At 39.3% G+C, this 144179-nt stretch overlaps 1 protein-coding gene, 1 non-coding gene and 2 pseudogenes across 2 annotated transcripts; all 4 read right to left on the bottom strand.

Moving 5' to 3' along the window:
- Positions 1–19642: 19642 nt before the first annotated feature.
- LOC115836176 lies at positions 19643–19741 on the bottom strand (annotated as a pseudogene).
- Positions 19742–56613: 36872 nt separating this feature from the next.
- SMIM31 (small integral membrane protein 31) lies at positions 56614–104989 on the bottom strand. Its single transcript, XM_030815221.1, has 3 exons — positions 104709–104989; positions 90806–90942; positions 56614–59328 (listed from the first exon to the last, which is right to left on the bottom strand). The coding sequence occupies exons 2-3, from the start codon at positions 90915–90917 to the stop codon at positions 59225–59227; spliced, it is 216 nt and encodes a 71-aa protein (XP_030671081.1). The 5' UTR covers positions 90918–90942; positions 104709–104989; the 3' UTR covers positions 56614–59224.
- On the bottom strand, positions 73500–73606 carry LOC115836233. The gene has a single exon (XR_004031199.1). It is a non-coding gene; the product is annotated as a U6 spliceosomal RNA (small nuclear RNA).
- Positions 104990–132105: 27116 nt separating the features above from the next.
- Positions 132106–137156, bottom strand: LOC100584664 (annotated as a pseudogene).
- Between the last annotated feature and the right edge of the window lie 7023 nt (positions 137157–144179).

The raw sequence follows: 144179 nt of genomic DNA, 5'->3' as shown, positions 1-144179 counted from the left end.
CTCTGCCTCCCAAAGTGCTAGGATCACAGGCGTGAGCCACTGCACCCGGCCTCTTGCTTTATATTAATGAAATATTTTGCATCACTAAGGTTATCTAAACTAACTCAAAGTTGAACATATTACTTTCTAAAATAATTTTCTTATTAGTGATCATATTCTAACAGTATTTTTATATTACAAATAGTGGAATCGTATTAAAACATTCAGAAGAAGGCCATGAAAAACTTTTAACACTGTTAGAGAATTGTAAAATTTCGAAGTCTAAAGATTGAAAGGGACCTGACAGGTTTCTAGATAAACATTCTTCTAATACTTGCATCTCATTACTAAGTAGTTTAGAAAACTGATCTCTTGCTATTCTACATAGAATGTTATACACATTGAGATTGGTTGTAAAACCTTTCAACCACTTGAAATTATAAAATTCTAAATTTTTTTTATTTATGATTTTTACAAAGCTAAAACATGGTCTTATTTGTATCATGAATACTCAAATGTTTTATTGCAATTATAAGTCTAGTTACATTTAAATTAATATATTATTTAAAAGCAAATTTAATTTCTATCAGTCTATCAGAATTTCAGTTTCAGATTTAGTCAATATTTAGCCAATGAACAGAGATAATACTTTCATACTGATGATTTTTACATTTCTGTAAATATTTCCATTGATAAATTTAGTTTACTTTTTTTTTTTTTTTTTTTGAGATAGAGTCTCACTCTGTTGCCCAGGCTGGAGTGCAGTGGCACAGTTTCAGCTCACTGCAGCCTCCACCTCCTGGGTTCTAGCAATTCTCCTGCCTCAGCCTCCTGAGTAGCTGGTATTACCGGAGCCCGCCACCATGCTTGGCTAATTTCTTTTGTATTTTTAGTAGAGATGGGGTTTCACCATGTTGGCCAGGCTGGTCTTGAATTCCTGACCTAAAGTGATCCGCCTGCCTCGGCCTCCCAAAGTGCTGGGATTACACGTGTGAGCCACCTCTCCCGGCCTAGTTTACCTATCTGCTTTAAAGAGTAGCTCAAGGATAACCAGTTTGCACAAGAACTACTGTCTACCCCTACAGAGCCAAGTAGGAAGGGAAAAAAGCTACTAAGTAGTTTACGAATAACTGTTGCCTGACTACTTGCACTACTAATACAGTTTGCAAAAATCACTATTCTGCATTCCTTCCCCTAATTATATATATATATATATATATATATATAATATATATATATATATATATAGTTTGTTTTTGAGATGGAGTTTTGCTCTAGTTGCCCAGGCTGGAGAGCAATGGCGCGATCTCGGCTCACTGCAACCTCCGCCTCCCAAGTTCAAGTGATTCTCCTGCCTCAGCCTTCTGAGTAGCTGGGGTTACAGGCATGTGCCACTACACCCGGCTAATTTGTTTTACTTTTAGTAGAGATGTGGTTTCTCCATGTTGGTCAGGCTTGTCTTGAACTCCTGACCTCAGGTGATCCACCCACCTTGGCCTCCCAAAGTGCTGGGATTACATGTGTGAGCCACAGCGCCCAGTCTCCCCAGTATATTTAAGTGGACTTGTGCTAATATAATTAGTAATGTGCCAAGAACAGGGCATTGTCTCAGGTTAGGAGTGAAGCTCAGATGATTGCTAGGTGCGGCCCAGATGACTGTTTCCCAAGTTCCCATATAGGTGGGTGGTAGCAAGATTCTTCCTGCTCTCAAATGCCCGCAACTGTTGATTAATGAAAGGTGATAACTTTTTTTATCTCCACACCAATGATTTTTCCATCTCCTTTCTGGGAGTGGGAATTGATCAAATACTAAGTAGTCCCTCTTGAACACAGATTAAGACCTAATATTTTCAATATCAACATACTATTAGTAAATGCTGCTCTTCAAGTGGGATATTCCATGGGATACATTGATTGATAAATAAGAATACCAACATGACATCATGGACTGACAGCAACCAAGGGCTTAACAAGCAAATGTGCTTTCCGAATCATACAGTTATAAGACAATGACTTACCAAAGATGCCACAGCTTTTTGGGCAGTTAAAGCAATGTCCCAGATATTATTTGGAGGGAAAAATACACTTCATCGTTAACAAACATTTTAACTTAAAACATGGCAACCATTTACCAAGTCCATGGTATGTGAGAACACCTTGAAGGCATACATTCTTCTACAATATCCACCACATTAGGAGGTAGAAACTATTGTTGCTCCATTTTACTGGAGGAACAGTGCAATTGAACCACAGAAAGGTTAATAACTTGGCTGTCCTCAGAGGGATGAGTCAGAGTCAGAATTAGAACCTAGATTCCACATTGCTATCCACTGTACTAGCCTGCAGTTCCCAACTATGTAGGTGGTTTACCATGGGAACATTATTCTCAGCACACTTCCGCTATGCTAGACATGTACAAACAATGAATAAACATTAGAAATATCAAAATTTTAAAATAAATGTGTCATGAGCTCAGATAAAATGGGGAATTCCTCAGGAGGTGGAAGGGTAAAGAAGAAAAAATGGCTTACACATTGCCTAAGCAAGGTGAAAAAACAGCACATACAGCATGAACTCAATTTGGTAACAAAAACAAGAAAGAGACAAACAAAAACTCTCTCTCTATGTATTTATATATATTTTTTGTTGTTGTTTTGAGACGGAGTCACCTTACTTGGCCCTATATATTCTTAAAAGTTGCAAGGAGACGTACCATTTTATTGTCATTATCAGTGGTTATCTCTATGTAGTAGAATTGTAAGTGCCATTTCTTCTTTGAGATTTTTGTGTTACCTGCAGACTGCATGTATTGCTTTTGTGATTTAAAATAATTAATGGAGACTGGGCGCAGTGGCTCATGCCTGTAATCCCAGCACTTCAGGAGGCCGAGATGGGCAAATCACCTGAGGTCAGGAGTTCAAGACCAGCTTGACCAATATGGTGAAATCCCGTTTCTACCAACAATACAAAAATTAGCTGGGTGTGGTGGTGGGCACCTGTAATCCCAGCTACTTGGGAGCTGAGGCAGGAGGATTGCTTGAACCCGGGAGGCAGAGGTTGCAGTGAGCCGAGATCATGCCACTGCACTCCAGCCTGGGTGATAGAGCGAGACTTTGTCTCAAAAAAAAAAAAAAAAAATTAGTGTATCATTGTTGAAACTTGGGATTTGTTATACTAAACTTTCTGTTTGTTAATTTCAAAAACACTTTTGTTAGTTTTGAAATAATTTTAGGTAATACAAATTATTTGAAACAGACTAAAACTATGGCCGGCGCTTGTTGGGGTGTAAGTGTGGCTGAGTGAGCAGCAGGAATATGCTTATAGAAAAGACTCTCTTCTCGAGAAAAGATTCTATTGAGTCCCAGAAGCAAAGTCTTAAATGATGGGAGGTATTTTGGATAGATTTCCCACTCAAAGTCAAATATGGCACAAATTCCTTCTGAGTCCTTTGTAGTCTATATTTTGCCTATCTGTCTGTTGTAACCTCCTACCCCTCCTCTTCCTTTGCTATGTTCCAGTCTTGTGAAACACACACATAGGGTATTTGCACCTGTTCTTCCCACTTCACGGAATTCTGTCCCCCAAATCTTCACATGGATAGATTTTTCTTTCTGGTCTCAGCCACTCTCTCTTGTTACATTCTCTCATATTATTGTTTTTTCTTCTTCTTCTTCCTCCTTTTTCTTCCTTCTTCTTCCTTCTTCTTCTTCTCCTTCTCCTTCTCCTTCTTCTTCCTCTATTTTGAGATGGAGTTTCACTCTTTTTGCTCAGGCTGGAGTACAATGGTGCGATCTCAGCTCACTGCAACCTCTGTCTCCCAGGTTCAAGCGATTCTCCTGCCTCAGCTTCCCAAGTAGCTGGGATTACAGGCATGTGCCACCACGCCTGGCTAATTTGGTATTTTTAGTAGAGACGGGGTTTCTCCATGTTGGTCAGGCTGGTCTCGAACTACCGACCTCTGGTAATCCGCCCGCCTCAGCCTCCCAAAGTGCTGGGATTACAGGTGTGAGCCACTGCGCCCAGCCGATATTACTGTTTTCTTATCTTGGGAACATTTAATGCAGGCTACAATTCTTTGTATGTATTTGTTTAATGGTGGTGGTCTCTCTGAATTAGAATATAAACTGTGAAAGTGGAGATGTTGGCCGAGCGTGGTGGCTCACACCTCTAATCCCAGCATTTTGGGAGGCTGAGGCGGGCGGATCATCTGAGGTCAGGAGTTGGAGACCAGCCGGGCCAACATGGTGAAACCTCATCTCTACTAAAAATACAAAAATTAGCCCCAAGTGGTGGCAGGCGCCTATAACCCCAGCTGCTCAGGAGGCTGAGGCAGGAGAATCGTTTGAACCCAGGAGGTGGAGGTTGCAGTGAGCCAAGATAGCACTATTGCACACCAGCCTGCGTGTTGCAGCAAATCTCTTTCTCAAAAAAAAAAAAAAAAAAAAAAATGGAGATGTTGTCTCTTGTGCTCATCACTCTATCCATAGACTCTAGAATACTGCCTGATACATAGCAAGCAGTCAAGGAATACTTGATGAATAACTGAATGAATGTAAAGATAGTCTCTGAATGAGCTGGACTTCAAAATGCATCTGGGTGTGAAGAAATGGGTTTGAAGACTTAGCTATCATTCAGGAAACCCTCCTACTTTTGCTATAATATTGAATGATAATACTTTACACTTCGCTCATAAATACTAACCGTTGTAAGTTCAAAAAGCCTAACTCTAAATAACAAAATATAAAGAAGTTATAGATGCATATGAAGGAACTAATGAACTTATAGTAGTCATAAGGCAAAGAAATGTTGAAGGACAAAGAACAAATGGAAGATAATTTAACATTTCTGCAAAAACAGCTAACGTTTGGGAGCCTTTACCATACTAGAAAACGATATTTTCCAGAATAACTTCAATCTGACTTGTATATGCTTCTATATTTTGACTACCCATGCTACAAACCATTTTTATGGCTCAACTACATTAAGTTCAGGGGTGTTTATATTGTAATGTGGTTGAGAAGCTATTTTTCTAATTTGATGAAATAATCTAATTTGCACAGCCTCCAGACAAAGGTAAGAGTTAAAATCCAAGAGGACACTGTCACTGTCCATACAGAACAAAAAATGCAGCCCAGGGCTTACTGGTAGGAAAGACCTGCCTGGTGGGTCACAAAATGCCACACAGAGGGAGCCATTCAAATGTCTTGTCTGCTCCCTTTGTGTCCAGAGAACCAGAAAACAATGACCAACTGGCAAGGTTCACCTCTAGATTAATGACTGGTAGATTTAATTTATGCAAATGTATAAGCTTCCATCTATGTGCTTTACAAATTAGATTAATAGTATCTATTTGGGAGATTTTGTAAACTCTGGGAAATTAAAACACCTTGGTCTGAAGGCATCAATTATTACTTTGAGTTAAAAACTATATCCAGGTTTTCAAGATAATAAACTCACAGAAGGGGTATTGAAAAGGCCAGCTCTTACATATTATTTTTATTTTCTTTGAAGTCTTAAACAGGAGGAAGGGTTTTAATTCAATTACAGTTGGTCTTTAGAATCCCTGAGTTTCACATCCCCAGTTCAACCAATGGAAATATTTGGAAAAAAATTACAAAATAACAATAAAAATGATAATAATAATAAAATATAACTAATTTACATAGACTTTACATTGTGTTAGGTATTATAAGTAATCTAGAGATGATGTAAAGCATAGAGGGGGGTGTGCATAGGTTATATAAAAATACTACATCATTTTTTCTATATTGCCCAGGTTGGACTTGAACTCCTGGGCTCAGCAATCCTCTCTCCTCAGCCTTTCAAATATCTGGAACTATGGGCCTGGCCCACCATGCCCAGCTTACTACCTTATTTTATATAAGAAACTTGAGGATCCACAGATTTTGGTATCCATGGGGGTCCTGGAACTGATTCCCCATGGATACCAAGGGACCATTGTATTATTTTGTCATGTTGGCAAAACTGCCTGTATTATCTTTCATGAAACCTGCCTGAACCAAAAGAATAGTCAAATATGTGATGTATGACAGTTGTTTACCTTAATAGTTTGGCATTACCACCCCCAACCAAGATCATTTGAGTCTTCTTTTAGATCTGGAAATGTTAAACCATAGATCCTTCCTTTCCTCTTTCCTTCCCTCCCTCCCTCCCTCCCTCTCCCTCCCTCTCTCCCTTCCTTCCTTCCTTCCTTCCTTCCTTTCCTCCTTCCTTCCTTTCTTCCTTCCTTCCCTCCTTCCTTCTTTCCTTTTTTCCTTCCTTCATCCCTTCCTTCCTTTTCTCCTTCCTTCCTTCCTTCCTTTTCTCCTTCCTTCCTTCCTTTTCTCCTTCCTTCCTTCCTTCCTTCCTTCCTTCTTTCCTTCCTTCCTTCCATTTTTTCAAGGTAGGATCTCACTCTGTTGCCCAGGCTGGAGTGCAGTGGTGTTATCTTGGCTCACTGCAACCTCTGTCTCCCAGGCTCAAGTGATCCTCCCACCTGAGCCTCCCAAGTAGCTGGAACTACAGGTGTGCACCACCATGCAGAACTAATTTTTGTATTTTTTTTTTTTTGTAGAGATGGGGTTTCATTACGTCTCCCAGGCTGGTCCTGAACTCCTGGGCTCAAGTGATTCACCTGCCTCACCTTCCTAAAGTGCTGGGATTGCAGGCGTGAGCCACCACACCCAGCCAACCATAGATCTTTCTGCACCCACTCCAAATTTAAGTCTCATGTAGAAGAAGTATGAGGAAGAAGAAAAAGTGACTCATAATCCCACCACTTAAAGACAGCCACTATAATTTTTTTTTTTTTTTTGAGACAAAGTTTTGCTCTTGTTGCCCAGGCCGGAGCACGATGGCTTGATCTCTGCTCACTGCAACCTCTGCCTCCCAGGTTCAAGCCATTCTCCTGTCTCAGCCTCCCAAGTAGCTGGGATTACAGGTGCCTGCCACCACACCTGGCTAATTTTTGTATTTTTAGTAGAGACAGGGTTTCATCATGTTGGTCAGGCTAGTCTCAAACTCCTGACCTCAGGTGATCTGCCTGCCTTGGCCTCCCAAAGTGCTGGGATTACAGGCGTGAGCCACTGCGCCCAGCCATAAATATCTATTGACTATCCCTTCTCTTCTTTAAAAATATTTTCTCCTATTCTTCTCATCCTAATGTTGCCCTTTATCTTCTAATAAAAATATCTCACTACACACTTTATGATTGATGTGTTAATCTATCATTTTATACACTAGAATGGTGTCAGGCACGAGAATGTAGACATGACACTCCATCTCAGCAGGGGGTGGAGAAGACTGGAAAATAAAGTGAAAGTAAGAAAATAACAACTAAATACAAGTGGAAAAAAGAATTAGGGATGTACCACTAATAAAAATATTTTTAAAAAGTATGCCTAGTTTCTGGATGCTTCTCTTTTTGTAAATCATCAGTCAGAATTAATTTATGAAGTAAATATTCTCCTAAGAAATTGTATACTCCAAATTAGGGCAACATGTCATATTCCTCTCTAGAGAGAGACACAAAAACTTGGGAAAGGTAAAAATATTCCCCCTAATTAATGGACTTGCTTTGGGAAGTAATCCACATTTTGTGCACATTATATGGTAAAGGAATTAGGAAAGGACATTTAATGGTTTCCAGCTAATCAAAAGTGGCACTTAGATTTATTATAGAGGACTAGTGTTCAACTTCTTACCAATTTTCATTCGCGTATAAAAATAGAAGCTGCAGCCGGGTGCAGTTGCTCACACCTGTAATCCCAGCACTTTGGGAGACCGAGGAGGGCGGATCACCTGAGGTCAGGAGTTTGAGACCAGCCTGGCCAACATGGTGAAACCCCATGTCTACTCAAAATACAAAAATTAGCTGGGCTTGGTGGTGCGCGCCTGTAATCCCAGCTACTCAGGAGGCTGAGACAAGAGAATTGCTTGAACCCGGGAGGCGGAGGTTGCAGTGAGCCAAGATAGAGCCACTGTACTCCAGCCTGGGTGACAGAGCGAGATTCTGTCTCAAAAAAAAAAAAAATATATATATATATATATATATATATATACATATACATACATATATATATGTAAGTTGTGAATGAAACCTTACATCATGGAACATGAGTCTACGAGATTTGCCTTACTTAGCTCCACATCTTATTTGATTGCAAAGCTGTTTCTAGTTTTCTTTGTCTTATCATATCCTAAGATAATCTAAGTGGCTTTGGTGTGTTGGTGTTAGTTTCATCCCTTGTCAAAGAAAAATTTTGAACCTGATCTTTTATCAGAATATATTGACTACCCAGTGAGAATGGACAAGTCAACAGGGCTTAGGCAGTGTGTGTGTGTATGAATGTGTGTATGAATTTGTGTGTACAAGTATGTTTTTTTTTTTTTTTTTTGAGATGGAGTCTCACTGTGTCGCCCAGGCTGGAGTGCAGTGGCACAATCTCGGCTCACTGCAAGCTCCACCTCCCGGGTTCACGCCATTCTCCTGCCTCAGCCTCTCCGAGTAGCTGGGACTACAGGCGCCCGCCACCACGCCCGGCTAATTTTTTTGTATTTTTAGTAGAGACGGGGTTTCACCGTGGTCTCGATCTCCTAATCTCGTGATCCGCCCGCCTCAGCCTCCCAAAGTGCTGGGATTATAAGCGTTAGCCACCGCGCCCGGCCAAGTATGTTTGTGTGAGTGTGCATGTGATTGTAAGTTTTGTGTGTGTGTGTGTGCTGTGAATGGGTATGGCAGGGGACAAATTAAGATTTCACAGAATTGTAGGCCTCCTTCTTTGACCATCACCCTCCTCAGCTATTTGCCTATATGGAATTCACATGTGAAATATTGAGTTAATTGGTAATTTAGAGAATTTAAAAATTATAAGGTACTTATTTTTTAGGACTAAGATAGATTTCTAGAGATGTAAGAAAAAGAAGAACCAATATCATTATTGAAAAAGAAGAACCAATATCTGTATGTTAAGGGACAAAGAAATGACAATGAAATGAAATGGTTCCACCATCACCTCTTGAATTACTATGGGGAAGGAGACATAGTCAAGACCTTTATTGGAGAAGGGAAGTTTATTCCCCGCTGTCATTCACCCCAGAGAATGTTAAAATTACATATCAGGCAAAGATCTGTTTTTAAAGGTGTTTTCATATTGAAGTCCTTATGACTATTTCAGTATTTTCATGGTTGTACTTAAACTTATAGATTTGTAATTTCTCTTTTTTTTCCTTTTCTTTTTTTGTTTTGTTTTGTTTTTTTGAGACAGAGTCTCACTCTATCTCCCAGGCTGGAGTGCAGTGGTGCGATTTCGGCTCACTGCAATCTCCACCTCCCTGGTTCAAGCAATTCTCCTGCCTCAGGTTACTGAGTAGCTGGGATTACAGGCGCACGCCACCACACCTGGCTAATTTTTGTATTTTTAGTAGAGACAGGGTTTTGCCATGTTGGCCAGGCTGGTGTCGAACTCCTGACCTCAAGCAATCCACCCGCCTCGGCCTCCCAAAGTGCTGGGATTACAGGCGTGAGCCACCATGACCGGGCTAATTTCTCTTTTAAAAGGCTTTTTAAATGAAATTGAGTAAAACATTTGAAATAGACTTAGCTATTGTCAGAGTAGCCAACAAACATACTGACTTTAAAAATAATTCAACAAATAACTTTATATATCTCTTCATTACTAAAATGCTTATTAAGGCCACCAACACTGTTTTGGCATCAGATGCTTTCAAGAAGCTCAACTCTTCTAAAACATTAGCATTTCATGACTTAGAATAATCCACACAAATTTAGCCATCCATTTGTGATTTTATTTCCAAAAGTTTTCCATTTGATCAAATGGGCTTTAACAATCAATCTAGAAGTAGCTAATTACACAATGGTAGTGGTAAAATTAAAGATTAGACATAAAACCACCTTTACTTTTGCAGAAAATAAGGCCTTCTCTTTCTCTCTCTGCCATAGAATCAAATTATTCTTGCCAAAGAAGATTCTTATGCCCCATAAATATTCTTCAAACAGTAGCGCTTTTCAGCTTTGGAATGTGGCTAATAATATATACTGATTTTCTCCCAAGAGGACGAAGCCCATACCTCTTTGTTCCTTCTATGTACATTACATATTTTAACTCCTGCCACTAAATCAAGAAGAATTAAAACATTGCGATTTGCAGTGACATGACAGATATTTATTTTACCATGGATATCAGGTCAGAGGAGAGCACTAAAGACTCTCCATCCTCTCCAAACTATCTGTGTTAGCTGGTCCCAGGCAAACACCCCATTTACCCAACTGCACAGCATGCATGCAGTACAGAAAATGCTTTATTGATGTTATTTACAGTGACATTTTGAATGTGTCACAGGAAACATCATCTGCATGTTTCACATGGAATGGAATTTGCCTTTTTGAAGGAATTTGGAGAACATCGCCTCATGAATTTCTTTACTTTTTGATTTCCCTCTTTCTTTTCATTTATTTCAATTTTTAGGCATCTCATTTTATTTCAATAAAGACAGTATAATGCAGTAGTTAAGAGCCCTATGTTCTGGAACCAGAAAGATCTGGGTGCAAATTTTAGCTCTACTACATGTTGACTGTGTCCTTTAATTTCTTCTCTGTAAATGGGAATAAAGTCTGATTGGAGAAGGGTGAGGAATGAGTGAGAATGCATGTGCTGGGCCTGTGAGATAAACGCTTGCTTTGATTATCAATGGCAGCCCTATTGCACTTAGAATCACATTCAGATTGAGACAACAATAGCTGGTGAATGACATACTCAGTGGAGGGTGATCATGCAGCATATCCAGTTTCTTTATTTTTAATAACGTGTCTCATTAGTCTCATTTCCTGCTGCCTGCTTCACCTGTCCTGGTGTAGGGTGTGTGGGGAAGAACAGATTTGACTACAAGAAAAGGGAACAAAACAGTGGAATTTTTATTTGGTGGCAGAAGTTAGAGAGGCATCACATCACACATTGAATTGGGTACCTTTAAGTTTTTCATGATTTATGGGGTCCTTAACAGTCTTAGTGCTTTGACTGTATATATTAATGATTACCTTTGAAAGCTCTGACTTCAGTCCTCTACCACAAATGCAGTGTGTTGGAGCATAGTGAAATCTCTCGGAAACTCAGTAGAGTGACTTCTGTTTCCTCAATCTTCTGTTCTCACAAACACTCAGGTTCTCTTGCTGCTTCCTAAAGTGATGGATTTTAATGTCTACCTTCACCATTTAGCAGGGATTTGACTTTGCAACAGCAAGCAGCATCTTAGCTCCTGCATTTTTTTTTTACTTAAAAAAATTTTTTTAAGTTAAAAAAATTTATTTTTTGGAAGTGGTCTCACTCTAACACCCAGGCTAGAGTGCAATGACACCATCAAAGCTTACTCTTGCCTTGAGCTACTGGGCTCAAGTGATCCTCCCACTTCAGCCTCTTGAGTAGCTAGGACTACAGGTGCAGGCCATCACATCCATCTAAGGTTTAATTTTTTTGTACAGGTGGAGTCTTGCTGTGTTGCCCAGGCTTGTCTATGAACTCCTGGCCTCTAGCAATCCACCTGCCTCAGCCTCCCAAAAGGCTGGGATTACAGGCATGAGCCACTGCACCCAGCCTACTTTTTTGATGAATCAGTGAAATGTGGAGAAGTCTTAAATGCAAGGAAAGAGTGTGGTTGAACGTAAGAGAATACACTCACCTACATCTCCTGTTGTATTTTAACATGCCTGGCTGGCTGGATTAGGCTGTCATGAATGCCTCATTGGATGAAAGGCAGTTGTGGACTCCTGCCTCTCTCTCTGCTGTTACAATCAAACCTCTTGCTTCCAACAACTTGCTGATGATATAAATTCCAGGGCACAAAAACCCACAGTTTTTATAATGGGTTTCAGGCCCATTACTGGTAATAATTTTAAATTGTTTGAATTCGTGGCCCAAGAGAGAACTTTCTGCTTTTCATTAAATGTTGCTGAACAGGTGCTGAACTCTGCAGAGTCTTTAATGTCTTCCAGTCTCTGCTAAGTCATACTTAAAAATAAAATATTTGAGTTTCTTCCAAATTTCAGTAGTCACACTAGTGAAAGAGTTCAGATGAGCACACATTTTGCAACCTCTATTTTGTGTCATTTGGTTTGGATTTGAAGGACAAAATTCTCTTCTGATGGAATAGTGAATGGAGATAAAAGGTTGGAAAAAATTACAAATTTGTCTGTATTACATATTTGGTTACACAAAAGTTCTGCGAACACCATCCTTTCTTTCTTTTCTTTTTTTTCTTTCTTTCTTTCTTTTTTTGTTTTTAAACTGCACCAAGATGTATTGAAAGGAAAGCTACTCTGCTGGGAAATGTTTGAAGCAGATAAATGTGTGCCTAGGAGATGGGAGGTAATTACAAGACAAATGACTCGTACCTCCGGTAGATTCGTGGAGGGTTAAACTAAATATTTCAAGCTGTCATTTGGTCTGTTTACTCATGTTTATATGAGGCTAACAACTTCCACTACAGCCTTTCAGGCAGTTGTTCCCAGGTGTCTCCTGTTTAGCTGTTGGGTTCATTTGAATTACTTTATGAGGAATATTTAGAATAGAGAGAGACGGGATGATCAAGGGTGACGAGAGCTTCTCACCACCTAGGGAGAATTGCCTGGTTCTACTGATCTTCACTGCAGCTGTGGTGTGAAGTGTCGAGAATAAGACTGCCAGTGGCAAAAGTAAATTTCTTTTTTTAGTGATTTCTATAGATTGTTACAGGCTTGCTAGAAAATTTAAATGAAGAATTGAGTCACTGAAAGCCATCTCCTTTGATTTTGGATACTAACAGACTTATTTATTTTAATGTTTTTATTGGTACATAATATTTGTTCATATTTGTGGGGTACATGTAATATTTTATTACACACATAGAATGTGTAAAGATCAAGTCAGGGCACTCAGCATATCCATCACCATGAGCATGTATCATTTCTATGTGTTGAGAACATTGCAAGTCCTTACTTCTAGCAATTTTTAAATGTACAATATATTGTTGTTAACTATAGTCACCCTACTCTACTATCAAATATTAGAATGTATTCCTTCTATCTAGCTGTATGTTTTTACCCATCCAAATGCTTCAGATGGGTGCAAAGTTTTTAGTGAGACAACTAAAAACTTCTCTACATTCGTGGTAGATGATATTTGGGCAGGTGATGATTTTGTAGATATGTATGAGAATGTCTTGATTCTTAGGAGATGCAGGTTGAGTGGCATGATGTCTAAAACATATTTTGAAAAGTTCCAGCCAAAAATATGGAGATAAAGGAAATAGGATAAATTGTTAAAATGTTTTTAAATCTAATTGTTTGGTAAGTGTGTGTTCCATGTACTTTTCTTTAAACTTTTCCGTATTTTAAAATTTTTTTTTTTTTGAGATGGAGTTTCGCTCTTGTTGCCCAGGCTGGAGTGCAATGGCATGATCTCGGCTCACCATAACCTCTGCCTCCTGGGTTCAAGCTATTCTCCTGCCTCAGCCTCCCGAGTAGCTGGGATTATAGGCATGCGTCACCATGCCCAGCTAATTTTTATATTTTTAGTAGAGACAGGGTTTCTTCATGTTGGTTAGGCTGGTCTCAAACCCCCAACCTCAGGTGATCTGCCCACCTCGGCCTCCCAAAGTGTTGTGATTACAGGCACGAGCCACTGCTCCTGGCTATAAATTTTTGTAATAAAAAGTTGAAAATAGGCCAGGTGTGGTGGCTCATGCCTGTAATCCCAGCACTTTGGGAGGCTGAAGCAGGTAGATCACTTGAGGCCAGGAATTTTTTTTTTTTTTTTTTTGAGACGGAGTCTGGCTCTGTCACCAGGCTGTAGTGCAGTGGTGAGATCCTGGCTCACTGCAACCTCCGCCTCCCTGGTTCAAGAGATTCTCCTTCCTCAGCCTCCTGAGTAGCTGGGACTACAGGCATGTGCCACCACGCCCAGCTAATTTTTGTATTTTTAGTAGAGACAAGGTTTCACCGTATTGGCCAGGATGGTCTCAATCTCTTCACCTCATGATCCGCCCACCTCGACCTCCCAAAGTGCTGGGATTACATGCGTGAGACACCGCGCCCAGCTGAGGCCGGGAGTTTCAGACCAGCCTGGGCAACATGGCAAAACCCCATCTCTACTAAAAATACAAAAAATAGCTGGGTGTGATAGCACACGCCTGCAATCCTACCTACTCAGGAGGCTGAGGCAGGAGGATTGTTTGAGCCCGGGAGGTGGAGGTTGCAGTGACCTGTGATTTTACCACTGCACTCCAACCTGGGTGACAGAGCGAGACTCTGTCTCAAAAATAAATAAATAAATAAACAACATTATAGACGTATGCTCAAGTCTTTTTCTCCCTTAAAAAAAAACTGAAACCAAACAAACAGAAAAACCCTAGCAAAAATCTTCTCTGTATTCTGTTTCCTCCTTCAGCAAATCGTTTACCTTTTCTTTTTAAAATAATTAAGTCAACTCTTACCAACTTTAGGTCCTTCTCTCCTGTTTGCTGTTCAATCTCCTGCAATATCACTTCTGTTTGAAATCAACCTGGCAAAGCTCTCTTATTCACAAATCGAATGGCCTTTTCTGACTTTTCCACTTACAGCCTTTTTTAACTCAGTTAACTGACGTAGTCGAGTAAGACATCCTTGAGCTTTTTCCTTCCATAGCATCTACCATTTTTTTTCTGATTCCATTTATTACCTCTCCATTTCAGTTTTCTTTGTTGCTCTGTGTGGTGAGCTGATAATGGCCCTCAGATATATTCACATCCTAATCCCCAGAACCTGTGAATGTTACTTTCTATGGCAAAAGAAACTTTGCAGATGTGATTACATTAACGCTTTTCAGAGGGGGGGATTAGTTTGGATTAACCAGTAGACAAGTTGCAATCACAGTGGTCTTTATAAAAGGGCTGCCGCAGTCATCAGAGTTGGAGTAGGAGAGGGCAATGTGACAGCATAGGCAGAAACTGGAGTAGGTGCTTTGAAGTTGAAGGTGGGGCCTCAAACTGAGGAATACAGGTATAGCCACCAGAAGCTGGAAAGGGCAAAGACATGACTGTCTATTCAGAACCTCCAGAAGGAACAGGCTTTTTCCATACCTTGACTTTAGCCCAGTAATGCTCATTTTGGACTTCTGACCTACAGAACAGTAAAATAATACATATTTATTTTTTATTATTTATTTATTTGTTTTTGAGATGAAGTCTCACTCTGTTGCCCAGGCTGGAGTGCAGTGGCACGATCTCGGCTCACTGCAACCTCTGCCTCCCAGTTCAAGTGATTCTCCTGCCTCAGCCTCCCGAGTAGCTGGGATTACAGGTGTGCACCACCACGCCTGGCTAATTTTTGTATTTTCAGTAGAGATGGGATTTCACCATGTTGGCCAGGTTGGTCTCAAACTCCTAACCTCAGATGATCCACCCGTCTTGGTCTCCCAAAATGCTGGGATTACAGGGATGAGCCACTGTGCCCGGCTGATATTTATTACTTTTAGTCACTTAATTTGTGTAATTTTTAGCAGCAGCAGTAGGAAACTAACATACTGTACCTTTATCAGTTCTATCCTAAACCCTTGTGTTACCCCAGAGCTCCACATGGGATCCTCTTTCCCCCTTTCTCTACATTTTCTCACTTGGAGATTTCACCTGCTCTCAAGGTTTCAACCATGACCAATGATTCCCAGGGCTATGTTTCACAATCTACAGACTCACAACTTCAACTCTCCACATTACATTCTCCTTTGGTGTCTTGCAAGCAACTCAAACTCATTATCCTATAGGCTATGCAAAGGAGGAGCCACCAGGAAGCTGATGAAGCTAAGCTTCAGGTTTCTTCACTTGCACAGGTCTCTTTTAAGATTCTGGGAGGGTCCTGGAAATTTGCATTTGTAATTTTTAAATTATTTTTCTTTTCTTTTTTTCTTTTTTGAGACGGAGTCCCACTGCTGCCCAGGCTGGATTGCAGTGGCGTGATCTCGGGTCACTGCAACCTCCACCTCCTGGGTTCAAGCAATTCTCTTGCCTCAGCTGGGATTACAGGCATATGCCACCATACCCAGCTAATTGTTTTGTATTTTTCGTAGAGACAGGATTTTGCCATGTTGCCAGGCTGGTCTCGAACCCCTGACCTCAGGTGATCCACCTTCCTTGGCTTCCCAAAGTGTTGGGATTACAGGCATGAGCCATCGCACCTGGCCTTAAAATTATTTTTCATAGTAAAATTGCCCATGGTCATAAAGGCAGTAAGGTGCATTTTACTCTGTAATCCCAGAGACAAAACCAGCATTTGGGTATCCTGAAGTTTGTACAATTGCATGTACCTGACATGCAGTAGGTTGTCAACAAATCCTAGTAATGTTATCTTCAGATGCTGCATTTTGGTTAATAGCATCACAATCTTGCCCTACAAAAGCTAGTGACCTCATAGTAATCCTCAATACTTCCCATATTCATTTCCTACATCCAAGCCAGAAAGTCCTATTGACTTTACCTTTCTCAATTTCCTTAATTTTGGTGTCACCATATGTTGTCACTTCAATCTTTGACTTTATTCAGGTTTTCATCATTTCTTGATGTATTCTAATAGTCATCTCTTTTGTTTCTGTGCTTCTCTGCTTCATCCAGTATAATCTGTTTGCTGCTGACAAATAGATCTTCCTAAAGCCAAAAAGGAATCAGACCTCAACAGCTTAGTGCTTTGCAATGTGGAATCTATTGTCCAATATAATTGACAATTAAGTCTCTAGAGATTAGCAAACTAACAAGCATGATAGTCACTGATTATTAGTGCTTCTGTTCCAGGCATTATGTTTTGCCTAGAATGTATTTTCTCAATTTAAATTTTATTCCTTCAGATAGACTTTTCCTGATGCCACCAACCAAAACAGGCAGCCCCAATTATTGTCATATCATCTATGTTATACACATCATTGGTTATATCTCAATATCTACTTACCCTGGTTATTGGTTTGTTTGTTAGTTTACTTGTTTATAATCTGTGTCCCAACTGGAATGTAGCTCTGTGAAGAGAAGGACATTTTTTTTTTTCTTTTTCCAACTCTTATTCACTGATGTATCTCCAGTGTTTAGCACTGGTAAAAAAGCAGAACCTCATTGACTATTTGCTGAGTAAAAGTGCTAGGCTGTGATATTAAAAACTAACAAACCAACCAACCCATAACACCATTATTATTACATTTATTTAATAAAAGAAGTGATATTATAATGCCAAAAATAGGAAGATCATGATTGCACAGTAAAGAACATTTAAAAAATTGAGTCAAATTAACTTTATTAAAAAATTCTGGTCAGGCACAGTGGCTTATGCCTGTGATCCCAGCATTTCGGAAGGCAAAGGCAAGCAGATCATTGGAGCTCAGGAGTTTGAGATCAGCCTGGGCAACATAGTGAGACACCCAACTCTACTCAAAATACAAAAAAATAGCCAGGTGTAGTGGTGCATGCCTATGGTCCCAGCTACTTGGGAGGCTGAGGCAGGAGGATTGCTTGAGCCTGGTGGGTGGAGGTTGCAGTGAGCCGAGATTGTACCACTGCATTCCATCCTGGGTGTTCAGTGGCAGAGGAAGATCCTGTCTCCAAAAAATAAATAAATAAATAATAAAAATAAAAATAAAATAAAATCTCTACATTGTTCTTATTTTTGAGCTTCACCTTTGATGAAAACACTTTCTCATATCTAGGCCCATGACTGTCATCATGGGGCTTTTGAAAGTCCAGGACAAACAGAACCCTTGCTCTTTCCCGACAGTGTCATGTGCTAAAATAATTCTAGTAAGTGGCTGGTACAGAGCACACAGTAGGCCCATAATACTTGTTCACCGTTGCATTTATTGTACACATTTCTTTGCACTTGAGCACAAGCTTTGCCTCCCCACTTCTCTCCTCCAGCCTGCCTCAAAGTTTGATTTTCAGCTCAAATATCAGTTGCTCTACTAGGCTTTCCTGTGTATCCTTGGGTAATATGAGTCTATGACATGCTATTAATACCCTTGGTTTTTTGTTTTGTTTTTTTCAGAGACAGGGTCTAGCTCTGTTACCTTGTTGCCTAGGCTAGGGAGCAGTGGTGTGATCATAGCTCATTGCAGCCTTGAACTCCTGGGCTCAACCAATCCTTTTGCCTCAGCCTCCTGATTAGGTAGGACTACAGGTGTGTGCCGCCTCACCCCCTACTTTTTTATTTTTATGTTTTTGTAGAGACGAGTCTTGCTATGTTGCTAAGGCTGGTCTCCAACTCCTGGCCTCAAGCAATCCTCTTGCCTTGACCTTACGAAGTGCTGGGATTACAGATGTGAGCCACTGTGCCCCACAATACCCTTATTTTTACACTTACTGTGGTTGAATTATTATTTGTATTTTAAAAATTTATTTCCCTAAATTGAGTGTTCCATTATAGGAGGAGGGTGTTTAAGTATTAGGAGTTCTGTCAATATTTGAGGAATGGACACCCAAGCCACAAATTTAATCTGACTTTGTTTAGTCAAGAGATTTGACTAATCTGAATTGAGGAGTGTGTAATAACAACAGCTATATACCAGTTCTACTGTAAACAGTATATGCCGATTCTTTTTTTTTTTTTTTTGAGATGCTTTCTTGCTCTGTCACCCAAGCTAAAGTGCAATGGCGCGATATTGGCTCACTGCAACCTCCACCTCCTGGGTTCAGACGGGGTTCCACCATGTTGGCCAGGCTGGTCTCGAACTGCTGACCTCATGATCCACCCACTTCGGCCTCCCAAAGTGCTGGGATTATAGATGTGAGCCACCACGCCTGGCCAGTATATGTCAATTCTACTGTAAACACTTTATATACTTAATCTCATACAACACTCAATTCTGTAAGACTAGATACTGTTTTACCCACATATTAGAGTTGAAGATAAAAATGACTCAAAGTTTAAATTTAATTTGAATGAAGTCAAATCAGTGGCAAAGATGAGTTTACAAACCAGATCTTTCTGACTCTTGCTTAGACACCGTGATATAATATTGTGTAGACCTGAGCTGTCTTAGCCAGACAACAGCCACTAGCCACGTGTGCCTGTTCAGCACTTGAAATATGGCTACTTCCAACTTAGATATGCCATAAATATAAAATACATGCTAAATTTTGAAGATTGCATATTTTAAAAAGAATGTAAAATATCTCATATTTATTAATAGACAATTTTTCAATTTGATTACGTGTTGAAATGATAATGCTTAGAATATATTAAATTAATGAAGTATATTATTAAAATTAATTTATCTTTTTTACTTTTTTAATGCAGATACTAGACAATTTTAAATTGCACATGTGGCTTGCGTCATATTTCTGTTGGGCAGCATTGGTGTAGACTGCTGCTTTTTAAACTGTGGGTTGGAACCCACTAGGAAATCTAAAATCAGTATAATGCACCACAATCAGAGGTTTAAAACCGGATGGATTAGAATAGAACAGAATGGACTAGAATAGAAAACTGAGTGTATCATGTATAGTCAGGTAAGTACTATTTGGTGAAACTTGTTTCAGTGGTTGGGCATGGTGTCTCCTACCTGTAGTCCCAACACTTAGGGAGGCAGAGGTAGGAAGATAACTTGAGCCCAGGGTTTTGAGACCAGTCTGGGCAACATAGCAAGACCCCATCTCCACCAAAAACAAAAAAACAAAAGACACAACTTGTTTTAATTGTAGACATGTATTTGTAATAGCCACAATGTGAAAGGTATTTCTAACCTTCTCTCCTTTCATAAAACACTATGTGAAATGTATTTCTTAGTGTGAATCTCTGTCATAAAAGTTGGAAAATAACTGGTATAGATAGCCATAGTCTGTTTTGTTCATATATAGAGTCCTCTTCCATTAGAAAAAATTTTTAATTTTCTCAGAATTATTTATTTTCTTTTTCAGAGTCACTCTAGGGTTCTGGATGGAATATGTCCCTGTGGTTTTGCTGTCAATCCTTCAGCTTCCATCATAGTTTTCACCGACTGTCACCCATCATTTTTTTACTTTCCTTCTTATGCAGCTGATATTCCATGGTTCATCATTTTAATAGCTCCTTTGCACACAGTCCATTGCCTCTCTTGCTTTGACATATAGCCCTGGCAAAACACTAACTCCAGTTAAAGCCTCTCATCTACTCATGCAGCTGCATGTCATTGGAGACTAACACAATTTTGTTGCGTGGTCTCACTTGCTCTTCATACTCCTCTGCAATTCTACTACATCTCCCTATCCAGTGGCTGTCTAACATGCATCAGAACCTTCTGTGTTTTATACAGATTGCTGGACTCTACCTTGAGTTTCTGATTCAGTGGGCATATTGGCTATCTAGTACTGTGTAATAAATTAACTGAAAACTTAGCACTTTACAATGAACTTAAAAAAGAAAAATCTCACCATTTCTGAGGGTCAAGAATCTGGGAGAAACTCCCCTTGGTAGTTGTGGCTTAGGATACCTGGTGAAGTAGCAGTGAAGATGTTGGCTGGGGCTGTAGTCATCAAAAGGCCTGGGGATGCACTCCAAGGCTCACAGGAATGGCTGTTGGCCAAAGGCTACAGTTCCCTGCCATGTGGGCCCCTCTAGGCCAGCTGGTTTTGTATAGAACAAGTGACAAGAGAGAGAAACATACGGAGAGAAAGAGGTGTAAAGGCAGAGGCTTCAAGCTTTTAAACCTCTGTCTTACTCCGTTGGTTACACAGACCAACCCTGGTACAACGCAGGGTGGGACTAGACAAGGGTGTGAATGCCAGGAGGCAGGGACCATCAGGGACCATCTTGGAGGCTGACCACCACAGTAGTCTAAGGTGGGGACTGAGAACTCGCATTTTTTAGCAAGTTTCCAGGGGATGCCAATGCAGTTGGTCTAGGGATCACACTTTGAGATTTATTAACCTAGTCCATTCACTCTCCTACTCTAAAGACTGATGGTTTCAAACTGCTATCCATTAAGACTTGGAAGCTTGAGTTTCCATATCCTCAATTTCTATATTTTATATATATATATATACACACACACACACATATAGGCACACACACATATATACACATATATACGCACACACACATATATATGCACACACATATATACACATATATACGCGCACACACACACACACACATATATACATATCTTTCCTAAAATCCATCTGCTTCAGAATGTTCCTGTGCAAGAGGAATGAGAGTCCCCTTTTCCTGTTTTTTTTTTCAGATTTTACGTTGTTTTTATTCACTGTGTACTGATAATAGTTAGCAAACTCAATATAGAAGAATAGTTTTTTTTAAACTTATGAGCCTTATGACCAGAAAATAATCTGATTTAAATACCAGTTATTTTTGCAGAGAATAATGGAATGATCAGTAAAAGACAGCGAAACATAAAAATATATAAAATTATTTATTTGTTTAGAGACAGGGTCTTTTCCTTGTTGGCCAGGCTGGAGTGCAGTGGCATGATCGTGGCTCACTGTATCCTCGACTTCCTGTGCTCTGGTAATCCTCCCACCTCAGCCTCCCAAGTAGCTGGGACTATAGGCATGTGCTACTATGCCCAGCTAATTTTTTTGATATTTTTTGTAGAGATGGAGTTTCATTCTATTGCCCAGGCTAGTCTTGAGCTCCTGAGCTCAAACAATCTGTCCACCTCGGCCTCCCTTTGGATTACAGGTATGAGCCACTGTGCCTCAGCAAAAATATACTAAATTAAAATAAATTCTTTGGTGAAGGTGAATAGAAATACCATTTCAAGTAGAAAAATGAATAATGTAAATTATTCTGTTGATGAGTCTTGTATTTTCTTGTATTATTCTGTTGATGAGTCTTGTATTTTCTGTATTTTCTTTTGATGAGTCTTGTATTTTCTTGTATTATTCTGTTGATGAGTCTTGTATTTTTATTTTATTTTTATTTATTTATTTTTTTCTTGTTACAAACCTTTGTTATTTTTGGTCCCAAAGGGAGGATTCATAATTACTGTATCAAATGACTTGGACATTCTGTTAGATAATAAGCACACATCACATTGAACCATGTCAATATTTGTTAACTCAAACTCTTCTGCATTCCTATTAAACATTTCCAATGCGTCTTCATCTATGTCAAATCCAACACACAACCCTGCTCCTAACATTGCAGTTCCGATGCTAAGTGCTCCACAACCACATCCTAGATCTGCAACGACTTTATTTTCAATGTCATCATAAGTGTTATGGATTGTATAGAGCATACATGCTGCAATGTGCGGCCTGGTAGGATATTGTTCTAGAAGTAGCTTGGGCTTTTCGAATCCATCCACTTGTTGCAGGCGACTCTCTAGTTCCTTAAGCCTTACTTTCTTCATTTTGTTTTAAAGTATGGACTCGTAGGGTTTGAAGGCACAGGATCTGTGGAGGCGACCCGCACCTCGGCCGGGGCCGGAAGCACCAGGCCCGAGTCTTGTATTTTTAAAATGAATGATTCTGGGTGTCAGATTATTATGCTGTTTTGATTTGATAAGAAATAAAATATGTAAAATGTGAACAGGTAAAAGAATGATCACTTTTTTTTTTTTTTAAACTTTTTTTTAAACAGAGTCTTGGTCTGTCACCGAGGCTGGAGTGCAGTGGTATGACCTTGGCTCACTGCAACTCTGCCTCCTGGGTTCAGGGGATTCTCCTGCCTCAGCCTCCCAAGTAGTTGGGATTACAGGCATGCACCACCACACCCAGCTAATTTTTTTCTTGTGTTTTTTTTTTTTTTTTTTTTTTTTTAGTACAGATGGGGTTTTACCATGTTGTCCAGGCTAGTCTCAAACTTCTGACCTCAAATGAGCTGCCCACCTCGGCTTCCCAAAGTGCTGGGATTACAGGCATGAGCCACCGTGCCCGGCTGATCACATGGTTTTTTAATATATTGGAACACTGTCTAACAGACTTACACATGAATTATCTAATTTTCTGGGGGATGCATACCTTTTTTAACTTACTATTTCCTATTGATCAAATATATATATATTTTGATATATATATATATATATATATTTGATCTATATATATTTTGAGATGGAGTTTCACTCTTGTTGCCTGGGCTGGAGTGCAATAGCACGATCTCAGCTCGCTGCAGTCTCTGCCTCCTGGGTTCAAGTGATTCTCCTGCCTCAGCCTCCTGAGTAGCTGGGATTACAGGCATGTGACACCACGCCCAGCTAATTTTGTATTTTCAGTAGAGACAGGTTTCTCCATGTTGGTCAGGCTGGTCTCGAACTCCTGACCTCAGGTGATCCGCCTGCCTCAGCCTCTGAAAGTGCTGGGATTACAGACGTGAGCCACTGCACCCGGCCAAAATATTTTATAATTTAAAAAATTTACCAATTCTCTAAGGGTAGATGCAGAATTTTAAAAGACTAATAGCACTATAAAGATTCTTGTCCAATACAATTTTGTCCAGTAGATATGTGAATGATTTCTGTCCTATAGAAAAAGTAACTCAAAGGTTGCATGTGTATTGCCCTATAGGGCATTAACCAGTTTTATATCTAATTTAGCGGTTTTATTCATCACACTTCCTTTCAGGAGCTATACACATGGTCTCTCTTATCACCCTTTGGGTTTGCTTTACCACCTTGCTAGTTCCCTCATTAATGGTTTCCTCTTTAAATATATCTTTGGCACCTGCTCACTTTATATTTGTATGAGCCATATTTTTAATTTTTGTAAAGTAGACTGTCAAATTCCAATGACTACCCTTTTAAAAGTCTTATTTAAAATATCTATATTTAGAATGTACCAGACATTACATCCTTAGCAGCTTTAAGAAGTCATAATGAAACATTTTAAATGTCAATTTAAAAATGTGTAGGCCGGGCATGGTGGCTTACGCCTGTAATCCCAGCACTTTGGGAGGCCAAAGCAGGCAATCACTTGATATCCTTTGGGAGGCTGAGGCAGGTGGATCACTTGGGCAGGCTAGGAGTTCGAGACTAGCCTGGCCAACATGGCAAAACCCTGTCTCTACAAAAAATGTAAAAAAAATTAACTGGACAGGGTGGTGCGTGCCTGTAGTCCCAGCTACTCGGGAGGCTGAGACATGAGAATTGCTTGATCCAGGGAGGTGGAGGTTTCAGTGAGCTAAGATCATGCCACAGCACTGCAGCCTGTGTGACAGAGTGAGACCTTGTCTCAAAAAAAAAAAAAGTGTAAAGACATAATTTAAAAAAATTATCTTAGAGTGTATTACAGGAAAAAAAAAATGTCCTGGGTGATTATTTCATTACTTCTTATGCCTTAAGCTTTCAACACCTTCTTCCCTTCCTCTTAATCATTCTCAGTTTTGACTTTGCTTCTTTATTATTTCACTGATTAAAATGGGAGTGCTCACGGAGAAAATCTGCCACATCTCTTGGCCATCCACCTCAGTCCGTGTAGACTGTACTTTTCTGATGCTCCTAGCCTGTTGCTATGCTCCTAGCCTGTTGCTATGCTCCCGCCTGCCAGTCTGGTGCTGTTCATTACTGTGTTCACACAGTGATGGTCTACCAAATCTAGAGCCAACACTTTCTGTGTCTGTCTGCTGTACCTTTTATAAATACCTAGAATTTTCATTTACGTAACAGTCCTCATTTATTAACATATCTTCATAATATTAACATTTTTAGAGATGACAAATAAAACGTCATGAGTTGAATCAGGAGTGTATATGTGTTTGTGTATATTTGCGTATATATTTATGAAAAAGAGATTTTGCTAGGGAAAGAGCAAATGACAGAAAATATTCATTTCCTAATTATTATTTTATTTTTATTATTTTTTAATTTTTAAAGTTAATTGTTTTTTTGTTTGTTTGTTTGTTTTATGAGACAGTGTCTCACTCTGTCGCCCAGGCTGAAGTGCAGTGGCACGATCTTAGCTCACTGCAACCTCCACCTCCCGGGTTCGAGCGATCCTCCTGCCTCAGCCTCCCAAGTAGCTGGGACTACAGGCGCACGCCACCATGCCAAGCTAATTTTTTTTTTTTTGGTAGAGATGGGGTTTAGCCAGGTTGTCCAGGAGGGTCTCCAATTCCTGGGCTCAAGCAATCCACCTGCCTCCACCTCCCAACATGCTGGGATTATAGGCATGAGACACTATACCCAGCCAATATTTATTCATTTCCAAATATTGGGACAGAGACATAGAAATCAACTTTTATTTCATATTTCACTCTTTCTACTAAATATTTATATTATAATTATAAAAGGAAATTGAAAGGAAAATTGGCATAAATAAATAAATTTTCCCATCACCCTTTGTACCCCGACCCCATTCTGCCCTTAGGTCCATCAGACTGTGAAATTCCCTGGCCAGGTACCTTATCTTATTACTCTTGCTCTGTCGCCTAGGCTGGAATCTTGCTCTGTCACCCAGGCTGGAATGCAGTGGTGTGATCTTGGCTCACTCCTGGGTTCAAGCAATTCTCCTGTCTCAGCTTCCCGAGTAGCTGGGATTACAAGCCCACACCACCACGCCCAGCTAATTTTTGTTTTAGTAGAGACGGGGTTTCACCATGTGGGCCAGGCTGATCTCGAACTCCTGACCTCAGGTGATCCACCCACCTCAGGTGATCCACCCACAAAGCGCTGGGATTACAGGCATGAGCCATGGTGCCCAGCCTCCTTGTCTTATTACTCTTGGTGTCTGCCCAGTTTCTGTGCCTGACACACAGTTGTTGTTCAGAAAATATTTGCTAAGTGAATAAATATATTAACTTATTTCAATCAGTTTTTATACATTGTCTTGTAAAGTGAGGACATTTGTATTTTTAAAATTTATTCAACACATTTATTATATTTTTACTATATTTTAGCCATTCGGATAGATCCTGGGGTTGGATTCAATGGTGAACAAAGACCAACATGGCTTAGTAATGGTCTGCATATTCACGGCTCATAAATTCCAAGATACAGGCTAGATGAATTATTTTATGCTGTAACTCCATAGACGTGATGAAAACTCACAGCTGGAAGGAAGTTTAGGTATAATCTAATCTAATGGCCTTATTTCATAGATGAGGTAACTGAAGTTGAGAAAGTTTAAGTGATTTGCTCTCATATCATACAATTGCAGCTCATATCATAGCTGTGAACTCCCTTCCATGGCTTTATCCATTAACATTCATCTTGTTGCCAAGCATTCGAATATGTAGGCAAGCTTTTTGTTGTTGTTAATAAATGGATTCTTGTGAATTGTGAATGGTTTGCATCTGAATTTAATACAACCTTTAACTTTCAGGTTCACATGGTCATCTGTTCTTTGCAACTTGTCATTTATAGAGTATTTACGATAATATCTTCATTTGGGAAATTAGATGAGCTGTTTTCCTTGGAAGTGCTTCGGAAATGCTGATTCATTTCAAAAAGAAACACTTGATTAATCTGTCGCAGCAGCAGTGGGCAAACTATAGACCACAGGCCAAATCTGGCCTGATACTTATTCTTGTACGATTCAAGAGCTAAGAATGATTTTTATGTTTTTGAATAGTTAAAAATGAAAAGTAGTATTTTCTGACATGTGAAAATAATACGAAATGCAAATTTTAGCATCCATTATTACAGAATGCAGCCATCTACATCTGTTTAAGTGTTGTCTATGGCTGCCTTCTGAGTACAACAGCAAAGTGAAATAGTTGCAACAGAAACTATATGGCACTCAAAGCTTAAAATATTTATCATGGTGGGTGCGCTGGCTCATGCCTGTAATCCCAGCACTCTGGGAGGCTGAGGTGGGCAGATCACTGAGGCCAGGAATTTGAGACCAGCCTGGCCAACATGGAAAACCCTGTCTCTACTAAGAATACAAAAATTAGCTGGGTATAGTGGCACATGCCTGTGATCTCAGCTACTCGGGGGGCTGAGGTCGGAGAATCGCTTGAATCCAGGAGGTGGAGGTTGCAGTGAGCCAAGATGACACTACTGCACTCCAGCCTGGGCAATAGAGCCAGACTCTGTCTCAAAAAAAAAAAAAAAAAGCCAGGCGCAGTGGCTCACGCCTCTAATCCCAGCACTTTGGGAAGCCAAGGTGGGCAGATCACCTGAGGTCTGAAGTTTGAGACCAGCCTGACCAACATGGAGAAACCCCGTCTCTACTAAAAATACAAAATTAATCAGGCGTGGTGGTGCATGCCTGTAATCCCAGCTACTCAGGAGGCTGAGTCAGGAGAATTGCTTGAACCCAGGAGGCGGAGGTTGTGTGAGCCGAGATCGTGCCATTACACTCCAGCCTGGGCAACAAGAGCAAAACTTGGTCTCAAAAACAAAATATATATATATATATACACACACACACACACACATATACACACACACATATGTACATATATGTGTGTATATATGTGTGTGTGTATACATATGTGTGTGTGTATGTGTGTGTGTATATATATATATATATAGCCCTTTACTGAAAAAGTTTACTCACCCCTGCATTACAGCAACAAATACCATACTATACTTCCCACTCACTCCCAATGCTTAAGAGACATTTAGGCAGATATTTAATAGGAACCAGTGATTTCAATATCTTTAAGGAGTAATCCAGAGGTTTATCCCTAAACTGCAAGCAACTCAAAATTAGTCTAGATTTATTTTTACTTTCTCTTCTTCCTTAATACTGTGCATAATGTCTGTGTATTCTTTTCCTTGAAAAATTAAAGCTTACAAGCAATGTTTACATCTATCTGTCAGACATAAAAAGCTTTCTGCAGCATACCAACAGAAGGTATGTATTGATGTAATCTGTAAAGAGACAGCAAAGAACAGACTTGCCATGGGATGTGACTGTGTTGTCTGCAATGGATGTGTTTCTTTGTGGTTACTGTGTCTCCAGCTTCTTACATTCAATGCCTAGAAAGTTAAAACTAAATATTTCACATGGGTTTAAAAGCTTAAGGTTCTTTGAGAAGGGAGTTCTGGGCTGATAATAGAAACAGCCAGATACAGTTTCTTCTTAGACTTACGCAGACTTCTTAAGTTATTAACACACATTGAACAACAACTTCACCTTAGAAACTTCACCAGTAAAGTTTACTAACAGTCCAAATACTGATAGTGAATATATATATGGAAGTGTTTACCCTCATTGGATGTTAAATAAAAGCAACCTAGAACAGTGATGAGATACCAGTTTTTATATATTGAATTACAAAGAATAAGAGATTATACTTTCTTTTTTAAGATAGGGTTTCACCATGTTGCCCAGGCTGATCTCTAATTCCTGAGCTCAAGGGGTCCTCCTGCCTTGGCCTCCCAAAGTGGGGATTATAGGTGTGAGCTACCACACCTGGCCAAAGATTACACTTTCTGATATTGGCTGTTATATAGTGACATCATGAATTTTGATATTCTTTTCTGAGACAAAGTTTACTTTTTGACACTCAAAGGATTTCCAAAAAAGATGTAAAATGCCATTCAAAATAATTCACTGGAACACTGAAGGTTTTGGTATAATAAACAAATACCAGGCCAAGGGCAGTGGTGCACACCTGTAGTCCTAGCCACTCAGGAGGGCCAGGTGGAAGGATTGCTTGAACCCAGGAGGTTGAGGTCAGCCTGGGCAACATAGTGAAATCACATCTCTAAAAAAATAAAAATAAAACAAACAAACAAACAAAAAACAGTAGATGGAAATTCACAGTCTAACTTAAATCCCATTTTGGAAATGCTGTTGTTTAACCAAAACACAAATCTACCATGACACTCGTCTGCTTAAAATTCTTTGGAGGTTTCCAGTAACCTGTTGAGTAAATCCAGTTTCTCTACAGAGTGATTTAAAGTCTCTGTCATATTGTCCTGGACCTCTCCCCTCATTTCTTGCCATTCTACTTGCACAATAAATTCTCTTCCCTCTTAGCTGTGTAAACTCATCACTGCAGCAATTGTCCCCCCAATCACTTCTGCATTTTTCTTTAAATTGTTTCCTGGATCATTTGCAAATGCTGTACTTTCTCCTGTCTTAAAAACAAATTCTCTCTGGATAGTCTCCAGCTATCATTCTATTTCTTGCCTTTAAAAAAAAAATTAATCTTTTGAAAGAGTAGCCTATACATTTTGATGATTTGTCTCCAGTTTTACCCCTCTCATTTTCTCTTTAGCCCACTCATTTTTTATTGTTTATTATAGAAAAATTTAAGCATAAGCAAAAAAAGAGAGACAGTTGTAAAATGAATACTCCAACACCCATCAATTAGACTCTACCAGCTTATTTCAAAGCCAATCACAGATATGTGAATACATTTAAACAAAATTTCAGACTCATCACCCCACCAAACTGTTCTTGTCGAAGTTAAAAATGACCTTCATATCATTTACTTGGTGGAGTAAAATGCACACATATATAGTGTTCTGTAAAGCAATAGTTTGGACTGAAAATATACATATTTATTAAAAATAGGAAACACAGAAATTCTATCACTTAGAGATAATTGCTGTCAACATTTTAGTATGTTTTATTCAGATTTTGTAATGCAAATTCACATGTATTTAAAAGATAAGATTATACTGCTTATATCTTAAAAAAATTTTTTTTTGAGATGGAGTCTTGTTCTATTGCCCAGGCTGGAGTGCAGTGGCTCACTGCAACCTCTGCCTCCTGGGTTCAAGCAATTCTACTGCCTCGTCCTCCCAAGTAGCTGAGACTGCAGGCATCTGCTACTGCACCCAGCTAATTTTTGTACTTTTAGTAGAGACAGGGTTTCACCATGTTGGTCAGGCTGGTCTCAAACTCCTGACCTCAGGTGATCTGCCCACTTCGGCCTCCCAAAGTGCTGGGATTACAGGCATGAACCACTGCACCGGGCCTTGTTTATACCTTTTAAAAATCTTTTATTTAATGAATTATAAATGTACCTCCTTTTTTTTTTTTTGAGATAGGTTATTGCTCTATTGCCCGAGCTGGAGTGCAGTGGCACTAACATCATTCACTGCAGCCTTGACCACCTGGGCTCAAGTAATCCTCCTGCCTTAGTCTCTCAAGTAGGTGGATCCACAGATGTGCACTACCCCACCTGGCTAACTTTTAAAATTTTTTGTAGAGACAGGAGTCTCCCTATTTTGCTCAGGCTGTTCTCAAACTCCTGGGCTCAAGAGATCCTCCCACCTTGGCCTCCCAAAGTGCTGGGATTACAGGCGTGAGCCACTACATCAAGCATTAAATGTATCTTTTATCTTTTAACGTTCAATGTTACAAGTCTAAATAGTCATTTTGCAGAGCTGTTTAGCATTCCATCACTTTTATGTTGCAAATAATCTTCTCCATTTGTACATTTTGTGTTTCCAATTTTAACTTTCATAAATATTACATGCATATCAACCTTTTAAAGATCTGTATGCACATGTGCTGTATTTCTTCAGGATAAATTTCTGTAATAGAAGTGGAATTTTGAGTAATGCATATTTTTAAAGCTATAAAGCAGTATTTTTTCAAAACTATACACATTTAATCCACAGTATACTAGCCAGCTGGCAAAAGAAGTGTTCTTACTGGTAACAGTTGGTCATGGGGAAAATAAAAAAAAACAGATGTGAAAATGACGTGATTCTTTAAATGTCATGCCGTTTACCAAGAAGACTCTGTGGTGCCTGGGTGATGAGCCTGAGTTAGAGGGTTTCTCTAAGCCCGTACAAGTCTCACAGAGTTGAAGTTTCATTTATAAGCAGCCTCAGATCTTCCAGCTAATAACGGTGGGTCATGGAACCTAGCCAGCTCTTTGCTCAACATGTATACTCGACTTTGATAGAAATGGATTATCAGCAACAAAAACTGAGAACTCTTATAGAATGAGCTAGTTTAGGAATAAAATCTTCAGTCCATTTTTTCAAATTAATCTCATTAGCCATAATTTATTTTATTCACGGTCTATATTTAAGACCCTTTATATGTAGTCTAGCTCAGAAAATGGCTAAAGAAGATTTGAGAAAATATCAACAGTATCTGCTAATAAAAGCCCTACTCTCTAACATGATAAAGATCAAATAGAAAGGAAAGCCACACCTACTATGTACCCACAAAATGTAAAAAAAAAAAAGAAATTAAAAACAAAAACAGGCTGGGCACGGTGGCTCACGCCTGTAATCCCAGCACTTTGGGAGGCCGAGGCGGGTGGATCACGAGGTCAGGAGATTGAGACCATCCTGGCTAACACGGTGAAACCCCATCTCTATTAAAAATACAAAAAATTAGCCGGGCGAGGTGGCGGGCGCCTGTAGTCCCAGCTACGCGGGAGGCTGAGGCAGGAGAATGGCGTGAACCCCGGGGGATGGAGCCTGCAGTGAGCCGAGATCGCGCCACTGCACTCCAGCCTGGGTGAAAGAGCGAGACTCCGTCTCAAAAAAATAAATAAATAAATAAAAACAAAAACAAACAAAGAAAAAATAAAGAAAGGAAGAGCAAAGAGCAAAAGATTTGTCACCAAAAAACACTCCTCAAAGAGGCTGTGGTATAGGTAACCAATTCCCTGTAGATGCTATCTAAGGAACTTTTCTTTGTAGGCAAAAACAAACAAAACCCCTGAAACTAATTTTACTCATGTAAAGGAAGCTGGATCTCATTCAAAAGCTCCAAGGCCAGCATGCTTTATGTGTAAAAAATACTTAAAGAAAGACATACACTTCTATCTTTGAGGAAATAAACAGTCATGGTGGGGACTGTTCATTCCTCTCACAAACTCTCAACCCTTAATTCTGAACTTCTGGAAAAGAGCCTCAGAATTGCCTCTATGTTTGGTTCTCTACCCAGTGTTTTCAAGACATAGAGAGAAGCCTAATAAATGAAATTTTGTCCAGAGTTTACATAACCATTTTCATCAGCTTTGAGAGAATGCTCTTGAAGTGGAGAAAGCCAAATTAGGCTTGACATTGATTAGCATAGTTTGAATGGTAATAGAAACTTAAAAACAAATCAGTAAACAGTAAGTCTGCCTTTTACTTCTATCACTGCAATTTTGATGCCCAAATAACATTTTAAAAATGAGACAGGCTATTTGTTTATTATTAAATTGTATCATAAGGGAGGTAAGAACTGATGGGTTTGGATTCTGTGTCACAAAATTGCTTTCAATTAATTTCTTTAATTCAGGATATAATGTAAGTTTCAATTCCCTGGGATTGGTGAATTCTGAGTTCAGACTGTGGTTTAGATAAGAGGCTCAGTGAAGTCTGGAATGTTCAGTTTCACATGAGCTGAAAAATTGGTCTGACATCCTAGAAAATACTTCCCGGGGAGAGTGATGAGGTGTTTCCTAAAGTAGATATTATCAGGTCCCATCAGCCTTAAGATTTCCCCAGTACATGTCCAAACTTCATTGTTAGATGAGAAGGTGAATGACTGTGATGAGAAATGGAAAGTCAAAGTTGACCTGTCATCTTATCATTGAAACTTTCTCAGGGGTTTAATGAGACCTAAGTCATAACTTTTCACAGATTTACAGGGCTAGAAAATACTTCAGAGTTATTTATTCTTGTGTTCCACCTAGTGGAATAAATTATTTTATAATATCCTAGAGAGATGATCATTCTCAACCCTTCCAATTATAAATTAATTAATTTTTAACATATTTACTTTTTTAGTTATGAGGAAGACCATTTGGAGTGATTTACATTTTTAATTTTTTTTAATTTTTAATGAAATTATTTTCTTTCTTTCTTTTTTTTTTTTGAGACAGAGTCTCTCTCTGTCACCCAGGCTGGAGTGCAGTGGCGTGACCTTGGCTCACTGCAAGCTCCGCCTCCTGGGTTCACAATACAATTATTTTATAAGATAATAAATTACATCTTTCGAAATATCTAGCCATTGTTTCTAGTTCTGAACTCTGTAGCATTTTATAATAAATCTATAATAGTTCCTATTTATTATTTATTTTGCCTACCTTTTCCCTGCAGTATCTATTTATTTATTTTTACAGACAAGACCTTTCTCTGTTGCCCTGGCTAGAGTGCTGCAGCACCATCATAGCTCACTGTAACCTCAAACTGGTAGACTCAAAGAATCCTTCTGCCTCAGCCTCCTGAGTAGCTGGGACTACAGGTGCATGCCACCATCCTCAGCTATTTCTTTAAATAATTTTTTTTTAAGAGATATGGGTCTCACTATGTTGCCCAGGTTGGTTTCCAATACCTGACCTCAAGTGATCCTCCTGTGTCAGCCTCTCAAAGCACTGGAATTACAGGTGTCAGTCACTGTGCTGGTCCCTAGTTAGTCTTTTAAAATAATATTTTAAGAAAAATATCCCTCTTTCTTTGCCCTTCCTTCCTTCCTTGCTTCTTTCCTTCCTTCCGTCCTTCTTTCTTCCCTCTCCCCTCCCTCCCTCCCTCCCTCCTTCCTTCCTTCCCTCCTCTCTCTCCCTTCCTTCTTTTCTCTTCTCTTCTCTTCTTTCTCTTCTCTTCTCTTCTCTTCTCTTCTCTTCTCTTCTCTTCTCTTCTCTTCTCTTCTCTTCTCTTCCCTTCCCTTCCCTTCCCTTCCCTCCCCTCCTCTCCTCTCCTCTTCTTTCTTTCTTTCTTCTTTCTTTCTTTCTTTCTTTCTTTCTTTCTTTCTTTCTTTCTTTCTCTCTTTCTCTCTTTTTCTTTCTTTCTCTCTCCCTCCCTTGCTCCTTCCCTCTCTTACTCCTTCCTTCCTTCCCTCCCTCCCTTCCTTCCCTCCCTCCTTCCCTTCTTCCTTCCTCTCCCTCTCTCCCCCTCCCTCCATCCCTCCTTCCCCCCTCCCCACTTGCTTACTCCTTCCTTCCTTCCTTCCTTCCTTCCTTCCTTCCTTCCTTCCTTCTTTCCTCTCTTCCTCTCTTTCTCTCTTTCTTTCTTTTTGTTTCCTTCATTTGTTCTTTCTGACAATGACTTGCTCTGTCATCCAGGCTGGAGTGCAGTGGTATAATCACCACTCACTGCAGCCTTGACCTCCCCACGCTCCAAGGCATCCTCCCACCTCAGCTCAGCACCCCAAGTACCTGGGACTATGGGCGTGCAGTACCACTCCTGGCTGGTTTTCTGTTTGGTTTTTTAAATTTTTCACAGAGACGGAGGGGTCTCACTGTGTTGCCTAGGCTGATCTCAAACTCCCAGGATCAAGTGAAGCTCCCACCTTGGCATCCCAAAATGCTGGGAGTATGGGCATGAGTCATAGAACCTGCCCAAAAATATCTTTCAGCATTTGGAGAGAAACTTCATGCCTTTCCCTGAGCTTCCTCTTCTTCTGAGTGCACGTCTCTAGTTTCCTCAGGAAATCTTTATGTGACAGTGGTATATTTATCCTTTGCCATTCTGAGGGGGTCCTAGTTTGTTCCTGGACCTTTTTATATGTAATGTCAAAAATCAGAAAACAAGGCTTTTGCCTTAGATATGAATTCTGTCAGGACCACTGTGAATATTTGTTGCCGTAATATATGCGTGTCAGTGTATGCTGCAAATGTACTTGTTAGTAGTTTATCTTTTAATAGAGCCAAGTACTTGTTTTTATTCCCACTGATTTCACTAACAAGTAAATGACTCTGTTTTTTTCTGACAAGAGGCATTGATGTAGTTGATTTTTAGAAAGATCATCATTTTTTTCTGATTAAAAAAAGCACGTGTGGTAAATGGTCACATATTATGTTGGTGCAAAAGTAATTGCTGTTTTTATCATTTTTTTTTTTAAATATAAAAATAATGACAAAAATCACAAGTACTTTTGCACAAACCTAATATTAAGGAAATGTTGACTTAGAATATGAACTTTTCTGTAATCTCTCTCCTCCTCACATATGAATGTAAACAATAGGTAAACATAATTTATAGATTCCCCTTACCTCCCACATATTTATATGTAGTAGCGCACAGTTTGAAGTCTGATTGTCTTAAATTCTGACTCTGCCACTCATTAGCCAATGCAGTTTTCTAATTTTTTAAAGTGATTATGATGTACCTACCTGATCAAGATGTTGTGACTATTCAGTGAGATAACATTTAAAATGCTATCTATATACACATGGCATAATATTAAGTCTTCACTTAAAGTTAGCCATTTTTATGTCTCTATAATACGTATTATATATCAATTTTAGTGACATGGGCATCACACAGAATTTTATTTTTACTTAATGATATATGCCTTGAAGCTCTTTTCATATTATATAAATGTAATTGTTAATTTCAATTACATTTTTTAATGGCTGCACAATATAGCAAGTAGTATTGTAATATTGTGCAAATGTGTCTAGATTTATTTAAATAATGCTTATCTGATCAATGTTAAGTGTACCCTCAGTGGTATGCTGGAAGTTGTTTGTACCCCCTCATAAGAGCTGATTGTCATACGTCTTCACACGTTCAGATGATGTCACACGAGTAGCTTGAGATCAGATAGTAGTAGTGTTATTTACACTATGGAAATTGGCAAATGCTAGATCAGGAGTTTAGGACATACTACCCCGAAGTACAACATCTTAGCATATTTAATATTCTAAGCTGATGGAATTTGAGAAACAGCATGTGCAGGAATTTATGATCTTTTCCTGAAACAGGTTGTAAGACTCCTCATGAGAGGTGCCCTCCCTATACCCAAAGAAAAGGAATATCCTTGTCTCTGAAGACACAGGAACACCAAGGGGAATCTGAATAAACAGATCGGCTGTTTTCACACTTAGGACTTTTTTTGTCCTGTTGCATTTCTTCATGACTCTACTCTTCACCAAACCAAGCATAAAAATACTCAGGTTTAACTGCCTCTTTGGGTCTTCTTTGTCTAATGAAGGCTCCTGTACAACAGAAAATGTAGTATTAAATAAATTTCGGTGCTTTCCTTTTGTTATTTTGTCTTTTGTTACGTGGGCCTCACCTAATGAAACTAAGATGGGTAGAAGGAAAAGATGTTTCCTTCCCTACAATCACCACTCTCACATACATCATTTACCAGCACATGGTTAATGAAAAAATTATTATTTTTTAATAGATAGTACTTTTAGCCTTTATTTTTTATTTTTTTCTAGAGACGGTATCTTGTTATGTTGCTCAGGCTGGTGTTGAACTCTAGGTCTCAAGTGATCCTCCTACTTCACCCTCCCAAAGTATTGGAATTACAGGCATGAGCAACCACAGCCAGACTAAAAAATTATTTTATAGAATGCTTTTTCTGTGTCTGTTGAGATGATCATATAGTTATTGTCCTTCATTCTGTTGATGTGATGTATCACATTTATGGATTTGTGTATATTGAACCATTCTTGCATTCCTGGTATAAATCCCACCTGCTTGTGGTGCATTATCTTTTTGATGTGCTGTTGGATTTGGTTTCCTAGCATTTTCTTAAGGATTTTTGCATCTTTTTTTAAATTTAAGGATTTTTGCATCTATCTGATTTTGCATCAGGAATATTGACCTGTAGTTTTCTTTTTTTGTTGTTGTGCCCTTGTCTGGTTTTGGTGTCAAGGTGATGTTGACCTCATACACTGTGTTAGGGAGAATTCTCTCATTTTCAGTTTTTTTGGAATAGTTTCAGGGGGATTAGTATTAGTTCTGTGAATGAAAAAAATTATTCATGACACTTGTTGAAGGCAGTAAGAAAGACTTTATTCAAGGAGAGACTATTGAGATAGGTGCACAGAGTTCTTCCGGGGTCTTGCAGTGGGGTGAAAGATCGAGCTCAACCATTAATACAGCAGGAAAAAGTGAGAATTTATAATCAAAGAGCTGGGTAGGATTCAGTGGGTGGAAACTAAGCAAGAACATCAAGGGTAAGGGGGTATTCTGGCTAAACCAACTTAACAGGATTCTTGCTGAAGACAGGTCTGGGTGATCAGACATCACCTGGGGGCTGGTGGAGGATAAGAAACCTAATTCGGTGTGTAGAGTGATCAGATATTGAAGGTGGGAAGTTCTGGTTAAATTGACTAACGAGAATTTCTGCTAAAACTGGACAATGAAGAGGCCAACACTGCAGGGTCGTTCTCTGGGTTGCCTTAGACTGACCCGGCTTTCACCCTCATTCTTACCTGCAGTTCTCAAGCATAACTGCAGAATGCACTGGGAGTGCCACATCCTGAGATAAGGAGGAGGTGACCGGAAGAGCCCAGGCTCTGTTCCAGGCCCTCCAGAGCAAGCTGTCCTTTAATGCATTAGCCTAGTGTGTCAAGAGACCCTGGGATATAAAACCCAGGGTGGGTGGCTTTGCAGAGTTTCAGCTGTGGTGGAAGTGGGGTAGGCACAAACAAGACTCCATCTGCCCAAGGGAGCTTTCCACAACTTTGGAGGACTAATAGCCTTCTGCATTTCCTTGCTGCCTATCTGTAAGTAATATAGCCACTTCATGTAACTGTGGTGTGCGTAGTTGTTCTGTTTTACTGGACTCAGACAAGTTGGCAAGCAGTGCACCATGAACCTGCTTCACAAACACGGAAGCCCCCAAATCAGGGCTTAGTAAAAAAGAGCTCAGAAGAGCGTGAATGGAGTTTGGCCCAGGAGAGACTCTTTGTCAACACAATTGTGTAGTTTCCTTTTTTTGATTTGGACATATAATTATTGTTCTGAAACATTTGAGTTTGCACATTAGTGAGGGTGTTTCCAAAGCAATATCCTCAAAGTAAAAAGAAGAAACAAAACAACAGAAAACCCATATAAAACTCGATTTGCTCCCTACAGTACTTCTTTCCTTCCCCTCTACTCGTAGTGGACCAGAAAGTGAAGGAAAGTGGTTTGACTTCTGTGTAGGGTGTCTTTCCCTTCACCTGCTAGATCTCACCAATGCTGGTCCTCATTTCAAGGAATTATGGTGACTTATCATTAATATTGTCATTGCCTTCAATTAATATAACATCCTGTGTGCACAAAAAAGCTTGATTGAAATCTTGTGGCTTTAGAAATAACTATCAGATTGTCACTGGGGGTGAAGAGATCTATTTTCTTTCAGTTTTTTTTTTTTTTAAGTAGATGGATCACAGAGAAGGTGAAAGGAGATGTAAATTTGACCTCTAACTAGATTCCATCCCTATTCTCATTACAATGAGAAAGTTTCTGTCACATCACAAAAAAACCTTCTTTTTACTTATTCTCTGAACAAGAAGTGGGCTTGTAAAACGCAGATTAGTTTTTAAAGGTACATAGAGATATACAATAGAGAAGATCTATCAAGGAAACATCAGGAGGACCCATAAAAGATGAACACAGAAGAAAGTAAGCTAATCCTCTGTGTTCATTGCTGTTATTCCTCCCATTCTCTCACCCCCATCCAGGAAGGTATTGTAAAAGCAGTATAGAGCTGAATGAGAAACAAGTGGCTAGTTTGTGCTGAAAGGTTTTGTGCTATTCATACTTGCCCTACTTATTGTGAAAAAACCCAGATAATTTATTTGACAGTTTTAGATAGGGTTGTCACTTGGGGGTAAAAAGAAGGAAGAAGAAAAAACCCAGAATCTAGGCTCTGGTCTGAAGGGTAAGGGGGCCAGACATTGAAACCTCATTTGCACACCACAGCTGCAACAGTACAATTGATTTAGCTACAATCTAAAGTGCACAGCAGCAGTCTTAATATGAAAATAGCTATACATTTTGTTTATAGTGAATTTCAAACAAAAATTCCAAATTTTGGAGAACAAAAATGCCAAAGTGACCGTGTGTACACAATGTATTCTTCTAAGTAAATATTAGAAGAGCAACCAGTGTGATTTTTACTCTCGTAAAACAGAAACCACAGACTGCTAAAGATTTATGATTTTTGTTTCTAATTGTTTTATTATATGAATAATGTATGTTTCATATAATATGAATAAAATAATATGTTTTATGATATGAATAAAATAAGTATTTGCTCTGGGCTGGTAAATGTTGATAAAAGGAAATTGCTAGAAAGTTTAAAGAAATTGGAAAATTTATAAACATTAAATTGTATTTATCTTTAGGGAATGCTAATCAGGACTTGACTACATATCAAATTTTTGGAAAAAAAAGGTGGACCTAAAATGCTACTTACAAATAATTTGAAGAAAGCTCGAATATAAATGAAGTACCTTTCTTTCCCCTTGTAAATTTTCCTTTGGGTTCCAGTCCATGAGGTCTCATCCTCATGACCCTTTATGAAGCTGAGTGACCTCCAACAAAACATAGGCATGATTAACATTTAATTAAGCAAGAGGGGATTCACAGAGAACATTTATAGAGCTTAGGACTGGAGTTTTCTATCTGAAGTTACATATTATCATTTATCTTCATATAAATAAGTGTAAAAGTGTTCACTCGTCCATCAACCCAACGACTGGCTATAGCTGGTTTGGGTGGGGCCATACTAATAACTTGCCAGGTAGATTTGGGGATAAAGGCAATTCTTATAAAATCGAAACTTCCTTCCCTTCCATTAAAAAAAAAAAAAGCGTGATGCCCAAAATAATTGTAGAAAGCCAGATCAAATCAACTGATTTCATTCAACGTTACTAAGTTTTCCATCATCAGCCTGTGACAGCGAAAATTCCTGAATGTTCTCAGTGATCTTGTATTTTAGAATGGTTACCTCATGTAATTTGTATGTACTTCTTTTAAAAAGGGGCTGCTTCATCTGGTTTCTCGCTAATGTGCATCGTAGGTACTTTTTTTTTCTTCTAAATCCCTTTGGCATAGTTTTTTCTGACTCTGAGGCACACTTATTTTTAATATGAATAACAGCCAGTATTCATGATAACAAAAAAACTGTTGGGAAGGCATGAAAACCCCCAAAAGTAAACATAGCTGTGGCCATCTCCTGTGGAATGATCACAGCCTCCATAAAAACACATTCCTAGGGTTTAGCCTGGGAAGTTTGCAAACTAGTTAAAAAGGTACATTGTCCCTTTCTCTTCCTGTCATGTAATCTACAATATAGCTGTCTAAAAGGCACTGAGCACCCTAGTCCTTGGAATAGGATGGAATTGTCTTCTTCTAAATAAAGTGCAGCTCTGTGTCAACTCTTCTGCCTGGTTTTCTTGCCCACTGAACAGAATTGAACGTGGTTGAGATTAATACTTGTGCTCAGAGCTGTTGCCTGCATGGTTCATTTCACATGCTTTTCAGCTGTTTTTGTATTTCCCGGTCTTAGTAGTAATATTACTTAGTAAAAGGTAAAGTAAAAGCTTTATTCACTGCGCACAATGTCTGGGAATGGGAAAAGGAGTTCAAATTCTTTGACATTTTGAATTATCCTCAGAAGTCCTTTTGTGTATTTACTACACATAAAAATGGGTAAAGGCATATTTGGAAGAATGTTTGTTCAATACTGGAATGAAGAAACAGTTTCAAAGAAGAAAAAGCTATCATGAATTGGAGAATTAAAATGGTAACACAAACAAAATTGCCTTGGAGACAAAATTTAAACAATGGGGCATAGAAAAACTATCAAGATATTTTATAGGATGGATATTGCTAATTGCTACCATTTACTGATTTTTTTTTCTTATGGGCCAGTCACTGTGCTTTATATACACTATAGCTTTTAAACTTCCCAAAAGTAATGTTAACAGTAGCAGCTGGCTGTGAATTAAGACTATTATATTTCCCATGATGAAACAAAGATGGGCTGAGAGATGTTGAATAACTTGTCCGTGGTCTTAAAGACAGTAACAAAGCTAGGACTGACTCAAGATGCTTAACCACATACTATACTGTTGATCTCCTTTAATGATTGTCTTATAAAATATCAGAGGAAAAAAGGTTATAAATAGCTTTATTAGTTCAAATGAGATTTTATTATCACATTTGGCAAGGTTTTCATACCTTATGAATGCAGAGGAAACTTTCAATTTTCAGATTTTTGGATTTTGGAATTATGACAAGGGATATGAACCTCAACTTAGTCTTTAAAATGCAGTATTAAAAAATGGTCTTGAGAATATTACCATTTTGGAAAGGAACATGCTTTCCCAGAAAGACAAAAGCAGTCTCTGAAGCCCCGTGTGCAACCTCATATTTGGAAAAGAAGTCCCTTTTACATAAGAAGTGTTTTATATCTGTAGTTCATCATCTATAGAAGTCTTTCCTTGATAGAAAATAAAGCTGTTAAATGCATCAGGTTATTTCTTATTTTCTCATTTTTTGAGGGAACAGTTTGAGGTTTCATATATGTTAATCAGTACATCATCTTCTGGAATCCATTTTACCTCTACTCTAGAGCCAATTCTGCCTCAAAAACAGTATTTCCTCTTTTGAAACATTCAGCTTAATTTAAATTTAAATTGGGAAATTTTACCTTATCCCTTTAGTTACTTTTACTAGATTTGGCATATCACTAATGTAACTCCTCTCCCCAAACCTAACTCGAACAGATTTACTCATACACTGGAGAAATAGCAGAGAAAAACTGAGAGGTCTTTTAGTATATTTTATGGAGCCTGTACAAATATTGGGAAATTGCAGATTTTTAACTTTTTTTCATGAATGTGCACTGAATTCATGTCAGAATTGTTGCTATATAGGTTTCAAGTATGAACCGTGTTCTTTATGAGCTTAAAGCACAATATGAGATGATATATGCAGTGGTTACCTGATATTAGGCATCTATCATGAGACAGAATAAAGTGACTGGAAAATGATTAGCTCTACTAGAACACACTGGAGCTGAGCGCGGTGGCTCACGCCTGTAATCCCAGCACTTTGGGAGGCTGAGGCGAGCAGATCACTTAAGGTCAGGAGTTTGAGACCAGCCTGGCCAACACGGCAAAATCCTGTCTCTACTAAAAATACAAAAATTAGCTGGGTGTGGTGGCACGCTTCTGTAATCCCAGCTACTTGACAGGCTGAGGCAGAATTGCTTGAACCCAGGAGGCAGAGGCTGCAGTGAGCTGAGATCACACCACTGCACTCCAGCCTGGGCAGCAGAGTGAGACTCTGTCTCAAAACAAAAAGCAAAAAACAAAAAACAAAAACGCTGGAAACCAGGAATTATGGCTTGTTTGTATATTACCTATGGGCAAAACTCTTCCTGGTTGATGTTTACATGTGTTCATTTACATTTTATTGAATAAATAAAATAATATAAATATTATATATTATATAATTATTATATGTTATTTATATTATTTTATTTATTTATTTCTTAGAGACAGGGTCTTGCTCTGTTGCCCAGGATATAGTGCAAATGGCATGAACATAGCTCACTGCAGCCTCGAACTCCTGGGCTCAAGCAATCATTTCACTTTGGCCTCCCAAAGTGTTGGGATTATAGGTGGGAAACACTCTACTCAGCCAATAGAAGTTTTTAAAGTACCAAACCAGAAAATATTTTGGCAATTGACATACAGGTTAAGTTACATGCATATATATCATCTATTATTTTATGATTAATATCTTTTAAAAATTATGTTTTTATTTAATAAAAATTACGACACAGCCAAATGAAATATAGAGAATATTTTAATTTTTTACTTTTCCCAAAAGGCATCATATATAAATAATATGAAGTCTTCTCCCTTCACTGAGCCATGACACAATTCCACATCACATATAAGATGTTTTCCTGGTTGGGCGCGGTGGCTCACGCCTGTAATCCCAGCACTCTGGGAGGCCGAGGCGGGTAGATTACAAGTTCAGGAGATCGAGACCATCCTGGCTAACATGGTGAAACCCTGTCTCTACTAAAAATATAAGAAATTAGCCGGGTGTGGTAGCGGGCGCCTGTAGTCCCAGCTACTCGGGAGGCTGAGGCAGGAGAATGGCGTGAACCCGTGAGACGGAGGTTGCAGTGAGCCGAGACTGCGCCACTGCACTCCAGCCTGGGTGACAGAGCGAGAATCCATCTCAAAAAAAAAAAAAAAAAAAGTTGTTTTCCTGTTTGTCACTTTAAGGCCTTGCAAAATGAAATAGTAAAATGACAGTATGGTTTAGCATATAGTAGCCTGAAATGGTAGGTAAAATAGTTAATCCTGGACTTATTAGAAATGATTAATTTGTTGATATTAGAAAAAAATTTTAATTTATATCTCAAAGTCATTATAAAAAGTGTCTTTGGAATTACTTGGTAATTGCGGTGCATAATAGTAACAACCACATTTTAATAGATCTTTCCTTTATGTTACTGAAAACTCAAGCCGGGTGCAGTGGCTCATGCCTGTAATCCCAGAAGTTTGGGAGGCCGAGGCAGGTGGATCATTTGAGGTCAGGAGTTTGAGACCAGCCTGGTCAACATGGTGAAGCCTCCATCTCTACTAAAAATAAAACAGTAGCTAGTGTGGAGGCATGTGTCTGTAATCCCAACTACTTGGGAGGCTGAGGCAGGAGAATTGCTTGAACCCAGGAGGCAGAGATTGGAGCGAGCCAAGATCGCACTACTGCACTCTAGCGTAGGCAACAGAGTGAGACTCTGTCTCAAAATAAAAGAAAAAAAAATCACACATGGTTACAAGCTGAGCCGAGCTATATGTAGCTCAGTTTAAGACCTAATTGCATGTGTGGTTTCATCTGTTATGTCTGAATGCTATGCTATTTTCATTAACTGTGCAACATTTTATTCCAGGGGTTGTTGATTTTAGTTATTTGGGTATCATTTATCAAACTGAACTTTACAACCTTTTATTTTTGCTCATAAATTTGTACAAATCTACTTTAAAATGAAAATTTTTCATATTAAAAGAGAGCACAATGGTTTATTTGTTAAATCACCAAAGCCTGGAAATTAAAAAGAAATTTAGATTTTTCTTAGTAAGCTACATGATATTCTAGCTTTGTGTGTTACTAGATTATGTGTATAATCTGGTGACATTTATTGTGCATCTTCTGATCCTGACAGAATAAACCTTTGATTTTGTGCTAAAGTTAAAACAGAATGTGTTCCTAGGTCCAGAGAAACCCAGCTTTTAATGTTTTGTTTAAGTTATATTTATCATTATGCTTTCAAAGAAGAAATAAATCATCACCGTTCTTCCATACAAGTCAAACAAATGAATGTGAAAATGTCACTACCAGTTTCATGATTTGGTCTATTTCAAGATATGATCCCAAAACAGTGCCCAGAAGTACTCAATAAATTTACTCATCAATTTACTTCTGGTCTCTATAGATACCTTAAACAGTCTTTCTTAAATCACTGAGGAAAAATGTAGATTCTATTGATCTACATTCCCAGACCCTTTGCCACTCACTTAAGAGACACTAAAACAATGATATGGAGTTTATCTAACTACTGTCCCCTGCCACCATCGTTAACTAACAAAGACAAATAAACACTGATAAGTCATCAGAGGGCCTTTTAGGAATGTGTTAGCTCTTGGAAAAGCTTCAGGACCTCATTCTTCAGATTCGGTAGAAGAGAAAGAACTTCTTCCACCTTGATGTTGATGAGCACACCTGACTTTCAAGATTCAGGTTAATGGTGGACTCGCTTTCTTTACATGTACTTCCAATTCAAGAGATTAAATAGCGTGAGATCAATTTCCAATAATTAGGATCCAATAATTGGGCCTATTTCGTAATTGGGGTCCATTTAACTGTGGTGAAGGGAAATGACAGATTTCACAAGACTGCTCAGATAAGCCTTCACACACTTGCAGTTATCCACATTTCTTTATTCCAGCATATGAGTGGCAGATTTTTCCCCCATCTGAGTCTCACTTTGCTTTCATGTTTCTGCTCCTTTATGGGACACAGAGGTTCAGGTGTATTACAAGTTAAAAACATGCTGCATGTGAACACTAGCTTTACTTTTTTTTTAATCCAGAGGGAGTCTCATCTCATTTCTTCAAAATCAGAATTTTAAAAAAGTATTTTGAATGCAATCATGTTTCATACCAACATGAAAGTACCATTATAGTTAGTGGAACAGAAGTGAAGTGTTCCTTAAGACAAACCAATCAAGAAGACATCCAAATAGAATCCACTAGAGATTTATTCAAAACACAGAGCATTGACATCTGTGGAAAAGTGCCACAAAAGATAAGTCAGCCTGATGGAGGGAGGAAAGAGCATTTTAGGCGCAAAGAAGTGTAGGTGGAAAGGTGAAAGAGCCTAGAAAATGCCAGGAACTTAATAAAGATGATCAATGGGACCAAGATTGGGAGTGAAGGCGGGCACAGTCTCAGATGAGGGCAGGAGCCCTCACAGACACCAGATTTTGCACAGCCTTCTGGAGAAATTAAGGAGTTTTAACTTCATCATAACTACAGTGGAAAGACTGGAGAGTTTTAGGGTGTGTCTATTGTGGGATAGGGAAGGTTGGGAGGTAGATGGGATGACTGGGAGTCCTGTGAGTAATGACCAAATTTTTGAACAGTACACTAGCTCCATAGTGGAGAACACGTGGAGGAGAGCCAGTGAGACTGGGAGGCTGCTTCCCACATGTTAGTGAGTGATTATTATCTCCGGGGCTCAGATGGTGGTGGTACAGGGAAGAAATGCAGATGCTTCAGGTCTCCAAGGTTCTTTGTATATAGTTTCATGAAAAGACAAAAGATGGCCAGGCGCGGTGGCTCACGCCTGTAAAAAAATCTCAGCACTTTGGGAGGCCAAGGCGGGTGGATCACCTGAGGTCAGGAGTTCGAGACCAGCTTGACCAATATGGTGAAACCCCGTCTCCACTAAAAATACAAAATTTAGCCGGGTGTGGCGGCGTGTGCCTGTAATCCTAGCTACTAAGGAGTCTGAGACAGGAGAATTGCTTGGAGGCGGAGGTTGCAGTGAGCCGAGATAGCGCCCCTGCACTCCAGCCTGGGCGACAGAGCAAGACTCCATCTCAAAAAAAAAAGAAAAGACAAAGGACAGTAATTTGATGAGTAATGGAGGAAATACTGAAGATAAAGTGGGAATATTGATGCTTTTCTTTGGTATATGGAATGAAGCCCAGTTTTTAATACAGTTTCTCATCTCTAATGTACAAAGGGCAAAATGTTATAATTCATTTTAGGAAAACTGAAAAAAAAAATCCAACTGAAATCATTTAATTTCCAACAACATATACTGCAAAATGAAGATGAATGAAGACTTTCTTTTTAGACAGTATATTTTAAGTTTCTTAAGTGATTAGGCCATGGAAGATATATTTTGGTATGTACAGCAAGAGACTTAATTGGATACCTAATCAAAATTACAGATTTTTTTTTCCCCTGAATTCTTTCCTTACATGATGATGCTATGATGTAATTGGTGAAATTACTCCTAGTTGACCCATAGAACTAGTGAAAGCTGAAAGCTGAGAAGCCTGTATAATTTGATCTACAGGTTTCCGAAATGTGTTCTCCATATGGTCTAAACTATTTAGAGTTATGTTACTTAAACTGCAGCAAGAGTGCAATGACAGCAAAGTACTTTTGTTTTTGTATTTTTTCTTAAGTGCAAAGGATTATTTTCCTTGATAAAAAATGTTTGCTGTGGCCGTCAACTCTTTCGTATAGGCATTGTGTTTCTAAGAAGAGCTTTGAGTTTCCTACACAGAACTAATTCCAAGACTTAGACTGACAAAGGGACAAGTAAACATGTTCTCTTTCTTTCCAGAAGACTCCAAGGTCATTCTGTCTTTTCCAGGCTTTCATTTAAAATATATATGTTCAAAATGTAATCTTTTCTTTCTTTCTTTTCTTTTTTTTTTTTTTTTTAAATATAGAGATGGGGTTTCACCCTGTTGTCCAGGCTGGTCTTGAACTTCTGGGCTCCAGCAATCCTCACACCTCAGCCTCCCAAGGCGATGGGATTATAGGAGTGAGCCACTGCACCTGGCCTGGAATGCACATAATTTTATTCCCTCTTCTCTCCCTGTTTTTTTGCAGAAAATCACACAAGTCTGAGGACCTGTAAGGCAAATGACAGGGGCAATCTTGAGTCCTTTTTTAAAAAAGATGTTGTTTTATTCTTCACAGCAGCCACCCTGGGGCCTCTATGTACAGGGGCCCCCACCTTTGCCTGTGACCCCCAAGGAGTAATTTTTATCTCTTGTGCCATATGTTAGATGAGTTGTTAATTCTTTCACTGAGCCTGGATATTATTATGAGATGCTCATTCAAGTTCCCAGACTCCTCAGAAAACCTTGCAACTGCATAAGGTCCTAAAATCACTCACGGAACATTTCCAGGGAAGTGAGGAGGAGGCAGAAAATTCCCAAGGCTAAACCCCTGAGGTTAAAATTTTCAATGCCTTTCTTGTAAACACAAATTTGTGGTCTGAGATCTACGGACTAAAATCCACACCTATAAGTTTATCTTATTTATGATTTTCTGAGCCTGATTCTATCTCTCTTTTTGGAGAATGCCTTTCTTCTCACTGAGAGGTAATTTGAAATCTTAGATGTGGGTAGAAAGGTTCAACCTGAATGGTTTGATTACTTTACCTATGAAGGTCAATTTTTTTAATGTTTGATTTCTGAATGTAATTTTTAAAGTCTTATGTAATCTGAGCTCTAGCTTGCTTCTCCTTTTTGAAGTCTCGTATGAGCAATGTTGTGCTCCTACAAATGTTGTCTTGCGTTGATGTTTCAAGGAGGGCGAGTAGTATAAAGCAGTGCTTCCTAAATTTGGCAGCCTGGCAACCTCCCGGACTTTTCAGAAATACAAATTTCCAGGTTCTGCTTTAGACCTACTAAATCATACTGCTGGGGAGCAAGACTCTAGAGTTCATGTTTTATAAAGGCTTCCCAAGTGATTTTGATGTAACCATCGACTCATTTACAGATTGCCTTTAAGAGCTCTCCAAGCATTTTCTTGGACAGAGTTAATTTACTTAGAAAACCTCTGTATTTGGATGTGAAAAAATTTTAGGACGTCTTTTGCCATTAGGAAGGGTCATATGACAGGACAAATACAGATTATCATTTTGGTGGCTGCCACAGTGTTAATTTTAATAAAAGTTTAAAAATCTAACTACCAGAAATTAAATCTATTCCTGATATTCAGTTCTCAGGCATTTAGTTATGACAGGATGGGATTAAACATTTTAAAAACATGCACGGAAGTCTATAAGGTCAAAACTCTTTTCTTCTTTTTGAGACAGAGTCTCACTTTGTTACTCAGACTGGAGTGCAATGGTGCGATCTTGGCTCACTGCAACCTTCACCTCCCGGGTTCAAGCAATCCTCCTGCCTCAGCCTCCTGAGTAGCTGGGACTACAGATGCGCATCACCACACCCAGCTAATTTTTGTCTTTTTTAATAGGACAGGGTTTCACCATGTTGGCCAGGCTAGTCTTGAACTCCTGATCTCAAATGATCCACCCACGTTGACCTCCCAAAGTGCTGGGATTACAGGCATGAGCTACTGCACCTAGCCCAAAACTCATTTTGACCTTACATTTGCAAATGTATTTTTAATGATTCACCATATAAGCTTAAACAATTAAATGTGCTTTGATAATTCAGACAGTCACATATTGAAGACATAACTATATAAAGTTCCTAGTATTCAAGTTCATTGATTACTGGATTTAAAATGAATATAGTAGTCCAATTCTTGATTAAGCTGAACAACAAAAAACATAAGCTACAAACAAATAGATATATAAAAGTACTCATTTTGTCAGCAGAGTCTACAGTCTTGCTAGAAGGTGAGAGAAGACTAAATGTATTTCTTTTTTTCTTTTTTTTTGAGACAGAGTCATCCAGGCTGGAGTGCAGTGGTGCGAATTTGGCTCATTGCAACCTCCACCTCCTTTCAAGTGATTCTCCTGCCTCAGCCTCCCAAGTAGCTGGGATTACAGGCAACTGCTACCACGCCTTGCTAATTTTTGTATTTTTAGTAGAGACAGGGTTTCACCAAGTTGGCCAGGATGGTCTTAAACTCCTGACCTCAGGTGATTTGCCTGCCTTGGCCTCCCAAAGTGCTGGGATTACAGGCGTGAGCCACAGTGCCTGGCGAAGAGTAAATATATTTCTTAGCATATGATGTTACGTTCCTTGAAAAGAAATGGGATAGGCTTTGTAATGATAATGGCCTGAGACCTAATTCAACCCAGCATCATGTGGTAGGATGTTGTTAATTATTTCAAGCAAAACTTTTGCAGGATCTCCTTTTCCCTCTCCCTCTCCCTCTCCCTCTCCCTCTCCCTCTCCCTCTCCCTCTCCCTCTCCCTCTCCCCCTCCCCTCCCCCTCCCCTCCCCCTTTCCTCCTCCTCCTCGTCCTCCTGTTCTTCTTCTCCTTCCTTCCTTCCTTCCTTCCTTCCTTCCTTCCTTCCTTCCTTCCTTCCTTTTTACACAGGCTTTCACTCCCATTGCCCAGGCAGTAGTGCAGTGACACATCACTGCTCACTGTAGCCTCGACTTTCCAGGCTCAGATGACTCTCCCACCTCAGACTCTGGAGTAGCTGGGACTATAGGCATGTGCCACCACACCCAGCTAATTTGTTGTATTTTTAGTAGAGACAGGTTTTCACCATGTTGCCCAAGCTGGTCTTGAACTCCTATACTCAAGTGATCCTCCTGCCTTGGCCTCTCAAAGTACTGGAATTATAGGCATGAGCCACCATGCCTGGCCTCTTCCTTTTATATCCTCTTCTAGGTATTTCCAGATTCACAATACTGTTGATATCACACACGTTTATCACAATAAATATTTGTTTACTAAATCAATGCGTAACTGAAACAAATGTAATTTAATTTCCCTCATAATTTATGTGCTAAAAATAAATATTGTAGTGCAACCTAAGGTCTCTTGAGGAAGAAAAGTACTATCTTAGTTAATCCTAGCAACACTGATACTATACAAAGCACTATTGCAGGAAAAAAGCAAACTATGTTTTTTGCAAGACACAATTTCATTTAAAAAATAAGGCACACATACACAAAGTTAACTCAGAATAACATATGAAGGTTTGCATATGAATGAACATTTTGCACTTTTTTATAATTATACTTTACCAAATTGATACAAATGTTACTAAATTTTAAAGCAGTTTATACTTGCTTATCTATTTCTCGAGTCCATATTTGTCTGCTATAAATGTAAAAAGGTAAGCTCAGGAATCAACCTGAGAGGTATTTGAGAATCCATACAAGTTAAATGTTTCTTTTAAAAAAGCAAATTCTTGGCCGGGCATGGTGGCTCATGCCTGTAATCCCAGCACTTTGGGAGGCTGAGGTGGGTGGATCACCTGAGGTCGAGAGTTCGAGACCAGCCTGACCAACATGGAGAAACCACATCTCTACTAAAAATACAAAATTAACAGGTCGTGGTGGTGCATGCCTGTAATCCCAGCTACTCCAGAGGCTGAGGCAGGAGAATCAGTTGAACCTGGGAGGCGGAGGTTGCTGTGAGCTGAGATTTGTGCTATTGCACTCCAGCCTGGGCAACAAGAGCGAAACTCTATCTAAAAAAAAAAAATTCCAGTAAGATCATGTGAGTATTCTGATGTCAATAATAATCTATGGAAAATCATTTTGAATTTGGCAGTGTTGAGTAAAATCATTATTGAAATGTATTTGTTGCCGGGCGCGGTGGCTCACGCTTGTAATCCCAGCACTTTGGGAGGCCGAGGCAGGCAGATCACGAGGTCAGGAGATCGAGACCACGGTGAAACCCCGTCTCTACTAAAAATGCAAAAAAATTAGCCGGGCGTAGTGGCGGGCGCCTGTAGTCCCAGCTACTCGGAGAGGCTGAGGCAGGAGAATGGCATGAACCTGGGAGGCGGAGCTTGCAGTGAGCCGAGATCGCGCCACTGCACTCCAGCCTGGGCGACAGAGCGAGACTCTGTCTCAAAAAAAAAAAAAAAAAAAAAGAAATGTATTTGTTATAAGTTGTGTGTTTTCTTGATTTCTCAACAGGACAAAGACAATGCTATGTGTTCATCAAACCATTTTATTTTTGTCCTGAGCACATTGGAAGATGCATTTCCCAGTTTTCTTGCAGCTAGGTAGGATATCATATCACTAATTCTGGCCAATGGGATATTGGTGGCAACGATGTATGTATTTTCAGATCTGGTTCATAAAAATCTTACTTACATTTCTCTCCCTTTCTTATGGATGACATGTTGAAGCGGCAACATCACAATGGAAGCAGTCTTTGTCTCTGAGTCCCCACTTGGACGTAAGTAACCCATCCGTAAAACCAAATTGTCAACCATGTTCAACATGAGAAATAATATATGCTCTCAGGTGCTGAGATTTTTCTTTTTCTCCTCTTTTTAAATTTTTGTTAAAACAGTATAGCATAGCTTCCCCTGACTAATTCCCACTTCAGCCTGTGTGCTAAGGATAAGCAGGTTTTGTCTTCATATCGCTCAGCATTTTCATATACTCTGAAACACTCTCAGGTCGGAATAATATCTTCTCAAACTTTAACATCTTTATTAATCCTTGTAAAATTGGCTGTATACTTTATTTTCCATGTGTTGTCGAGAACTTTGTGACTTCCGGAATGTTAAGTGAAAATTGTAAGTAGTTAAAAGAAAAGATAAATTATACAAAAATAGACTTAAAACTACCAAAGATTTGAAGAGAATTACAAGAGAAAGCAAGTGGCAAATTCCAAGGGAGTAAAAGGTTATATTTGATAACTGAAATTGGATTTCTTTTATATTAGAAGGGCATGAACTTGAAAAAAAGAACTACCAACAGACATTTTTTGGGAGTTAATCCAATTTTTTGTCCATTTTTTCCTTTAACTATTTAAAAACAGCTAGTTAATGGATACGTAATTCATACAAATCATAGAGCATATTTTACTTTTTTAAATTTTAAGGATTTAATTTAATTAAAATTTATTTGTTGGATTATGCATTATATCACATGGTTTGAAGTTCGAAAGATACTATATTTGTATATCTATCTATATATCTATCTATCTATCTGTATATTTTTTGTTTTGTTTTGTTTTGAGATGAAGTTTCACTCTTGCTGCCCAGGCTGGAGTGCAGTGTCACAATCTCGGATCACTGTAACCTCCGCCTTCCGGGTGCAAGCGATTCCCCTGCCTCAGCCTACCAAGTAGCTGGGATTACAGGCGCCCGCGACCACATCCGGCTAATTTTTGTATTTTTAGTAGAGACAGGGTTTCACCATGTTGGTCAGGCTGGTCTTGAACTCCTGAACTCAGGTAATCCACCCGCCTGGGTCTCCCAAAGTGCTGAGATTACAGGTGTAAGCCACTGCACCCAGCTCTATCTCTATATATTTTTTACATACATAAAACAGATTTAATGAATCGGTATTCCAAGAAATGCCAAAATGAGGTACCAAGACACTGGGCAAATTCCTTGAATACTCTATGCCCCAGTTTCCTTAACTGTGAAGCAGAGGCAGCTATGGAGTCTCCAGGAGGGTGGCGTCATGGGAGAACTCCATGAGGCCACGTAAGGCAAGCACTTAGTCTTGCTCACAATAAACACTTGGGAGTAAAATCTACCCAGATGTAAAGACAGGATGCCAATGCAGTTCTTCCAGTATCAAATGAAGGTAATGGTGACATTTCAAAAATCTAACCAAAGACATCTGCTTAGGGAATAAGAGGCTCAGGGTAAGATCTAAGGAATTCTAGCAAAACCAAAAACAAAACAAAACAAACAAACAAACAAACAAACCGATAGGACTCATCCCAACACGAAGAGAAAACAATACAAATCACAGTGAGGGAAATTCCAAAGTTCCCTAACGTGAAAGGAATGCCTTCATCCTCAAGTGTGTGGTGTCCACCCTGGGGTTTGTCCAAGCACACAAACCTCTTAGGCTGAACGTTTCTGTAGAGCTTCAGACAGGCTGACCACGAAAAATCCCAGCCTGCTAGAGGGAGCTTGCGGAGACAGAGATGCCATTTTCTTTGCCTATGTAGTTATTCTTCCACTTCCGCAAGCTCTGAAGATTTGCATTTTTGAGCAAAGGTATCTACCCCTCAGATCCAAGTTAGTCCTGGCAGATGTACCTCTGGAATTTGCTTCTCAGTAACAAAGAGGAGTTTTCTAACTACGTTCTCGTGCCAATTAAGCTTCAGGTGGCTTAAGGCTGCAAAGATGTTGGTTCTCATCCAAAAAGGACTGATTTCTATTACTCCAGAGAAGAAGGTCTAATCATTTCATCTATGAACTGAGACTTTTCCTTGTTTATAATTTTTATTTTATTTTATTTTATTTTATTTTATTTTATTTTATTTTATTTTTTGAGAAGGGTCTCACTCGGTCACCCAGGCTGGAGTGCAGTGGAGCAAGATCACGGCTCACTGCAACCTCCACCTTCTGAGCTCAAGTGATCCTCCCACCTCAGCACTGCCCCCCACCTCCCTACTAGCAACCGGGACCACAGGTGCTCATCACCGGCTAACTTTTTTATTTTTCATAGAGACAGGGTTTCTCCAGGCTGCCCAGGCCAGTCTCCTGGACTCAAGTGATCCACCCGTCTCGGCCTCAGAAAGTGCTGGGCCCATGGTCGTGAGCCACTGCTCCCGGCTATAATTTTTTAAAGGAATCAATTTGGTTCCATTTAACATACATTCAACTGAGACAAAGTATTAATATTTTCCTCTATGAAGAGACTTGGGGTTGGGCATGGTGGCTTATGCTCAAAGGCTGTATGTTCAAAAGTCTCCTTCCCACAATTGTTCCCAGACCCTTAGTTCTCATTAGGAACAAATAATACAACCAATTTCTTGTTTCCTCTTCCAAAGTTTATATGCAATTGTAAGCAATGACATATCTGTATCTACTCAGTTTTGCCATTATGGCTTCAAAACAGTCATAGTCAATACAAAAATGAATGAGCAAGACTGTGTTACCACAATACCATATTTACAAAAACAGGGCTGAGTGCAGTTGCTCACACCTGTAATCCCAGCACTTTGGGAGGCTGAGGTGGGTGGATTACCTGAGGTCAGGTGTTCGAGACCAGCCTGGCCAACATGGTGAAACTTCATCTCTACTAAAAATACAAAAATTAGCCAGGTGTGGCAGCACGCACTTGTAATCCCAGCTACTTGGGAGGCTGAGGTGAGAGGATTGCTTGAACCCATGAGGCAGAGGTTGCAGTGAGCCAAGATTGTGCCATTGCACTCCAGCCTGGGCAAAAGAGCAAGACTCCACTCAAAATAAAATAAATAAATAAATAAAAATACAAAAAAAATTAACAAAAACGGGTGGGCAGCTGTGTTCTTAGTTTGTCAACACCTACCCTAAAGCATTAATGTTATGAGTTAATTTCTCTCCTGTGCAATTAGAATAGTACTAGTTATGTACAACCCTTGGGAAAATTGAAAAAATAGTCACTCAAATAATTTTCTGTATGGCTAATTCTCTTGCAAACTGTTGTTGAAAAAGGCTGTGGGATCTAGAAAACCATCTTACAATTGAAGTCAACTAGTCCCTTTGGAACCTGAGAGCTGTGTCTCTGGAAATGGTAGGCTGTGATACATGTGGGACCAGCCCCTTTCATTCCTATTTAGTATCTTCAGTTTGTGATCTCTGTAGTTTCACCTTGTCCCAGCCCCTGAAGTTGGGTTGGAAGCATACACTGCTGCCTTCTCTGTTCTACTTCTAATTCCCTAATGTACACCACTTAATTGATGTAAACTGTATTTTTAAACAAACCTAACCTCATGAATAGTTGTTGTAACCTTTATTCAGTGGATGGGAAATTAATGGGTAGAGCACTAAAGATATTTATTGATGGAGGAAGCTTATGTAATTTTTGAGAGAAAAATCGGTGGCCAGAAGATTAATGACTCAAGCCCAGTAGCAGAGCATGTGGGGTCCAGGCTACACACACAGGTTGTGCCTTTAGAGTCACTTCGGGGTTACACAGAGCGGGATAAATTCTGAGACTGGGGAAAAACACAGTTTACTTGTCTCTCCACATTTTTCTCTTCATGTTTTTACTTCCTGCAAGACTTATGGTCTTTTCCTTGTACTTTAATATCTTTTTCCACAGGGACTTAGAGCTGAAAGAAGAAAAAGTTAAAACTTAAGCTGATTCGTTTAGTTTCTGGTTAACTATTCAAATAATAGATTACGCTTAAGAGAAGCTGGAAACCACTCAATGAAGTCAGCTTTTGTATTATTTGTGAAACTTAGTTATTCTTTCTCTACTTCCAGGTAGCACAAATAACGGATTGTTGGTTTTACTTTTAGAAAAATTTACATCTATTTTCCAGTCATTAGATAATAATCATTTTATTTGGATTGATAAATGCAGAGGTAACATTTTGAACCCATCTGTGGGTTCATCACTGTTACGAGTGCCTGAAATACAAAGGTCTTCTTAAGAATAAGTGCTTCTGAAGTCCCATCCTTTCTTCCCAAATCAGAGCAAAGAGAAATAAAATACTTCAGTCTTTTATCAGTTAAAATACTAACAGATAGAAAATAACAAAGAATAGACTGTTTTCCTGCCTATTGTAAGGCCAAATAAAATGTTTACTTGTTGGAAACACTATAGCTTTCTTTTAGTCTCTCTCCCCTATCTTCTTATTTTCCTTGATGGACTCTTTCTCTTATCTGAGCAAACTTTTTGTTTGTTTGACTCTTAATCTCTCAGTGAACAGCATAGCGACCCATTAGCTCCAGCGTTGGACTCTGACTGTGTCAAGAGTAGAAGTTTGAAATGCAATTCTTATCCATCATATTTCTCCAATTATTAACTCTCCTTTACTGCCTTTTAAATACTTCACAAAATGGAAACCCCTTTTGAATAAGAACAGCTGATTTTCTGGGAGATGGACAAGGAAAAGCTATGGAGAGATGCTGGGTTTCTTTGTTTAATATGTGGCTGCTTGAAAGTCGCTATTAGATCCAGAGAACTTTTTTGTTAACTGTGATTAGAGTTCAAGGAAAATGTTTATTTCTTAGATCCTTCTATTGAAACAAACATAAGGTGTCTATATCTGTATATCTATAATAAAATTCAGAAGGCAAGTACATATTTAAATCTATATTAACTGCACACATAAAAACAGAATGTATTTCTGATGGGTAAATTTCAAAAGGTCTGAGAGTTGTAATAAACACACCAAACTTCATATACTTATCCGAACTCCTTCATCAAGAAACCGGGATGGGTTGCTATGAGAAAAGGATTTCTTAAGAAAATTCCTACACCTTCCAGTTTCTGGAAAACTCAGAACTTTCTCACTCAATTTACTATTGCTCTGACTGCAAATCAAAAATGATAGAACACTTAAAGTAAAAGATGGTAAGTTTGTTACTACATCGAAAAAAATATTTTATGCTGGATGAGAATACCGTTGAATAAATATCTCAGTTATTTATCTGAGATGGTTTGTCTATCCTTATAGGCAGACATGAATGGCAGAAATCTTATGTTCCGTATGTCTCTGTTATACAGTTGCTTTTGAAGAAGTGTTTTTTTTTTTTTTTTTTTTTTGAGACAGAGTCTCGCTCTGTCACCCAGGCTGGAGTACAGTGGCACAATCTCTGCTCACTGCAAGCTCTGCCTCCTGGCTTTAAGCAATTCCTGTGTCTCAGTCTCCTGAGTAGCTGGGACTACAGGCATGGGTTACTACACTCAGCTAATTTTTGTATTTTTAGAGACAGAGTTTCACCATGTTGGCCAGGCTAGTCTTGAACTCCTGGCCTCAAGTGATCCACCTGATTCGGCCTTCCAAAGTGCTGGGATTATAGGCCATAACCAATCTACCAAAGCAATCCAAAATGCTTCAGAAGGCCATGAGCCGCCGTGAGCCACCGCGCCCGGCCTTCTGAAGCATTTTGGATTGCTTTGGTAGATTGGTTATGCTTTGGGTAACAAAAATAATAGCCTGGGGTTTTGGCAGTTATTTCTTTTCTTTTCTTTTTTTTTTTTGAAATGGAGTTTTGCTCTTGCTGCCCAGGCTGGAGGGCAATGGCGCAATCTTGGCTCACTGCAACCTCCGCCTCCCAGGTTCAAGTGATTCTCCTGCCTCAGCCTCCTGAGTAGCTAGGATTACAGGCATGGACCACCACACCCGGCTAATTTTTGTATTTTTAGTAGAGACGAGGTTTCACCATGTTGGCCAGGCTGGTCTCTAATTCTTGACCTCAGGTGATCCACCCACCTCGGCTTCCCAAAGTGCTGGGATTTCAGACGTGAGCCACCGCGCTCAGCCTTTTGCAGCTATTTCGTAAACATGTTAGGGAAATTTTATTTTCCGTGTCCCCTTTAACATCTAATTTGACAGGTTTTTAAAATTTTTTATTTTTTGAGATAGGGTCTTCACACCCAGGCTGGAGCTCACTGCAGCCTCAAACTCCCAGGCTCAAGCGATCCTCCTGCCTCAGCCTTGTGAGTAGCTTGGACTATAAGCATGCCCACGGCGCCTGGCTGACCTGACAATATTCCTAATTGTGAAGTGCCTCCCATTTCCAGTCAATGCAGTAATATACGTAAGATGGGCTAAGGGAGTGAATGGAGCCTCATCCAAGTATTCAAAACCATGTTGTAGATTTTTCTGCTTTTCTGAAAAAACGTATCAGTAAACTTAAAAGTCCAAGTGTCCCAAAATGCTTTCCAGTAGTAATAGGTAGCCTTATTCAGCAATGATCCTAGGCACTGAGTTAAACATTTTGCTTATACTATCTCTCATCCATTCATCAACCCAGCAAAGATTTTTTAAAATGCTCATTTTTTCAGAGAGAACACCAAGGCTCAGAGAAATTAAGAAATTTGCCCAAGGTCATATAATAAGGAAAGACTGGAGCAGACTCAAACCCAGATCTGCTCATCTCTAAAGCCCATTCTCTGTCCTCTCTAACTTAGTGAGCCCTTTTAAATGTTTAGTACTCTGACCTGGGTGACTACTTGGTTAACTTTGTAAACATTCTGTTTACACTAGTATGCCTATCTCTCTATGGCAGAAAGCCATCTTTATTGAATCTTTCTTGAAAGTGAGCAGTATAGGGCAGGGGTAAGTACAGATAAAGCGAGTCTCTCACATGACTGAAACTCAGTGGCAATGGAGACCTGAGCTATGATTCTTACGAGATGCAGGTATCTTTGGTTGTATCGTGGATTCCTTCCTGCCACGATAATGCTGCCAGCATTGATTGTGATGGTTTAATGTCTGTAAGAGTTATAAATAACAGGCCAGGCATGGTGGCTCATGCGTATAATCCCAGTGCTTTGGGAGGCTGAGGCAGAGAATCGCTTGAGTCCAGGATTTGGAGACCAGCCTAGGCAACATAGAGAGGCCTTGGTTCTACAAAAAATTACAAAAATTAGCTGGCTGTGATGTCACATGCTTGTAGTCACAGGTACTTGGGAGGCTGAAGCAAGAGGATCACCTGAGCCCAGGAACTCAAGGTTGCAGTGAGCTATGATTACACCACTGCTGCACTCCAGCCTCGGTGACAAAGTGAGACCCTCTCTCTCTCTCCTTTTTTTTTTTTTTTTTTGAGATGGCGTCTTGCTCTGTCGTCCAGGCTGGAGTGCAGTGGCACGATCTTGGCTCACTGCAAGCTCCGCCCCCTGGGTTCACGCCATTCTCCTGCCTCAGCCTCCCGAGTAGCTGGGACTACAGGCACCCACCACCACGCTCGGCTAATTTTTTGTGTTTTTAGTAGAGACGGGGTTTCACCATGTTAGCCAGGATGGTCTCGATCTCCTGACTTTGTGATCTGCCCACCTTGGCCTCCCAAAGTGCTGGGATTACAGGCTTGAGCCACTGCACCTGGCCTCTCTCTCAAATTAAAAAAAAAAAAAATTATAAATAACAGAAAACTTTCAACTTTTAGGACGAATAAAGGACACAGAATGACAATTTTTCCTGGATGCTTACACATTAAGGATTTACATAGTATTGGGATGAGAGATTTACAAAAACTCATGTCTCTGTAAACCATATTGCTTCAGAAAACGTAGACATTTGTGTTTTAAAGCCTACTGAGGCAATGCTAATATTTCCATTGAATGTAAACCTTTCAAAATTTCTGCTGTAAAGCTGTAAAAATATGTAGTGTTTTTTCCCTCTTTCACCTGTTTCAGATACGGAAGCAATAACACAGTTACTTATAGCTTTTCATTATCATTTGTTAGGAGAATTAAGACAAAAATTATCATGTGTGTCACAGGACCAAAAAAAGTGATTAAAATTTAATTTTTTTTGTTTTATCTTACCAAATTGTAACACATGTAGTTTTCTTCTTTCTCTATGTTCTATTTTATTATTGTAACCACTTTGGCCTTTTTTTTTTTGTATAATCAATTGCAGCTAGAATGGTGTATAGCTCTTAATAGATATTTTGGATAATGCTGAGTCCCAGAAATGTTGTGAAACCTTTCCTGAGTATTGAGTTCATTAATGGTTATTATCATCGTGTTTAATCAGTAAGTGATTTTAACTTTCTTCATTATCCCCTCCTCTTGTTTACTGTGGTTAAGTAGTTCCCATGGATTGCTTCCGCTGTCTTCTTAGCGAGAAATATCCGTGGCTATGAGATCATAGCTCAACAGCTTCAATTCTATGCTCTTCCTCTGAGCAATTTTTCTTCTTTTCAGACTTTTTCCTTTTCTTTTCCTTTCCTTTTATTTCATGTTCTTCCTCTACAATAAAAAAAGAATTTAGAAAAAAGAATGTAAATTCACCATTTGGAAAAAGTAGAAATTAACTTCGGTTATAAGAAGACTTGGGTGCTCACTAACGTAACTTTTCCTGTTGGCTAGGAAAGGGATTACACCTAACGAAAGGAGACAGAGCAAGAATGAGAGGACATTTTCCCACTGAGAAGAGACTAGTGAACACTTGTTTCTTCCTAGGTAATGTTTTGGTTCAATATCGCAAAGGCTAATGACATCTTTTGTAAGGTGTGAACTGCCTCTGAACTAAGAGGCACTAAGATGATGAGCAGAAAGAGCACTAATATTGATGTTAAAATTAATGGCATGGGCCGGGCGCGGTGGCTCACGCTTGTAATCCCAGCACTTTGGGAGGCCGAGGCAGGCGGATCACGAGATCAGGAGATCGAGACCACAGTGAAACCCCGTCTCTACTAAAAAAATACAAAAAAATTAGCCGGGCGTGGTGGCGGGCGCCTGTAGTCCCAGCTACTCGGAAAGGCTGAGGCAGGAGAATGGCGTGAACCCGGGAGGCGGAGCTTGCAGTGAGCCGAGATTACGCCACTGCACTCCAGCCTGGGCGACAGAGTGAGACTCCGTCTCAAAATAAATAAATAAATAAATAAATAAATAAATAAAATTAATGGCATGTGAGAAACATGTCACATATAAAGACAGAGAAAGCTGTAGAGGGCTGGGTGCTCAAGACAACTTGTGATAGATTTTGGGAGCTCACTGTCCACAGACTGGGATCCATAAGCCTGAGGGGCATTGTCACTTGGTCCAGTAACCCATCTCAGTCTGTTCTGGGGTCCCTGGACCTAGTGTGTGAGCTATCAAGATACCATTTCTTAGGCACTAGTTAATATTTCCTGAAATAAATAAGTTAAACAGGCCAGGTGCGATGGATCATGCCTGTAATTCCAGCACTTTGGGAGGCTGAGGCGGGCGGATCACTTGAGCCCAGGAGTTCAAAACCAGCCTGGCCAACAGGGCGAAATCCCGTCTCTACTAAAAATTTAAAAATCAGCCCGGCGTGGTGGCACGTCTGTAATCCCAGCTACTAAGGGGGCTGAGACAGGATAATTGCTTGAAACTGGGAGGTGGAGATTGCAGAGAGCTGAGATAGCACCACTGTACTCCAGCCTCGACAGAGAGAGACTTTGTCAAAAAAAAAAAGAAAAGGAAAAAAATAAGTTAAACACCCTTCAAATGTAATTATGACTGTCCTCTGGAACCTCAAGAAATCTAGGCTAAAGCATTCCCTAGGCAAGAGAAGTAGTGAAGAGCTGAGGAAAACTATTAAACTAAAAGGCTCAGATTTTCTTTACTCTTTGCCACTAGTTTGCAGAATGATCTCTCATAAACATTTGATTTCTCTGGTTCTGTTTCCTAAATGTTTTAAAGGGGTTGTGTTGGGTGAGCCTTAAAGCACCTCATGGCTTTGAAATTTTACTTCTATCTGCTTTGATTGCACATACTGTCCATTTATATTATTAGTCCTGATGTCAGTTAGCACCACTTATCTTCAATCATTCATTCACTCATTCATTCAGCAATTCTTACTGAGCACACACCATGCTTCAGACTGTGTTTTAAATGCTTGGGATACATCAGCGAATAAAACTGACAAAGATCACTGCCTCTTGTGATGGTTAATTTTTTGTGTCAACTTGAGTGGGCCATGGGTGCCCAGATTAAACATTGTTTCTGGGTGTATCTGTCAGGGTGTTTCTGGGTGAGATTAGCATTTGAATTGGTGGACTCAGTAAAGCAGATCGCCTTCCCAATATAAGTAGGTATCATTCAACCTGTTGAGGGCCTGAATAGAACAAAAGGCTAAGGAAGGAGGAATTCCTCCTGTTTTTCCTGCCTCACTACTTGAGCTGGGGATCTCATCTCAGATATTCTTCTGCCCTGCATTAGGCTGTTCTTTCCATTGCTATTAAAAAAATCACTCAGACTGGCTAATTTATGTTTATGTTTATTTTATTTATTTATTTTTTATTTTTTTGAGACAGGGGCTTGCTCTGTTGCCCAGGCTGGAGTGCAGTGGCATGATCTTGGCTCACTACAGCCTTGAACTCCTGGACTCAAGCGATCCTCCCACCTCAGCCTCTTGAGTAGCTGGGATTACAGGCATGTGCCATCATACCCAGCTAATTTTTGTAGTTTTGGAGGGATGGGGTTTTGTTATGTTGCCCAGGCTGGTCTTGAACTCCTGAGCTCAAAAGATCCACCTTCATTGGCCTCCTAAAGTTCTGGGATTATAGACGTGAGCCACCACGCACAGAGACTGGGTAATTTCTAAAGAAAAGAGGTTTAAGTAGCTCATGCTTCTGCAGGCTGCCCAGGCATGGCACCAGCATCTGCTCCGCTTCCGGGGAGGCCTCAGAGAGCTTTTACTCATGGCAGAAGGTGAAATGGGAGCAGACACTTCACATGGTGAAAGCAGGAACAAGAGAGTGAGGGGGAAGATGCCACACACTTTTAAACAGTCAGACTTCATGAGAACCTACTCACTATCACGAGGACAGCACCAAGGGGATGGTGCTAAACCATTCACGAGAAATTCGCCCCCATGATCCAATCACCCACCCCCGCCACCAGGCCCCACCTTCAACACTGGGGATTACAATTCAACATGAAATTTAGAGGGGACAACATCCAAATAATATCATGCCCTGAGACTGCGGTTTACATCACTGCCTCTCCTGGTTCTCAGGTCTTCGGACTTGAATGGAAATATACCGTCAGCTTTCGTGGATCTCCAGCTTGCAGACAGTAGATCATGGAATTTCTCAGTCTCCATAATCCCCTAAGTCAATTTCTCATAGTAAATCTCCTTTAAAAATCATTATATCAGGCCAGGCTCGGTGGCTCATGCCTGTAATCCCAGCACTTTGGGAGGCCGAGGTGGGCAGATCACGAGATCAGGAGATCGAGACCATCCTGGTTAACATGGTGAAACCCCATCTCTACTAAAAAAAAAATACAAAATATTAGCTGGGCGTGGTGGTGGGTGCCTGTAGTCCCAGCTACTCGGGAGGCTGAGGCAGGAGAATGGCGTGAACCCAGGAGGCGGAGCTTGCAGTGAGCTGAGATCGAGCCATTGCACTCCAGACTGGGCGACAGAGTGAGACTCCGTCTCAAAAAATAAAAAAAATAAAAAATAAAAATCATTATATCAAAAAGATACCTATACTCATATGTTTATCGCAACAATGATCACAATAGCAAAGATATGGAATTAAACCTAAGTGTCCATCAATGGATAATTGGATAAAGAAAATGTGGACTACTTAGCCCATAAAAAAGAATGAAATCATGTCTTTTGCAGCAACATGGATGGAACTGGAGGCCATTATCCTAGGTGAACTAACTGACAAACAGAAAGACAAATACTGTGTGTTCTCACTTACAGGTGAGAGATAATCAATAGGTACAAATGAACATTCAGAGTGGAGTAATAGACATTAGGGACAACAAAAGGTGGGAGGGTGGGAGAGTAGTGAGGGTTGAAAATTACCTATTGGGTATAATGTTGACTATTTGGGTAATGGATACACTGAAAGCCCAAATTTCACCACTGTGCAGTATATGCAGGTAAGAAATTTGCACTTTAGGCCAGATGCGGTGGCTCACACCTGTAATCCCAGCACTTTGGGGGCCTAGGCGGGCTGATCACCTGAGGTCAGGAGTTCAAGACTAGCCTGGCCAAAATGGTGAAACCTCGTCTCTCCTAAAAATACAAAAATTGTCCGGGCATGGTGGCACGCACCTGTAGTTCCAGCCACTCCAGAGGCTGAGGCAGGAGAATCGCTTGAACCCGGAGACGGATGTTTCAGTGAGCCAAGATCATGCCACTGCACTCCAGCCTGGCTGACAGAGTGAGACTCTGTCTCAAAAAAAAAAAAAAAAAAAGAAAAGAAAAGAAAAGAAATCTGCACTTTACTCTCTAAATACATATATATATATATATATATATACATGTATATAAATGTCCTTTTTTATCTGCGTTTATATCTATATTCTATTGGTCTGTGTTTCTGTAAACCTTGACTAATATACTTTCTTCCCATATCCCCAAGTTTACCTTCTTGCAGACAGAGATAGACAATAAATAACAAAATATAATAAAGAAGAAAATGTATGGCATGTTAGCATGCATGATATAAAAAAAGTAAAACTTTGCAAGGAGGATCAGGAATGCTGAGGTAAAGAGGAGATTGAAATTTAAATGATGTGGTGAGCGTAAAGCTTATTAAGAAGGCGACATTGAGTAAGTACTTGAGGGAGATGAGGAGTGATGTATGTGAATATTATTAACTAAAAGACTCGTCCAAGCAATGACAGCAGCCAGTAGAACAACCTAAAGCAGGAACCCCTCTGTGTATTTCAGAAACAGTTGGAAGAACAGTGTAGTCAGGGGTCTCAGAGACAGATACAGAAAAGAAGATCAAGAGGCTGAGTGAAAGACGTTAGGCTCTGTTAGTCGTTGTAGGAATTTTGGCTATTGGTCTAAATGAAATAGCAAGTCGTTACAAGATTTTGAACCAACGAATGATATGATCAATTATTGCCGTACTCTGGGGTGAGAGATGATGGTGGCTTGGATCAGGGTGGTGGCAGTGGAAGTTTAAGGAATGTGATCAAATTCTGGGTGTATTTTGAAGCTACAGCCAACAAGATTTGCTGACAGTTTGGATATGGGTTATGAGAGAAAGAGGTTTGTCTTGAGCCACTGGAAAGATGGAGTTGCCAACAACTTTGAAGGGAAGGCGGTGGGTGGATGAGGTTTTGGAAGCAAGATCAGGAATTAAGTTTGGATTTGACTTTGAAGTAGGCATGCTGGGCAGAAAAGAGGTCTAGGCTAGAGATACAAATTTGTGACTCATCAGCTTACAGATGTTGTTTAAAGCCAAAGTAACAAGGTAAAAGCGATCCCCAAGGGAATGTGTACAGATAGAGAGGAGGTGGAAGGACTGAGTCCCAGGCACTCCAGCATTAGGCGGAACCTACAAAGGAGGCACACGAGGACTGATGGGGGAAGTAGAGGGGGAACCAAGAGGTGTATATCTACTCATTTCTCGTTATTGAAGGAATTCAGATAAAAATCATCACCGCAGTAACATTTTCGGCAGTTGTGAATAAATTAAGTTTGCAAACTGAAGAAAAAGAACAGAATAAGTGATGCTGCAGAATTTATTTTACACATGGTGGCTTGAACACAACCCAGCCAACAGAAATAGTGCATCTCCTGATGGGCTAGTTGAGGATTTTTCAGAGGAAATGATTCAAGTTCACTTATATTTTGGGTAAGCAAATTCAGGCATTAAAGTATTTCTAAGCCCACTGAGAATTAGCCCATAAGCTGGATACTTCTGTAAATTTCTGATAACATTGCCACCCTCTCAGAGTCTTTTGAGGATGTCAGCAAGGAGTGAAGGTGGGGGTTTCTCTGCAGTGTCTGGTGACCTGTGATCAGAAGCCGAATGGAGGGAAGTGAGAAGTTGCACCTCACTAGACTGTGCTTTCTCGGAGGGCAGAGGTTCTGCTTTAGTCACCTTTATACTATGCATCCCCGGCATATTGTAAGCAATTAGTAAACAGTTATTAAATGCATTATTAACTGATTATAATTAATACTTGATTGCTTACAACATGGCAGGCCTTGGAAATATGAAAATGACTAAAAAATACAATCTTTATTTATTTATTAAACATTTGCTCTTCCCAACAACTCTGTGAAGTAGGATTATGTTCAATTATCTTATATTCGCTTATATTCAATTATCTTACTCTAACAAATTAGGATTCTTCTTTTTTCTTTCTTTTTTTTTTTTTTTTTTTTTTTTTTGAGATGGAGTATCTCTCTGTCACCAGGCTGGAGCGCAGTGGCGTGATATCGCCTCACTGCAACCTCTCCGCCTCCCAGGTTCAAATGATTCTCCTGCCCCAGCCTCCAGAGTAGCTGGGATTACAGGCGACCACCACCACACCTGGCTAATTTTTGTATTTTTAATAGAGACAGGATTTTGCCGTGTTGGCCAGGCTGGCCTCGAACTCCTGACCTCAGTTGATCCACCAGCCTTGGCCTCCCAAAGTGCTGGGATTACAGGTGTGAGCCATGGTGCCTGGCCCCTACAAAGTAGCTCTCAAGGAGTCAGAAGCAAATTTGAGATTTGAATGCAGAACTTTCTGATTCAAAGTCATGATACAATGTTGACTTCATTAAAATTAAATTTTGTACAATCATGTAGCTGAATTTAGAATTTGCAGTGTAAAAATAGAGATTTATTAGTATTGAGAGGACAATTTTATTTTCTCATTGCAAAGTATGTAAAGTAAGAAGTGAAAGTTATTCTTTTCTAATTCCACTCATTAGAGTTCATGTTAAGAGGCAATAGTTCATTTTATATATATTTCCAGATTTAAAAAAATATTTTTATACTTTTTCTTCCTCTCTGTGTATCTCTATAAGATATATTTATTTTAGTTTTTTAAAATTATTATTATTATTATTATTATTTTTTGAGACGGAGTCTTGCTCTGTTGCCAGGCTGGAGTGCAGTGGCCTGATCTTGGCTCACTGCAACCTTCACTTCCTGGGTTCAAGCAATTACCCTGCCTCAGCCTCCTGAGTAGCTGGGACTACAGGCGCACGCCACCATGCCCAGCTAATTTTGTATTTTTAGTAGAGATGGGGTTTCACCATGTTGGCCAGGATGGTCTTGATCTCTTGACCTTGTGATCCACCCGCCTTGGTCTCCCAAAGTGCTGGGATTACAGGTATGAGCCACTGCGTCTGGCCTTATTTTAGTTTTTAAACAGAAATGTGATTGTACTAAACGTATTGTTCTATATGTTGCTTTTTTACACTAAAGATTGTGGAAATTTCCCCACATATACATCTACTTTTCTTCCTCTTTCTTCTTCTCCTTTTTTTTTTTTTTGAGACAGGGTCTCACTCTGTCACCCAGACTGGAGTGCAGTGGCACAATCATTCATGGCTCACTGCAGCCTCAACCTCCTGGGCTTAAGTGATCCTCCCATTTCAGCCTCCCAAATAGCTGGAACTACAGGTGTGCACCACTGCTACCAAGTAAATTTTTTAAATTTTTTGTAGAGATTCGGTTTCCTTATGTTGCCCAGGCTGGTCTGGAACTCCTGGGCTCAAATGATCCACGTGCCTTGGCCTCCCAAAATGCTGGGATTACAGACATGAGCCACTGCGCCTGGCAGGTTGCCTTTTCAACCTGTTGATTGTGGCTTTTGATGCACAAGTCTTTAAGTTTGATGTAGTTTATGTCATTTATTTATAGGTATTTATATTTAGTTTTGTTTGTTCTTACTTTTGGTTGCATATGCTTTTGGTGTCATAGCCAAGAAATCATTGCTAAGTCAAATGCTGCGAAGTTTTTCTTATGTTTTATTCTAGAAGTTTTATATTTTTGAGTCTTACATTTAGCTCTTTAACCCATTTTGAGTTAATTTATGTATATGGTATGTTATAGACTGAATGTTTCTGTCCCACTTAGCCCCAAATTCAGATGCTGAAGCCCTAACCCCTACTGTGTGTGTTTCGAGATGGAACCTCTAAGGAAGTCACTGAGGTTCAAAGAGGTCATAAGGATGGGGCTCAGGTCTAATAGAATTAGTATCCTTATAAGGTGAGACACCAGAGATCTTGCTCTTTCTCCCTGCATTCACACGAAGAAATCATGTAAGCAAACAGCGACATAGTGGCTGCCTACAAGCCAAGAGAAGCAGCCTCAGAACAAAACCCACTTGATCAGTACCTTGATCTTGGACTTCCCAGCCTCCAGAACTGTAAAAAATAAATTTTTATTGTATAAGCCATCCAGTCTAAGGTATTTTATTATGGCAGCCCTAACAGACTAATACCTGGTGTAAGATGAAGGTCCAACTTCATTCTTTTGTATGTGGATATCTAGTTTTTTTGTTTTAGATTCAGGGGGTACAAACACAGGGTTGTTACCTGAGTTATTGTGGGATACCGAGGTTTGGAATACAAATGATCCTGTCACCCAGATAGTGAGCCTCGTGCTCAATCATTAGTTTTTCAACCCTTCTTTTCTCCCTCCTCACTCCGTTAGTCTCCAGTATCTATTGTTGTCCATGTTTATATTCATGAGTACCCAATATTTAGCTTCAGCTTATAAGAGAGAACATAATGGCATTTTATTTCCTGTTCCTGTGTATATTTGCTTAACGTAATGACCTCCAATGTCAGCCATATTGCTGCAAAGAACATGATTTTGTTCTTTTTTTATGGCTGCATAGTATTCCATGGTATTCAGTTTTCTCAACACCTGTTGTTAAAGAGGAGGCCCTTTTGCAATTGAATGAGCTCTTTATTCTAATCCATTGGTATGTTTTTTTCTGTTTTTATGCCAGTGCTACACTGTATTGATGACTGTGGCTTTGTAATGTTTTGAAATCAGGAAATATGAGTGTTCCAACTTTGCTCTTATTTTTCAAAATTGTTTTGACTAGGGTCCCTTGAGACTCTATATGAATTTTATGATAAATTTTTTTATTTCTGCAAAAAAAGTTATTGAATTTTGGTAGCAACTTTGTTGAATCTGTAGAAAACTTTGAATAGTATTTGGATTTTTATGTATACTGAAGTGGTCTTCCATAGTAGTAATCACAGTTCAGATGCTGAATTCACCAATTAATAATGCTAAACGAAAAATTAAAAAGACAAAAGGTTTTGAAACAAATTCAGTACTTTGAAATGCTATAAAATTTAGACAAATTTTGGCAAATTTCTCTTTTAGGAATTATAGACTGCATCTTCATGTTGTTCCTTTCCTCAAATCTTATGTAGAAAACCTTAATTAAATAAACTGTGAAAAAAAGTTATTGCTAATGATTTATTGGCAAAATTTACATAAAGACAAACTAAGTTTCCCAAAGGGTGGAGAAATTTGCCAAAATATTGCCTAAATATTATATTACTTCAGAACACTCCTTTTGTTAATGAGTTCCTACACATCTTTAAAAAATATATTTTCGATTATCTTCCCCTTTTTGGACAGCTTTCAAGAAACTGCTTTGAAAAAGGTTAATGATAATCCAAAATGTTGCTACTTAAAGTGTAGTCTGTGGCCTAGCACACCATGACATCACTTGAGAGCATTCTGAAACAATGCAGAATCTCAGATCTACTAAATTAGAAGTTGCATTTGAACAAGATCTTCAAGGGAATCAAATGCACATTAAAGTTTTGAGAAGCACTGATTAATGCATAGCCAATTCAATGGAACTTTGTGTAGCAAGGATCTAAAGCATCAGCTTGCCCTGCCTTGCCCAGAAAATCTTGTGTAGCTGACAATAATATTGAATAGAAAACCAAATACCACATGTTCTCACCTATAAGTGGGAGCTGAGCTGTAGATACGCAAAGGCATAACATGTGGTATACGTAGACATTGGAGACTCAGAAGTGGAGAGTGTGGGAGGGGGTGAAGGATGAAAAATTACCTATTGGGTACCATGTACACCATTAAGGTAATGGGTACACTTAAAGCCCAGACTTCACCACTCCACAATAAATTCAAGTAACCAAAAACCACTTGTACCTTAAATCTATTGAAATAAAATTAAATAATAATAATAGTAATAATATTGACAACAAAATGTCTGAGAACCATTGCTATAGATGATTACTGTAGACATTATAACTAGTTTGTTAGGAATGAGTAAACTTTTGGAAGGCCAAGGCAAGTGGATTGCTTGAGTCTAGGAGTTGGAGACTAGCCTGGGCAAGGTAGTGAAAACCCCATCTCCACCAAAAAATTACAAAAATTAGCTGGGTGTGGTGATCTGTGCCAGTAGTCCCAGCTACTCAGGATGCTGAGGTGGGAGGATGGCTTGAGTCTGGAAGGCGGAAATTGCAGTGAGCTGAGATCGCACCACTGCAGTCCAGCCTAGGCAACGGAGCCAGACCCTGTCTCAAAAACTGAAAAATGACTAAAACTACCAAATGTATTATAATTTTTAAAACAGTGATACATCATGTCTTCTTTCATAGTAGGCAAATAAATTTGTATTCTAACAGATTTAAATATTTTAATGATAATTAAGAAAACATTAATCTACTCAATGTAATACATTTATTGAGAATAAGAAAAAACAGTCCAAGATAACATTAGAAGTAGCTATAAATTAACGACAAAAGAGGATAGAAGTTATATCTGTGACCTGGAAAAAAAATCTTCAAAGTGACTATTCTTGGATATTTTTCCTTATACACATAACAAGCATTAAAGAATAATTTAATTATTATATGGAGTTTTTCAGCTTCAGTGCTAGCCTCTGCAAATAATTAGCTGACGAGGCTGGAATGCAGAAACAGGTCTATAATCTATTTGTTGATTGACCATACATATTTTTCTTTGAATATATATTTTTCTAAAAATTGTTAAGGTCTTTTATTTTGATTTCTTAAGATAACCTCTGCAGCATTTGCTTCTTACATTAAAGTTCTATACTTACGCATTCTTTTCACCATAAAATCTAGAGGTGAAACTAGATCAACAGATGAATATGCCCAAAGAGTATACTTTTTACTAATGAAAAGTATGTAAAATTTGAAGAAACTGCTTTGAAAAAGGTTAATGATAATCTAAAATGTTGCTACTTAAAGTGTAGTCCGTGGCCTAGCACCATGACGTCACTTGCATAGAAAACCGAATACCACATATTCTCACCTATAAGTGGGAGCTGAGCTGTAGATACGCAAAGGCATAACGAGTGGTATACACAGACACTGGAGACGCAGAAGTGGAGAGTGTGGGAGGGGGTGAAGGATGAAAAATTTTAACCTTAAATATTGTAAAGGTTTGGTAAAGTAAAAATACAAAACTTTATTTTATTTTTCGTGTCAAAATTTAGTCACTTTGAGGTTTTCTGTGTTTTATTTTTCAGCAGCCTTGGTTACTGGAAGCATGAGAAAAAAAACTAAGGCTAATTTACTTTATTTGTAGTCATAAGAATTTATTCCCACTCCCAGTGCTTCACTGGACTAATAAAAAATGGAATTTATAAGTGTCATGTGATGTCACTTAAAGTGAATTACTTGCATGTTGAAATTTATTAGATAACCTTATTAGTGATTTTGCAATCTGTAACATATGTAAATAATTTAGTTTTCAGAACTTGTTTTAATACTTGAATACTAATTCATTTAAAAGGATTTTTTTTTTTAAATACAGTATCATTCAAATCAGTGATAGCAGGTGAAGTAATTATTTAGCTTATAAGTTTTCAAATTTCCTGTTTAGGTGTTTTAGTCATCATAGCATTTCATGTATATTTTTTAAAGTTAGGATTTTGCTTAGCAAAATGTGCCTAGAAAGTAAAATGTGCCTAGAAGAATTCTGATGCTCTGTGTGGCCTATTAAAAACTAGGGAATCATGTGTTCTTTGCTTATCTGTTTCCCTTGAATATATTGTGAGACAGAAGTAGGCATAACCTGAAGAAAGGAAAGCTGAATGAAGTCTCCAAATGAATAAATGTGTATTTTAGGGTCTTAAGTCCTCTTCTATGTATAACTAGATTTCTAGTCCTTTGTTACATAAAAACAGACATACTACATAACAATTTTAGGCTTGTTTGATGTATCCTGGAAATAGCTAAGAGATCTAAGAGAACAGGGACTCAGAGAGAGAAACGTTAACTTCAGTTTTTGTCAGAGAAGGATAAAAGATGAAACAGAACTTATTCTCAAGAATAAGTACCATCTTCCAGCATTGCTTATCTCTTGAGTTGCAGAAATGCACTGTGGTAATGCAAACACATTTGTGACAAAGTGTCGGATTAATAAAATTTAGTGAAACCCTTACATCTCTGTAATGACTATGGGGTAAAATTCATTTGAATTTTACTCTTTTCCACTTATAAATCTTCTATATAGGTAGGAGCAAGATCCCAAAAGCTAAATTACTAAAAATTATGCATTGAGAGTATTCTGCCTCTACCCAGTGAAGTTTCTCCTAGAGTGGACAAATATTTTGGTAGTCATGAAAACGCAATCATTTAAAATGTTCAGGTTAAATGACAAGATGACTTTTATGTAAGTATGAGATTCTTAAGTTATTCCTTAATTCAGTCCGTATAGACATTTGAGAAAGTTTTTTGATATTACCTATGGAGTGTAGATAAAGGAGAGACTGAAGTCTTTTCCTGAGTGGGTTCATTTGTACCTCTGCTGGCCTTTGATTCTCCCTCAGTGTTTAACACCAATGCTGCTGACAGACCTGTTTCCGCATTCCAGCATTGTCAGCTAATTATTTGCAGATCTGTGGAATCCGCAAACATTCAGAGGCTAGCCTTGAAGCTGAAAAACTCCATATAATTATTAAATTATTCCTTAATCCTTGTTATGTGTATAAGGAAAAATATCCAACAATAGTCACTTTCAAGATTTTTTTTTCCAGATCACAAACAATTTGCAAGTAAGAGCATTAGCCTTGTACACAAATCAGTTTCTTGTTTTTATTGCTTCTTAAATCTAAAGTTCCATTAATGTCTCAGAACTCCCCAATTTTCCAGTTAAAAGATAAAATCAACACATTTTTCTTTTGGGAATGATAAATTTTGTACTGAAATAGCATATAGAATACCAAATATTTCGATTTGAAAATGTTTAAAATTTCTAAAGAAGAGATACAAAATATAGCACGTTTTTAAATCTAGCTCAAAAAGTGCTCTTAAAAAATTAGAAGAAAAGGGCCGGGCGTGGTGGCTCACGCCTGTAATCCCAGCACTTTGGGAGGCCGAGGCGGGCAGATCACCTGAAGTCAGGAGTTCGAGACCAACCTCAACATGGAGAAACCCTGTCTCTACTAAAAATACAAAATTAGTCGGGCGTGGTGGTGCATGCCTGTAATCCCAGCTACTCGGGAGGCTGAGGCAGGAGAATTGCTTGAACCTGGGAGGCGGAGGTTGCGGTGAGCCGAGATCTCGCCATTGCACTCCAGCCTGGGCAACCAGAGTGAAACTCCGTCACAAAAAAAAAAAAAAAGAAAAGAAAAAGAAAAATTAGAAGAAAAGAAATTTTATAGATTCGGATTGGCCGCGAGTAGTTAGTTTATTTGAAATATTTTTCCATCAGTACTACCCCAGGGCATTAAGTTTGGCGATTCTGTTTCTCCTTTTATAAAATGGAAATTCTAATATCTCTCACAGTTTTACCACACAGGACAACACAGTGCATTTAGCCCTGTAAATAGTGTTATTGATCAGAAGAATTGGCACTAGCAAGTCTCAAGAGTTAGAGGGAGCAATTATCCTCAGCTCTCTACTTTTCTGAAACATAATTATTACATAGCATTAAAAACATTCTTCCAAACAGGGACCAGTGGGTTCAATGGATTGCTGATGATACTTATTTTCCAATAAAAGCAAGTTATTGAAAATACGTCTGAGAAACATTTCTGCCGTCTTCCTAATATATATTGTGTAAAACTGAGGATGGTGGGGAGAATCTTTGAAAAGTACTGAACCGAAGAGCTGAGTATAGAACCTAGGCAGGAAATGGTATTATAATTCTGAAAAATTGATGATAATATGTGCCCCAATGTAGTAGTACATCTATATATGTAAGTAGATTGCCGAAGATGTTAAAAGAACAAATACGTGTCTAAATCAGAAAGTGACGCTATTTTCAAAGACTTTCTCTTAAATGGCTGACGTATAGCACTAAAAAGACTTGAAGAGAACTGGATGAAAAATAGGCCCATATCCTTGGGCACATGATAGTGTGCATATGTTTACATAAAACACACTTTTTAAAGAGGTAGGGATTTGGAGGCCAGGATTAAAAGATCTAGAATTTCCATTATCCAAGTAAAGTGAGTTCTAGTTCATGACATTTGAGATTCAACTGTCATGGAAGAGAGAAGACAGAGCACACTGGGCCTACTCTGACTGTGTCCACTAGTTTTTGCTTAAAAAAAAAAAAAAGCCCAAATGCTTATTTTTAACTTTGAAAAAAAAGAATAGAGAAAAGAAGGAAAAAAAAGGGAGAAAGAAAGAAAAGAAGGAAATAAATTAAAATATAAGAAAAACACTGCGTTTATCCTCTGGAAACTCTGCATTTCTTTTTTTCTTATTTTTTTTGTTTTTTTAAATAGAACACTTCATGAATTTGCATGTCATCCTTGCACAGGGACAATGCTAATCTTCTCTGTGTTGTTCCAATTTTAGTGCATGTGCTGCCAAAGCGAACACCATTTCTTTCTCTAAACATCTTACAGTAGTTTAAAAAAATCTTGGCACACCATTTAGTATCTCTCCAAATGCTGTCCAGGAAGTAGTAACTAATACCAATTTACCACAAATGTCAATATCCCATTGTTAAGTAGTTTTAAGAATTATTTAATAAAAACTCGGAGATATAAAAAAGGAGATTGAAAATTATTAACACACAACCATCTATCCCTGAGGGTAGGACTTAATGTCACTTCTCTCCCTTAAGTTGCTGTCCTTAAACATTTCTGCGAAATGTTCTTTAGTTTGTGCAAAGAATTACTGGTGCCACCTGTAACCTCATGGTTCTACTAGCAATTCCAAGAATAAAGTTTGAGCTATGATTCTTATTGGTTTATGTGTGCTTATCTAAGCTCAAACAATTTTTTAATTAAATGTTTTTGTGTCCTATACCTACTCATTTATGTTTGAAGTGGTCCATCTGGATGAAATCAAGCAGGCTGTAAGCCTTTTGACCCAATGTAAAGTGTCCACATGTTCAAACAAGGCAGTGACAACATCCTTTGGGATAAAGGAAAATTTAATCCAGCTTTATTGGCTTGGATCTATACCTATAAAGCCTTGCCACTAGCATTTGGGCGTTTAGGCACACAAAAAAGAGGGATTTTAGTAGCTGAAGTGTGAATAAATTTTCTGGATAACTAGTTTCTGACTCAAGAATGGTAGAAAAGAGCACTAGAATTCTAGCACGAAATATACATAAAAGCTAAAATATGTTTTCAAAAGTGAGCAAATATTAATCTCTCTTTTTTTTTATTTTTGTTATCCAGAAATCCTAGGGTTTCTGGCAATAATTCAGATTATCCATAGCAGAATTTTAACTATCCCTAAGGAAACGTAGTTATCATCATTTCTGGAAAGATGTCTTTGATGTACTCTTTCACCTGGAACACAGACTAGGCCCTGGGAATAGCTTTCAGGTAGCTCCTGAATGGCGTTTTCAGTAGCTGCTAGGGTAGTTTAAATGTAACTCGTTACATAAAACTGGAGCCACAAAGGCTGTAACCGCTGGCTGGTGGGAATTGTTTTACTGAGCAAATAGTATAACAAACATCCATCCTTAGCAAACATCCTTCAACCAAGATTAAGTTCCTGGGAAATTGTGTCAGAAAAATAAGTTTTATTATTTTTCTAAAATCTGTGAAGTTGATTTTTCCTTAGGGTTATAATATTTAGATTTAAATTTGATAATGGTTTATTTTACATGCTGTCTTAAAGGTGCTGGAAGTCTCGATCATTTCCGATAGGAAACCGTAGTTTATGTGGTCTTTAGGGACAACCGCTATCCCTCATAATACGTGATTTTTACTAGCTACAAATTGAAATTTGGGATGGGATTTAGGGAGCTCCAAGGATCTGGGCTATTTGTAGCCGTGACATTTAATAACCTATTCCAAATGATATTCTACTTCTTCCATTATAAGAAACTGATTCTTAAAAATTCTCAGAAGATAGGTTTCCTTTTGTTAAAGATATATGTGTATGTATATATATATATGTGCATGCACACACAAGAAGTTTAAAGATTATGTAAATATATGCTTGCATAGCTGAACATTGACTAAGATTAAGGTTAAAGATATATATATATACTCACACACAATAAGTTTAAAGATTATGTAAATAGATGCATTGCATAGCTGAACACTGAATAAGATTAAGGTTAAAGATATATATATATATATATACACACACACACACAATAAGTTTAAAGATTATGTAAATATATGCATTGCATAGCTGAACACTGAATAAGATTAAGGTTAAAGAGATATATATATATATACACACACACAAACACAATAAGTTTAAAGATTATGTAAATATATGCATTGCATAGCTGAACATTGGATCTGTGTCTCAAATTCATTTCAATAACAAAGAAAATATATTTGGTACCTACATAAATAATTCCTTGAATATGGTTACTATTTTATAGTTTCCATATCATTTGATTCTCACAAAAACCTTGGTACGTGGTGCTATCTCCATTATATAGAGCAGGAGATTGAATCTTACTAATGTTTGATGATGGACTTTGAACTTTGGAGTTAGTTAATAAAATTTTGAAAAACAAAGTGTAAACAAACAAGCAAAAAAAATGGTTAAAGAAACCCATTTTGGAGTGTTTTTCATTGCTCTTGTCATGAAGACCTCATTCTTCTTTTAGTAAATGTTACAAGATTTTTTTTATTTTTTATTTATTTATTTTTTTGAGATAGTCTTGCTCTGTCGCCAGGCTGGAGTGCAGTGACATGATCCCTGCTTACCGCAACCTCCACCTCCTGGGTTCAAGTGACCCTCCTGCCTCAGCCTCCTGAGTAGCTGGGATTACAGGTGCGCGCCACCACACCCGGCTAATTTTTTTGTATTTTTAGTAGAAACAAGGTTTCGCCATGTTGCCCAGGCTGGTTTCAAACTCCTGAGCTCAGGCAATCCGCCCACCTTGGCCTCCCAAAGTGCTGGGATTACAGGCGTGAGCCACTGCGCCCGGCCTTACAAGATTATTTTTACAACTCAAGGAATTAAAAAAAAAAAAACCCAAACAAATAAACAAAACCTTGGGAAGCAGCTGATGATAGCAAAGATCATTTAATTTCATGTATGGCTACTAATCTCTTCTTTTCCAAACACAGCACTCCAAAAGCATCCTATTTATATAATTAGTCCAATGAGCCCAGCTATGGCACAACTCCTTGAGATGATTCTGTACTGATTCTTGTGACTCTCAGACTCATAAGTAGGACCCAGGATTCCCAAACCTAGGCCTTTCTTATTTCCGTTTCAACACCGTAGGAAGTAAACTGTTAGTAAATCTTATTTCTCCCAGCATCTTTGTAGTCCCTTCAACAGGAATCAACAAACCATATTCTTCAATTTACTGGCTTAGTGCTGAATTTCCTTTCATACAAAATTCATTATATATTATCTGATTCTACCTGTTTGTGGTTGTTTTGCCATCTTTTTAAAAAGTTTTCTTGTACTCATCAAATGACTTTTTCTGTATTAGAAAAATACTTTATCCAAAACGTGACATATAATACTATCAAGAACCAATGGCGTCTAGCAGTTACATTTACCCACCACAAATAAAACTCCTGTTTGTTTCAGGGTTCAGTTAGAGAGCTGGCCAAACTGCAGTCATTAGTCTATAATAACTCAAAGGCGAGCAGTCTTGGGAGTCAAGCTTGGAACGTCTTTTGTTGCCTTAATCATATATTTTACATCTCCCTGGGGAGTGGTGAGAAAGTCTTAATGTGCAGTTACCACTCCCACAGTATTAGTCTCAACTCCCAGCTGGGCCCTCGCCCCCAACTTTCTTCATCGTTAGTTGTACTTTTAATTTTTATTTTTAGGGCCACCATTCTTCCAGCCAATGATGTGTGAGCAGGGGAATTTATTATGCTCTGGTGAAGGAAAATAATGCCTGGAATTCTTGTCATTTCCAAGTTACTAAAGCAGTACTTTGAGAGTTAATTTTAAAAATTTTATGTCATAAAGAAAACTCCTTCTTTTTTTTCACATTTTCTGAGGTTTTTCTGTATAAGTAGTTACAGGAAAATTCATATAAATGAAGTGAAAATGTCAGTACAGGCAAAAAATTAATTATTTTATTTTAGCAAGATATATCACATATTTTTCTTTTTATGTGTGTATGTATTTATTTTTTCAGAGATGGAGGTGGGGGATGCGGTCTCGCTGTGTTGCTCACGCTGGTCTGGAACTCCTGGCCTCAAGTAATCCTCCCACCTTAGCCTGCTAAGTAGCTGGGATTACAGGCGTGATCCATGACACCCAGTTTATGGATCACATGTTTTTCTAAGAAGCATGAAGAAAACACTGTTTTCTGTATTGGCAGACGTTTAGAAATTTCATTCCCATTTAGAAATGGAATGGAAATTCCTTTTTTTTTTTCTTTTTTTGAGACGGAGTCTTGCTCTGGTACCCAGGCTGAAGTGTAGTGGCTCAACAGGGGCTCACTGCAACCTTTACTTCCTGTGTTCAAGTGGGTCTCCTGCCTCAGCCTCCCGAGAAGCTGGATTTAGAGGCTCCTGTCACCATGCCAGGCAAATTTTTGTGTTTTTGGTAGAGATGGGGTTTCACCATGTTGGCCAGGCTGGTCTTGAATTCCTGATCTCAAGTGATTCACCCTCCTTAGTCTCCCAAAATGCTGGGATTACAGGTGTGAGCCACCGCACCTGGCCGGAAATTCCCTTTTTTTTTTGAGACAGAGTCTCGCTATGTTGCCAGGCTGGAGTGCAGTGGCCTGATCTTGGCTCACTGCAACCTCCACCACCCAGGTTCAAGCAATTCTCCTGCCTCAGCCTCCCGAGTAGCTGGGACTACAAGCGTGTGCCACCATGCCTGGCTAATTTTTGTATTTTTAGTAGAGATGGGGTTTCACTGTGTCGGCCAGGCTGGTCTTGAACTCCTGACCTCGTGATCTGCCCGCCTCGGCCACCGAACGTGCTGGGATTACACGTGTGAGCCACCACACCCGGCCCAGAAATTCCATTTTTATTTAGAAATTAATTTAAGAGATCCAATAAATTCATTTTTTTGAAATAATTACTGTAAGTAAACTATTATAAAGTCTTTAAAAATTATCCTGTATGTATAGATATCCAGTTATTCATAGAGAACTTTAAACCTTGCAGTACTGTTTACATATTTTATCATCATTTCTATATTAATTTATTTGATATTTGATGTGAAAATTCAGAACTTTGTTATTCAATGCTGAAATAAGTAGTATTCTTTTTAAGTTTAGGAATCTCTCCTATGATGTTTATATCACTTAAGAGATAAAGTAGTGTTGGGGCCGGGCACGGTGGCTCACGCCTGTAATCCTAGCACTTTGGGAGGCTGAGGCGGATGGATCACGAGGTCAGGAGATCGAGACCATCTTGGCTAACATGGTGAAACCCCGTCTCTATTAAAAATACAAGAAAATTAGCCGGGCATGGTGGCGGGCGCCTGTATTCCCAGCTACTCGGGAGGCTGAGGCAGGAGAATGGCGTGTACCCGGGAGGCAGAGCTTGCAGTGAGCCGAGATCCTGCCACTGCACTCCAGCCTGGGCAACAGAGCAAGACTCTGTCTCCAAAAAAAAAAAAAAAGAGATAAAGTAGTGTTTTATAGGTTTGTAAAAATTCATTTTTAAAATTTATGTAGGGTAAAATTCACTTTTTTTTTTTTTGAGATGGAGTTTCACTCTGGTTGCCCAGGTGGAGTGCAGTAGCACGGTCTCGGCTCACTGCAAACTCTGCCTTCCAGGTTCAAGCGATTCTCCTGCCTCAGCCTCCGGAGCAGCTGGGATTATAGGCATGTGCCACCACCCCCGACTAATTTTGTATTTTTAGTAGAGACGGGGTTTCTCCATTTTGGTCAGGCTGGTCTCGAACTCCCAACCTCAGGTGATCCACCCGCCTCAACCTCCCAAAGTGCTGGGATTACAGGCATGAGCCACCATGCCCGGCCCAAAATTCACTTTTTAAGGTAGATAGGCCCATGAGTTTTGACAAATGCACAGACAAATACATCACCCATCATCAAGATGTGGAACAAGATTCTGGCTTGTGCAATTCCCTGTGCTACTCCTATGCAGTCAAATCTTCTTCCTGGCCTTAATGCCTGGCAGCCACTGTGCTGTTTTCTGTTTCTGCGGTTTGGCCTTTTCCAGAATGTTATGTAGGTGGAAGCATCCACTATGTAACCTTCTGAAGTTGGCTCTTTTTGCTTGGCACAGTGGGTCTCACCTGGGAAAAACCTTGGCCTCTCCAGGGGACATTTGGCAATCTCTGGAGACATTATCGGTTGCCACAACAAGGTGGGTTGGGGAAGTGCAACATGGATCTAGTGGGAAGAGGCAGGGAGGCTGCTAAAAGTCCTCCTATGCGGGCCGGGCGCGGTGGCTCACACCTGTAATCCCAGCACTTTGGGAGGCTGAGGCGGGCAGATCACGAGGTCAGGAGATCGAGACCATCCTGGATAACACGGTGAAACCCTGTCTCTACTAAAAATACAAAAAAATAGCCAGGTGTGGTGGCGGGCACCTGTGGTCCCAGCTACTCGGGAGGCTGAGACAGGAGAATGGCATGAACCCGGGAGGTGGAGTCTGCAGAGATGATATCGTGCCACTGCACTCCAGCCTGGGCGACGGAGCGAGACTCCATCTCAAAAAAAAAAAAAAGTCCTCCTATGCTTAGGACAGTCCGCTACAACAAAGAATGATCTGGCCTAAAACAATAATGAGGTTGAGAAACACTAACTTAGCAAAACACATTTGAGATTCATTCATACTGTTACATGTATCAATAGTTTGCTTCTTTTTTATTGCTCAATAATATTCTGGTTTATAAATGTATTATAGTCTGTTTATTCATTTACCTGCTAAAGGACATTTGGTCTGTTCTCATTTTTTGGCAATTGTCAATAATGGTATAAACATTTGTGTGAATGTTCTTGAGTGAAGGTAAGTACTGGGGTAGGATTATTTGGTCCTTTGGTAAGCATATGTTTTATCTTTATAAGAAATTCCAAACTGCTTTCCAAACTGGATGTATCATTTTGCATTCCCACCAGCAACATACGAGAATTCCAGTAGTCCTTCATCTTCAGCAGTACTTGGTATTGTGTGTGTGTGTATATGTAAATTTAGTATATATAGGGCCAGGAATGGTGGCTCACACCTGTAATCTCAGCACTTTGAGAGGTGGAGGTGGGACAATTTCTTAAGGCCAGTAGTTTGAGACCTGCCTGGGCAACATAGCAAGACCCCTGTCTCTACCAAAATTAAAAAAATAGCTGGATGTGGTTTCATGTGCCTCTAGTCCTAGCTACTAGTAGGCAGAAATAAGAGGACTGCTTTAGCCCAGGAGTTTGAGGCTTCAGTGAGCTATGATTGTTCCACTTTACCTAGCCTGGGTGACAGAGCAAGACCCTGTCTTTAAGAAAAATAAAAATAAAAAAAAAAGTAGTATATGCATTTAAATTTTAGTCATTCGAATAGATGTGTTGTAGTATCCCATGATGGTTTTAGGTTTGTCTGTTTTGGCTAATTTTTAGAATTTTAGAATTTAATGCACATATTCTGAGATTTCAAAAACAGTATTATAAAAACAGAGTGTTTGATAATACACACAGTTATTAATGCCTTTGTAGCATTCATTCCGTTCTTCCTCACTGTACAGCTACTGATCCTTTTACAGCTTCTATTTTAAGATAAACCAGTTTACCAGTGTTAGGATTCATTGATCTACAAAGGCCTTCAGGACATACCTGGCCTAGGCTCCTGCCTACTAAGTGGATTTTGAGAAAAAGAAAAGAAGCTATTCGTTTTTTGTTGTTGTTGTTTGTTTGCTTGTTTGTTTTTTGAGATGGAGTCTCGCTCTGTCACCCAGGCTGGAGTGCAGTGGCGCAATCTCGGCTCACTGCAACCTCTACCTCCTGGGTTCAAGCAGTTCTCCTGCCTCAGCCACCTGAGTAGCTGGGACTACAGGCACGCGCCACCACGCCTGGCTAATTTTTTGTATTTTTAGTAGAGACGGGGTTTCACCATGTTGGCCAGGCTGGTCTTGATCTCCTGACCTTGTGATCCACCCGCCTCGGCCTCCCAAAGTGCTGGGATTATAGGCGTGAGCCACTGCGCCCGGCCACTATTCCTATTTTTAAATATGATTAAGGGATTATCTGGAAGAGTTGCATGCATTGCTCACAGTTCACTGGGGAAAAAAGACAAAGCTTTGGCATTCCCAGTGTTTAGCATGGTGGCTGGTGTGAAATTAGTTCTACAGAGGCAGCGCCAGAACACAACAGAGCAAAATTATTTTTCTTGGATTCGGGTGTTTGTCAAACATTGCCATCTACTGGCTGGCTGCTGCAATTACTTCTAAGACATACAAAGAAACCAGTTTGTTGCCTGCTCTCAAAATTTGCTGTCTCCACCTCTAACAATCCATATTAAATAGATTAATAATCCTTCTTTTAAAGCATAACTTTATTGATTCCTCTATATCCCTAAATATGTGTGTCAGGAGCATTGATGCATAGAGGATATTTTGATTTCATTTAAAACAAGCCTGAAATTTGCCCTAGTAAATAATGAACATTCCAGGCAAGTTCGTGGCTTTCAGTTGAGATAAATAGGAAGACCTCAGTCTCACTTATAGCCATGCCTTCTTAATTTTGGACAATTTGGTTTATAAAAGCAGAAGAGTCATTGTATTCAGAGATAACAGAAAAATTGCAAAAAAAATTGTTGACTTTTTTCATGACAAAAATTTGCAGAAAAATAGCTTTAAAACTCTGTGAAATAATAGAAAATCTACAGATTGGCCACTAATCTCAGTTTGGTCTTTTGCTAAATAGGGGCTTTCCTCACTTTTACGATGCAAAAGCAGAAGCTTCCAATTCAGGATCCAGACATTTTGGCATTTTTTTCCTAGCAATTTAACTGGAAACCTTGGTGCCTGTGGCCTTTGGCACCCACAGAACTATGTTGTGAAGTATTAGCTCAGCATGCCCAATAGTTTACCCACACACTACGGAAATAGCTGGGGTGACCAAAATGTAAATCCACCTCTAATTACTGAAGAGTTAGAAATGAACACAGTCTTCATGACATTCTCTAAGACTACACTGTTTTAGGCATACATACTCGAATGTTGAACTTCTCTGCGACCAAAAGACATTTAATTTATGTTCAATCAAACCTAGTTAATTACAAACACAACTTTAAGGTAGTTAAAGAAACTGTTAGTTGAAAATGATGTAGCTGATGCGCTGGAGTTTTGTTTTTTTTTTTTTTCCTGTTTAGTGGATTCCATTCTCAATATTATTTCACATTTTTTCCAGGTTGAGAGGCCATTTTTTATTCACAAAGAGTTTATTGTTATAGTAAACATGGTGGATCATCAGTATCTGTCTATGTTTGTTCAAGGATACCTGAATTTAGATATGAGGGTTAACTTGGCAACTTGCCCATGATCACGCAGTTAATTCTGAGTCAGTTCCCATTTTCACACTCACCCCTGTCTCAGGCATGTGGATGGAGAACCTGAGCCGTGATCATGCTCACCGAGCTCTTCCTGCCTCTTCCTCTCCTTGGGCACATTGCTTCTGGGAATTTCATTTTCCTTATCTCCAAAGTAGAGATAGCGTTACTTCCCTGCTTTACAATGTGGTCATAGGGATGAAAGGAGGCTGAAATATGTTAAGTGCTTGGCATACAGTGAACACTCAACATATTATTTTTGTGCTATAGGTATCATCAGTTCTTATTTTGCAGACAACCCAAATTGTGTACCAAGGGAAGAAATTTTTCATCGAGTCATCACATATAACTCCCTAAATGTGTGCAGGTACTATCAAATCATTTTGTATATTATTAGAGGTGTATATTAAACTTTTGTGCTTAATGTTGATTTTGGAGAAGAATGAAGTGGCATTGCAAAAAAAAATTTCTTTTAATCTATTTACATGGGTAAAGTTTGTAGCTTCCCTACTTGATTTTGCCTCACTACTCTTGAGCACTGAAAGGTTTATGTTTATTTATTTATTTATTTATTTTTAAATAGAGACGAGGTCTCACTATGTTGCCCAGGCTGATCTCAAACTTCTGGGCTCAAGCCATCCTCCTGCCTTGGCCTCCCAAAGTGCTGGGATCACAGGCATGAGCCACTGCATGCGGCCAGGTTTATGACTTTGACTCTGGTTTGTGAGGCCAGCTTTGAAAAAATGGTAGGGATCTTCTTAAATAACAAACATGCTTATTGCTGTCTGATTAATATAGAATCACAGCAGTGGCAATTTTTCTTTATGAACAGATATCTTTCTGTGCTGTAGTGCTATAGGGCCTTTTGGCCACATTGACACAGTTGGACAACAGCAATATATGTAATATCTAAATGAATTCTTAACAGACATCAAGTTTTAAAACCTAAGACTTTCTAAAATTATAAAGTTGATTCTAATCTGGACTGGGGATCTGCCAGCCTTGGGCTTACTTTCTTTAAAGCTCTGTGCATCATGGACAAAGTCACCAAGACTGTTCACCTGGCAGTTACAGCTATTCTGGAAGGGAGTGTCTGGCATGGGGATGCTGGATAGCTACTGTTTGTCAAGAGGCTGGACACACCTTTGATGAAGGATCATTACCTTCCCAGAATATCCTTATAATACCCTGATGGGTCACTTACATTTTATCACTTCCTACTGGTCATTACACCAGACAACTTTCAAAGACAGGGCCTAGTGTGCAGGTGGACAGCAATATAATTCAGGCAGGAAAGAGCTGCTACTGCTGCGTCACTATGTGCTACCTCTAGAGATATAAATAGACAGTTATACTAATCTCTTCTAAACTGATACTGCAGCTTCACAGTGGTAAATTTAAAAACTAAAGAACAACGAAATAGGTGCAAAATGATTCTTTATAATTTAAGAAAATACAAGGAAGCAGTGGTCTGGGTAACACAAAAAATGGAAATACACCATGCCATTTATATTTGACTTTGGCATGCAGAATATAATTTCTTCTGCCCCGAGGGCATGCCTACCCTGGTCATGTTTTGTTTGACAGACATTAAAATCCATTTTCAATTCATGAATATATCAAACCTGAACATTACAGAAAGTTGATCAAATATACATTGAAGGCCATCATGAAAAGCCTGTCTACATTGATTTGTGTTATTCTGAATTAATTTGTGCTTCATGTCACTGAGTTTTCAAGAAGGAGGTTTATGAATAGCCCATATATTATCTTTGTGCATAAATCAGCCTGTGATTCTGCTCATATACCAGTCCATGAGATCCTAGTGAATATTTCCGAGGATGTTACATTTAGTGTAGTATTATAACAATACCTGCCTCATAGGCCTAATCTTAGGATTAAATGATCAATATAGATAAAGCAACATGAACTAGTATTAGGTAAAAAGTTGTAGGAAGAGCTATAGAATGAGTGAGAAAGATGATGTATAATACTCATGAAATGTGAAACTCGTATGTTGAGCTTCTCTAAAGAAATAAGCTGTAGGTATTTATTAATTTATCCAGTCATGAGTTACTGAAAACCGCCTATTTCCCAAATAGTGTTCTAGGTGCTGGGATGAGCACTGGTTAAACAGACCAAATCTGCATTATGGAGCTTACATTCTAGATGACACGCAAAGTGTGATTTCTTATTATCTTTAAAACATGCTTTTGTTAGTTTGCTATTTTATTTTCGGCCATTCAAGGAAAGGCTTCACACAGGGATGAAGAATTTTATTTTTATGTGAATAGGAATTATCATCCTGCACTTTGCTACCTGTATTACCTCTCCTCTGAGACTCTAAACTTTAAGGGCAAGACTGGTAATTGGCTAATTTTTCATCTGTGCCCATGCCTCTACAGTGCCTTCTTGCAAACAGCATGTAAAAAAGTATACTTGCTGGATGGTCAACCAAGTCAAGTAACAAATCATGGAACTCTAGTTCATTATTTTATAGCCTCTTTTCCTACTCATATAAACATAACCAATAGTACAAGTTGATGAAGATAAGCACCAAATTAGTGAAATATTAAAATGCTCTATAAAAGTTCCACAGAGAGGGAGTTCATTTTGGGTTAGACTGATTAAAGAAGAGAGAAAATGACTTATTTGAAGAATAAGCAAGATTTAAGCAGAAGGGGAGGAGGGGATTATTGGTGGACAGGTGGACATTTTCTACTTGGAGGAATAAGAATGCTCAAAAGCCTTGGAAATTTTCATTTTATTCTGCAGGCAATGGCCAATTAGCGAAGGTTTCTGCCTGGGAGATGGACATGTAGTTTAGGTGAATTGCCACCAGCCTTGCAAAAAAGAACAAAACAGAATGCAAAGTATTGGAGTATATCACCTGTAGAGAGGCTGAGTTTATGAAACTTTCACGTCAGCTGCACACACATGGGTAAATGTGTTGTAGGTGAGGGAGCAGATCTGGAAGAGGGTTTTACTGAAAAAAGTTCCAACATCCCTGAGCTAGAGCCCCTAATGAGATTTTTTTCTAGTGAGCCATTGTCTCTTTCCTCCGTGCCAGAAATAGTTGTAATCTTACTAAGCAACTATATTATTTATCATATCCACACCAGTTTGTCATATATAGGGACCAGATTGTGTTTTGTCAAAGACACACACACACACACACACACTTGTGCGGACAAGTAAGCAGATTGATTTTATTCAAGCTATTACTATAGGGAGAGCACCTCAAATCCAGAGATCAAAGTAGCTTGGCAGGGTAGTTTTACTTTAGAATTTTATAGGGAGGAGTAGAAAAGTTGTAGGTAAGATGATTTATAGTTGGGATTGTTTTGCTATCAGGAGAAGTCTCAAATAGCTGTAATGCAAATGTTTAGCTCTATCTATCTGGCTAGTTTCAGGAGGACAAATAGTTCAAATCTCAGCTAAATCATTCATGAGACAAAGAACAGGGAGTTGAAAGGTCTGTGTCTGTTCTTGTCTGCAGCTTCAGGCAAAAGAGGAGAAAGGTCTATATTTGTCCAAGGCTCAGGTGAGCAAGCGAGTCTTCATGGGTCTTAGGGAAGTCAGGAGAAAGAGTGGACAGTGAGTCTTATCTATGTCATAAGGGGAAAGGTAGTTCTTTTCCTTAAGCCATTTCCTGGAAAATAAGAGTGGGGAGATTTCAGAAAATAAAAGGTTGGTGGAATTTCTGGATTATACCTGCTTTCCAGAAGCACAGAGCTCAGATAAAGTTCAGTGTTGTCAGTTTTCTCCTCTGGGCTGGCTTTAAAGAAAGAAAAGACCCAAATGTCTGGCCCATTTCCTTTAAGTAGATTTAAGAGCATGCCTCCAGCTAGTTCCTTGGATGATAACTGATGTTGGCTAACACTGTTGAGGATATCATTCTGTAACAGGTAATTTCTTTTTAATCTGAGAATAAATGGTACTGGAATGGATCAATTAAAGTGAATTTACTTGAGCCAGGGCAAAATTTAATATAAAATAGCCCAAAAAAATACAAGAAACAACTTTGAATGAAACTTTATATTGAAACTTGAAAGTAAAAATAATGAAAATTATGTTACTCATTTAATAAAATGCAGTTTGTAATTGCAACTCAAAGTTAATTTTAGACAAAGAATGGATGAGATGTTGATTTGGGTGGGTTGGGGAGCATCACTTTTCTGACACATTTGCATCATAGCTCCATACAATACTCTTCTTGTTACTTGTGATTTTCATAGCACGATTCTATAGACGATACCATTAGCAAAAAATATTCAAAGCATCATTAATTTTCTGAGATGTCTTTCACTTCTTTGGCATTCACTTCACACTATTTTGGGGTGCTTATGTACCTATCTCTTCTTTATTGGATAGGTGGTCTAATTCTATTCAGCACTCATTTGTCGGTGGCTTTGCCTGAGGGATTCCAGTGGCCCTAACTTTACCTTCCCTTATATCAGATTTTTATCTTTTGTGACATGTGTGATGTCACCTTGCAATTGATTTGTGTGGAATGTATTGTATTGCTAGATATTTAAAACAAAGACATTGACCCAGTGTGTGGATTAAGGGAATACAAGTTGTATTGGTTTTGTAATAAATATTTTTCATGATGATGACCCTTTTTTTTGAGACAGAGTCTTGCTCTGTTGCCCAGGCTGGAGTGCAGTGGCATGATCTCGGCTCACGGCATGCTCTGCCTCCCGGGTTCACGCCATTCTCCTGCCTCAGCCTCCTGAGTAGCTGGGACTACAGGCGCCCACCACCACGCCCGGCTAATTTTTTGTATTTTTAGTAGAGACGGGGTTTCACCGTGTTAGCCAGGATGGTCTCGATCTCCTGACCTCGTGATCTGCCCACCTCGGCCTCCCAGAGTGCTGGGATTACAGGCGTGAGCCACCGCACCTGGCCAGATGATGACCCTTATTGCTCTATCTAAATTTCTAATCACGAAGACTCCCAAGAAGAAGACTCCACTAATCGTCACCCTTCGGCATTTTATATGCTTTATTTAATTTTCACTGCAACTCTGCAGGGAAGGTACTATTATTATCCTCAATACATGGATGAGGGAATGGAGGCTGATAAGGTTTGGCTGTGTCCCCACCCACCCAAATCTCATCTTGAATTGCAGTGTCCATAATCCCCACGTGTTGTGGGAGGGACAAGGTGGAGGTAATAGAATCATGGGGGCAGTTACCTCCATGCTTTTCACCTGATAGTGAGTGAGTTCTCACGAGATCTGATGGCTTTATAAGGGCCCTTCCCCCCGCCTCCCCGCCCAGTTTCGCTTTCTTCTTCTTCTGGCCACTAAATTAAGAAGGACGTATTTGCTTCCCCTTCCACCACGATTGTAAGTTTCCTGAGGCCTCCCCAGCCATGCTGAACTGTGAGTCACTTAGACCTCTTTCCTTCATAAATTATCCAGTTTTGGGTATGTCCTTATTAGTAGCATGAGAACAGACTAATACAGAGGCTTTGCAAATTTGTATGATTTTTCCAAAGGCAGAATTACCCAATGTCAGAGCCAGGACATGAATCCAGGTGTGACTAATCACAAATTTGTGCTCTGTGCTGAAATGGTATGCCAGCCTCCTTCTCTCTACCAAATTCACCCATTTTTTTCCTACCCTAATTTTTCCTTTTGCCTGGATGTCCTTATCTACTTATTAAAAATTAAGTTGTATCTTGTTATATCTTTTTAGCCAATTTAAGCCCTTTGTAGAAAGAAAGAGAAGTATATATGCTTTTTTTTTTTTTTTAAAGCCGAGTATCTTTTTCAAGGTTATCTGAAGAGAAAGTGTGCTGGTTATGCACACTCCAGATTCTGGAGTCCTATAAGCTGGAGATCAACTTCTAGCTCTCTTATTAGCTGAGTGATCTATGGTAAAGTTTAAAACTTCAGTGTCCTTGCTTGTGAAATAGTGAGGTTATTATTACTCATCTCATGGGATTGTTTTAAGATTAAACACAATAATACCTCTAAAGTGCTTCGCGTTCTGCCCTTTTCATGGAAGGCTACTGATACTGTTTGGATCTGTGCTTCCTCCCGAATCTTCATGTTGAAATGTAATACCTAGCGTTGAAGGTGGGGCCTGGTGAGAGGTGATTGGATCGTGCGGGCAGTTTCTCATGATTTAACACCATGCCCCTTGGTGCTATCGTCATGGCAGTGAGTTCTCATGAGATCTGGTTGTTTAAAAGTGTGTAGCACCTCCCTTCCCCCTTTTCCCTCTTCCTCCTGCTTTGGCCGTGTGAGATGCCTCACCACCCCTTTCCCTTCCACCATGATTGGAGGCTTTCTGAGGCTTTCACAGAAGCAGAAGCCACTAGGCTTTCTATACAGCCTGCAGAACTATAAACAAATTAAAATTCTTTTCTTTATAAATTACCCAGTCTCAGGTGTTTCTTTTTTTTTTTTTTTGAGATGGAGTCTCGCTCTGTTGCCCAGGCTGGAGTGCAGTGGTACGATCTCGGCTCACTGCAAGCTCCGCCTCCCGGGTTCACGCCATTCTCCTGCCTCAGCCTCTCCGAATAGCTGGGACTACAGGCGCCCGCCACAATGCCAGGCTAATTTTTTGTATTTTTAGTAGAGACGGGGTTTCACCGTGTTAGCCAGGATGGTCTCGGTCTCCTGACCTCGTGATCCACCCGCCTCGGCCTCCCAAAATGCTGGGATTACAGGCGTGAGCCACCGCGCCCGGCCTCAGGTATTTCTTTATAGCAGTGCAAGAATGAATTAATATAGCTCCTGATAAAAATTTCCATTGTTTTTTATGCTTACAGGCGAACAAGATAGTAAACAGTGTACTAAACTGGGAAAATCAGCCCTGCTTCATTCTAATTTCCACTACAGCTAAATAATTTCATTTTAATCAATTTTTAAGCCACCAAAATGAGACAACCATTTTTCCAGATTGAGTGGATTCTTTTTTAATTTTTAATTTTTGTTTTTTGAGACAGAGTCTTGCTCTGTCACCCAGGCTGGAGTGCAGTGGCGCAATCTCGGATTACTGCAACCTCTGCCTCCTGTGTTCAAGTGATTCTCCTGCCTCAGCCTCCTGAGTAGCTGGAGCTACGGGTGTGTGCTACCAAATCCGGCTAATTTTTTTTATGGTATTTTTCGTAGAGACGGGGTTTCACTGTGTTAGCCAGGATGGTCTTGATCTCCTGATCTCGTGATCTGCCTGCCTCGGCCTCCCAAAGTGCTGGGATTACAGGCGTGTGTCACTGCGCCCAGCAAGTGGATTCTTTAAAATTTATGTCAAAGATGGAAAGAACCAAGGTAGAAGTAATCTGAGTTCCAAGATTTTATTAAGTGCCACGTCAGCCTTGAACTCACTACCTCCGGGCTTCCTGTCCTGGTGAGGGAAATACATTATTATGTAGTTAAAGTAACTGCTATTTTGGTTTTACTCTTTCAGCCAAACCCATTTTAAACTAACAGTGGAAACAATTGTGAGCAGGAAAAAGATTTTATAGATTCCAATTATGTTTCGCAATCTGCAAGTCAGCATGAACTGGAATGTCTATTTACTGCAGCTTTCTGTTTCCTAGTTATGATAGTGTTGTATGTCTATAGGATAGAATAGTCTTTTAATTCATAGACAGTACTTATTTTGTAGTCAAGAATTGATGGGATTGGGGATAAGCTACGAAGCACAAATACAATTTGCTTTTTATGTTTTTATCTTATTCTCTATGGATATATATAATTTCCTAATTGTATATTTACACACACATATACACAAATAAATATAAATTTTTGGTTCCCAAATGTATCATTTCCCCAGTTATCAATTTTGTCTGAAATGTGGTGGGCCCTGAACTACTAAGCACAGTCATTTAAATTATATATTTCTCTTATTAACAATTGTTTTTACCGGCAATGAGGAAAAAAATGTGGTACTGGGTTTTTAAAATACTTCTACATAATTTTTTTAAATGTTTGGGCTTTACCAAGAACTCATTGAAAAATTCTAATCCTTTTCCTTTCTATGTATAGTTGAATGAACACACATACACACACACATGCCACAAAACAAAAACAAAGTTATCCTCACACACAGGATAGAAACCAAACCAAATCCCAACACACAGCAAGATGATAGGCAGGGAAAAGGACACAGTAGCCACAAAGAGCTTTTTTCTTTTTGTCTTTTTTTACCTTCATTACTGTCATCCGGAGTAGTATAGATGGAAGCCAGGGTAAATAAGGAAAAGATAACAAAAGCCAATAAAATGAATGCCATTTCCAAGTTGGTGTAGGGAAGCTCCATGAACTGCCACTGAAAACTTCTTCACCTACAATAGGAATAAAACATGGGCTCAGCATACTCTAATCCAGAGAGAGCTTGCTCAGCAATGATTTATTTTAGAATTCAACATGTGTGAGATTTACTAAAGCTTGTTAAAATACTTCCGTGTACCTGGAACAATGTATTTGGCAGTGGCAAGAATGGACTGTGCTCTTGTTTTCTTGAAATTTGGCATAAAATTTCACTGTGTAGATTGGAAGAGAGCCTAGGAATCTGAATGGCAGAGTCAATTTACCTTTACACACCTTTGTGAGTTTTTCGACACAACTCTGGGAATAAAGATAAGGTATGCTGACATGCAACAAGCACTTAAATGGGACCAGGCACTTGAAAAACTTGAGCTATTACCTCCTTTAATCCTCATAATAACTCTGTAAGTGAGGTACCAGTATTGTCTCCATTTCATAAATGAAGGAACTGAAGCACTAAGATGTAACTTACCTTAAGTTATGCATCTAGTATATGGCAGAGGTGAAATGCCAACTCTGGCAATCTGCTTACAGAATCCTCACTCTTAATCAATATACTATACTGACACTCGACTAACCAGCTAACTAACCAACCAACCAGCCAACCAATCCCAAACCCACTGTAATGGTTAGGATCATGTTTTGCAAAAGCATTATGTGGATTGATTGGAGAGGAGTTTTTATGTTAGGTAGTAGAAGATACAGTGGGTTAAGTAAAGGTTAATGGAAAGAACTTAACGTCAAGATGAGAGCTTAGTCTTTTTTCAAATGATATTAGAAGATGAATATAAGGTCCTTAGTAGTACGGAGACAAGATGAAGCAGTATTTTGAGAATATTAATGGCATCTCCATGTAGAGGAGAGAATGAAGGAAGAGAATGGTAACTGGAGAAAACGCAGAGTGAGGTTTAGCTCTATGTTAGGATTTTAGCAGGAAGGATAGAGAGGAAGGGATAAAACTCAGAGCCTATTTGATGGAAAGGCAGAAGGATCTTGGCAGCTTGTTGGCTATATAGGGTGCAGAGGGTGCCCCAACATTAAAATGAAGTGCAGGGAGAAAGAGGAGAAACAAAGAACACTGGGAAAAAGAAGCCCCCAGAAGCATGTGTGAAATCGGTGGTAGAGAATATTAATTCCTCAAACTTCCTTGTGGTTAGTAGGGATGCAGATGTACTCTCACATATTTGGCCATTCATCAATATTTGGAAAATGAATTGATCAACTTTATGCTTCTTCAGAGAATAGGAAGACTATTAACTCTGGTAAAGCAGCACAGAGAATACGCTTATTTTTACTGTCAGTTTTCTGTGAGGACTCTTTCCTGAAGAAAAAATAAAAATAAAAACAGAAAAAATTGTGCCATCTAGTGGTTTTTAAGTGCTATAGGTCGGAGAAAGAAAGGATGAATTGCCCACACTCTCTAAAGATGTTTCATTATACATATGTGGTACCCTGTGCTCATGCAAAATGGTTTCTCCTATTCTCCAGTTTTTTCCTACGCCTAGTATATCAACAGATTTTAAGGTAGCTGTCTTTGAGAGGAGGCAGCTGTTAATGTTTTCTGGACACATAGCTCATATGTGGTGATTCCCTCCCTCCCTCCCTTCCTCTGGCAACCTGGTTACAGAATCCTCACTATTTTTTTTTTTTTTTTTTTTTTTTGAGACAGACTGTTGCTCTGTCACCCAGGCTGGAGTGCAGTGGTGTGATCTCGGCTCACTGCAACCTCTGCCTCACGGCTTCAAGCAGTTCTCTGCCTCAGCTTCCCGAGTAGCTCCTTCCTTCCTCTCTCACTCTCTGTCTCTTTCTCTTTCCTTCTCTTCTTTCTCTTTTTTTTCCTTCCTTCCTTTCCTTTCCTTTCCTTTCCTTTTCCTTTCCTTTCCTTTCCTTTCCTTTCCTTTCTTTCTTTCTTTCTTTCTTTCTTGACAAAGTCTTGCTCTGTTGCCCAGGCTGGAGAGCAATGGCATGGTCACAGTTACTACAGCCTCAGCCTTTTGGGCTCAAGCAACCCTCCCATTTCAGCCTCCAGAATAGCTGGGGCTACAGGCATGCACTAGCACACCCAGCTAATTTTTTGATTTTTTTTTGTAGAGACAAGGTCTCGTTATGTTGCCCAGGCTGGTCTCAAACTCCTGGGTTCAAGCGATCACCCACCTCGCCTCCCAAAGTGCTGAGATTACAGGCGTAGCCACCACATCTGGCCCTGTGATGCGTTATTTCTAGCTCAGTATCCTAGATGCTGTCATTCTAGGCATAATAAACACAAAATAATGGTCTTTGAATTTTCAGTAGTAATTGAAAGTTAGGGGAAAAGACATAGTGGGATAATAGATATTGTCAGACATCTATGACTATGGAACTTGGAACCTGTCTACCTTCTTGTCAAGTGCTCAGGGCAAAGAGCCCTTGACCAGGAGCTCTCCACAGCTATGCCCTAAATTCCAGAAGAAGTGATTTCTGCATAAATAAACCAGCCAAGAGTTATTTTCTAAATGCAAAGATGATGCTTCTGGTGCCTACACGGTTCCCATTCTTGCGTATCCTTGATGGAGCATCTGAAGAACAGTTGGTTTTACAGCTTGCATTTCTTCCTGGGTTGTGTATCTGTAGTCTGTTCTCTGGACGTTTTCTCCATCTCAGCTTACTTGGTGCAAAAATGTATCACTTGTTCCCTGCAGCTTCTCTAAGGGTTAGGACCAATTGAAATTATTATCTAGTAACAGATAGTAGGTAAATCATATACTTTTTTGTATGATAAAAATTAATCTAACTCCTTTTATCATATATTCTATCACATTTAAGCTTATCTAAGCTTAGTTAAGTTAAAATCATTTACTAGTCACTAAAGCATGCGTTCCTTGATATGTCATTATTTCTTAGATAATTTAGGAAACAGATTAAATTCAGACATTATCTTCTTGATTTAAGGAGGGAAATGGGTCATTAGACTATCCCAACCCTACCATTCTATATTTCTACTATCCTTCAGCATCGTGAAGGGAATCATCTTTATAAATGTAAATCAGATCCATTCCTCTTCTACTTAACTAGCCCATGGCTTCCCTTGGAATAAAATTCAAACTCCCAGTTCTTCCCTACTAGGCCCCCATCACCTGCCCCACATCCCGTCTGATGGTAGCATGTGTGACAGTTTGCATGCTCCTGCACTGACCTTGCTTGTGTTCCTTGCCCTGCTAATCTCATCCTCTCTTCCTCCTGCCTGAGAATCTCCTCTACATTCTCATTTGGCTACTTTCTCTGTGTCTTCTCTTCAGTTCAAGCAACACCTCCCCACAGAGGCATTTCTTGACTTCTAATCTAAGCCAGGTTCTCAGCACTGTTTTATTTTCATCGCAGCTATTCTCCACTGCATTTTTTTCTTTTTTGAGATGGAGTCTTGCTCTGTCACCAGGCTGGAGTGCGGTGGCATGGTCTCAGCTCACTACAACCTCCGCATCCCAGGTTCAAGTGATTCTTCTGCCTCAGCCTCCCAAGAAGCTGGGACTACAGGTGCGTGCCACCACGCCTGGCTAATTTTTTGTATTTTTAGTAGAGATGGGGTTTCACCGTGTTGGCCAGGATGATCTCGATCTCCTGATCTTGTGATCCGCCTGCCTCAGCCTCCCAAAGTGCTGGCTGGGATTACAGATGTGAGCCACCGTGCCCGGCTGCATTTTTCTGTTATTGTTTGTCTGTCTTTCCCCATTAAAGTTCTATGAAAGCAGGCTGCTTTGTTTATCTCCGTACCTATAGGGCTTAGAAAAATGACTGGCAGATAGTACATTTTCCCATAAGTGTTCATTGAGTGACCATAAACGAGTGGATGCAAGCAGCACCGAAGAACGCAATTTGATGCAAAAATCTGAATTTCACAGCTGCGAATGGAAACTCTGGATTGAAGATGTATTTGGAAATCTCAGCGGCATCAAGCATTCTATTACTTGAGAAAATCCCACCCAGAGGACAAGAAGTATATTTTGAAAATGGCTTTAAGGTTTCCGTAAAACAGGCAGCGTGGTTGGGATTGATGGTTTTACTTGCTGCTATTGCCCTCACGGGGGAGATGTGTTTCCTTTCCTTTGTTGCTTTATTTTTCTGTCTCATGGTTGCTGACCGAGCTCACTGCTGTCTTTGTGCACCATCCATTCATTCTCTTGTGGCTCCCTTGAGTGCTGTTATGATTGCTTGGGGACAGCATGGAACATGCTCTTCTTATTGGGTCTCCTTCCTATGGTAGATGCTGTGTGCATGCATCAAGGGCCAAAGGGACTGGGTAAAATGACTGTCTTCATCTAAAGAAAAATCTGCCAGAGTAAAAATAAAGGGTTTATTTACAGGAAGTAAATGCACTTTTCTGGGCAGTGGGAATTTAGTGTTTTGAATTCTTACAGCCTGCTACATTAGAAAACTATGGGCTGAAAAAAGTTCTGTGAGATACTGCAGTGCCCACTCCCCTCTTGCCTTCAAAGGCCTTGTGGAAGAAGTCTAAAGGCTACTAACCAACGTGCAGGTCACTTCTGTTGCTTACTGGATTTATCCGCCTTTTTTTTTTTTTCTGAGACAAAGTATCCCTTCCTTCTTTAAAAATTCTGAACAAGACTCACCTGCTGCACTGAATGCTTACCTAATTTAAATAATCTGAAACCCGTGGCACTTTTTTCTGTTTTATCTGTGGGAGGGTGGTTCTGTCATGGTGTAAATCCTGTCTACTAAACAAAGCCTTGAATTATCCCATCCATCTGTGAAATGCTCATTAGTCTCTGCATATGGTTTCTGAATTATGTATTCACCTTGAAGGCTCATACAGGCAGAAAACTGTTTTTCTTATTTACTCCCTGACACTAAGTACTTGGCAAATCACGCTTGCTGAATGACAAATGATGTGTCCCAGCTCCTGTCATTGCTGTCACTACTTGACATTTCAACCTGCTACATGTCTCTTTGATTTTCTCCATCTTTCTTTTTGGATGGATCCCCTATCATGTTGCCTTCCTCTGTTTCTTCAGGCAACTCCATGTTTCAAGTCTTCTGGTCAAACTCTGAACAAAAAGCCATCTTGTCCTTGAGAACTTTCCTCCAAATAAAGTTTCAGGTTTGGAAAGAAAATAAAAAATCACCTTGTCCAGACACCATACAATGATTGAATTTTCCCTAAACTGTTTTGGTGAAATAGATGCCCAGCCTGAATTCCTCTAGTGATGAAGAACTCACTATCATTGGAGGCAATCCGTTTAATCTCTGGATAACCCTGCTCTTTAGAAAACTCTATATGAGCTACAATTCTGTTCCTTTTAACTATTACCACGTGATTCCTAAATACAGAACAAAAAGTTCTTCTTTTACGAGAGGGGTCCTCAAATATTTGAAGACCAGGAATTTGTCATGTTGCCTGGGCTTTCTTTCCTTTGTCTAGACAAATATTCTTCATATGACATAATTCTGTGTCCTTTGTCACTTTTGATTTCTCTCCTTTACTTCCAAATCCCTCTAAAGTGGAGTAACCAAGCTGAAGGCAATATTTTGAATTAGGTTGACTGGATTCCAGTAAGGCAACAGCACCCACCACATTTTTTTCTTTTTTTTTTTGAGATGGAGTCTCTCTCTGTTGCCAGGCTGTAGTGCGGTGGCGTGATCTTGGCTCACTGCAACCTCCACCTCCCGGGTTCAAGCAATTCTCCTGCCTCAGCCTCCCGAGTAGCTGGGACTACAGGCACACACCACCACGCTCAGCTAATTTTTGTATTTTTAGTAGAGACAGGATTTCACCATGTTGGCCAGGATGGTCTTGATCTCTTCACCTCATGATTTGCCCACCTCGGCCTCCCAAAGTGCTGAGATTACAGGTGTGAGCCACTGTGCTCTGCCACACCCACCACATTTTAACTCAATGGTCTGGTTGCCAGTAAGGCCTCATTTAAAAAAACATATAATACAGGGCAATCCATGCCTCCATTGATAGTGAGTTCCTCATCACTAGAGGAATTCAGGCTGGACATCTATTTGACCAAAACAGCTTAGGGAAAATTCAACAATTGTTTGTTTTCAATTTATTTAATATCACTTTCTGAGTTTCTAAAGGATGACTTAAAAATTACAGTTATTAATTTTTATGATTATAAATATATGATTATAAATAATATGTTGAAGAATTTTGGAAACTAAAGATAGATAGATATAGCACTTCCTATCTACTGTTATTTTTCTTATCTCACAGAATGTTTGAAGATTCCTTTGGCTTTATGTCAACCGCAAGGTTTCTTCCCCCCAATTTTATTGAGGTATAACTGGCAAATAAAAATTGTGTACAGTTAAGGTGTACAACTTGATTTTTCATAGATACACACACCCACTAGGTTAATAAGCAGGTGTTCTATGCCTTCTTTTAAATCTTTGGCAAAAACATTGCCTGAAACAAGGTTATCTTTTCCATAAGAACAAGCTAAATGTACTGTGTTGAATTTGCTTAACCTGTAAGCTTAGGAGACTGATTTTTAGAGTTTTAGGGAGGATTACATGTAAAATAAAGAACTTTGAACAGTGTCTGGCACTTGGTGAATGCTCAATCATACAGTCATTGAGATTCATCCCCCTTTCTGTGTCACTATAGGAATTCTGAAGTTTAATTCACTATTGCAGATTTATTCTTTAAAAAGTTTTTTTCTTTAATTTTAGCCTGAATTTCTTTTTGGTTCATTTTTTAAAATTCCGAGATGTAAAATGTCTTTTAAAAGACATTCTCATCCTTCCTGATGTACGCTTTAGTTTTCAATTTATTTAATAACACTTTGAGTTTCTAAAGGATGATTTAAAAATTCCAGTTATTAATTTTTGTGATTATAGATAATATAACATGCTGAAGAATTTTGGAAACTAAAGAGAATAGGAAATAGAAAATAAAATCATGGAAGGGTTTGTGTTTTTATTTTGATATTCTCATTTAATGAATTGAATTATTGAGGCAATGGGCATTTATAAGGTTGAAAGAAGCATTGCCAAATTTGCAAGTCTCTAAGGTATAGGTTTACTAAAGTTCTTTTCCCCTTCATAAGGGTATATACACCGTATATAACGTTGTGAATAATAACTTTCATTTTTTTATTTATGCCTTTTGTCTTTAACTAGATATTCATCCCCTAAGCAAAACAATTAGAATTCTTTTGTGCTTGAAAAATATTAGAGCTCCAAAGTCACTTTAACTTGGAGTCATTAGAGCTTCATTTTGCCCAAGGAGAGCATGAATTCAGGTGTCTTTAGGTTTTCCCCTTTGCGTGTTCTTCAAAGCATTTCATTCTTCTAGGCAGAATGGAATCACATAAACTCACCCACAACTGTGTAGCTCTGATGCTCTCAATCTGATAGGTGAAGTGTGCACTGAATATAAGCAAATGTTCTATACGTTGTTTTATAGCAGCATTGTCAGCTCTGATTAGATACTGAATACTTTCTTTCTTTCTTTCTTTTTTTGTTTTTTTTTTTGAGACAGAGTCTTACTCTGTTGCCCAGGCTGGAGTACAGTGATGCGATCTTGGTTCACCACAACCTCTGCTTCCTGGGTTCAAAAAATATATATTTTTTTGTATTTTTAGTAGAGATGGGGTTTCGGCCTGTTGCCCAGGCTGGTTTCAAACTCTTGACCTCAAGTAATCTGCCTGCCTTGGCTTCCCAAAGTGCTGGGATTATAGGTGTGAGCCACCAAGCCTGGCCAGATATTGAATACTTTCAATCATTTGATTGAATTAAACATTTATTGAGTCATCTTGGTTGAATTAGATATTTGGCCTTTACTTAGAACATTATACCTTATTCCCACTTCCTTGACTTTCTATTGATGTTAGGTGTATCTCCAGTCTTTAGAATCCCTAAAATTTTGCAGAGATTATTCTGTTTTTGCCCATGCTTGCTAGCCATTTTAAGGAAGATATATTTATAGTCCCCTTTCAGTCATAAGCTTCACACCCCAAAGTTCCTATTTCAGGTTGCAAGCAGTTTCCCGTTTCACAACCACTAGACCCTGCAGAGTGAGCTCTGTGTGAGCCTTGGGGGTGGTGGCATGTGGAGAGGTGGGGTGGCTCCCTCACATTTCTCCTCCCTCCTGCCGACATTGGCTGAGCTAGCAGGAGCTCTGGAAGTGGGAGCTGATGCAAAGCATCAGAGACCTGATTATTTATTTATTTATTTATTTATTTTTGAGGTGGAGTCTCGCTCTGTTGCCCAGGTTAGAGTGCAGTGGCGGGATCTTGGCTCACTTCAACCTCCACCTCCTGGGTTCAAGCAATTCTCTGCCTCAGCCTCCTGAGTAGATGGGATTACAGGCACCAGCCACCAGACCTGGCTAATTTTTTTTTTTTGTATTTTTAGTAGAGATGGGGTTTCACCATCTTGGCCAGGCTGGTCTTGAACTCCTGACCTCATGAGACACCCTCTTCAGCCCCCCAAAGTGCTGGGATTACAGGCATGAGCCACATTGCCCAGCCAGAGACTTTATTAAACTGAATCTTATGAACAGGGTGGAGATCATCTGTCGTAACCCAAGTATAACTATGACGGTGGGCCACTGGGCTGCTGGACAGTAGAACTGTCCCAACTCTTTGCAACTACAGACTCTACTGTAGGCATGAGGAATTGACTGTGGCTTCTTTTATAATGTGAATCAGTGTTGTAATTTCTATTTTGCTAGGTTTCAAAGGGCAGAAACTGTAACTACCTCGCCAAGGTTCAAAGGTGATTTATGAATTTTTTTAAGATAAGGATGAATGACTTAGTAACAGAGTTAAGATGATTATGTAAAGAATAAAAATCAATTTAAGAAAATTGTTCTATTTGTTTTCTAGAACTCTTAAATTGTTGATTTACTTCTTCATAGTAGAAAGACTTTCTCTGATAAAGCTATGCTATGGCATAAAGATAAATTATTAGTAAATCCTGTGATTTTCTTTTAAATGAAAAATTGACACTCAAATACTACTATATTTGAAAATATGGTTGGTTTCAAAATGGGAAGAATAACCAAGGCATTTAATTCTTTGGCTTAGAATGGCAATAAGAAATTTATCATAAATGGGCAATTGGCTTTGAGAAAATATGTAATATTTTTAAACTTCAAGAAACTTAAGAGATTTAACTGGACAAAGATCTCATGCATCCTTGGACTTGTACATACTATTTCTCAAACTTAATGTGTTTAAAACAGAATTCCTTCTTTATCTCACCGCCTTTATTTCCCTTTTCATTTGACAGCAGCTCCATGTTTCTAGTTGTTCAGGATAAAATCCTCAAAGTCATCCTTGACTCCTATCTTTCACAGTTTATGTCCTCTTCTATCAAGAAATCCTATTGGCTTTGCGTTTTTTTTTTTTTTTTTTTTTTTTTTTTTTTGAGGTGGAGTCTCACTCCGTTGCCCAGGCTGGAGCATAGTGGCATGATCTCAGCTCACTGCAACATCCACTTTCCAGGTTCAAGTGATCCTCCCACCTCAGCCTCCTGAAGAGCTAGGATTCCAGGCGCCCACCACCACACCTGGCTCATGTTTGTATTTTTTTTTTTTTTTTTAGTAGAGTTGGGGTTTCACCATGTTGGCCAGGCTGGTCTTGAACTCCTGACCTCAAGTGATCCACCCGCCTCGGCCTCCCAAAGTGCTGGGATTACAAGCATAAGCCACCAGGCCTGGCCTCTATTGGCTTTATCTTCAACATATATTCAGAATCCCACCACTTCCATTGCAACCACCCTGATTTGAAGCACTACTGCTCACAACATTTAATGAAATAGGATCTTAACTGATCTCTCAACTTCTCCCTTTGCTTTTCTTTCTACCCTTAAGACAGCATTTTAAGATTGTAAGGCATACTACATTGCCTATCTGGTCAACACTCTATTATGGCTCCTATTTCACTCAGATTAAAAGCCAGCATCCTTGTAAATGTCCTGATGGAAGACCCTAAATTATCTGGTCCTGCTTTGTCTCTGACTTTCTCTCCTACTTTGCTCCTGTCATTTGCTCCATTCTAGGTGCACTATCCTCCTGGCTTTTGTTCCTTCACCCCAGGCATATTTCCACCAGAGGGCTTTTGTACTGGCTATTCTCTTTACCTGGAATGCGCTTCTCTGCAGACCTGAATGGCTTACCCTCTTACCTCCTTCAAGCCTTTGCTGAGACGTCTTACTTTCTCAGTGTGATCTACTCTCACCATCATATTAAAAGTTGGAACTCCACCCAGTCTCCTTAGCCTGCTTTGTTATATTTTTGCAAAGCAATTATTACCTTCTAATCTTTACTTATTTATTATACTTATTGTTTAGTATAATAGAATTTAAGCTTCACAAGGGCAAGGATTTTTGTTTGCTGAGCCTAGAACAGTGCTTGGAATAGTACCTGGCTAGTGGGAGGAGCTCAATTAGTATTTACCAATATGATTCAGAGAATGAATGAATGAAGATCTAATGAAGTGGATACAGATTTGCTTAGTGGAATGATACCCCATTGATAGGGATATCTTAAGGTCACTATAAAAATAAATTTGATAGGGAGTTTAGTTGAATGGAAAAAGCTTACCCGTTCAAGTCATACCTGACTGTAGCCCCTGGCACTTACAGATACAGTTTTTGTATTTTTGACATAAGAATAATATCTATTCTCGGGGTTGCTGTGAGGATTAAATTAATTAACATATGTAACATACCAAATGAAGTAACTGATACATTGTAGGACCTCACAAAATGATAGCTATTATTATTAGCAGTCTCCTCTTCCATGGAAAGATTGTGAGGAGCTCTCACAAGATGAGTGCATTCTATCAAACACTTAAGGAAAAAAAATTTACATAAAATCAGAAAATAGAGGCAGAGGAAATAATTCCTAATCATTTTATGAGGCCTGGATTAGTTCTGATATCCAAAACTGGCAGACTTTACAAAAACAATAACAAAAGTAATTTGCAGACTAATATTCTTAATATACATAGACACAAAAATCCTAATAAGATGATAGCAAATGAAATCCAGCAATGTACATAAAAGGATACTATAATGATTAAGTAGGGTTTATCCCAGCGTCGGCTTAACATTTGGAATTCAATCACTGTAATGTTCTCTATTAACAGAATAAAGCAGAAAAACTACATATATGAGGCAGGGCATTGTGGCTCATGCCTGTATTCCTAGCACTTTGGGAGGCCAAGGCAGGTGGATCATGAGGTCAGGGGGACAGAGTGAGACTCCGTCTAAAAAAAAAAAACCAAAAAACTACATGTATGGTCATTTCCATAAATACTGACAAGGCATTTGAAAAAACTTAACACTCTTCATGATAAAAATGCCCAGAAAGTTAGGAATAAAAATGATCTTCCTCAATTTGGTAAAGGACATCTATGAAAAACCTAGAGCTAACACCATACTTAAAGGTGAACTATTGAATCCTTTGCCCCTAAGCAACAATATTTACTTCAGTCATTTCTATTCAACTTATACTGAAGGCTTTAGCCAATGCAATGAAGTTAGAAATAAAAATTTAAAAGCCTAAAGATCATAACTTAATAAGTAAAACAAACTCTATTTTTAGATGATATGATTGTTTATGTAAAAAATCCTAAGAATTTTATAAGGTAACTGTTAGAATTTAGTAACATCTTAGGATACAAAGTCAATATTGAAAAATCAATTGCATTTCTATATATTGGCTTCGATAATTGTAAAATAAAACATAACAATTATATTTTAAATATAATTCAATAATTTAAAAATAAATTAACAAAAAATACAGAAGACATATATACTTAAAACTATAAAACACTGCTGTCAGAAATAAAATATCTAAATAAATTTTCAGTGTTTTTTTTTGTTTTTTTTTTTTTTGAGATGGAGTCTCCCTCTGTCGCCCAGGCTGGAGTGCAGTGGCGCGATCTCGGCTCACTGCAAGCTCTGCCTCCTGGGTTCACACCATTCTCCTGCCTCAGCCTCCCAAGTAGCTGGGACTACAGGCACCCGCCACCACGCCCGGCTAATTTTTTTGTATTTTTAGTAGAGACGAGGTTTCACCATGTTAGCCAGGATGGTCTCAATCTCCTGACCTTGTGATCCGCCCGCCTTGGCCTCCCAAAGTGCTGGGATTACAGGCGTGAGCCACCGTGCCCGGCCTATTATAACTTTTTAAAGTTTCCTTTTTTAAAAAATTTTACTTTAAGTTCTGGGATACATGTGCAGAGATGTTCTCTATATCTTGACGGGGGTTTGGATTACATAGATGTATGTATCCATTAAAATTCATCGAATCATAACACTAATGATTTGTACATTTCACTCTAATTGAATTTTATCTCAAGAAAATAGTTAAACAAGTATTGATTTCTAGTTAGTGATAGACTTTCCTAAATGTTTAGGGGTAAAGTTTACTGAGGTCTTCAACTTTAAAAGGTATCATAAAAATAAAGAAGGTGAATCAGTGGATGTACAGACAGATGGATATTAGATAATATGTAAAGAAGCCAATATAGCAACATGTTAATTGTACAATCTACATGGAAGGCATTTGGATGTTCATGATACAATTATTTCAATTTTTCTCTGTTTGAACAATTTTCATAACAAAGTGTTGGGAACTAAAAGGCTTTGCTACTACTGCATTCCAAATAATTTTTTAAATTGTTAATGACATAATTGCTAGTCTCTGTCCCACCAGAGACTGGTGTGAAACTGGGTGCATTTTTTATATTTTATCACATGGGACAAAAGGCAAATCAGTAACATCAGTTTCATTCAATTTCAATTTTCAAGGCATACCCCATAAATATTTCAGCTCAGATTTGCGGGTTGAATATCTAGAACAAAACAATGCTGGCCACAGATTTCCCTCCCCTCCCCTCCCCTCCCCTCCCCTCCCCTCCCCTCCCCTCCCCTCCCCATTTCTGTCCTTTCTTCTCCTTTCCTTTCTTTTTGAGACAGAGTCTCCCTCTGTAGCACAGGCTGGAGTGCAGTGGTGTGGTCTCGGTTCATGGCAACCTCTGCTTCCCGGGTTCAAGTGGTTCTCCTGCCTCAGCCTCCCGAGTAGCTGGGAATTACAGGCACACACCACTGTTTCCAGCTAATTTTTGCATTTTTAGTAGACACAGGGTTTCACCATTTTGGCCAGGCTGGTGTTAAACTACTGACCTCAAGTGATCTGCCTGCCTTGGCCTCCCAAAGTACTGGGATTACAGGCATGAGCCACCGCACCGGGCTGTGGCTGTGGATGATAGAAAAATATTTCTATCATCAGATTTATGTTATTAAAAGCCTTTAGAAACTCAGGAGGAAATACTGTCATTTATCTGCTTTTAACCTTAAACTTGAAATAAATAATTATTTAACTATATCCCTTTAAAATATTTCCTTTGAAATTATTTCCTGCTTTCACCAAAATATGGTACCATATTTTCAGTAGTAGAAAAGTATAAGAACTGAGTGAAATCGTATGATTTAATTTAATTTGGTTAATTCTAGCTTGGAATTAAATAAAAATACATATCTTCTGGGTTTGGAAAAAAACAAAACTAGGACAAATAAACCAAACATAGCAAAAGAGAAGAAAAATATTCTGAGGGGGAGTTGTTCTACAAAACAGAAAATTTTCCTTCCCTCTTTGCCATTTTTTTTTAACAGTAAAAAAAAAAAAAAAAACCTCCAGGAAAGAACAATAAGTAAAATTTCTTAGCTGTGGCAATTAAATATTACATTTCTAGTCAATATGAATTAGCAAAAAAAAAAAAAAGAGTTTTGAGGTAAATAAAATAGAGGATTTATAAAAACTTACCAGAAGCATTCCTGTCCCTGAGAGTGGCTAGGAGGGAACCCGTGAGTCCGATTCAAACAGAGTCTTCAGTGTCTTGGGATTTGGGACTGAATGGCCTGTGTCTGTTAATGAACATTTTCACTGAATGCTACCAGGCCATGAAAATGTAGGCACTTCCTGATGCCACTTCACTAACCAAGGCTTACTAATGTCTTAGCTGGAGTTTTAATCAGGACTTGACTAAGGGGAATCTGTACCTCTAAAAAAGAAAATCTTCCCTTGTGAAGGATCAAGAAGGAAACAGGAAACTGTAATGAAACGTAGTTATTTACTTTTTCTGTCACCCAACCATCTGTAAATACCACTACTATACACAGTTCTGAGCAAACAATGATTGTGCTTTGGCTGACAGACAAGAAATTCAACAGGTAGTTTATAGGAGTGACGTGTCTGAACACAAGTCAATTTCTATAGTATTCTTTAATGTCTTTAATGATAACAGGCAAGCCGAACACATGAGAGTTTGGTAAATAATTAACTTTTCAACCGCAGTTTATCTTGGGACTTCACAGCTACTTGTCAGCTTTTGTCTTTGGTTTTTTTTTTTTTTTTAGACGAACCCTTGTTCTCTCACCCAGGCTGGAGTGCAGTGGGGCGATCTCGGCTCACTGCAAGCTCCGCCTCCCGGGTTCACGCCATTCTCCTGCCTCAGCCTCCTGAGTAGCTGGGACTACAGGCGCCCGCCACCGTGCCCGGCTAATTTTTTGTATTTTTAGTAGAGACGGGGTTTCACCATGATAGCCAGGATGGTCTCGACCTCCTGACCTCATGATCCACCCGCCTCGGCCTCCCAAAGTGCTGGGATTGCAGGTGTGAGCCACCGCGCCCGGCCTTGTCTTGGTTTTTATTGTTGCATATTAAGTGGTCCTTTTGCTGTTTACAATAAGGAGATCTTATTTCTTTGCTTTATTTTTACTCATTATTTTTATTTTTAGTTTCTACTTTTAGTTCAGCTGGGAAAAATAAAAAGGGAAGAAGTGAACTATCAGTAATGGTACAGATGAAGGCTGAGGATGAATTCCACTTGGACCACTTGACCACTTGTTGTGGCACTGATGTCCAACTTTTGTCATTTTTTTTTTTTTTTTGAGACAGAGTCTTACTCTGTTGCCCAGGCTGGAGTGTAGTGGTATCAGGGGAACCCACCCCCAATATTTCAACGTAGGTTCTTTCTGTTTTCCATAAGCGTTGGCTGGCTAAGAAATAAAGAGAAAGAGTACAAAGAGAGGAATTTTACAGCTGGGCCGCTGGGGGTAACATCACATATCGGTAGGACCATGACGCCCACCTAAGCCTCAAATCAGCAAGTTTTTATTAAGGGTTTCAAAAGGGGAGGGGGTGTAAGAACAGACAGTAGGTGAAAAGATCACATGCTTCAAAGCGCAAAAAGCAGAACAAAGATCACGTGCTTCTGAGGGAACAGGACAAAAGGCAAAAGCAGAACTACTGATAAGGGTCTATGTTCAGTGATGCACTATTTTCTTGATAAACATCTTAAACAACAGAAAACAGGGTTTGAGAGCAGAGAACTGGTCTGACCACAAATTTACCAGGGCAGAGTTTTTCCCCACCCTAATAAGCCTGAGGGTACTGCAGGAGACCAGGGCGTATCTCAGTCCTTATCTCAACCACATAAGACAGACATTTCCAGAGCAGCCGTTTATAGACCTCCCCCAAGGAATGCATTCCTTTCCCAGGGTACTGATATTAATATTCCTTGCTAGGAAAATAATTTAGTGATATCTCTCCTACTTGCACATCCATTTATAGGCTCTCTGCAAGAAGAAAAATATGGTTCTTTTTGCCCGACCCCGCAGGCAGTCAGACCTTATGGTTGTCTTCCCTTGTTCCCTAAAAATCGCTGTTATTCTGTTGTTTTTCAAGGTGCACTGATTTCATATTGTTCAAACACACATTTTACAATCAATTATACAGTTAACACAATTATCACAGTGGTCCTGAAGTGATGTACAGCCTCAGCCTATGAAGATAACAGGATTAAGAGATTAAAGACAGGCATAAGAAATTATAAAAGTATTATTTGGGAACTGATAAATGTCCATGAAATCTTCACAATTTATGTTCCTCTGCCGCGGGTCCAGCCAGTCCCTCCATTTGGGGTCCCTGACTTCCCGCAACATCTCTCCCTTTGTTTTTATATAAATGTGCCATGGCAATGAAGGCTTGTTCATTCTCTCGATTTTGACGCAGGATTCTTTGACTGGTCCGCACACTAAAAACAAGCCGATTAAACAGAGAAACATGATTCCAAAATCTACTACAGTGGAGCCCCCAATAGACTTAATCCAAGTCATGGGGTTTCGTCCAGAAAGACTTTCTGCCACCTGATCTAATGCCTCAGCTCCAGGCACAATGGATAAATGAGCTTGAGAGACTTCAAAAATTGTCCAAGGATAAATTATCTTCCCTACCCAGCAGGTGTCCTTTGACCATTTCCCATGAATGATCAGTCTCGTTGTAGGAATATGGTGTGATACAGAAGTCAGAAGTATTCTAATCGCACTGCATTTGCATGCAATGTTTGAGACTTATTAGCCAATCTCCAAGCCAAATAACAGACTGTCTTAAATCATTAATTTGATTAGCTAATTTTTGATCAATGCCCTGTTGAGAATTCCACATTTGGGTGGAATTGGCTTGCCAATCATTAACAAAATGAGCCGTTTGAATAGACTGGTGTAATGCCATTCCGGCAGTGGTGGCCAGTGCAGTGACTGTAATTAGGCCCATGATCACAGTGATTAAAGTGAAAACAAATCTCTTAGATCTTTTGAGAACTCATTGTAACACTTCATTAATTAAATGTACTGAGAGGGAAGGTTCCCAAGGTCTGGGTAAAGTTACCGCTATCCAGATTCCTTCTCGAGCTCAAACCAACATTACCCTTTTCCTGAAGTCAAAATGGGAGTTAACACAAGTGTATAAATGATAATTAATGCATTGGACAGTTGGGTTGCTTGTCCAAATTTTGATATTTCCCACTAACAGCATGTAAGGAGGCTTAACACAACTCTGTATAGGAATAGTCAGGTTGGAGGTTAACAAAGCAGAATGTTTGAATCTACGTTGATACTGAGGGAGAGGAGCGGCAGTGGCAACGCCCGATGTTTTCCACCATAAAGAAGCAATCCGAGGTGCCCGGGAATGCCGAAGAGGTAGAGGGGCATACCTGGGTCGAGAAGAATTATCATAATGCCAATTGGAGTCCTATAAAGGGGGATCGGCAGCAAAAAGAGGAAAAGGGTTCAAAGGAGATTTATCATAGGGTTCAGAATCACCGATGCGAGGGGCAGTAGTGGGGACAACAGACAGAAAAGTTTCCCCTTCCCATACTCGCAGTCCAGACATGGCAATAGCCAATTTCCAAAGTTCTGGGTGTTTTGGGCTCAGAATGGGGAATATCATACGAGGTCTCAGATGGGTAATGCCCTTATCTTCCCATTTTAAGGGAAAGAACGAGCTGAACCTTCTATGCAAAGTAGGATGATGATCCTCGTCCTCCCAATAAGAAATAAAATAAGTAGCCTCCAGGCATTCCCTTCTGCCAGAGGAGCAATTGTTTTTTAAATGCCCTTTAGTGCCCTGTCTATTACTAAACCATATAAGTCATTTTTTATACTACTGCCTGTGAATTAACAGAGTCTTCCCAAATTAAAGTTTTAGATGGGCCCTCAAAATTTTTAGGACATGGTTTTCCTACAGGTTTATATTGGAAGTATGGGGTATCTCCTATTACTCCCGTTTTCATTTGTCTTAAGGGAGAAAGGGAGAGGCCAGAGACCAAGTGTCCCCGTTCTCCTGTGGCTAATCTCTCTGGAAGGTAAGCAGCCCAGACTTGAGTTTCTAGATTGATACAACCAGGTGCATGTCCGAGGCACAGAGGAGGGTATTTATAACCCATAGTAACATTAAATGCAGTGCCTTCTTCTCCTGGTTGAGTGGGGCAACAGTCATCTGTAGCTCCAGGCATCCACACACTATCATTAGTGTAGATTTCTGCAGGGCCATCCATCCAGGTGAGAGGTCGAATAAGTGGAGGAAAAGGCACATAAATGCAATAAGAATAATTTTGTGTAGCAGGGAAATCAGTTTAAGGGAAACTGGCAAGACAGTATAAGGAGGAGAATTATTAAATAAAACCTATTGTGAGTGAGATCCAGTGCTGAAGGAGAAAGAGAAGAACAGGGGGATGTTATTTTCAGGCTAATAGAAATGGTGAGATTTTTAGGTTCATAAGGAGAAAAAGAAAGGTAATTAGGGGAAGTGAGATTAGTTAGAGGGGTCTCCATTGCCATTAGGGAGGATTGAACCAGACCCATTTTGATTTGGCGTGCCAGTTTCTGAGGAGTCGGCACAGATCTCACCACGTATGAGGGCAGTCTCTGACGTGGACATCTTTTCTCTGTGGTTTTTGTTGTCAGTATTCACACAAAGTTTCAGTCTTCTAGTGGGCACCCAGGCAGGGGATTGATGATCTGGTGAAACACAAGCATACCCTCTTCCCCACGTTATAATTGTTCCAGGTTCCCAGGTATTGGTTTGGGAGTTTTAAGAGTTATGTGAAATATTAATTTCAGCCCCCCATTGTGCCAGCAAATCTCTACCCCAAAGATTAATGGGGATTGGTGTGATATGAGGCTGAATTATACCCTTCTGACCATCAGGGCCAGTGCAAGGCAAGATAAATGTGCTCTGGTGAACTTCATCAACTTTTCCAATCCCTACTAGTCCCATGTTAGTGGGATGTTTAAGCCAGGAGGAAGGCCATAAATTAGAGGAAATAATAGAAACATCAGCCCCAGTATCTACTAGACCCTCATACTTTTTTCCTTGAATGTGTATGATGCAGGTGGGCCATTGTTTAGAAATTACATTAATCCAATAAGTGGCTTTTTTGCCACTGGAGCCCATCCCAGGGCCCCATGTCTTATCTCCTTTGTTTAAAACAATATTAGGTAGTAAAAGTAATTGAGCAATTGACTTACTGGCCAGAATGGAAACAGGAATCTTGGCAGACACCATAAGTTTAATCTCAGCAGAGGAATCAGAATTAATGAGACCAGTATGAACTATGATACCTTTAGCGGAGGTGGATGCCCTACCTAACATCAGACCCACCGAACCTTGAGGTAAAGGGCCAGTGACCCCCGTGGGGACAATTAAAGGCAAAGAATTAGGTAGTAAATTTAGAGGAATGGTACTGCAGAGATCAACTGCCCCTCCCCCTACTGTAGGGGTGGACAAGCATTGTACTGAGACAGAAGAAGAGGCTGGGACCCATCTGGGTTGGCTGTAGGCGAATTTGTTTGTGCTGGGGGCTGCGTTGGGACCACTTGAACAGGAAACCCAACACTGGTCTGAGTCTGAGGTGTCCCATTTGATATTGGGGCCGGAGACTGGCCCCGCTTCCTGTTTCCCTGGTTCTGTGGCAGGGGGTTTCCATCTATATCAGACTTAGAGTGGCCAGTGTTTACCTTTATGCATGTATAATCTAACATGTAAAAATCTGCTTTTTTTAGCCGAGTATTTTTTAGCACAAATAGTAGATTATCACATTTTTTTGTATTTGATTTTTGCATTTGATACATCTTGGAGATTGTTCTAAGACATAAAGCCTATAAATAATTATGAGGGCTTGTTCTTTCAAATGCCATATTAAAATGTTTTTCCCTGTGCTGTAGTTGCTTGCTTTTATTTTAATATAAAATATTATTAAATATCACATTAAAGTCAAAAATATTCTAAAAGTTAAGTTAACATAGACCGCTAGATAGTGCTGTCATCACAAAGAAATAAAACATGTCTTTTTTTTTTTTTTTTAAAAACAATTTGGCCATCTAAGGAAAAAAATCCAACTACTATAGAAGTGTATAAAACAAAAAGTAACAGCTGGGCTTCTAAGTTCTGTGTCCCAAAAATAGTCACTAATAATTGAGATTTTTCTCTTCCCACTTATTTTATCTATACTGTTTGTGTGTGTGTGTTTATGCTCTTTTATAAAAAGTATCTAATACTGTACATTGCTATTTTGAAACTTGTTTTTCTAGAAACCTAATATATGATGGAGTTCTTTCCATGTCAGTACATATACATTGATTTCATTCTCCAATGAAATTTGGTGAATAAATTATTTTAAATTATCTGAATGTTATAAAATGTGCTATAATTTCTTTCATCTCTAACATTAGGTATTTAGGTTGTGTGTGGGTTTTTGCTCATATAAACGATGCAGAAACCATCCTTGTACATTTGTTATGGTGCACTGGCTATAGACATCTCTGATGGACATGATTTTCCTTCAGAACTTGAAAGGCATGATCTTCTATTGATTAAAGCTGCAGCATTGCTGTGGAGTAAATATGCCATTTGGATTTCTGATCCCATTCAAATCCTTTGCATTTGATATGTTCACTTTCTATTTACACTCCTCCTCTCCTTCTCCACTTTAATAATTGTTTGTTCACTCCTACAGCTCTTAACACTCTTGAGGAAAGTCCCCATTGCCATTCCTTTTTCCCAAATGCTGTTTGGACCTCCAGTGAGCCCTTTTCATCTGAAAACTTAGGTCCTTCCAGTTTGGAAAATGTCCTTGTATTAGTTCTTTGATGGCTTCTTCCCTTCTATATTTGATTGCCTCTTTCAAGAAGTCCTGTTATCCAGATGATCTACCTACCTCCTAAATAGAGTCTCTGTTTTCAAGAAATATTTTTTCCCTTTTATTTTTTCTTTCTTTTCATTGTACTCCTGCATTTTATCCTCAACTTTATTTGTCAACCCTTCAAATGCCTTCTTATTTCTTCTTAAGTCATGTCCTTAATTTATTAAAGCATTCCCACTTTTCAGCAGGGTCACCAGCTCTCCTGGTTTGCCTGGGACTAAGGCTTTTCCTGGGGTACGGGACTCTCAGCTAAAACTGGGACATTTCTGGGCAAACGGGGATGGTTGGCCACGCCACCCCTGGATATTCTTTGCTGGTAGCCACTGTTTCTTTTTTCTTGCTTGAAATATTGTTTTATCCTCAAGCTTGTTAACTATAGGTTTTTTAACAGCCTTTGTTTTTCACAGTATCATGCAATGCATTGACTCTGCTTTCTTTGAATTCTTTTGATTTACTTAGTCTCTCCTTTCATGCTGGAGACTGTTTACAAAGGTCTTGTGATCTGTAACTGGCTTATCATATTTAAGAGTGTTGACTGGAGGCACTTCGAGAGTAGCAGGGCTCATCAGCTGCTGGGTTTTACTATATAGGGGGATTTGAGAGGAACCTAGGCATAAGACTGTGAGATTACCGAATGTTAATCTAGAGCTCTTTTTTCTTGGACTCATCAATTTCCAGTTTCCCCATGCAGAAAGCCTCCAATTTCTTGCTGCGCAGGCATCATTCTCGGGGGTGGCAGTTGTGGTAAGTGGAAAAAAGGAACGGGAGTGGCCTTTTTCTCAATATGGCACCTCATTCCATCCATTGTACTTGATGTCTCTGGGACTATGAAAGGTAATAATAAATTGTTGCCTTAAACATCTAAGTTTGGGTTGATTTGTGACACAGTATTAGATGCATGCAACAAAAATTGTTATTGAAACTGGGATGCTGCTGTAATAAAGACTTAAAACTTGTGGCATTGGCTTTGGGAATAGGCAGCAGGCAAGGGGAAATAGGGCCTTGAGGAGACTGTTAGTGACAACTGAGGGACGGTGAGGAATTACCAGTGGAAGCTGGAGAAAAGCAGATCCTTGTTATACAATGTTAGAAAGTTTGGTAACAATGTTGCCAGAAGAAATGTGGGTAGTAGAAATGAACTAATGGGTTTGGCTAAGGAGGTGTCCACATAGAATATTGAAAGTGCCACCCTCTTTCTTTTAGCCTCATATGCTAAAGTAATGGCTAGAGAGAGATAAACTTTTAAAAAGGTGGGGGGAGGGAGAGGGTACTGTTACTGTTAAGTTTTGAACCGTTTCCAGAGAGTAAAATTTTCTCAAGAAAAGGCAGGCCAGGCACAGTGGCTCATGCCTGTAAGCCCAAAACTTCGGGAGGCTGAGGTGGGCGGATCACTTGAGGTCAGGAGTTCAAGACCAGCCTAGCTAACATGGTGAAACCCCGTCTCGACTAATATACAAAAATTATCCAGGCGTGGTGGCGGGCGCCTGTAATCCCAGCTACGTGTAAAACCGAGGCAGGAGAATCGCTTGAACTTGGGAGGTGGAGGTTGCGGTGAGCCGAGATTGTGCCACTACACGCCAGCCTGGGCGACAGAGCAAGACTGTCTCAAAAAAGAAAAGAAAAACAAAAAAAGAAGAAAGGGCTTCTGGGCAAAGATCAAATCTAGGGTAAGCAGTAACACTGATGTGATGTCAGGGTGAAAATAGAGTTAAGCATGCATCTGTAACCATCTACTGAGTTTTCAGAAAGACTCAAGGGGGTGCCTTGTAGAACCTCTCAGGTGAACAAAGTCCCAAGGGCATTTCACCCACAGAACTGTGACTCTTGGGCCATGGTAGTGAAGAAGGCCTGTCTTAAAGAGATTGTGTGTGTGGCTTTTGTATAAAGGAGTGAACCCCAGTAAGATTAGTAGGGAACTTGTTAAGTTTTTAAGACGGTTGTACCATTAGAAGTACAATGTGCTTGGATTGAAAGGACAGAACTAGTTCAGAAAGAAAAAAGTTTTTAGAGTTCCCAAACTTCTCTAGTTAGGAAGCAATTTGGGAAAGCAATTTGGTGACAAGCCCATTTTGCTAACGGGAAAAATGTAAATTGTGGTGACCAGAAGGTGAACCTTGGTAACTAGTATCCAAATATGTCCACCATCAGTTGCTTTCCTCCCTGTGTGCATATGCTGTATCTTGTATCAAGAAGTAGGGTCAAATTACCCTCTTCTTGAATCTGGGCTAGACTTAGTGACCTGCTAGACCAGTAGAATGTGGAGAGAAGAGGTATTCTGGAACATCGGAAGCTACGCCATACAATGTTTTACAGCTTTTGCCTGAGTTTCTTAGGACACTCATTCTTGGAATGCTCCCATGTAGAACCTAGTGGTCATCCTATGAAAAACCCAAGCCACATGGGGAGGCCTTGTGTGGGTGTTCCAGTTTACAGTCCCAGCTAATACTAGCATCACCTGCCAACCATGTGAGTCAGCCATCTTGGACATCCATGCCAGATGAGCCTTTGGATGATTCTAGCTCCAGCCATCATTGGACTGCAATCACATGAAAAACTCTAAACAAGAACTACCCAGCTGAGCTCAGTCAAGTCACAAAACCATTAGAGATAATATATATTTTTAAGACACTACGTTTTGTGGTTGTTTGTTGTGCAGTAGTAGAAAACTGGAACACTCATGGAAATCTTACTAGTTTTAGCATGACTGTTTTTTTTGTGTGTGCCAGCACTAAACTGTTCACCACTGTAGTATTTTAATACATTTTAGGGCTGGTTTCCTATCATTACTGAGCCAATATACCACATAGGTTTGATGTACAGGCTCTGGAGTCAGATTATGTAGATTTAGATTTTATCTCAACCACTTGTAAATATATCCTTGTATGTTAACTATTCTGTACCTCAGTTTTCTCATTTATAGAGTAAGTATGATAGAAATACCTACTTCACATTGTAGTTTAGAGGAATTAATGAAATAATGTAGATAAATGTAAATTAATAGAGTGTCTAGCAATTTATCAGGGCTCAATAAATGTTAGCTATGATTATTACTCTTTCAGATTTTTCTTAGATCTTAATAAAGACATCTAATCTTATTGAGATTGTTATTTTATTAAAACATTCCCTCTAAGAAGTTAATTAATATTTTTCTATCTCATTACTTGGTAAAATGCCTTTATATTTTAACAATTGAAATTATTTAGACTGAATATATGAAATGAAATGTTAGTTTAGATCTACAATTCTGTAGTTTTGTTCTGAGACAGAGTCTTGCTCTGTTGCCAGGCTACAGTGCAGTGACATGATCTTGGCTCACTGCAGCCTTGACCTCCTGGGCTCAAGCCATCCTCCCACCTCACTCTCCTGAGTAGCTGGGACTACAGGGACTTGCCACTATGTCTGGCTAAATGTTTTGGTATTTTTTATAGAGATGGCATTTTGGCATGTTGCCCTGGATATATCTACAATCCTTTATAGGAAACTTATAGGTCTAGATGTGCTTTATATTCAGATATTTCTGTTTTAGACAGTTTAAGTGATATATAACCCTACATTATGTAAAACTCTCAAAGGAGGATTAGGAGAGCACCTGGTTATCAAACACAGTAACAGTTCTACAGCTAACCCTTGATTCCTTAAGAGGAAAAAATAGTATTTTAAAGCAGCTTCACATCAATACAGGTCAAGTTTTATTACCAAGTGAATTCAGATTAAGTCATTTTTGAATGCAAAATAAGTTATGGAAAAACATTCATATTTTAGCACTTTTTAAATTTTGGAATTGCAAAAAAGAGATTGTGGACGAGCATACTTTCTTTCTGTGTGAGTTCTGGGGCTACAGACAAGGAGGTTAATGGTGCGTCCATAGTAGCTGAAGTGCAGAAGCAAATGGACTTGCCCAAGAAGGTAGGCAAGGTAACTGGGAAATATCAGCATGAGTTTCTTGCTGGGTTTCTAAGAACATTCCTTCTTAGAAACCACATGCTTCTCCTTTTTTCTCAATTTTTTTTATTCCTCATGAGGTTATTTTTTTTCTATAAGAGCAAACTAATAGCTAGAACAAATTCCTGAAGTTCTATCTTGCAAAACAATATAAATACTGTCCAACTTAGAATCAGAGGTTGTAGGATATACATCAAATCACTTGAACTTAATATTCATCTCTGAAAGGTCTGAGAGAAACAAAAGAACATAACATGATAAAACTGGGGAAAAATCTGATTAAAAATGCTATGTATCGGGGGAACCCACCCCCAATATTTCAACGTAGGTTCTTTCTATTGTCAATAAGTGTCGGCTGGCTGAGAAATAAAGAGAGACAGTATAAAGAGGAATTTTTTTTATTATACTTTAAGTTTTAGGGTACATGTGCACAACGTGCAGGTTTGTTACATATGTATACATGTGCCATGTTGGTGTGCTGCACCCATTAACTCATCATTTACATTAGGTATATCTCCTAATGCTATCCCTCCCCCCTCCCCCCACCCCACAACAGGCCCCGGTGTGTGATGTTCCCCTTCCTGTGTCCATGTGTTCTCATTGTTCAATTCCCACATATGAGTGAGAACAGGTGGCGTTTGTTTTTTTGTCCTTGTGATAGTTTGCTGAGAATGATGGTTTCCAGCTTCATCCATGTCCCTACAAAGGACATGAACTCATCATTTTTATGGCTGCGTAGTATTCCATGGTGTATATGTGCCACATTTTCTTAATCCAGTCTATAGTTGTTGGACATTTGGGTTGGTTCCAAGTCTTTGCTATTGTGAATAGTGTCGCAGTAAACATACATGTGCATGTGTCTTTATAGCAGCGTGATTTATAATCCTTTGAGTATATACCCAGTAATGGGATGGCTGGATCAAATGGTATTTCTAGTTCTAGATCCCTGAGGAATCGCCACACTGACTTCCACAATGGTTGAACTAGTTTACAGTCCCACCAACAGTGTAAAAGTGTTCCTATTTCTCCACATCCTCTCCAGCACCTGTTGTTTCCTGACTTTTTTTTAATTTTATTTATTTTTTTTATGGATCAATGATAATAACTCAATCCTCTATCTGACAAAGAAGAAGGAGAAGGAAGAGGAAGAAAAAGAAAGTGGGATAAAGGATCAGAAAGGGAGGAAAATAGAAAAAATTAGAGTATGACTCCAGGGTAGACCTGTTTTGTTGTCACTGGGTTGGTTGGTTGGTTTCTCTGTTGTATTTTTCATATGTTTCGCCATGTTGGCCAGGCTGGTCTCGAACTCCTAGCCTGAAGTGATCAACCTGCCTCGGCCTCCCAGAGTGCTGGGACTACAGGCGTGAGCCACCACGTCCAGCCCCCACATTGCTTCTGGCCTCCGTGGTAGACCTCCCAGATGGGGTGGTTGGGCAGAGGTGCTCCCCACATCCCAGACGGGGCAGCCGGGCAGAGGCACTCCTCACTTCCCAGAAGGGGCGCGGGCAGAGACGCTCCTCACTTCTTCCCAGACGGGGCGGCCGGGCAGAGGCGCTCCTCACTTCTTCCCAGACGGGGCGGCCGGGCAGAGGCGCTCCTCACTTCTTCCCAGACGGGGCGGCCGGGCAGAGGCGCTCCTCACTTCTTCCCAGACGGGGCGGCCGGGCAGAGGCGCTCCTCACTTCTTCCCAGACGGGGCGGCCGGGCAGAGGCGCTCCTCACTTCTTCCCAGACGGGGCGGCCGGGCAGAGGCGCTCCTCACTTCTTCCCAGACGGGGCGGCCGGCAGAGGCGCTCCTCACTTCCCAGATGATGGGTGGCCGGGCGGAGGCGCTCCTCACTTCCCAGACGATGGGTGGTTGGGCAGAGGTGCTCCTCACTTCCCAGACGATGGGTGGCTGGGCAGACGCGCTCCTCACTTCCCAGATGGGGCGGCTGGGCAGAGGCACTTCTCACTTCTTCCCAGATGGGGCGCCCGGGCAGAGGCGCTCCTCACTTCTTCCCAGACAGGGCGGCCGGGCAGAGGCGCTCCTCACTTCCCAGACGGGGCGGCTGTTTCCTGACTTTTTAATGATCGCCATTCTAACTGGTGTGAGATGGTATCTCATTGTGGTTTTGATTTGCATTTCTCTGATGGCCAGTGATGATGAGCATTTTTTCATGTGTCTTTCAGCTGCATAAGCATCTTATAAAGAGGAATTTTACAGCTGGGCTGCCAGGGTGACATCACATATCGGTAGGACTGTGATGCCCACCTGAGCCTCAAACCAGCAAGTTTTTTATTAAGGGTTTCAAAAGGGGAGGGGTGCAAGAACAGGGAGTAGGCACAAAGATCGCATGCTGCAAAGGGCAAAAAGCAGAACTACTGATAAGGGTCCAAAAAAGATCACAAGGCAAAGGGCAAAAGCAGAACTACTGATAAGTATCTATGTTCAGTGGTGCACGTATTGTCATGATATAAACATCTTAAACAACGGAAAACGGTTTGAGAGCAGAGAATGGGTCTCACCACAAATTTACCAGGGCAGGATTTTTCCCCACCCTAGTAAGCCTGATGGTACTGCAGGAGACCAGGGCATATCTCCATCCTTATCTCAACCGCATAGGACAGACAGTCCCAGAGTGGCCATTTATAGACTTCCTCCCAAGAATGCATTCCTTTCCCAGGGTATTAATATTAATATTCCTTGCTAGGAAAAGAATTCAGTGACATCTTCCCTACTTGCACGTCCATTTATAGGCTCTCTGCAAGAAGAAAATATGGCTCTTTTTGCTCGACCCTGCAGGCAGTCAGACCTTATGGTTGTCTTCCCTTGTTCCCTAAAAATCACTGCTATTCTGTTCTTTTTCAAGGTGCACTGATTTCATATTGTTCAAACACACATGTTTTACAATCAATTTGTACAGTTAACACAATTATCACAGTGGTCCTGAGGTGATGTACAGCCTCAGTTTACAAAGATAACAGGATTAAGAGATTAAAGTAAGACAGGTGTAAGAAATTATAAAAGTATTATTTGGGAATGGATAAATGTCCATATTAAAATGAAATCTTCACAGTTTATGTTCCTCTGCTGTGGCTCCAGCCAGTCCCTCCATTGAGGGTCCCTGACTTCCCACAACAACTATCCTAAACCTCTTGGGAAAAGAAAACACACAGAAAAACTGGCAAAAATGCTAATTTGATAATTTTTAAGTAGAACTAAATGTTAACAAAATATAGTAAAATGTAGTATTGGGTAGGAGGAAATAGCATCCAGGAATATTCTTCCTCAAATACCCAGATTTAAAGACACAGAGTCCTGGACTTGTGAATACTCTTTGGGCATTATTAAAAGGACAGCTAGAGCCTTCTATTCACATGTGACCCTGTGGCTCTAGGGAGAAGCTGGCAAGTATAATCTGTATTTCTGGGTGTGAATGAGGTAAGGAAGGAAGAAGAGAAAATAAATGGTCAGAGATGTAGAGATGTGATCTATATGCTTTCAGTGAATCCACAGAGCTAGGAAAAATGTTAAACTTATTTTGCAACAACAAGGGTAATTGTGATTCTTAAAACTATAGATCCTCTCTTCCTTTTTTTTTTTTTCTTTTGAGGCAGAGTGCAGTGGCGTGATCTCAGCTCACTGCCACCTCTGCTTCCTGGGTTCAAATGATTCTCCTGCCTCAGCCTCCTGAGTAGCTGGGACTACAGGTACGTGTCACCACGCCCAGCTAATTTTTTGTATTTTTAGTATGGACAGAGTTTCACCATGTTAGCCAGGATGGTCTTGATCTCTTGACCTCATGATCCACCTGCCTCAGCCTCCCAAAATGCTGGGATTATAGGCGTGAGCCACTGCGCCCCACCGATCCTCTCTTCTCTAAGATGGACTGATGCATGTTCACCAAGTTTTGCACAGCATTTTAGATAATTTACATATTCATTAACTAATCCACTGACCCTGGGCTCCCGGCTTAAGTAAAATCTGATTCTTATCCAAGCTGGGATAAAAATATTTGCTCTCTCAGCTCCAACTTTAGAAAAAGGAAAAAGATGTAAAATAAATAAGAAAATGTTTATAGCATTCACTGATGATGTTTATTGTGGTTTGTTTTTAGAATATTAGGATATCTTGGCTATGTTCAGCTATTGGCAAGGAATTGAGAGAACCATTCTTTAAAATTATTTTTATTAAGTAACAGAAGTAATATGATATTATAGCTAATTTAAGAGGTTAGACAATTATTTAATAGAATTACTATGCATATTTTGGTACATTTCCTTTTAGTCTTTTTTTTTCCCAAGTTAAAAGTAAAAATGTCAAAATATTTAAAAGAATATTGTGACGAATTTCAAATACTCATCACCTCGTGTGGCAATATTATTTTTCAAAGATGGCTGGGGTTGGGCGCCGTGGCTCACGCCTGTAATCCCAGCGCTTTGGGAGTCTGAGGCGGGCGGATCACTCCAGGTCAGGATTTCCAGACCAGCCTGGCCAACATGGTGAAACCCCCTCTCTACTAAAAATACAAAAATTAGCTGGGCGTGGTGGCTGTGCGCCTGTGATTCCAGCTACTTGAGATGCTGAGGCAGGAGAATCGTTTGAATACGGGAGGCGGAGGTTGCAGTGAGCCGAGATTGTGCTACTGCACTCCAGCTTGGATGACAAAGGGAGACTCTGTATCACAATAAAACAAACAAAGATGGCTGGAACAGTAACTTTTACTTCACATGCTATTCTTACAATGTGACCTTGCCATGCCCCCATCAAAAGTGTATCCCTCCACTTGACCTGGGTGGACTATTGTGTCTGGAGTAAAACTGAAGTGATGCTACATAACTTCAAAAGATGGCTTAAAAATAACACATAATTTCTGCTGGTTTATTTTGGGACACTTACTCTGGGATCCTTTAGTTACAATATAAGAAGTTTGTTTTCTCTGAGGCGACCAAGTGGAGAAACCATTTGGGGGTGAGGGGGAGAGAGAAGGCGGGAGAAGAGGAGGAGGGAGGGGAGACACTTGAAGAGTTTCAGCTCTTGCAGCTCCCATTTGTTTGAGTGAAGAAGGACCCGGTTCCAGTACTGTCTCCAGTACTGCAGGAGAGACGCTGAGAGAGACCTGCCTAACTGATTTGAGTCAACTTCCAAATTATTGAGAAAAATAAGGATTATTACTGTCTTAAGACCCTGTTTCTGGATAGTTTGTTAAAAAGCAATAGAAAACTGGAATACCTAAATTGAACAACTACTAACAGATTTCCTTAACTGTTCATCTAATTTTTTTCTTTGCAGGAGAATTTTAAAACAAATCTCATAACATGATATTTCGCTTCTAATTCATATTACATTTCTAAAAATTAAGAACTTTTTTTGTAAAATAGAATGTAAAATATATTTACATAATGTCGTAGCCAGTTCATATTAAAAATTCATTTATTGCTCTCCAAATATATTATTTACATTTATTTTGTTTAAATTAGATTTCAAACAGGGTCCACACATTATATATAATTATTACGTCTCTTACATCTTTTTTTGTATTGAATAACTTCAATTTTTAAAAATGCCACTGTTTTGTAGATAAGAATATCATATTTATATTTCTTAAATGTTTTGAACTATAGTGTCCACAAATTCATGCCAAGCACTTTAGCAACATTTTTATAGTGCTATGGCTCCATAACTCTATCTGTTAATAAATATAGTATATATCATTGGGTTGCTACATGTTGGTTTGCTCACTCATTCCCCTAGTGTTGAATATTTTAAGAACCAATTACCTGTTCCCATTCCTTTGCTATATTATTCACTACCATCAAATTCATAAATAAATCTTTTTACTTGACTCCATGTTATTTCCTTAAGACAAATTCCCAGAGATAAAAATTTTTGGTCAAAGTTTGTTTAGTATTTTTTGGACTTGCCAAAGAGAAATTGCAACAGACATTTGTTAAAAATGGCAAGACAGGTTTTATTCTGTCAAGTTACTGCAGTACAGGAGAGAAACTTCAGTACAGAACTGTATTCCATATACAGCCAAGGCACCCTGGGATTGAAAGCCACTAGGCAGGGTGGGATCAGTGAGTGAAAAATTACTGAGGAATTTGATTAGATATCAACAGCTGGGGAAAATGAGGAACTTGATCAATGACAGAGGCATTCTTGCTAAAGTGGCTTCTCAGGACTCTTGCTGAAACTGGACTCAGTCGGCCAAGGATGAGGCCTGGTCAAGAAGAGTGCTTAGAGGAGCCTGACTAGTATCCAGTTAAGGAGGAAGCCCTTGTCAGACTCTAGGTACATGTTACCAAATTCCTTTGTAAAACCGGGATACTAGTAATATAGAGAGGAACACTTCACCAGCATCACATCATGAAATTTCAAGAATAATCTATTAGATAAAAATGACACCAGCCAGCTGTGGTGGCTCACGTCTGTAATCCCAGCACTTTGGGAGGCTGAGGCAGGTGGATCACGAGGTCAGGAGATCGAGACCATACTGGCCAACATGGTGAAACCCCGTTTCTACTAAAATACAAAAAATTAGCCGGGTGTGGTTGTGCATGCGTGTAGTCCCAGCTACTCGGGAGGCTAAGGGAGGGGAATCGCTTGACCCTAGGAGGTAGAGGTTGCAGTGAGCCGAGATCATGCCACTGCACTCCAGCCTGGTGACAGGGCAAGACTCTGCCTCAAAAAAAAAAAAAAAAAAAAAAAAAAGGTACCACTGAAAGTACTGATATTTGCTACAACACGAACAAACCTTGGAAATGTTGCTAAATGAAATAAGCCAGTCACAAAAACCACCTACTGTGTGATTCTTTCTATACGAAACAACCAGAGAAAACAAATCTACAGAGGTAGAAAACATATTAGTGGTGGCCTATGGCAGGGCGGTTTGTGGGGAAATATGGGGTTTCTTTTTGGGGTGATGAAAATATTCTAAAATTGTGGTGATAATTGTACAATTTTGTGAATATACTGAGATCCATTGAATTATATACTTTAAATGACACATTGTATGACATGTGAATTAGATCTCAGTAAAGCAATTATATTAAACACAGTAGCATGTTCTTGAGTGTTTTTGGATTTTATTAATAATATTTAAAATATTTCTATATATTTGCTTTCTAGCTATAGTTTCTCTTTTGAAAGTTTAAATGAATTTAAACAACATATTTTAAAAAGTTTTTTTGTTTAAAACATTATGTGTATTTTTTAACAAATGAAAATAGTAGGCAAAAGAATAATATATTTTCCCAGAAAACATGTTGTTGAAGAATAAAGCACTCATTTCAATCCTTGGGAAAACTGAGCAAATTAATATGATGTAATATTGAAGCAGTTTTGCATGAAAAAATACAACAGATTAAAGAGGCAACATCTAATATGCCAGAACAATAGAAATTACAACCAAATACAGAATACTGTAACTTAGAGATGATCTATTCACTGCCATATCCATTCAAATTTCTTTTTTTTTCTTTTTTTTAAGATGAAGTTGCCCAGGCTGGAGTGCATTGGCACGATTTCAGCTCACCGCAACCTCTGCCTCCCAGGTTCAGGCGATTCTCCTGCCTCAGCCTCCCAATTAGCTGGGATTACAGGTGTGAGCCACTACAGCTGGCTAATTTTTTTTTGTTTTTAGTAGAGACAGAGTTTCACCATGTTGGTCAGGCAGGTCGCACCTGGCCAATGGGTAGCTTTTTAAAAGGGGTCTGTTATGCATTTATTGAGTTTAGAATTTTGTAGATGCACGTGTTCAGAAATATCAGTGAATGAAAATCACAGGCTGGGTGCAGTGGCTCATGCCAGTAATTCCAGCGTTTTGGGAGTCCGAGAAGGGTGAATTACCCAAGGTCAGGAGTTCAGGACCAGCCTGGCCAACATGATGAAACCCATCTTTACCAAAAAATACAAAGAAAAAAAAAAATTAGCCAAGCCTGGTGGCGTCCTGTAATCCTAGCTACTTGGGAGGCTGAGACAGGAGAATTGCTTGAACCCAGGAAGCAGAGGTTTCAGTGAGCTGAGATCACACCATTGCACTCTAGCCTGGGTGATGAGAGTGACTCTGTCTCTCAAAAAAAAAAAAAAAATTACAAACAGAAACTGAGATTCATGAAGGGAGTGGTCTCATGGTGCAGAAGCTTAGTCTCAGGGCTCTGGTGGGTGCCCTAAGGAACCTAAAACAAAAGTATTTCTTTTACCTGCTTTGCAGGCCTATCAAATGGTGCCATATGAGGACTCTGGGAATGACATTTATCCAATAATGAGATAATCAGATATTTAACTGCTCTTTGAGATACCGTTTGGAAATTGGTAACAACTCAATCTCCTGCTTTATTAGACTCAAGCCCCAGGTGACAACCGATCTCAAGCAAATCTCTTTCGGTCCTTCTAGGGTATTTTAAACTTCATTTAATTCAGAGCAATCAGAAAAAGTAGAGAATGGATACTTGCCAAAACAGGAATGAGACATTTCAGCAGTGGTTTATCTAGGAAAATTTACTATTTGCTATTAGTGTTAGAATTAAAATCCCAAGAGAGATTTGCCATTCTCAGCCTAGAATTCCCTCCCCAACCAAGTTCTGGGCAGCTGCTATGCGGGCAGATTCTCAACAGCCTCCAAGACTTCTCACCCCCTGTACACATCCTGAATGATCCCTGGGACTGAGAATAGCATGGATTTTATTCTCATGATTAGATGATGAAAATCAAGTGGGCTGGCCTGACCTAATCACATGAGCACTTTAAAAGCACTTTTCTCCAGCTTGTCACAGTAAGGAAGTTAGAAACTGGAAGTGTGAGAAGGATTTGACACATCATTGCTGGCTTAAAGATGGAGGGAATCATGTGGCACAGAAGTGAGGGTGACCTCTAGGAGCCGAGTGACCCCCAGCTGAGGGCCAGCAAGGAAATGGGAACCTCAATCCTACAACTGCAAGGAACTGAACTCTGTCAACACCAGGAATCAGTTTGGAATTGGATTTTCTCCGAGAGCCCCCAAATGAGAACTCAGTCCAGCTGATACCTTATTTCTGCCTTGGGATACCTTGAGCAGAGAACCAAGTCATGTTGTCCTAAAATTCTAACACATTAATGTGAGCCACTAAATCAGTTTTATTTTAAGCTTCCATGCTTCTAGTAATTTTTACCCAGCAATAGAAAACTAATGCAAATGCGTAGCCATTTTTACCTTATTAAAAGTATCTGTCACTAATAAAAACGTATCAGCAGTTTGACTCTCAGGCCAGCTAACACATTTCCCCTCAGGAAGCAGGAATAAATTGAGGAGAGATACCGCCTCCGGCTGTGAATAACCAGGCCACGTAGCAGAACTTCACGCCAGGCATAAAATCACACAGAGCTTCCAATGTCAAAAAGCAGGTTTTAGACACCTTGCAGGCAGTCCTGCCCTCATTAGTGACTTAAATGATTATACATTTAGCACATGCGTGTTTTCAGATTCTGTGTTTTAGGTGTAATTCAACATCAGAGATGACCTGGCAGTTTGGTCTCTATCCTGAAAATATAAATATCGATTTTTTTGGATAAATTTCCAGTGGGTCTGCGTTTTTCAATTAGATGTTATCAGGCATGTATTTAAGATTTAAAGAATGCTTAAAAGTTGTGACTAGGTAATATATTCTGGAAAATCTCTGAAAAAGAAAAAAATTATGTGAAAGTGACTTTTTTTTTTTTAACCAAAACAGCTATATTAACATAAGCTATTGATGTTTTTGAGGTTGCCACCAAAAGCCTAGCCTCACATTAACAGATTTTTAATAATTTCCTTAGATACTTTCTCAAATTGGATAATGAAGGACCTCTTGTTTACTAATGAATGTCTAAGTCTGAGACATTATTTTTTAGGCAGATATACTCCAGGTATTCAATGTTGCTCATTGTTTGGGAGAGAGACAAATACAAACATATTCTAAGTTTTCCTTGTTGTAATATTTCATTTGATCATTGAAGAATATTTCTTCTTCCTTGACATTTATTTGCTGTAATTCATTTATTCTCTTTTATTAATTACCTAAAAAATTTTACCTGGGACAATACTAGTGTGTAGAAGCATGGGATTTGGAGTCTGGGGGAAGCTGCTAGCCTATTCATTTATTCTCTTGCTTTTTCTTCTTCCTACTTTTTAATTGTATACATTGCAGCATACAATAAAAGACATTTCTAGCCACCCCTGCAACTGGGTATAGCCATATATCTGTACTTTGGCCAACAATATGACAGCGGATGTACTGCTTGCAACTCAGGAGAAGACATCGAAACGGGTGTAGACTCGGTGTTGGGGGATGTTCTTTTTGTGCCTCTTTCCTTTCCTCCTCCTTAGGACTGAATAGGGGAGGTGATGGTTGGAGCTCCATACCTTTCAGGAGCCCTTAGACTTGAAGTCTTGAAAGTGGATAGTGGGATAGAAAGATAGGAGGCTGGTTCCTAACAACACCAGAGATCTTCCAGAACAGCCATTGATTATCCATCACTGGATTTCTCTCATGTAAGAGGGAAACAAATTTTGATCCTTTAGAAAAGACTTATATTTTCGTTTATTAGATGGGCCTCTCCTCATCGTACTAATCACAGAATAGAACAGATCTGGGCTTTAGTCTGAGAAAGGAGCAACCTACCTTCTTCCTACTTTACCTGCAGAACTCCTCCTCATCCTTCCTATCTGAACTCAGGTGTCATCTCTACCAAGAAGCCATCCCTGGTTTCCTTAGTCTGGGTCAAGTGCTTCCAAAGTACCTTAAACACATCAATCAACACAATCTGCTGGGATTTTTAATTTACTATCACTTTTTAGATGACAAATTTTTTGAGGACTATATAGTAGATACACATATACACATTTATATATATTTTTTATTGCTTTAATTAACAGGACTAAAAGATTTATTACTTATAAATTACTTTGTCACTTAATATTACATGAATTTGAATAACCTCTTTGGATTTCAGTTTCCTTTTAAGTTTTCAGTTTCCTTTTAATATCTGATTGATATAACAAATTATATTTTTAAAAACTTATATGAAGTCCATTGCTTTGTACTTGGTGGACAAGTAATAGTTATTAGTGCCTATTATTCCCTCTAAAAAGTAGACAAGTGAGGATTCATATATATGTATTTCTTAAAGTTAATTAAAATTCAAATTGAAATATAATTTTAAAAACTTCTGTTTCCTGGCAACCAATTACAGACACAGTCGAGTACAAAGAAAACTCCAGAAATACTATAATAAAAGTTCACTTCTAATTGCATTGTTGTCTAAGTTAAGAGGATTGTGGTCAACGACTGCCATACCTGGGAGCTTCTTACATTTATAAAGAGCCACAGAATTCATCTACATCAAATTAGTGCTGAGAATATCCTCCTCTCAAAACACAGATTGCAGCCATTCGTCTGTGAGGTGCATTGACAGAACATCCTCGCAAGGGGGCACCATTGCAATTCCTATCACCTGGGTGACAGCGCAGAACTTTATTTGCAATGTTAGTTATTTTTAATCTTTTAGTAAGCTGCACTAACTCCCAGCCTCTGAAGGGAAGACTTTTTAGGAAAATGATCAAAATACTAGATGTAAAGTCAGTATTAAGAGATAACAAGGGGAAGCTAAAAAAGTGACCATTTGAAAGAATGGTTCAATGTAAAAACAACTTTCTTGGTAATATTTTCTTATCAAACACCCATGAAAAGCCTCTGTTTTAGTTCAACAATAAATGTAGTATTAATAAACCAAAGGGAAGCTGACGAAAGGTTGGCCTGAACACAAAGTGGATTCAACATGTCATTTGTTATCTCCAGAAAACGAAATGACAATCAAAATTTGAAAAATGTCATATGCTTTTATAACGTACTTTACATACTAGCTCCCACAGTTCTAAGAGGTAGATTATTCAGCTATTATTTAAGCCCCATTTTATAGAAAGGTTTAGAAAGGTTAATTGGCTTATCCAAGGACTGATAGCAAGTTCGCAGCAGAATTATAGTCTTGAACCCTAGTAGAGTAAGTTGTTTGTTCATATCTGTTAAATAAAGCTATTTGGTGCTTCCACCTTATGCAGATGTGCTTCATTCTTAAACTCAAGGCGGCTTTTAAAATTTATTTTTCCAGAATGGTAGGATAGTTTATTTTAGGATTCTAGAAGAAGGTGTTATTATTATCTAAGTATCTAAGAATCAAGGTTGGGAGTAGGCAATGAAGACTGATCTACGGGGTTTTAGAATTCTGTAAATAGGTCTGTGCCACATAGAGAGGTGACATTTCTTACAGGTTCACAAGTCCTATAGTTATTAAAATAAGCATGACCTAATTTTAGCTGTTAGTGCTTCCTTATTTACCCCAGCAAGTAACAGTTTAACCTGCATTCATCATTGATATAATCAGAAAAACATCAAGATATATAATTTTATTATGAATAAACTACCAGCTTAAACAAGGATGTAAAAATGGTTGGCAATGGCATCAAGGAAAATGCTGAATGAAGAACAGAACTTGACCCCAAGACCACTGTATTCTTCTGAGAGAGAACCATCTGCTGCTGAGGTTCTGGGCAATGAAACTCAAAGCTGAATATCACGACAGTAACTCAAACAACTCTTGAAACTATGTCAGAGGTCACAATGTCGAACGCCTTTAGAAGCTAGATTGGCAACACAACAAAGATGTTAGATAAGTATAAGAATTTTTTTTTGTAGTCTCAGTAGTTTTAATTTTCCCACTTTCGATAGATGTGATAGAGAAAGATTTCATTTTTCTTAGCTCTCCTCTAAGAATAACCACACAAACAGGATGGCAATGGTACCTGGAACCCTTGGCATGGTGAAAACAACATGAAATGAAGGTTCTATGGTGACTGAGGGGACATTTCTATGTAAGGGGATAGCCACTTCTCAGCTCTCGCTCTTTGCTAGCTTGAGGGAAGGTAGGTATAACTTTACCAGATCTTCAGCTTTTTAAAGAGAAGCTGAAAATCTGGATTTTTATGTGAAGTCTTTTTGCTTGTTAAAGTTTTCAAGTGACACAAAAATTTAAATATGTTGTGCTGGCTAGGCAAGCCTGTGAGCTAGCAGTCTGCAACCATGGAACTATGCCTTAATTTCTGGTTGCCACCTCTCTCCTAAGCTTCTGACCTGAGTGATCGATTAGCTAATAGACATCTCTATTGGGATCAAAGTTCTCATAAGTTCAACACATATCTAAAGCCAAACCAACAGTCTTTCCTGTAGAACCCACACTTTTTCTGCTATGAATGCCTTTAATCAACAGCTCCAACATCCACTCTGCTGTTCCAGCTCTAAACTGGTGGTTGCTCTACACTTCTCTCTCTGCCTTGCCACCCACACTTCATTGAGAATGACAGTTTATCAGTTTTTCTCCTAAAACATTTATTCTACATATACTTAAGACCTGTCATGTCCCAGGTAGTATTCTAGGTGCTAAGGAAATACGCAGACTCCATGATCTTTGTGCCCAGGGTTGTCATTCATGACTAGGAAAAAAGAAGGCATTTTCTCCATGACCACCATTTCCATCGTTATCAGTGATTTTCTTTCTTACTTCCTCAGTAATGTTGGAAAATGCAAGAGTGAGTGAGTCTTCTGGGTTTTATTTTGGTTTTAGAAATATAGTTTCCTAATTACAAGGATTTGATGAACATATTGTTCAGGTTTTATAAAATGGCCTCAACTTGCCAAAGGATACTGGTTGGCTAATTGAATAAATAAAATATTAAGTCTTTGAGTGTCATCTGGGTGGAGAAGCCTCAGGACATTATTCTGATACAGGCACTGGTATTTGGTTTATTCCTAGAACACGCACCAAACTTCTTGACTTCCATCTCTTTTTCAGCTCCATAATCCATATGTAAATTCTTTGCCTCACCTTGTAATTCATCATCTCTGTCTTTTTATTTCTAATGTGAGCTCCTTCTTCTCTTTTTTTTTTTTTTTTTTTTTTTTTGAGTCTGAGTTTCGCTTTTGTTGTCCAGGCTGGAGTGCAATGGCACAATCTCTGCTCACTGCAACCTCCACATTCCAGGTTCAAGTGATTCTCCTGCCCTAGCCTCCTAAGTAGCTGGGATTACAGGCATGCACCACCATGCCCGACAAATTTTTTGTATTTAGTAGAGACAGGATTTCACCATGTTGGTCAGGCTGGTCTTGAACTCCTGACCTCAGATGATCCACCTGCCTTGGCTTTCAAAGTGCTTGGATTACAGGCATGAGCCACCGTGCCCAGCCTAACGTGAGCTTTTTAAGCAATTTGTTTGCTATGCCTGTATTGGAAAGACAGAGACAGGTGCTGGGAGGATCAGGATGATCATGAGCATTTAAAGTAGAGAGAGAGATAGATAGGGAAGAGGGATGCAAAGTGCTAAAAGGTATGGAGAAAGGAGGAAAGGTGATTAGATGCATTGGAGGAGAATGAAGCATGTGAATTCAGCCTGGTCCCTGAAAGATCTATAGGATTTCAACAGATGGAAAGAAGACAAAGAAAATGTAGTTGGATGGAATATTCAGAGCACAAGTTGAAAGATGTGAAGGTACATTCTGCATTCAGGAGATAGCGTCCTCTGGAGAGGCTCCCGCAAGGCATAGTGAGGGCAGTGGGAGGAGTGAGGCAATGGGGTAATCTAGGCAATGGGGGAGTCTGAGATCATGTTACACAGAGGCTTTAGAAGGAGGCCTTAACAAGGAGCGAGAACAGAAGGCACAAGTTTGGGGTTCCTGAGTGGAAAACGTCAAGCGATTCAAAGCAGCTTTTTCATATCTGTAAGACCAAAGCCTCCAACACCTTGCCTGGAACTGTGGTTCTTAGATGTGCAGTTTTTCTTTCTGAGCTACAGCACTGTGCCAAGTGTGAATCCAGGTAGAAAAACAGAAATACCACTCTGCTGTCTTGAATTACAGGACAGTTTTCACACATGCTCTATGTGGAGTATCCTATTGGTCAGACTGGCTAAAGGACTAAGCAGAGAAAGAAGGGAAAAAAAGTTAATTTGTTGTTGGAGGATTCTAGAAGCATAGGCTTTGGCAGGTTTTAAAAGCAAAATTTACAGCTTTAATAAAACTGATAAAGTCATCCTAACCTTTATGTGGTGAATATGATTTGATATTCACTGAAGATAGATTAGACTTGGTGAGTTTCCCCAGGGCTCCTGCTGGAGACAAAATGGCATTGTCTGAAATGAACTCAAGGAATCATCTTTGGAGTTAGATGTGGGTGAATTTGAAGAGATGAGGACCAGGCTAAGAGTTCAAGCATGACGTGAACAAATATGAAATAGAATTTAAGTCAGATGGTGTTCAGTGTTTTTTAGGTATCATGGTGCATACAAAAATCCAGAGGAAAGCAGGAGCAGGCTCAGAGGGGCCTTAGCTGGCTCACGTCCAGAATCACAGGCTCCATTTTGTCCCATGATGTCTGACCCCCATTCTTATAGGGCCATACGTTCATTTAGTTAAAACAGGATATAAAACCATGTACAATTTCATCTTATTTATCTCTCCAGATCCAGCAAGAAGACAATTTGCACATAATGACAGATTGGCTCAGGTATCTAGCCCCAAATAGAGGGTCTGGTTGTGATCCATCATCATGACATTTCAGCTTTAACAAATATGGCTGCTCACAGAGGACACAATACATGACTGACATTGGAGGGACCGAATTTTTTGGAGCCATCCATCAATAAGAAAAAGGATGGAGGGTTTTTATGGAATATGACCTTCATCAGTTATCAGTGGCATGAGTTTTACCTCAAACCCTATTAAGATCCTTTTTTAAAAAATAATTAAGCTATTTTATTTAATATATCATAGTTGTCATAAAGTTCATACATTTCACTTTTTGATACCCTAATGTATTTCCATGAACCTTTAAGTCTACAATTTTATAAATATAGTTTTCCATCCAAGAAGCCAGATGTAGATAATTTTTTTTATATGTAACTAATTAAAGGCTTTACAAGAGGTTAGGCTGTAAACAGTTACAATTTTGCCATAACACCATGGAAAGACAATTAGGAAAGAGTTTTTTTCTACATTATTGCTTAGTCTTATAAAATGGTAAATTTTAACCAAATTGATACCTTTGTACTCTTATTTGTTTCATATACTCTTAAATCATACTGCTTGGTAAGTGATATGTGTTGATATAATTTTTAAATTCAATTAGTTGTAAACAAATTCTGATTTGTTAATAAGTGCATATATTTCCCTTTAACCACCTACTATACTACCTCAGAATTAATCCTCCTATAAAAAAGAACCCTCCCACATAGAAAAAATAATGCAGAGCTTCATCTCTTCCTCAAAGATTTTCATATGTTATAGGAACACAAATCCATAAAAAAGGATTAAAATTTGACATTTCATCTTGCCTTACTAATTATGAGATAATAGAGATGTGACAAAAACAAATGTTCCTTAATGTTTTTTGGCCTAACATAATATTATACTAAGAAATACTGCAATTATGTTGGTGAGCTATTTTCCAGCTTCTCCAAGTATAGGACACAACTATGGTTCTATCAGCGAGGAGAAATGAATAATCAATTTTACGTAACTCAAAAGAACGATGGGAGGCACAAAAAGATAAACTGACTTTGGCTTTTAAGAACCTGATGTTGATCTTGAAATGCCAGATTCAACAACACAACAAAACAAAAGATTACGGCAGTAAGATACCACTTTGCCACACATTTTTAAGAATTCTAAAATAGGCAATAGCTCAATCACTCAATGTGTTGTATCTTCTGTTTGTTTTTCTTGCTTTTTGGTTGCAGGCAATTCAAGGCGTGCCTATTGCATAGGACCAGCTATTCTTACTGTGCTCTCTGTCTGCATTGCAGTCATGGCTACCTAATTTCACTTTACAACAATCACAATCCATAATTTTGCATTTTGATGAAATTTCTTCTCTTCTTCAAATACAATGCGTTGCTTTTGTTGTTGATGTTGTTGTTGAGACAGAGTCTTGCTCTGTTGCCCAGGCTGCAATACAGTGGTGCAACCTCGGTCACTGCAACCTCTGCTTCCCAGGTTCAAGTGATTCTCATGCCTCAGACTCCCAATTAGCTGGGATTACAGGCATGCACCACTACACCCGGCTGACTTTTGTATTTTGGTAGAGACGGGTTTTGTCATGTTGGCCAGGCTGGACTTGAACTTCTAGGCTCAAGTGATCCACCGGCCTTGGCCTCCCAAAGTGCTGGGATTATAGGCATGAGCCACCATGCAATGAGCCACATTCAAATGCAATGTACACATTTAATAATGTACTATTTGCTTTTACTCAACTAAGTTCTGGCAGTGAGTTTTTAGCATCTATGGAAATTGTGACCTCTTGCCTGATGCCAGGCATGTCTACATGGAATAACTTTGTTCCCAGCATTTTTTTTCTGTGGTCTACATGTGTTTCCTTTTTGCACAGCCCTCTTGGGCTAAGAACATATTAAAATCAGAAGTTTCTTTTATTTTCTTCAATAGTTTCAGAGTTTCATCTCCTCATGGAAAAGAGGTGCTCCAGAATGATAGACACAGGCTTTCTCTAGATTCTGTGGACCCTGAGGTGTCTTTGAACACCCTCCATTTTCACATGAGGTCCCAATCTTGATTTCTTCACTGTCTTCTTATCTTATTCATTCCCTTACGACAGTTTATCAAGTGCTTGTTTTAGGCAGGCAGATGCTTTTTAGTTCCAAATTTGTCATTGGTTTACCTGGACTTGGCCTTTTTATTGATTCTGCTGGGTTAGAGGCTTGAATGATGTGCTCCTGAAATTTGGGTTTTGATTCAAATAGTTCTTTCTTCTCTGTAGTCTTGACTTCAGGTTTGACTGGCTCAGGTGACATCTCACTATTCTGTTTACCTGTTGTACAGCCTGCAATGCATAAGGAATCAGAAAAATCAGTGGTGCTTCTCTTACAGTTAGACCAACCCTCTAATGCATCGCAAAGACTGGAATACCTGGGTGGGATGAACAAGTGTCATTGGAATTGGCCCCTAGATTGAAGCATTGACTGCAGCCAGGTTATTGCTAGGCAATGACATTTTCTTTTCCCACCATTACAGCAAGGTCCAAACACCAGGAACCACAAGCCATGTGTTTACCACTTCCTGTAGCAAGCACAGGTCTGATGGCTGAGGCGACTGCTGACTTCTGGAAATGGCTCCCGATTCTTTTACATTGTATTTTTTCCTTTTAGAATGAATATCCAAGGATCATATATTTTTGTTACTTGGGAGCTACATGGAGACTCTCAAATCAGTTGCAATCTAAGTTTGTGGCTCTTTTACCAAGATTGCTAAATCTTCCTTGAAAGATAAATCAGAGAAAGGGAACTTAATTTTGATTGGTCAATTATGAAGTCAAACGGAGTCTCATTTTTTTGTATGTGATTCTTTGGACTTTTATAAGGGGTTAGAATATCATTCAGTCAAATTTGGAGAGAGACCATGCAAGGAGCATTAGCTGTGATGTACCCCAATTTTATTTTCAGACAGTCAAGATGGAAATATTACAAAAGCTTACTCTTTAAGAGAAAGTGAAGGGATTTAAGAATTAGGCCAACTGCCGCCCCGTCTGGGAGGTGAGGAGCGCCTCTGGCCGGCCGCTCCGTCCGGGAAGAAGTGAGGAGCGCCTCTGCCCGGCTGCCCCATCTGGGAAATGAGGAGAGCCTCTGCCCGGCCACCCATTGTCTGGGAAGTGAGGAGCGCCTCTGCCCGGCCACCCATCATCTGGGAAGTGAGGAGCGCCTCTGCCCGGCCACCCATCGTCTGGGAATTGAAGGGCGCCTCTGCCCGGCCACCTATCGTCTGGGAAGAAGTGAGGAGCGCCTCTGCCCGGCCACCTATCGTCTGGGAAGAAGTGAGGAGCGCCTCTGCCTGGCCGCTCCATCTGGGAGGTCTACCATGGAGGCCAGAAGCAATGTGGGGGCTGGATGTGGTGGCTCACGCCTGTGGTCCCGGCACTCTGGGGGGCGAGGCGGGTTGATCACTTCGGGCTAGGAGTTCCAGACCAGCCTGGCTAACATGGCGAAACATGAAAAATACAACAGACAAACCAACCAACCAACTCAGTGACAACAAAACAGGTCTACCCTGGAGTCATACTCTAATTTTTTCTATTTTCCTCCCTTTCTGATCCTTTATCCCACTTTCTTTTTCTTCCTCTTCCTTCTCCCTCTTCTTTGTCAAATAGAGGATTGAGTTATTATCACTGATCCATATAAAGTCCCTCTCTCATTTATTTTAACTCCCACCCCCCATTTCTATTCCCCGACTTCCCATGTGTAACCTTCCTAATATGTTTGATACGCATCTTTTTGTTTGTATGTATTTTTAGAAAATGTTTATTGTTTTTGTGTGCAAAAAAAATAAAAAAAAATTAAAAAAAAAAGAATTAGGCCAACTGTAAAATGTTTCTAAATAAATATACACTTATTAAGAATTAAGTCTTTATGGTTCAAAATTGGAAAACAGATGCATCAACAACATAAGAGAGAAGAAAGTGATTGGTGAAAGAACTTAAAATAGGCTATTTACTCTAGCTGGCACCATGATTGCCAAGTTAGTTGAGCCTGTGGATATGTAATTACTTGGGTCTCTAATACGCAACATCCCAATCTAGGTTCAATCACCCAAGTCTTTAGCTTGAGTTGCTCAGATAATCCATGAACTCTCTAGGATACTTTCCACAGAGTTAGAGGAGACAGAGTCCAATTGGAATCCAGTTCTAGTGGGAGTTGTTCCCCTAGGTTAAAGAGCTACTGAGAGGCGTTCTAGTTACAGTACTCATTAGCGTGCATAGGAGAATACTGTGCCACAGCGGTTGGGGATGCTCACTACGCTTTTTTAAGACACTGCATGCTGATTGATTAGTTGTTCTCCCCATAGCTCTGGGAAGAAATTAAATGCAGTCTCTCATTTTGCTAAAGTAAAAAAAGAGGCAGAGACAGTAAGAGACTTACTTTATGCCATAAATGAAGGCCACATTAACATGAGCGCTGTGACTTTTTCTAACGTTAGACAAATGTTTTAAAAAAAACACCTAAAAAGATTTGTTCTGTTATAATAGAAACTTAATTTGAACCAACTTGAATTAAATGAGAAGGACACTAGGATCTCTTGGGACTCTAAGAGCAGGGGCTCTTCATAGTCTCCAGAGGGCAATCAGGAACTGGAGTGCTGTGGAGATGCAGGAAGTCCCCTCAGTGAATCTGTTTTACTCTTCTTTTCTTACTGCAGATCACTTTTCTGTATTTCCCAGTTCAAATGGTAGTTTTGAACATGTTAATGAAGGCCTAAGAGTAAAATGCAAGGAATGGCTTGGAGAAAGCCAGTATAAAATCCAAAAAGGTGAGGGAGGGTTCTGGAGGTGAGTGGACAGAGAAACCATGATGGAAGAGGTTGGTGTAAATTCATAATGGAAACCTAAAAGTAAACAGCAACAAGTAGAAAAGCCAGGAATGACTAAAGGAAGGTGATGGGTTGGCTATATGTCAGCACCAACATGTATGTGAATCTATTTTATTTTTATTGTTTAATGCATTGGGGTGTGTCCACTCTTGCTGGAAAAGTTTGAGGGGAATATTGTGTCTTCATGAAATAATAAGACTTTATGGTAAGGAAGCAGAATGATTGATCTTTGGAGGAGTGTTGTTCATAATTCTGTAATGGAAGGATTAGCAAAAAGGCAGGGTAGTGTTTGCATAAGAAGGTGAATGAACAAAAGAGACATCTGTTGATGACTGAACTTTCTTTCCCATCAATCTCTTTCTTTTTTCTTTCGTTTGGCTGAATTTTATTATTAGAAGTGAGAAAATGACAATTAGAATTTTATTTCTACAATTGATCATTAACAATGAGAGCCCTAAAGAGTTTGGAAATTTTCAACTTTAATAGAATTTCCTGTGTTCAACACAAGAACCTTTCCATATGGCCACATTATTTTTTAATTTCAATGGATTCTTTCATCCGGAGACATTGTTGAGTAGTCCATATTGTATTGTATGATACTGTGTGCTAGACAGCACAAGGTTAGGCACTGCTCAGAGTCCACACTGTTCTAAGCATTTCATCCATATTAACTCACATATCCATATGTGCATCCAGTGACACAGACACTGTTATTTTCTTATTTTTCTGATGAGGAAACTGAGGCACAGAGAATTAAACAACTAGCCCTGTGTCACACAGGTAGGAAGTAGAATATGATGTCAGCATGCAGACTCCACAACTCTTCCCTTAACTCAGCTATCTTCTCAAAAGGCTACAAATAAAAATGTCTACAACAAACAGCAACTTATGATGTGCACTGAGAGGAGTTTTCCAGAAGCAGAGAAGGCGTGACTGATTCCCAGCAGTTTGATCTGTCTCTCAAAAAAGGTTTAATGATGGAGGACTGTGAATGTTGAACTTGACTGGTAGGCAACAGGGACCCATTAGAGGATTAGAGATTTTGGAGAAGGGCAATTACCATGGTGATGCTTTAGTTGGGAAGATCATTTGGCAACTCCTGTGAAGAATGGTTTGGTGCGGGAGAACGCAGTGATAAGAATTAGGGTCTTAGTATCTGGGTAGGAGGCCAGCTAGGAGCAATCTTGCAATTGGCCTAGGTGGGAAGTGATTTGTGTTTGATAATATGATTTTGGGAGACATGGAGAATATTTAAAAAGATATACCTTAATAGCTTCCTCTTTTCTCAGCTTTCCTTCTTTACAACAAGCACACTTACTTTTTCTGGTTCCTTTCCCTGCGAGAGTTTTGCAACGCAACAAAACAGTCATGTTTGTGCCTTTGATGTTTGAGTGCTAATCAGGCTACATTCTGCTGTTTGTGATTTGAAAGGTAGCCATGTGGAATAAATGAAAGCATGATCCTCAGTCTATGTTCTTGTTTAGGGTGGACCTTCTGCAGTAGCGTCAGTGGCTTTGGTGAGGTCTGACATATTCTAGATGTTTAAACATAAGCAAAGCCTTTTGAAGGCCTTGCCTGATGTTGATTAGTCTCCAGAAAATGACAAGCTGTGACACCAGCTCCCAAGCAATTACATACCAGGGGAAGATGTATCTTCAGCTCTTTCCATTTCTGCCCTTTACTTGAGAGTATTTCCTTCTTTAGGAAAGCCTTAATGCCTTTATATCCCTCAGTGCTTTACATTTGTATTATTTGGCTTTTTACTAGTAATTCCAACTAGGGCCTGTTATAATATGTGGCTGCTTATTTTCTTTCATGGACCTTAAGTCATTTCTTTTAAAAATGACTTGTCCTGAAAGCATTATGGTAAGTGAAATAAGCCAGACACAGAAGTGCAAACATTGTATAAATCCACTTACATGAAGTACCTACAATTCTGAATTCTGTCAAATTCATAGAAACAGAAAGTAGAATGGTGGCTGCCAGCTCCTGGGAGGAGAGAGGAAAGGAGAGTTAGTGTTTAATGGGTACAGAGTTTCAGATGGGAATAATGAAAGAGTTCTGGAGATGGATTCTTGAAATTGTTGCACAAAAATGTGAATCTATTTAATGCTACCAAACTGTATGCTTAAAAATGGTTAAAATGACAAATTTTATCTTATGTATATTTTACCACAATAAAAAATTGAGTGGTACTAACTTATCCTACTTTCCCCTTGCAGGGATGATTTGTTGGTGGCTTGGTTTCAAGGCTCTCACATTAATGATTCTACATTGCTTAAAATTCTTTTTATTTTTTCAATGGGCAACCTACAAACATTTATTAAACATGAGCCAGACCCTATCACTCACATCCAGGTAAATTATTGATCCTCTTTGCCCAGAGCCACATTTTACAAGTCATATTGTTACAGTCTTGCCAATGCACCACAATGTAGCAGTTCCTCATTGTGAGGTGAATTTCACCCAGAGTTCTTTGTCTCATGACCAAGAGAATTAAGGAGCTTGTACACAAAGGGTAAGTTGGAGCAAAAGTTTAATAACTAAACGAAGAAAGCTCTCTACTGTGGAGAGGGGACCTGGAAGAGGGTTGTCACTGCCATTTTTACAGTTGAATGCAAGGCTTTTATAAAAAACCAATGAGGGCTGGGCATCTCATTTGCATAAGGTGCGAGCTGTGTAGCTCCGCTCTGTCCTCCTAGTGTGCATGCAGACCCTTAGCTTGAGTTACTCCATTATTCCTTTGTTCCCCTTACTGCACATGTGTTAAGGGATAGAATTTTCCATTGCGGACATGTCTGAGCAAGTTACCCATGTAGATTTGCTTATCTGTGTAGCTGTGGGCCTGTGTTAGGCAAGCTCACCTATGCAAGTTCCCTTATCTGTGCATGAAGCTTGATTTTTCAGGCTGTTCTTTTGTTTGAAAAAATTCAACTGAGGACCCACCCTAACTGCCTGCCTGACAGGTTTCTTCATATCTCCTTTCTCAATATTCTCCTGAAGACCATATCTACAAGGCATTAAAGATGTCATCAAAGAAGGAGAAAATAATTGCAGAATCATAGAGCTTGAGAAATTGAGAGTTAAGTATATTACTCTACCATTGGACTTTTCAGAGACTTTACTGTACTAACGTGCATAAAACATTCTCAAGAAGGGAGCATAGTATGTCCATTTCCCCAAAATTTCTCACCACACAACTGTTAAATAACAAATAATCTCTTGAAGCTAGAATTTATTGGAAAATAGTTTAGGGAATAATGGCCAACAGAATAAAGTCCACTATTCAGTATGACCCCCAACATCTCCTATGATGACTCCATTTAAACTTTCAGCCATGTATTACATTTTCCTGCACTTGCATAGTACACAGCTGTACTTCTTGATATTTCCTGAGGGAAATTTGCAGTCTTGGCATTTCATGTGTTCAGGCTTGGTCTGATGTGCTCTCCTCTCATTTTGTCCTCCTAAAACACTTCGCCTTGTTCACTTCAAAGTTTTACCTGTTCTGTTAAGTGTAAATGAATTACTCTTCATTTGTAATCACCATAGCAAACTTTTTTTTTTGTTGTTGTTTTTAGCATTAGTGCATAGATTAGCTAATTACATGAGCAATGACGGCATCCTACCACCTATTCTTGTTAACTGTTCGCAAGTCTCTCTTACCTACTAAATATTAAGTTTCAGGAATGTGAGGTAAGGCATTATGTCTTATTTATCTTTGCAGTTTCCAGCCTGTTGTCATTCACATTAAATAGGTGCTTATGTGTATATAATTATAAAGTTGAATTTAATAACTAAGCAGCACCCAAGATGTACAGAGCTCTGAGCCAGGTTTAATTGATTACATTAAAAATATTAGTCACAGCTTCTGTTCTAAGAGACAGAAAACCAACATATGCAGATCTGAAGTAATTTTTGAAAAATTATAAAGTAAAATAGCTGGTACAAATGGTGGAATAGAAATAGAATACATGAATATGAGGCAATGAACAATTAAAGAATAATCTAAGTTGGTTAGGTTTAGGGATATTGTTTGAGGTGAGTTTTTTATTTTATTTTTTTTATGGAGTCTTGCTGTTGTCAGCCTGGGCTGGAGTGCAATGGTGTGATCTTGGCTCACTGCAACCTCTGCCTCCCAGGTTCCAGCAATTCTCCTGCCTCAGCCTCCTGAGTAACTGAGATTACAGGCACCCACCACCATGCTCGGCTAATTTTTGTGTGTTCAGTAGAGACGGGATTTCACCATGTTGGGCAGGCTGATCTCAAACTCCTGACCTCAGGTGATCCACCTGCCTCTGCCTCCCAAAGCGCTGGGATTACAGGCATGAGCCACCGTGCCCATCCTTGAAGTGAGTTTTAAAGGAAGTAGTGGGGCTGGTTTAGTGAAGAGGAACAGAAATGCTGTGTTTTCCTTTGCTATCATTTTGCTTTATATCCTCATCATCTTTTTCATCATCAGTTACCATTCCTATCACCATTTATTATCCAAGATCTGTACACAAACTGTGCTATATGTTAAACTTTACTCATCTACCTCATGTTATTGGGGCTTCCAGGGCTCAGTAAGATGATGTCTGTAGAAGTACTGTAATCCAGCATCTTTTACTTGGTGTAATTTTCTTCGTTGATCCTGGAGATGGTAAAATAACACAGGGAAAATAATGGAGGTGTTTTTATACTCTAGTAAGTCTTAGCATATCAGCCACATAGTTGTGCTGTAAACTATTGTTCAGCAATCATTAGCTGAACAATAGTTCAATCATTATTGTTGAACAATATTATTGAGCAATCATTATTGTTCAGCAAGAATCATTAGCTTGACCTGAAGCTTAATTCCATGTTGACACCATATTCTGACAAAAAGGATGTACAAGCATTTTTTTTTTCTATTTTAGTATTATTTGCTTAAATAATTTAGATTTTTAAGACTCCAGGAAAGTTTTTACAAGTCTTGCTTTATGGAAGTCTATGGAAGTGGGCGCTGCCTAAATGACTGCGGGTCCTCCCAAATTACTTGTCGATTACTTGGCTTTTGCAGGTATGATGGACATTCCTGCCATTGCTGGCAAATGGGAAGGGTAGGTCTTGATGTTCAGTGTGCCACATGCTATATCACTCATAGGGGCAGCTCCACTGGTGAAACTTCAATAGGAAAAATTGTTGAAAAAAATTAAGGTGCCCAGTTGGGTGAATGACATCACAGAAATAATGGGAACATTTGGGCTAGATAAAAGGGATGCCTAGAGACATGATTGCATGTAAAGGACTGGCTACGTTATTCTGCAAACTTCCCACAGCCAACTTTCCCAAGCTGGGCATGTGGCTTATTTACTAGGTGAAAGGTCAGGTGTATTTGCTCTTGTGAGTATTCAATATAAGAGAGAAGGTCAGCTTTCCTTAACAAGTACAAGCCACCAACATTTCTTTTTCCATCGGAATACTTCTTTTGAATGAGATATTGAGCTATTGTGTTTAATGAAATATTGTATAAGAAGATGACTTGTAAGCAGTAGAGTAATTCCCAACAGCAGTGAATAATATTTTATGCATTATGACATACTTCCAACACTCCATTATATACATGAACGCTCTTCACATGCATAATGTGAATTCAATTATTTGAGAAAATTTTGTCTGTTGGAATTTAGAACTTGCTTGTGTTTGGTTTATAAAGCAGATTTTCTATTATTTGATACAGATGTGGGAGATGGAAGAAACTTTGGGCAGTGGTGGTGTGTATTGTGATCAGAGTGGAGGTAAGGATGTGATATTGTCTTTCAATTGCTAGAGTTTCTACTACCACAGAGCAAATTCCAAAACCTTCATTTCAGAGCACTTTTGGAGTGCATGAGTGTACAAATGATGGGAGAGATTTTTAAAAAAGGGAACTGCAAGGAAGCAGCTACAAGCAAAATGTATATAATTGAGTGAATCTTGCACTTTTGTTTTTCTTGCCCATGTAAATAAGATTAGAATTAAATCTAGCTTCAGAAACTTACATTTCAGCCTATTTTATGTGGTTACAAACTGAGATGATATCTTGAGACATTATTTGTTGAGCCCTTCCTTTTCCCAATTTATTTTCCCCGAGGCTATCAGACGCATCCCTACTACTCCAAAAAGAAGTGGGAATGTCATAAAGGCAACTAAAAGAAAAGGATGGACACAGTAGTTTGTGCCTGTAATCCTAGCACTTTGGGAGGCTGAGGTAGGAGGATTGCCTGAGGCCAAGAGTTGGAGACCCAGTTTGGGCAACATAGAGAGACCTTGTTCCTACAAAAATAAAATAAAAAAAAGCCAGCCATGGTGGTGTGTGCCTATAGTCCCAGGTAGTCAGGGGGCTGAGATGGGAGGATTGCTGGAGTACAGGAGGTTGAGGCTACAATGAGCTATGAACATGCCACTGCTCTCCAGCCTGGGCAACAGAGTGAGACTCTGTCTCTTAAAAAAAAATAACTAAAAGAAGAAAGAGTCTGTATTTCATTTTCTTGATTTCGAAAACAGAGTTTAGAGATTCAAAAGAGAAGGACTGAAAAATGTAGGAAGCAAACATAATTTACACCATAGAAGTAGCCGAAGGAGACTAGACAAACTTACGCTAGAGCAGTGTTGCCTCTACCCTGACCCCTGGCTGAGAGATAGAAGAACGCACAAGGTCAGTTTCACAAGACTTCACACATAAAGGGTGGGCCAATACTGGAAACCCAGCCAATGTTCTGAAGAGCACTGTCTGCCACTGAGAGGGTACTGTATGCTGCCTGGGTGAAGAAGCTGTGACAATGGTCTGTCTTGTCCCCGAGAGTCCTTTTATGAGCAGCTGTATGCACATGGCTCACTTGTCATTTTGCAGAATGATGTCAGGCTCTAGTTAAACTTAGCAACGTGGATATCATCCTGTTCCCCTTTTAATGGCCTTCTACAAACACCAATGTTGAGTAATTTTCCTTAGGTAATCAAGCCAGTAATTCTTTCCCTAGGATTTACCCCCAGTGTACAGATAGGATTCAAATCCAGACAGTCTAGTCCGGGCATGGAGCCTTTACCCTCTAAGAAGTATAGAGAGATCTAAGAAATTGAATCATGGGAACTGTCGTCAGTAGATGCTGAAAGCTGTGACAGTCTTTACTCTGAACTGAACAGCCTGCTGCTTAGAAAGGATACTTTCTATTAGTCATGATCTTGTGAAAAATGAAAAATCTTTTAGTTATGTTTGAAATGACTGCCTTTATAGATGTTGGTGATAATCTGCTCAGGCCTTATTCATACTCTATCTTAAGAAATTATTATCAATCTTCTATTTTTTGCCCTTCTGAGACTTGGGTTTTCTACCTGTAAAATAAGAGTGAAACACCCACCCTACAGGGTTAGAGAGACTAAACTGGATAACATGTCAAATATGAAAGCACTTAACAGAGTACCTGGGATGCACAACACCTAGAAAATTTTAGTTATCTTCTCAGAAAAAAAATGTTTCTAAGGCTATTTAACATGTATTAACCACAATAAAAGGTTAGATATCAGAATAAAATATATACCATGTCTAGTTAATGGTCACACATCTTTATTTACCTTGGAAATCTACCCAAAAGCACTTTTTCTAACATTCCGGTTCTGCTGAGGTCCTCAGAAGGGGTTTCAGTTATTTCACAGATGGGAATGAAATAAGAGGTAGGGCAAAGCTCACCTACATGATCCTTCATGGATCTCACTCTAGGCAATCTAGAGTATAAGTATGCCATCCAGCCCTCACCATAGCCTCGAATCTCTGACTCAAAAACTGCCAGAACCATCAGTCAATCTGCAACTCAATGTGTGTTTTTGAGGAGATTTTATGAGTTAGAGATCCATTCCCAAGCCCACATATTTGATTTCTCTAAAATTGATGTGCCTCTAAACAGTCTTTCTTCTTAAATGTCCACTTCTCATCATTAGGGAATTTTATCTTCACTTATATCTTTCTTTGGTTGAAAAATTGAAGAGACTAATCAGGGAGAAACTATTATTTGATGTTATATAGAGAACTAAGCAGAGTTCTTGCTTTTTCAGAAGGTAACATGGAAATCACATGAGGATTTTAGTGCTACACATCAGGGCATTTCAGGAGTTAAGAAGAAGACCACTGTGTGTGCTTTTATTTTTTTTTTCTGCTTAATTAGGATAATTATTTTTCATCACCTGCTATTTAATTCAATGTTTCTAAAATTCAAAGCCCCTATTAATCTCATTTAACACAATAGCTACCTTTATTAGAAAACATTTCTTACTTAGTCTTGACAATTTATTTTTTTTGCAATTGTCATATTATGGATAATGTAGTAGGAATAATTTTGTCTTAAAGACCAGACCTTGAGTCTCATCATTTTTGTTGTTATTGGTGATGATAATAAACT

The sequence above is a fragment of the Nomascus leucogenys genome, chromosome 7b, assembly GCF_006542625.1.
Source record: "Nomascus leucogenys isolate Asia chromosome 7b, Asia_NLE_v1, whole genome shotgun sequence".
In the NCBI taxonomy this organism is placed as follows: Eukaryota; Metazoa; Chordata; class Mammalia; order Primates; family Hylobatidae; genus Nomascus; species Nomascus leucogenys.
The sequence above is the reverse complement of the archived record's forward strand: the minus strand, read 5'-3'. Positions and strand labels throughout refer to the sequence as shown.

Excerpts from the sequence above, each read along its gene's own strand:
- SMIM31 (XM_030815221.1), bottom strand. The coding sequence starts at position 90,917 with ATGGAGCTTCCCTACACCAACTTGGAAATGGCATTCATTTTATTGGCT. Across the intron at positions 59,329-90,805 it reads TCCGGATGACAGTAATGAAG|AGGAAGAACATGAAATAAAA; the intron begins GTAAAAAAAGAC and ends TTTTTATTGTAG.